The following is a 132,142-nucleotide window of genomic DNA, read 5'->3' on the forward strand; positions in this document are numbered from 1 at the left end:
CTGGGATGTTGGTACAAAGTGCTTTGGGGTGTAGGGCAGCAGAAATTGGGGGGTTCAGAAGCCTTTGGGGTGCAGAGCTGTGGCACAGAACCTTTTGGGGTTCAGAACCCTTTGGGGTTTCGGGGTGCAGGACTCACCCCGGGGTGTTGGGGTGCAGAATATTTTTGGGATGCAGAGCCCCAGAGTATTGGGGTGCAGAGCCCCATGGTATAGGGGTGCAGAGCCTTTTGGGGTATTGGGGTACAGAACCCTTTGGGGTGCAGAGCCTATTGGGTTACAGGGGTCAGAGCCTGGGGTATTGGGGCACAGAGCCCCCGGGTTTTGGGGTGCAGAACCCCAGGGTGACAGGGAGAAGAGTTCTGGGATGTTGGGGTGCAGAGCCCAGCATGCTGAGAAGCAGTCTTGGGGTGTCAGGGAGCAATTTTGGGGTGCAGAGCCCCATGGTGTTGGGGAACAGAGACCTTTGGGATGTTGGGGAGCAGAACCTTTTGGGGTGCAGAGCCCCAGGACGCTGGGAAGGAGATCCCAGGATGTTGGGGTGCACAGCCCCAGATATTGGGGTGCAGATCCCAAAATGCTGGGGAGCAGAGCACCGGGATATTGGGGAGCAGAGCCCAGGATTTTGGGGAGCAGAGCCCAGGATGGTTTTGGGTGCAGAGCCCCAAATATTGGGGTGCAGATCCCAGAGGTGTTGGGGAGCAGAACCCAGGATATTGGGGAGCAGAGCCCAGGATTTTGGGGTGCACAGCCCCAGGATTTTGGGGTGCACAGCCCTATGGGGTGCAGACCCATCTCCTCAACCCCCACAATATCGGGGGCTGCCCCCCTGCAGGAAGAACCCCAAGACTCTCCCAGGGCTCTCAGGGGGTCCCGTGGCCACCTGGGGGGACAGGAGGGGACAGTGGGGCCCGGAGACCTGGGGGGGGGGGACCCCGGGACTGCTCCTGCACCCCTGGACCGTCCTGAGAGGGGATGGGATGGGATGGGATGGGATGGGATGGGATGGGATGGGATGGGATGGGATGGGATGGGATGGGATGGGATGGGATGGGATGGAATTTGGGATGGGATACAGGGATACAGGGATACAGGGATACCGGGATACAGGGATTATGGGATGGGGACGCTCCTTTGGGATGGGATGGTCACAGTGGGATGGGGACACTATGATGGGATGGAACCAATCCAGTCCCACAACCTCCCCGCTGGGACCCCAAAAGCAGCGCCCCGGGGCCGAGCAGCAGGAACAAGGACAGTGCCCGTCCCGCCTCGGGGACACTCCGGGGACAGGCTGGGACCGAGGGACAGGAGCGGCGCCGAGCGCAGGCACAGGGCAGGACCCACCCAGTGACCCCAGTGCCACCATCCCGAGCCGGGATGGGCCGGAGGGGACCCAGGAGGGGCGGGCAGGGTTGGGGACGGGAGGGGAGGGGACACCGGCGGTGGCAGCGCCGCCCGGGCCGGGCTCCCCGGGGAGCCGCGGGCCGATGGAATTTCCTCATCGCTGCCAGCGCCGCTCCCGATCCCTGCCCGGGAAGGGACCCAACAGCGGCCGGGACCCCGATCCCTGCCCGGGAAGGGACCCAACAGCGGCCGGGACCCCGATCCCTGCACGGCCGGGACCCCGATCCCTGCACGGCCGGAGCGGGTCTGAGCCTGTGGTCACCCCGAATTGGGCACCCGGGGGTGCCACGGCCCGAGCGGGGGGTGGGAGCCGCCCCAAGGCCCGGCTGCGTGTGCGGCTGGAATTCCCACATCGAGTATTTCCACATCCAGAATTCCCACACCGAGAATTCCCACACCGAGAATTCCCATATCCAGAATTCCCACACCGAGAATTCCCACACCGAGAATTCCCACATCCAGAATTCCCACACCGAGAATTCCCACACCGAGAATTCCCACATCCAGAATTCCCACATCCAGCATTCCCACACCGAGAATTCCCACACCGAGAATTCCCATATCCAGCATTCCTACACCGTGAATTCCCACACCGAGAATTCCCATATCCAGCATTCCCACACCGTGAATTCCCACACCGAGGATTCCCATATCCAGAATTCCCACACCGAGAATTCCCACACCGAGAATTCCCACACCGAGAATTCCCATATCCAGCATTCCCACACCGTGAATTCCCACACCGAGAATTCCCATATCCAGAATTCCCACACCGAGAATTCCCACACCGAGAATTCCCATATCCAGCATTCCCACACCGTGAATTCCCACCTCGAGCAATCCCAGCCCTGCCCCACGGCTCGGCCTCTCCCACCCCCCCGGACACCCCAAAGCCGGGCTGGGCACCCCCTCCCTCCCTCCCTCCCTCGCCGCGGTTCTCAGGGAAGCACAGCCGGGTTTGGGGTCTCTGTCACCGCTCCCGGGTGGATCTCGGGGTGCTCAGGGAGACCCGAGCGCGGCCAGGGATCCCCTGGGGTCGGCTCTGTTTTTTTTGGGATGGCTCCGGGCAAAGCTGCCGCTCCCCGGACTGGGCCCGCGGCCCAGCGAGGCTGTGGCGTCCCCTCCCTGCGCCACCGGGGGCAGGGACAGCCTGGGGACAGGGACGGGGACAGGGACGGGGACAGGGACGGGGACATCCTGGGGACAGGGACATCCTGGGGACGGGGACAGGCCGGGGACGGAGGGACAGGGACGTTCTGGGGACGAGGATGCTCAGGGAAGGGGACAGGCCGGGGGTGGGGATGCTCGGGAAAAGGGACGGGATGCTCAGAGAAGGCGACATCCTGGGGACAGGGACAGGCGGGGGAAGGGGACAGGGGTGCTCGGGGAAGGGGACAGACTGGGGACAGACTGGGGACAGACTGGGGACAGGGACAGGCCGGGGACGGGGATGCTCAGAGGAGGCGACATCCTGGGGACGGGGATGCTGAGGGAGGGGACAGTCCGAGGAAGGGGATGCTCGGGGAAGGGGACAGACTGGCCGAGGGGACATCCCGGCCAAGGGGACATCCCGGCCGAGGGGACACCCAGAGAAGGGGAGCCCTGCCCAGCACAGGCCACAGCCACGCAAGGACACGTCCCACATCCCCGCTGTCCCCCTGCTCCTCTCTCCGCATCCCCGGAGCCCCCCGGTGCCCCTCACCCTCCTGCCGTTCCCGTTCCCGTTCCCGTTCCCATTCCCATTTCCAGGAGTCTCGGCCCCGCACTGCGCCAGCCCGGCCCGCACCCCGCACCCCGACCCCGCACCCCGACCCCGCATCCCCCGCACCCGGCCAAGGTCAGGGACCCGCGGGGGCTCTGCGGGAAGGTGACCGACCCCGGGAACCCCCCGGGAACCCCCCGGGAACCCCTCGGGGGGGGCTGAGCCGCCGCCCCCCGCTCCGGGCCCGGCCCCGCTGTCGCCATCCCCGTCCCCGTCCCCATCCCGGGGCCGCTGCGGCGCCTCGGGAGAGACAAAGAGGCGGCGGCGGCTCCTCCCGCAGCGGCCGCGGGATGGGCGGGGGGGCTGCGAGCCCCGGTGCGGGGAGAGGCGGCGGAGCAGCCCCCCGAGCCCCCCGCCCCGTGCTCCGGGGGCAATCCCGGGAAAGGCCCCGCAAAGGCGGGGGAGGTGCGGGAGGAGCCCCCCACCCTCCTCCCGGTCCCGCATCCCAAGGTGAACGGGCGGGGGGGGGAGGCCGGGGGGGAACGGGCGGTGCTGCGGGAGGGGAAGGGCAGCGAGACCCCGCATCCCCCCCGCATCCCCCCCGCATCCCCCCCGCATCCCCCCCGCATCCCTCCCCGCTCACCGGCAGCCGGGCGGGGAGAGCGAGTGGAAGGTGGAGAGCGAGAACATCTCGGCGCGATCCGCCATTTTCTCCGGCCGGGGCTGCGCCGGACTGCGGAGCTGCGGGAGCGCGGGGGGAGAGCGGGAGGAGCTGCGGGAGAGCGGGGGGAGAGGGAGGGGAGAGGGCGGGAGGAGCCGCGGGGACGGGGGGAGAGGGGCGGGAGGAGCTGCGGGAGCGGGGAGGGAGCGGGGGGAGAGGGAGGAGGAGCTGCGGGAGAACGGGGGGAGAGGGAGGAGCCGGGAGGGGCGGGGGCGGAGGGAGGGAGGGAGAGGGGGGAGAGGGAGGGGGGAAAAGGGAGAGGAGGGGGAGGGGTCTGGGGGCGGGGGGTTATGGGGATGGGATAATGGGATAATGGGATGGGATAATGGGATGGGATAATGGATGGGATGGGATGGGATAATGGGATGGGATGGGATGGGATGGGATGGGATGGGATGGGATGGGATGGGATGGGATGGGATGGGATGGGATGGGATGGGATGGGATGGGATTGAAATGGATCCATGGGATGGGATAGGATTGGGTGGGATCCATGGGATCCGTGGGATGGGATGAAACGGGGCGGGAATGGATGGGGTGGGATGGGATCCATGGGATGGAATCCGTGGGGTGGGAAGGGGGGTGGTCCTGGGGGTGTCTAGGGAAGGAGGGGTCTGGGGGTGTGGGATGGGACTGGGGGAGTTACGGGAATGGGGAGTGGTCCTGGAGGGGAGGGGGCTCGGGAAATCTCCAGAGGGGAGAGAGGGAAGGGAAGGGAAGGGAAGGGAAGGGAAGGGAAGGGAAGGGAAGGGAAGGGAAGGGAAGGGAAGGGAAGGGAAGGGAAGGGAAGGGAAGGGAAGGGAAGGGAAGGGAAGGGAAGGGAAGGGAAGGGAAGGGAAGGGAAGGGAAGGGAAGGGAAGGGAAGGGAAGGGAAGGGAAGGGAAGGGAAGGGAAGGGAAGGGAAGGGAAGGGAAGGGAAGGGAAGGGAAGGGAAGGGAAGGGAAGGGAAGGGAAGGGAAGGGAAGGGAAGGGAAGGGAAGGGAAGGGAGCTGTCCGCGGTGCTGAAGGCGGGAGAAGGGGACGGGGATGTATGGGGGGGGACAGGGGGGTGTATGGGGGGACGGGGGGTCCATAGGGGGCCCAGGGGGTCTGTAGGACATGCCGGAGCTCTATAGGGGTGCTGAGGGATCCATAAGGGGCTCAGGGGGTCTATGGGGTCAGTAAGAGGGGACAGGAGCCGTGTGGGGACAGAGCACAGGGGAGCAGGGGATCCATAGGGGATCTATAGGGGATCTGTAGGGGATCTGTAGGGGATCCGTAGGGGATCCGTAGGGGATCTGTAGGGGGTCTGTAGGGGGTCTATAGGGGATCTGAGGCTCTGTAAGGGATCGGGGGGGGTCTGCAGGGGTCTATGGGGGATCTGGGCCCTATGGGAGGCTCTGTAGGGGATCAGGGGCTCTATAGGGAATCTGCGACTCTATAGGGGATCGGGGAGCTCTATAGGGGATCAGGGGCTCTATAGGGAGATCAGGGCCCTCTGGGGGACTCTATAGGGGATCGAGGGGGTATAGAGGAGGTCGGGGGTTCTATAGGGGATCTGCGGCTCTATAGGGGATCGGAAGACTCTACAGGGGACCAGAGAACACTATAGAGGATCGGGGCCTCTATAGAGGTCATGACTCTATAGGGGCTCGGGGGGCTCTATAGGGGCTCTGGTCTCTCTAGCGGATCATGGCACTTATGGGGGGCACTATAGGGGCTCAGGGTCTCTATAGGGTCTCTATAGGGGTTCAGGGTCTCTATGGGGGCTCTACAGGGGATCAGGGCTCTATAGGGGCTCAGGGCTCTATAGGGTCTCGAAGCTCTATAGGGGCTCAAGGCTCTATAGGGGCTCAGGGTCTCTATAGGGGCCCTATAGGTCTCCATAGGTCTCCATAGGTCTCCACAGGTCACTATAGGGGCTCGGGGTCCCTATAGGGGTCCCTATAGGGGTCTCTATAGGGTCTCCATAGGTCCCTATAGGGTCTCCATAGGTCTCTATATGGTCTCCATAGGTCTCCATAGGTTTCTATAGGGTCTCCATAGGTCCCTATAGGGTCTCCATAGGTCCCCATAGGGTCTCCATAGGTCCCTATAGGGTCTCCATAGGCCTCCATAGGTCTCCATAGGTCTCTATAGGTCCCTATAGGGTCTCTATAGGTCTCTATAGGTCCCTATAGGGTCTCCATAGGGTCTCCATAGGTCCCTATAGGATCTCCATAGGGTCTCCATAGGTCTCTATAGGTCTCTATAGGGTCTCCATAGGTCTCTATAGGTCTCCATAGGGTCTCCATATGTCCCCACAGGTCCCCGCGGCCCCGAGCCGCAGCCCGGTGACCGGAGCTGTCCCTGGTGCTGACCGGGGACGGGACAGCGACAGCCGCTGGTGGCCGCGGGGACGGGGAGGCGACACCAGAGACAGCCCCAGCCTGGGGGGCGGGCGTGGGACCCCCACGTGCCACCCGCGGGGTGTGGGGTCCCTCAGTGTCCCCCCCGTGTGTCCCCAAACCCCTCAGTGTCCCCAAATCCCTCAGTGTCCCCAAATATCCCTCAGTGTCCCCCCCGTGTGTCCCCAAACCCCTCATTGTCCCCCTGTGTGTCCCCAAACCCCTCAGTGCCACCCCCGTGTCCCCAAACCCCTCATTGTCCCCTGTGTGTCCCCAAATCCCTCAGTGTCCCCCCCGTGTCCCCAAATCCCTCAGTGCCACCCCCGTGGCCTGTTCCTGTCTGTGCTCCTTCCCGAAATTCCCAGTTTCCATCCCAACATTCCCAATCTTATCTTCACCCCAACATTCCCAGTCCCATCCCAAACCAAACATTCCCATTCCCATTCATCCATCCCAACATTCCCAGTTTCCATCCCAACATTCCCATTCCCCTCTTCATTCCTTTGGAGTTTTGGGGTTTCAGGAGCTCCCCCCGGGCTGTCTGACCCCCCATGGAAAAATGATCCCAAAAATCCTGTCCCAGAGCCATTCCCAAATCCCTCCAGGGTTTTCCAGCCATTCCCAAATTCCAGAGTTTTCCAGCCCAATTCCTAAATCCCTTTGGAGTTTTCCAGCCCTTTCCCAATTCCCCCAGGAGTTTTCCAGTCCCTTCCCCAATCCCAGAATTTTCCAGCCATTCCCAAATCCCTCTGGATTTTTCCAGCCATTCCCCAATCCCAGAGTTTTCCAGTTCCTTCCCAAATCCCAGAGTTTTCCAGCCATTCCCAAATCCCAGAGTTTTCCAGTTACTTCCCAAATCTCAGAGTTTTCCAACCATTCCCCAATCCCAGAGTTTTCCAGCCCAATTCCTAAATCCCTTTGGAGTTTTCCAGCCCTTCCCAAATCCCACCAGAGTTTTCCAGCCCCATTCCCAAATCTCTCCAGAATTTTTCCAACCTTTCCCAAACATCTCTGGAGTTTCCCAGCTCTTCCCAAACCCCAGTTCCAGCCATTCCCCAATCCCAGAGTTTTCCAGCCATTCCCCAATCCCAGAGTTTTCCAGCCATTCCCAAATCCCTCTGGATTTTTCCAGTCCATTCCCCAATCCCAGTTTTCCAGCCATTCCCCAATCCCAGAGTTTTCCAGCCTTTCCCAAACCCCAGAGTTTTCCAGCCCCATTCCCAAATCCCAGAATTTTCCAGCCATTCCCATATCCCAGGGTTTCCCAGTTTTTCCCAAATCCCAGATTTTTCCAGTCCCTTCCCCAATCCCAGAGTTTTCCAGCCATTCGCAAATCCCTCTGGATTTTTCCAGTCCATTCCCAAATCCCAGATTTTTCCAGTTCCTTCCCAAATCCCAGAGTTTTCCAGTCCCTTCCCCAATCCCAGAGTTTTCCAGTTCCTTCCCAAATCCCAGAGTTTTCCAGCCATTCCCAAACCCCAGAGTTTTCCAGCCATTACCCAATCCCAGTTTTCCAGCCATTCCCAAATCCCTCTGAATTTTTCCAGTCCATTCCCAAATCCCAGATTTTTCCAGTCCCTTCCCCAATCCCAGAGTTTTCCAGTCCATTCCCCAATCCCAGATTTTTCCAGCCATTCCCCAATCCCCGCAGAATTCCCCATCCCTTTCCCAGCTCCATTCCCATCCCTGGCCCCATTCCAGCCCCTTCCAGGACTCTCCAAAATTCCAGGTGGAAAATTCGGGAAATCCCCTGGAAAGGTTTGGGATTCCCAGGGCAGATGTGACACTTGGGGACACACGGGTGGATCCCGGGGGATTTTCCAGCCTGGATTCCCCATCCCGGGCAGGCTGGGGGTGGCACAGCAGCTGGCACAGATGCCACCACCCCCGTGTCACCCCCCTGTCACCCCCCTGTCACCCATCTGTCACCTCTGGCACATCCCAGGCTCCGGATGGTGCCCGACATAATCCGGGCTCAGGGCTGGGCATCGCTGCCACCCCCCCGGGGATGTCCCCATTGTCACCAGGGGCACGGGGGGTGACACGGGGGGTGACACGGGGGGTGACACGGGGAGGGTGACACGGGGGGTGGCCCTGGTGGCCCGAGGCCATCGGAAGGGACAGAGCTGGACACGGGCACGGGGGGGTGACACGAAGAGGGGGTGACACGGGGTGGGTGACACGGGGGGGGTGACACGGGGGGTGGCCCTGGGTGGCCCAAGGCCATCGGAACGGACAGAGCTGGACACGGGCACGGGGGGGTGACACGGGGGGGTGACACGGGGGGTGACACGGGGGGTGACACGGGGGGGTGACACGAGGAGGGGGTGACACGGGGGGGTGACACGGGGGGTGACACGGGGGGTGACACGGGGAGGGTGACACGGGGGGTGACACGGGGGGGGTGACACGGGGGATGGCCCTGGTGGCCCGAGGCCATCGGAACGGACAGAGCTGGACACGGGCACGGGGGGCTCAGAGTTTATTGGTGACCAAAGGGGGCCCTGGGGGCAGTTATGGGGTTTCTGGGGTGTCTGTGGGGTGGGCACAGAGGGTTTATGGGGTGGGACAAGGCACACGATGTCCACAGGGGCACAGAGTGTTTATAGGGTGGGCACAGGGTGTTTGTGGGGTGGGTACAGGGTGTTTATGGGGTGGTACATGATTCAGGGTGTTTATAGGGTGGGCACAGGGTGTTTATGGGGCAGAACACTACACAAAGTGTTTATGGGGTGGGCACAGGGTGTTTATGGGGTGGAACAAGATTCAGGGTGTTTATGGGGTGGGCACAGGGTGTCCATGGGGCAGAATAAGACACAAGGCATTTATAGGGTGGGCACAGTGTGTTTATGGGGTGGGCACAAAGTGTTTATGGGGTGGGCACAGGGCACAAAGTGTCCCTGGAGGGGTTTAAGGTGTCAGTAGGGGGTACAGTGTGTTTATGGGGGCACAGGGTGTTTATGGGGCGGGCACAGGGTGTTTATGGGGTGGTACAAGATTCAGGGTGTTTATGGGGTGGGCACAGGGTGTTTATAGGGTGGGCACAGGGTGTCCATGGGGCAGAATAAGACACAAGGCATTTATAGGGTGGGCACAGAGTGTTTATGGGGTGGGACATGATTCAGGGTGTTTATGGGGTGGACACATCCCATCCCTGACACAACCCCCCTCAGCCCCGCTGTCCCCGCCCATCTCAGGGGTGGCACGGGGCGCTGTCCCCGCTGTCCCTGTGCCCATCTCAGGGGTGGCACCGGGCGCTGTCCCCGCTGTCCCCGCTGTCCCCGCCCATCTCAGGGGTGGCACGGGGCGCTGTCCCCGCTGTCCCCGCGCTGTCCCCGCGCCAGCAGCAGATCCAGGTAGGCCCCGCAGATCAGATCTCCCTCCGGGATCCCCAGTTCCCGCAGCAGCCGCCGCGCCACGCGCTGCCCGTCCTGCTCGCTCTGCTCCGGCCGCAGCACCACCTGCGGTCACCCGGGGGTCACCCGGGGGTGCCACCCCCCCCCCGGGACTGTCCCCAGCCCTGTCCCCTCACCTCCAGCTCCAGGAAGTCCCCAAGGCCCTGCACCCGGTCCAGGTGCAGCCGCGTCTGGCCCAGCAGCAGCAGGAGCCGCTCCTTGCGCACCGTGCCCAGGACACCGAGGGACCGGGACAGCACCGCCTGGGGACAGGGGACACACAGGGGACAGGGGTGACACAGGGACCGGGACAGCACCGCCTGGGGACAGGGGACACACAGGGGACAGGGGTGACACAGGGACCGGGACAGCACCGCCTGGGGACAGGGGACAATGGGGACAGGAGTGACACAGGGACCGGGACAGCACGGCCTGGGGACAGGGGACAATGGGGACACAGGGACCGGGACAGCACCGCCTGGGGACAGGGGACAATGGGGACACAGGGACCGGGACAGCACCGCCTGGGGACAGGGGACACACAGGGGACAGGGGTGACACAGGGACCGGGACAGCACGGCCTGGGGACAGGGGGGACAATGGGGACAGGGGTGACACAGGGACCGGGACAGCACTGCCTGGGGACAGGGGTGACAGGGTGGCACAGGGATGTGACAGGGCGGCACAGGGATGTGACAGGGGTGACAGGGTGGCACAGGGATGTGACAGGAGGTGACAGGGACACCCCCAGCCCCCTCACCTGCAGCCCCTCGGGGTCGGCCGTGGGGGTGATGCTGAAACTCGAGAGTTTGGGGCCGGTGCTGTCGGGGCGCTCGTAGAAAATCAGCTCCCCCCGACCGTCCTGGGCCAGGTGGGGACAGGTGAGCACAGGTGAGGGCAGGGACAGGTGTATAGAGGTGAGAACAGGGACACAGGGACAGGTGAGCACAGGTGAGCACAGGGACAGGTGAGGGCAGGGACAGGGACAGGTAGGGACAGGTGAGCACAGGTGAGGGCAGGGACACAGGGACAGGTGAGGGCAGGCACAGGTGAGGGCAGGGACAGGTGAGGACAGGTGAGGGCAGGCACAGGTGAGGGCAGGCACAGGTAGGGACAGGGATAGGTGAGGACAGGTGAGGGCAGGGACACAGGGACAGGTGAGGACAGGGACAGGTAGGGACTGGGACAGGTGAGGGCAGGCACAGGTGAGGGCAGGGACAGGTAGGGACAGGGACAGGTGAGGACAGGTGAGGGCAGGGACACAGGGACAGGTGAGGACAGGGACAGGTAGGGACTGGGACAGGTGAGGGCAGGCACAGGTGAGGGCAGGCACAGGTAGGGACAGGGACAGGTGAGGACAGGTGAGGGCAGGGACACAGGTACAGGTGAGGACAGGGACAGGTGAGCACTGGGACAGGTGTACAGAGGTGAGAACAGGGACACAGGGACAGGTGAGCACATGGACAGGTGAGGACAAGGACACAAGGACAGGCAGGGACAAGTACGCACAGGGCCAGGTCCAAGCCCAGCCCCTGCAGCCACCCCTCACCTGCGTCCTGCGCAGCTTGAGCCGCCCCCGCGGCACCCGGAAGAACGTGTCGGTCTGGAGCAGCACCTGGCCCGCCCCGGGGCACACCTGGGGCAGCTCCTGTCCCTCACCGGGGCCCTGCCCCGCCCCGGGGCACACCTGCCCCGCCCCGGGGCACACCTGTCCCTCACCGGGGCACACCTGTCCCTCACCGGGGCACACCTGTCCCAGCAGCCTGAGGGCCGCCCCGAGCGCTTCCTCCCGCGCCCTCAGCCGCGCCTTCACCTCCACGTTCCGCCGCATCCCGCCGAGTGCGCTCATTGGCTGCGGCGCACGCGCCGCCTCCCCGATCCGCCTCGCTATTGGTTGGTTAAGCCGTCAATCAGCGAGCCGAGCTGTTATTGGTTAGAAGCCGCGCGGGTGCCGCCCCGGCCGAGCGGGACGGGGCGGGGGCGACCATGGCGGCGGCGGCGGGGGGCCGGGGCGGCGGCGGTGAGGACGGCGATGTCCCCGCCGCCACCCGCCTGCAGGCCTACGCCTGGTGCCGGGAGTTCCTGGCCGGCTCCTGGAAGATCATCAGCCCGGAGGAGTTCGGCATCTGGCCGGTCAGGTAGGAAGCGGAACCGGCGAGAGGCGCGCCCCCCCCCCCGCGCTCTCCGCGGTGGTTTCGTCCCGGGGCTCGGCCCCGTCCGTGTCACCCACCCAGTGGCCCCGCTTGCCCCCGAGCGGTGGCCCCGTCCCCAGTGTCCCCAGTTGCCCCCGAACCAGGGTCCCGGTCCCTCTCTCAGTGTCCCTCCCAGTGTCCCTCCCAGTTGCCCCCGGAACAGTGTCCCTGTCCCCTCCCAGTGTCCCCAGTGGCCCCCCGGAGTGGTGTCCCTGTCCCCTCCCTGTCCCCCTCCCAGTGTCCCCAGTTGCCCCCCTGACCAGTGTCCCTGTCCCCTTCCCAGTAGCCCCGGTTGCCCCTTGGACCAGTGGCCCCGTCCCCAGTGTCACCAGTTGCCCCCGAACCAGTGTTCCTGTCCCCCTCCAGTGTCCCCAGTTGCCCCCTAGACCAGTGTCCCTGTCCCCCTCCAGTGTCCCTGTCCCTTTCCCAGCTGCCTTCCCTGACCCTTGTCCCTCTCCCAGTGTCTCCAGTTGCCCCACCCAGACCAGTGTCCCTGTCCCCGTGTCCCTGTCCCCGTGTCCCTGTCCCCGTGTCCCCAGCTGCTCCCAGTGTCCCCTCCCAGTTGCCCCTTGGACCAGCGTCCCTGTCCCTCAATTTCCACCTGTTGTCCCCTCTGGACCAGTGTCCCTGTCCCCCTCCCAGTGTCCCCAGTCGCCCCTCGGACCAGTAGCCCAATGCCCCTCCCAGTGTCCCCAGTGTCCCCAGTGTCCCCAGTGTCCCCAGTGTCCCCTGCCAGGCGCCCCAGCACATCCCGAGCGGGGGTGTCGCTGTCCCCTCGTGTCCCCCGGTGCCCCCTGACCCCCAAAATCCCTCAGTGGGGGGCTCGGGAACCTCCCAAGCGCGTGGCTCCGTGTCCCCTCTTGTCCCCTTTGTGTCCCCCCGATGTCCCCTGAACCCCAAATCCCGCAGCGGGGGGCTCAGTAACCTGCTGTACAAGTGCGTGACTCGTGTCCCCCCGTGTCCCACGCGTGTCCGCAGCGGGGGGCTCAGTAACCTGCTGTACAAGTGCGTGATTCGTGTCCCCCCGTGTCCCCTCCTGTCCCACGCGTGTCCCCAGCGGGGGGCTCAGTAACCTGCTGTACAAGTGCGTGACTCCTGTCCCCCCGTGTCCCCTCCTGTCCCACGCGTGTCCCCAGCGGGGGGCTCAGTAACCTGCTGTACAAGTGCGCGCTGCCCGAGCACATCCCGAGCGAGGGGGACGAGCCCCGGCAGGTTCTGCTGCGCGTCTACGGGGCCATCCTGCAGGTGAGGGACAGCGACACCCCACGGGAACCCCAAACCCCACGGGAACCCCACGGGAGCCCCACGGGAACCCCACGGGAACCCCAAACACCGCGGGAGCCCCACGGGAACCCCAAACACCACGGGAACCCCACGGGAACCCCACGGGAACCCCAAACACCGCGGGAGCCCCACGGGAACCCCCGAGATCCTAAACCCCACGGGAGCCCCAAATCCCAAGGGAACCCCCCAAGACCTTGAACCCCAAACACTATGGGAACCCCACAGGAACCCCAAACCCCATGGGAGCTCCATGGGAACCCCACGGGAACCCCCGAGATCCCAAACCCCACGGGAGCTCCATGGAAACCCCAAACACCACGGGAACCCCACAGGAACCCTAAGGGAACCCCACAGGAACCCCAAACACCACGGGAACCCCACAGGAACCCTAAGGGAACCCCACAGGAACCCCAAACACCACAGGGACCCCACAGGAACCCCAAACCCCATGGGAGCTCCATGGAAACCCCAAACACCACGGGAACCCCACAGGAGCCCCAATCCCATGGGAACCCCCTGAGACCTCAGACTCCATGGGAGCCCCAAATCCCAAGGGAACCCCCCAAGACCTTGAACCCCAAACACCACGGGAACCCCACAGGAACCCCAAACCCCATGGGAGCTCCATGGGAACCCCATGGGGACCCCAAGGGAACCCCATGGGAACCCCAAACACCACGGGAACCCTACAGGAACCCCATGGGAATCCCAAGGGAATCCCAAGGGAACCCCAAATACCACGGGAACCCCACAGAAACCCCAACCCCACGGGAACCCCTGAGATCCCAAATCCCAAGGGAACCCCCCGAGACCCCGAACCCCAAACACCGTTTTGGCACCCCCGTTTTTTTTGGCACCCCCATTTTTTTTTTGGCACCCCGTTTTTTTTGGCACCCCGTTTTTTTTGGCACCCCTGTTTTTTTTCACCCCCATTTTTTTGGCGCCCCCATTTTTTTATGGCGTCCCAATTTTTCGTGCCTCCATTTTTTGGCTTCCCCGTTTTTTGGCACCCCCAATTTTTTTGGCGCCCCCATTTTTTTTCACCCCCATTTTCTTGCACCCCCATCTTTTGGCACCCCCATCTTTTGGCACCCCCATTTTTTCACACCCTCATTTTTTGGCACCCCCATTTTTTTTCACCCCCATTTTTTCTCACCCCCATTTTTTTTACACCCCCATTTTTCCGCACCCCCATCTTTTGGCACCCCCATTTTCCCGCACCCCCATTTTTTCTCACCCCCATTTTTTCTCACCCCCATTTTTTAGCATCCCCCATTTTTTTTACACCCCCATTTTCCCGCACCCCCATTTTCCCGCACCCCCATTTTTTCTCACCCCCACTTTTCCGCACCCCATTTTTCGGCACCCCCATTTTTTCGCACCCCCATTTTTTATTGCCCCCGGTTTTTTTAATCCCTGTTTTTTTTCACCCCCGTTTCTTTTCACCCCCATTTTTTCTCACCCCCATTTTTTTTACACCCCCATTTTTTCTCACCCCCATTTTTCCGCACCCCCATTTTTTCTCACCCCCATTTTTTATTGCCCCCGTTTCTTTTCACACCCGTTTCTTTTAACCCCGTTTTTTCGCACCCCCATTTTTTCTCACCCCCATTTTCCCGCACCCCCATTTTCCCGCACCCCCATTTTTCGGGGCTCCCCCTGACCCCCCCCAAATCCCCGCAGGGCGTGGACTCGCTGGTGCTGGAGAGCGTCATGTTCGCCATCCTGGCCGAGCGGGCGCTGGGGCCGCGGCTCTTCGGCGTGTTCCCGCAGGGCCGCCTGGAGCAGTACATCCCGGTAGGATCGGGGGGTCCCCCGGCCCCCTCCCCGCCCCCCCCGACACCCCAAAACTCACGGCGCCCCCCAGAGCCGGCGGCTGCGCACCGAGGAGCTGCGGGAGCCGCGCGTCTCGGCCGAGATCGCCGCCAAGATGTCGCGGTTCCACGGGATGGTGATGCCCTTCAACAAGGAGCCCAAGTGGCTCTTCGGGACCATGGAGGGGTGAGGGGGACCCCGAATCCTAATGGGGGCAGGGAGGGGGACTCCGAATCCTAATGGGAGTAAGGGAGCGGGTGCCCCAAATCCTAATGGGAGCGAGGAATGGGGTGGGAGAACTCAAATCCTAATGGGAGTGGGGAATGGGTGCCCCAAATCCTAATGGGACCATGGAGGGGTGAGGGGGACCCCGAATCCTAATGGGAGTAAGGGATGGGGTGGGAGAACTCAAATCCTAATGGGAGTAAGGGAATGGGTGCCCCAAATCCTAATGGGAACAGGGAATGGGGTGGGAGAGCCCCAGATCCCAGTGGGGACGGGTAATGGGGTGGGAGAGCTCCAGATCCTAATGGGAGCAAGGGATGGGGACCCCAAATCCTAATGGGAATGGGGAATGGGTGCCCCAAATCCTAATGGGACCATGGAGGGGTGAGGGGGACCCCGAATCCTAATGGGGGCGGGGAGGGGGACCCCAAATCCTAATGGGAGTAAGGGATGGGGTGGGAGAACTCAAATCCTAATGGGAGTGGGGAATGGGTGCCCCAAATCCTAATGGGACCATGGAGGGGTGAGGGCACCCCAAATCCTAATGGGAGTAAGGGATGGGGATCCCAAATCCTAATGGGAGCGAGGAATGGGGTGAGAGAGCCCCAAATCCTAATGGGAATGGGGAATGGGTGTCCCGAATCCTAATGGGACCATGGAGGGGTGAGGGGGACCCCAAATCCTAATGGGAGTAAGGGATGGGGTGGGAGAACTCAAATCCTAATGGGAGTAGGGAATGGGTGCCCCAAATCCTAATGGGACCATGGAGGGGTGAGGGCACCCCAAATCCTAATGGGAATGGGTGCCCCGAATCCTAATGGGACCATGGAGGGGTGAGGGGTACCCCGAATCCTAATGGGAGTAAGGGATGGGGACCCCAAATCCTTATGGGGGCAGAGAATGGGGTGGGAGAGCTCAAATCCTAATGGGACCATGGAGGGGTGAGGGCACCCCGAATTCTAATGGGGGCGGGGAGGGGGACCCCAAATCCTAATGGGAGCGAGGAATGGGGTGAGAGAGCCCCAAATCCTAACGGGAATGGGGAATGGGTGTCCCGAATCCTAATGGGACCATGGAGGGGTGAGGGGGACCCCGAATCCTAATGGGAGTAAGGGATGGGGTGGGAGAACTCAAATCCTAATGGGAGTGGGGAATGGGTGCCCCAAATCCTAATGGGACCATGGAGGGGTGAGGGGGACCCCGAATCCTAATGGGAGTAAGGGATGGGGTGGGAGAACTCAAATCCTAATGGGAGTAAGGGAATGGGTGCCCCAAATCCTAATGGGAACAGGGAATGGGGTGGGAGAGCCCCAGATCCCAGTGGGGACGGGTAATGGGGTGGGAGAGCTCCAGATCCTAATGGGAGCAAGGGATGGGGACCCCAAATCCTAATGGGAATGGGGAATGGGTGCCCCAAATCCTAATGGGACCATGGAGGGGTGAGGGGGACCCCGAATCCTAATGGGGGCGGGGAGGGGGACCCCAAATCCTAATGGGAGTAAGGGATGGGGTGGGAGAACTCAAATCCTAATGGGAGTGGGGAATGGGTGCCCCAAATCCTAATGGGACCATGGAGGGGTGAGGGCACCCCAAATCCTAATGGGAGTAAGGGATGGGGATCCCAAATCCTAATGGGAGCGAGGAATGGGGTGAGAGAGCCCCAAATCCTAATGGGAATGGGGAATGGGTGTCCCGAATCCTAATGGGACCATGGAGGGGTGAGGGGGACCCCAAATCCTAATGGGAGTAAGGGATGGGGTGGGAGAACTCAAATCCTAATGGGAGTAGGGAATGGGTGCCCCAAATCCTAATGGGACCATGGAGGGGTGAGGGGGACCCCGAATCCTAATGGGAGTAAGGGATGGGGTGGGAGAACTCAAATCCTAATGGGAGTAGGGAATGGGTGCCCCAAATCCTAATGGGACCATGGAGGGGTGAGGGCACCCCAAATCCTAATGGGAATGGGTGCCCCGAATCCTAATGGGACCATGGAGGGGTGAGGGGTACCCCGAATCCTAATGGGAGTAAGGGATGGGGACCCCAAATCCTTATGGGGGCAGAGAATGGGGTGGGAGAGCTCAAATCCTAATGGGACCATGGAGGGGTGAGGGCACCCCGAATTCTAATGGGGGCGGGGAGGGGGACCCCAAATCCTAATGGGAGCGAGGAATGGGGTGAGAGAGCCCCAAATCCTAACGGGAATGGGGAATGGGTGTCCCGAATCCTAATGGGACCATGGAGGGGTGAGGGGGACCCCGAATCCTAATGGGAGTAAGGGATGGGGTGGGAGAACTCAAATCCTAATGGGAGTAGGGAATGGGTGCCCCAAATCCTAATGGGACCATGGAGGGGTGAGGGGGACCCCGAATCCTAATGGGGGCGGGGAGGGGGACCCCGAATCCTAATGGGAGTAAGGGAGCGGGTGCCCCAAATCCTAATGGGAACAGGGAATGGGGTGGGAGAGCCCCAGATCCCAGTGGGGACGGGTAATGGGGTGGGAGAGCTCCAGATCCTAATGGGAGCAAGGGATGGGGACCCCAAATCCTAATGGGAATGGGGAATGGGTGCCTCAAATCCTAATGGGGGCGGAGAGGGGGCACCCCAAATTCTAATGGAAATGGGGAATGGATGCCCAAATCCTAATGGGACCATGGAGGGGTGAGGGGTACCCCGAATTCTAATGGGGGCGGGGAGGGGGACCCCAAATCCTAATGGGACCATGGAGGGGTGAGGGGGACCCCGAATCCTAATGGGAGTAAGGGAGCGGGTGCCCCGAATCCTAATGGGAATGGGGAATGGGTGTCTCAAATCCTAATGGGGACAGGGAATGGGGTGGGAGAGCTCCAAATCTTAATGGGACCATGGAGGGGTGAGGGGCACCCCAAATCCTAATGGGAGTAAGGGATGGGGACCCCAAATCCTAGTGGGGGCGAGGAATGGGATGGGAAAGCTCCAAATCCTAATGGGACCATGGAATGGTGAGCAGCACTCTGAATCCTAATGGGAATGGGGAATGGGTGTCTCAAATCCTAATGGGGGCAGGGAATGGGGTGGGAGAGCTCCAAATCCTAATGGGGTCAAGGGATGGGGACCCCAAATCCTAATGGGAGTGGGGAATGGGGAGGGAAGACCCCAAATTCCATTGGGACCATGGAGTGGTGAGGGGCACCCCGAATCCTAATGGGAGTAAGGGATGGGGACCCCAAATCCTTATGGGGGCAGGGAATGGGGTGGGAGAGCTCCAATCCTAATGGGACCATGGAGGGGTGAGGGGCGCCCCAAATCCTAATGGGAGTAAGGGAGTTGGACCCCAAATCCTAATGGGACCATGGAGGGGTGAGGGCACCCCGAATCCTGATGGGGGTGAGGAAGGGCGCCCCGAATCCTAATGGGAGTAAGGGATGGGGATCCCAAATCCTAATGGGAGTGGGGAATGGGGAGTGGGAGCCCCAAATCCCTGTGGGACCATGGAGGGGTGAGGGTGCCCCGAATCCTAATGGGAATGGGGAATGGGGTGGGAGAGCTCCAATCCTAATGGGAGTGGGGAATGGGAAGTGGGGACCCCAAATCCCAGTGAGAATGGGGAATGGGTGCCTCAAATCCTAATGGGGGCAGGGAGTGGGGAGTGGAGACCCCAAATCCTAATGGGGGCAGAGAGTGGGGTGGGAGAACTCAAATCCCACTGGGAACAGGGAATAGGGTGGGAGACCCCAAATCCCACTGGGATCAGGGAATGGGGACCCCAAATCCCACTGGAATCAGGGAATGGGGACCCCAAATCCCACTGGGATCAGGGAACGGAGACCCCAAATCCCACTGGAATCAGGGGATGGGGACCCCAAATCCCATTGGGATCAGGGAATGGAGACCCCAAATCCCACTGGGATCAGGGAACGGAGACCCCAAATCCCACTGGGATCAGGGAATGGGGACCCCAAATCCCACTAGGATCAGGGAATGGGGACCCCAAATCCCATTGGGATCAGGGGATGGAGACCCCAAATCCCACTGGGATCAGGGAACGGAGACCCCAAATCCCACTGGGATCAGGGGATGGGGACCCCAAATCCCATTGGGATCAGGGGATGGGGACCCCAAATCCCACCAGGCCCAGAACCCCGGGACTCTCCTGGCCGCCCCCAGCGGGTCCCGCGGCACTGAGGGGTCACAGGCTGACCTTGGGGTGACCCTGGGGGCTTTGGGGGCTGTCCCCAAACTGTCCCCACGCTGTCCCCATGTCCCCATGTACCTGGAGCAGATCCCCGAGCTGTCCCCAGATGTCCCCATGTCCCCTCTCTGTCCCCATGTCCCCTCTCTGTCCCCATGTCCCCATGCTGTCCCCTCTCTGTCCCTGCTGTCCCAGGTACCTGCAGCAGATCTCCTCACTGTCCCCATGTCCCCACATGTCCCCAGATGTCCCCAGATGTCCCCACATGTCCCCACATGTCCCCATGTCCCCTCTCTGTCCCCTCCCTGTCCCCTGTCCCAGGTACCTGCAGCAGATCTCTGAGCTGTCCCTGTGTCCCCATGTCCCCATGTCCCCAGATGTCCCCTCTCTGTCCCATGTCCCCAGGTACCTGCAGCAGATCTCCTCACTGTCCCCATGTCCCCAGATGTCCCCATGTCCCCTCTCTGTCCCCTCTCTGTCCCATGTACCTGGAGCAGATCCCCGAGCTGTCCCCATGTCCCCATGTCCCCACATGTCCCCATGTCCCCACATGTCCCCATGTCCCCATGTCCCCTCTCTGTCCCATGTCCCCAGGTACCTGCAGCAGATCTCCGAGCTGTCCCCATGTCCCCATGTCCCCTCTCTGTCCCCTCTCTGTCCCAGGTACCTGCAGCAGATCTCCGAGCTGTCCCCATGTCCCCATGTCCCCTCTCTGTCCCCTCTCTGTCCCAGGTACCTGCAGCAGATCTCCGAGCTGTCCCCGTGTCCCCATGTCCCCTCTCTGTCCCCACATGTCCCCAGATGTCCCCATGTCCCCTCTCTGTCCCAGGTACCTGCAGCAGATCCCCGAGCTGTCCCCATGTCCCCACAGTGTCCCCATGTCCCCAGATGTCCCCACATGTCCCCTCCCTGTCCCCATGTCCCCAGGTACCTGCAGCAGATCTCCGAGCTGACGTTCCCGGATCAGGCACAGCTGGAGCAGCTGGAGCAGCTCCGGGGTTACAACCTGGAGCAGGAGATGAGGAGCCTCAGGTGGTGCCACCTGTCCTGTCCCTGTCCCTGTCACCTGTCTGTCACCTGTCCCCTGTCACTGTCACCTGTCCCATGTCCCCTGTCACTGTCACCTGTCACTGTCCCTGTCACCTGTCCCTGTCACCTGTCACTGTCCCTGTCACCTGTCTGTCACCTGTCTGTCACCTGTCCCTTCTGTGTCCCCCTGTCCCCTCCGTGTCCCCCTGTCCCCTCCGTGTCCCTCTGTCCCCTCTGTGTCCCTCTGTCCCTCTGTCCCTGTCCCTTCTGTGTCCCCCTGTCCCCTCCGTGTCCCTCTGTCCCCTCCCCTGTCCCTCTGTCCCCTCTGTGTCCCCCTGACCCCTCCGTGTCCCCCTGTCCCCTCTGTGTCCCCCTGTCCCTTCCATGTCCCTCTGTCCCCTCTGTGTCCCTCTGTCCCCTCCGTGTCCCCTCCGTGTCCCCTCTGTCCCCTCTGTGTCCCTCTGTCCCCTCCGTGTCCCTCTGTCCCCTCCGTGTCCCCCTGTCCCTTCCATGTCCCTCTGTCCCCTCCGTGTCCCTCTGTCCCCTCCGTGTCCCTCTGTCCCTTCCATGTCCCCCTGTCCCCTCTGTGTCCCTCTGTCCCCTCCGTGTCCCCTCCGTGTCCCCCTGACCCCTCCGTGTCCCCAGGGAGCTGCTCGAGGCCACCCCATCCCCGGTGGTTTTCTGTCACAACGACGTGCAGGAGGGTGAGTGTCACCCGGGGGGGGTGGCCCTGTCCCCTGAGCGCCCCCACACCCCCCAAAATCCCCAAAAACCCCCCAAATCCCCCCAAAACCCACCAAACCCCTCAAAATCCCTCCAAAATCCCCCAAAATTCTCCAAAATCCCCCCAAATCCCCCCAAATTCCCCAAAATTCTCCCCAAACCCACAACCAGCCCCCCCAAAATCCCCCCAAATCCCCCAAAATTCCTCCCAAACCCACAAACCGCCCCCGAAACCCCACAAATCCCCCAAAATCCCCAAAATCCCCCCAAAATCCCCCAAATCCCCCAAAATCCACCCAAAATCCATCCCAAAATCCCCCAAAATCCCCCAAAATTCCCCAAAATCCCATCCCAAAATCCCCCAAAATCCCCCCAAATTCCCCAAAATTCCCCCCAAACTCACAACCAGCCCCCGAAACCCCACAAATCCCCCCAAAATCCCCCAAATCCCCCAAAATCCACCCAAAATCCACCGAAAATCCCCCAAAATCCCCCAAAATTCCCCAAAATCCCCCCAAAATCCCCCCAAATTCCCCAAAATTCCCCCCAAACTCACAACCAGCCCCCCCAAAATCCCCCAAAATTCCTCCCAAACCCACAAACCGCCCCCGAAACCCCACAAATCCCCCCAAAATCCCCCAAATCCCCCAAAATCCACCCAAATCCCCCAAATTTCCCCAAATCCCCCCTAAAATCCCCCCAAAATCCCCCAAAAATCCCCCCAAAATCCGCCCAAAACCCCCCCAGATCCCCCCTAAACCCCCCAGGACCCCCCAGGACCCCCCAAAATCCCCCCAAATCCTCCCAAAACCCCAAAAAACCCCCCAAACCCCCCAGGGAACATCCTGCTGCTGGCGGGGCGCGAGGGCTGCTCGGACCAGCTCATGCTCATCGACTTCGAGTACAGCAGCTACAACTACAGGTGGGGTTTGGGGGGTCCTGGGGGGTCTCTGAGGGATTTGGGGTGGTCCTGGGAGGGTTTGGGGGGGTCCTGGGAGGGTTGGGGGGGGTCCTGGGGGGTCTCTGAGGGGGGTTTGGGGGATTTGGGGGGGTCCTGGGGTGGTCCTGGGGAGGTTTGGAGGGTCCCTGGGGGTGTTTGAGGAGGTTTTGGGGGGGTTTGGGGGGTCCTGGGGGGTCTCTGAGGGGCGTTTGAGGGGTCCCAGGGGGAGTTTGGGGGATTTGGGGGGGTCCTGGGGAGGTTTGGAGGGTCCCTGGGGGAGTTTGGGGGGTCCTGGGGGCCTCTGAGGGATTTTGGGGGGTCCTGGGGGGTCTCTGAGGGGGATTTGGGGGGGTCTGGGGTGGTCCTGGGGAGGTTTGGAGGGTCCCTGAGGGAGTTTGAGGAGGTTTTGGGGGGTCCCTGAGGGGTTTTGGGGGGTCCCTGAGGGGTTTTGGGGGGTCTCTGGGGGGGTTTGGGGGGGTCCCTGGGGTGTCCCAGGGGATTTTGGGGGGTCTCTGGGCGGTTTTGGGGGTCCCTGCTGCCCCTCACACTCCACGATCCCGCTGGGTCTTTGGGGCTCCCCCCACAAGTCCCTGATCCTGGGGGGTCCGGGGGGTCCCTGAGGGGTTTTGGGGGGTCCTGGGGGGTCTCTGAGGGGGGTTTGGGGGGTCCCAGGGGGAGTTTGGGGAATTTGGGGGGGTCCTGGGGAGGTTTGGAGGGTCCTTGGGGGAGTTTGAGGAGGTTTTGGGGGGTCCCAGGGGGGTGTTTGGGTCGGTCCTGGAGAGGTTTGGGGGGTCCCTGAGAGGTTTTGGGGGGGTCCCTGGGGGTTTTGGAGGGTCTGGGGGGGTCCTGGAGGGGTTTGAGGGGGTCCTGGGGGGATTTGGGGGGTCCCAGGGGGAGTTTGGGGGGTTTGGGAGGGTCTGAGGGGGTCCTGGAGGGGTTTGAGGGGGTCCTGGGGGGGGTTGGGGGGCCCAGGGGGAGTTTGGGGCATCCCTAGGGGGGTTTTGGGGGGCTCCTGGGGGGTCTCTGGGGGTTTGGGGGTCCTGGGGGGACCCTGAGGGATTTTTGGGGTCCCTGGGGGAGTTTGGGGGTCCCTGGGGGAGTTTGGGGGGTCCCTGCTGCCCCTCACACTCCACAATCCCGCTGGGATTTGGGGTCCCCCTGTCTCCTCTCCCGGAGAGATTTGGGGTTCTCCCTGTCCTCTCTCCAGTGTTTGGGGTCCCTCTCCCTGTGGGATTTGGGGTCCCTGCTGTTTTGGGGTCCCTGCTGACGCCCCCTCCCCATTTCCGGGGCTTTGACCTGGGGCAGTCACTCCTGCGAGTGGGTTTGGGGTCTGTCCCTGCAGTTTTGGGGTTTCTCTCTCCGCTGGTTTTGGGGTCCCTCCCGCTGGTTTTAGGGTCTGTCCCCGCTGGTTTTGGGGTCTGATCTCGCTGTTTTTGGGGTCTTTGCTGACGCCCCCTCCCCATTTTAGGGGCTTTGACCTGGGCAATCACTTTTGCGAGTGGGTTTGGGGTCTGTCCCCGCTGGTTTTGGGGTTTCTCTCTCCCGCAGTTTTTGGGGTCTCTCCCTGTGGGATTTGGGGTCCCTCCCGCTGTTTTTAGGGTCTGTCCCCGCTGGTTTTGGGGTCCCTGCTGACGCCCCCTCCCCATTTCAGAGGTTTTGACCTGGGCAATCACTTCTGCGAGTGGGTTTGGGGTCTCTGCTGGTTTTGGGTTTTCTCTGCCGCAGTTTTTGGGGTCCCTCCCGCTGGTTTCTGGGGTCTGTCCCCGGTGTTTTTGGGATCTGATCTCGCAGTTTTGGGGTCCCTGCTAACACCGCCTCCTGTTTTAGGGGCTTTGACCTGGGCAATCACTTTTGCGAGTGGGTTTGGGCTCTGTCCCCGCTGGTTTTGGGGTTTCTCTCTCCCGCAGTTTTTGGGGTCTCTCCCTGTGGGATTTGGGGTCCCTCCCGCTGTTTTTAGGGTCTGTCCCCGCTGGTTTTGGGGTCCCTGCTGACGCCCCCTCCCCATTTCAGAGGTTTTGACCTGGGCAATCACTTCTGCGAGTGGGTTTACAGCTACAGCCACGACTCGTGGCCGTTCTTCCGGGCGCGGCCCGAGCACTACCCGAGCCGCCAGCAGCAGGTGCGGCCGGGGGGCGCGGGGGGGTCCCGGGGGGGGTCCGGGGGGGGTCCCGGGGGGCGCGGGGGGTGGTCCCGGGGGGGGTCCGGGGGGGGTCCCGGGGGGCGCGGGGGGTGGTCCCGGGGGGCGCGGGGGGGTCCCGGGGGTCCCGGGGGGTCCCGGGGGGGGTCCCGAGGGGGTTCGGGGGTGTCCCAGGGGGGATCCCGGATGGCGCGGGGGGTCCCGAGGGGTCCCAGAGGGGTCCCGGGTGTCCCGGGGGTGTCCCGGGGGGCTCCCAGGGGGTCCTGGGGAGGTCCCGGGGGGTCCCGGGGGGCGCGGGGGGTCCCGGGGGGTCCCGGGGGTGTCCTGGGGGGGTCCCGGGTGGCGCGGGGGGTCCCGGGGGATCCCGAGGGGGTTCGAGGGGGTCCCGGGGGGTCCCGGCCCCCTCCCACCCCCGCCCTCCCCGCAGCTCCATTTCATCCGGCACTACCTGGCGCAGCAGCGCGGGCGGCGGCGGGAGGAGGAGGAGGAGGAGGAGGAGGAGGAGGAGGAGGAGATGCTGCGGGAGATCGACCGGTCTGAGGGGCTGGGGGGGTTTGGGGGGCACCCTGGGGGGTTTGGGGGGCTGGGGGTGTGAGGGGGGTTGGGGGCTTTGGGGGATTTGAGGTGTTTGGGGGATCTGGGGGGTTTGGGTGGGTTGGGGGGTTTGAGGGCATTTGGGGGGTTTGGGGGATCTGGGGGGTTTGGGTGGGTTGGGGGGCTTCGGGGGTTTGGGGGGTTTGGGGGGGTTTTGGGGGGTCTGAGGGGTTTGAAGGGTTTGGGGAGTCTGGGGGGTCTGGGGGTTTTGGGTGGGTTTGGGGGTTTGGGGGATTTGAGGTGTTTGGGGGATCTGGGGGGTTTGGGGTGTCGGAGGGGGTCTGAGGGGTTTGGGGGGTCTGGGGGGATTGGGGGTTTGGGGGGGAGATTTGGGGGGTTTGGGGGGTTTGGGGGATCTGGGGGGTTTCGGGGTTTGGGGGGGCTAGGGGGAGTCTGGGGGGGGGGTGGGGTTTAGGGGGTTTGGGGGGTCTGGGGGGCACCCTGGGGGGTCTCTGTGCTGTTTATGGGAGGGGTGGGGTCCCCTTTGGGGTCCTCTGGGACAATCCTGGGGTCTTTTTGGGGTCTCTGTTCCTCTGTTTGGGGTCCCTGTGCCATTTTTTGGGGTCTCTGTGTCACTTTTGGGGTTTCTGTCTCTTTTAGGGTCTCTGTGCCATTTTGGGGTCTTTCTGCCACTTTTGGGGCTCCCTGTGCCCACCAGACCCCCCCTGCCCCCCCCCCCCTCTCCCGTGGCTATTTTTGGGGTGCTCAGGGGGGGATTTTTGGGGTCTCACCCCCCTTTTTCCCCCCCAGCTTTGCTCTGGCCTCACACTTTTTTTGGGGTCTCTGGTCCATGGTGCAGGCCAAGATCTCCACCATCCACTTCGGTTACCTGGTGAGTCCTGGGGTCCCCTTTTTGGGGGTCTGGGGGCTCCACACCCCCTGACCCCCTTTTTAACCCCTTTTTAACCCCTTTTTAACCCCTTTTTCACCTGTTTTCCCCTTTATTTCCCCTGCTTTTCTCCCATTTTTCCCCCCTTTTTTCCCCTTTTTCCCCCATTTCTATCCCAATTTTCTCCCTTTTTCTTCCCCCATTTATTTTTCCCCCCATTTATTTCCCCCCATTTATTTTTCTCCCCCCATTTTCCCCCATTTATTTTTCCCCCATTTATTTTTTCCCCTATTTTTCCCCCATTTATTTCCCCCCATTTTCCCATTTATTTCCCCCATTTATTTTCCCCCATTTTTCCCCCCATTTATTTTCCCCATTTATTTTCCCCCATTTCCCCCATTTATTTTTTCCCCATTTATTTTTCCCCCCATTTATTTTTCCCCCCATTTATTTTTCTCCCCATTTATTCCCCCCATTTATTTTTCTCCCCCCATTTCCCCCCATTTTCCCCCCATTTATTTTCCCCCATTTATTTTCCCCCATTTATTTTTCACCCATTTATTTCCCCCCATTTTTCCCATTTTTTCCCCCATTTCCCCCCATTTTTCACCCCATTTTCCCCCATTTCCCCCCATTTATTTTTTCCCCATTTCCTCCCCTTTTTCCCATTTTTCCCATTTTTCCCCCATTTATTTTCCCCATTTATTTCCCTCCATTTATTTTTCCCCATTTATTTTTCCCCCTTTTCCCCCCATTTTCTCCCATTTTTCCCCCATTTCCCCCCCACCTTTTCCCCCCATTTTCCCCCCATTTATTCCCATTTTTCCCCCATTTTTCCCCCATTTTTTCCCCATTTCCCCCTTTTTTTCCCCATTTTTCCCCATTTTTCCTCCATTTCCCCCCATTTTTCCCCATTTTTCCCCCATTTTCCCCCCATTTTTCCCCATTTTTTCCCATTTATTCCCATTTTTCCCCATTTTTCCCCATTTTTCGCCATTTTCCCCATCCCCAGGACTACGCCCAGAGCCGTTTCCAGGCTTACTTCCAGCACAAGGCTCGCTGCTCCTGAGGGGTCCCCCAAAATTCCCGACCCCCCCCCCGGCACTTTGGGGGGGCTGTTGGGACGGTTGGGGGGGTTGATAACGGTTTTGGGGGGGGCACCACAACGGTTTTGGGGGGGCCGCGCCCCCCCCGCACCCCAGGACTCGGCAGCAGAGGTGGGACCCCCCCGGGAAGGGATGGGTGGGATTTTGGGGTGGGGGGTCCCCAAATCCGCACCCCTGGCCAGTAACGGGGTTTTTTGGGGGGTTTTTTGGGGGTTTTTGGGGTGTCGCAGAGGGGGTGGGGGGTGCTGTTTGTACCTCATTGCCCCTCCCCCCCCCCCGCAGCTCTGGGGCCGGGGGGGCTCGCGGGGCCCCCCCAAATTTCGACGGCAGAATGTAAAACTCAGACCAATAAAGCCGCGCTGGGGCCGGCGCTTCAGTTCTGCTTCCCCGCCCGAAATCCCGCCCCAAATCCAGCCCCAAAATCCCCGCCCCAAAATCCCAGCCCCAAAATCCCGCCCCAAAATCCCATCCCCAAATCCCGCCCCAAAATCCCAGCCCCAAAATCCCAGCCCCTAAATCCCCAGCCCCAAATCCCAGCCCCAAATCCAGCCCCAAATCCCAGCCCCAAATCCCAGCCCCAAAATTCCTGCCCCAAAATTCCCGCCCCAAAATCCTGCCCCCAAATCCCTGCCCCAAATCCCACCCCAAATCCTGCACCAAAATCCCGCCCCTTCAAATTCCCCCCCTTCAAATTCCCCCTCCCCAAAATCTTGCCCTAAAATCCCGCCCTAAATCCCACCCCAAAATTCCGCCCCTTCAAATTCCTCCCTCCCCAAAATCCCACCCCAAAATCCCAGCCCTAAATCCCGCCCCTTCGAATTCCCATCTCCCCAAAATCCCACCCCAAAATCCCCGCCCCAAAATCCTGCACCAAAATTCCCCCCCTTCAAATTCCCCCACCCCAAAATCCTGCCCCTAAATCCCAGCCCTTCAAATTTTCCCCTCCCCAAAATCCCAGCCCCAAAATCCTGCCCCAAATCCTTCCCTAAAATCCCAGTCCTAAATCCCGCCCCTTCAAATTCCCTCTTCTCAAATCCCACCCCAAAATCCGTCCCAAAATCCCGCCCTAAAATCCGGCCCTAAATCCCACCCCAAAATCCCGCCCCTTCAAATTCCCATCTCCCCAAATCCACCCCCAAATCCCACCCCCTCAAATTTCCCCTCCCTAAATCCCACCCCAAAATCCCGCCCCCGAATTCCCCCTTCCCAAATCCCATCCCCAAATTCATCCCTTCGAACTCCCCCCGCCCCAAATCCCGCCCCAAATCCCATCCCCTCAAATTCCCCCTTCCCAAATCCCGCCCTCCAAACCGCCCCTCCCAAAACCCCACCCCACAAATCCCACCCCCCAAATCGCCCCCTCAAATCCCACTCCCCAAATCCCACCCTAAATCCATCCCCAAATCTCACCCCTCTCAAATCCCACCCCAAAATCGCCGCCTCCCCAAATCCCACCCCCCAAATCTCACCCCCCTCAAATCCCACCTCCAAATCCCTCTCCCCAAATCCCACCCGACAAATCCCACCCCAAAATCGCCCCTCCCCAAATCCCCCCTCAAATCGCCCCTCCCCAAATCCCACCCCCCAATCTCGCCCCACAAATCCCGTCCCCAAATCCTCCCGCCCCCAAATCCCCCCCGACCCCGCAGTCGCCGTCGGGCAGAGGGAGGGAGGGGCTGGGGGGGGACACGGGGGGTGACCTTGGGGTGCGGGGGGGAATCTTTGGGTGTTGGGGACCCCTCCAGGGTGGGGACAGGGGACAGCCAGGGCAGGGGGACAGGGGACAAGGGGACAGCCAGGACACGGGGCTTGGGGACAGGGGACAAGGGGACAGCCAGGACACGGGGCTTGGGGACAGGGGACAAGGGACAGCCAGGGCATGGGGACAAAGGGACAGGGGACAGCCAGGACACCGGGCAGGGAATGGGCAGAGCACAGGCAGGTGACACTCAGGGAACAGACAGGTGACACTCATGGTGACAGGCAGGTGACAACCGGGACAGGGGCCAGAGGTCGGGCAGGTGACAAACAGGTGACAAACAGGTGACAAACAGGTGCCAGGCCGGGCACGGGGACAGGGACAGCAGCCACTGTGCTGGGCACGGACAGACAGAGCCCGTGGCAGAGCCACTGTCCCTGTCACTGTGCGTGTCCCTGTCCCTGTGAGTGTCCCTGTCCCTGTTCTGGGTGTGTGTCCCTTGTCCCTGTCCCTGTGCGTGTCCCTGTCCCTGGTGTGTGTCCCTGTTCCGGGTGTGTGTCCCTGTCCCTGTGCGTGTCCCTGTCCCTGGTGTGTGTCCCTGTTCCGGGTGTGTGTCCCTGTCCCTGTGCGTGTGCGTGTCCCTGTCACTGTGAGTGTCCCTGTCCCTGGTGTGTGTCCCTGTCCCTGTGCGTGTCCCTGTCCCTGTGCATGTCCCTGTCCCGGATCCCTGTCCCGGGATGTGAATCCCCCCGCGGATATCGGGATCCCCTCGGGACTGCCACTCTCCCCCTCGGTGTCCCTTCTGTCCCTCGGTGTCCCCGCTGTCCCCCCCAGTGACGCTCCTCGGTCCGGGCTGTTGATGACGCCCCATCCTCGGGGATGTCCGTCCCTATCCCGGGATGTCCGTCCCTATCCCGGGATGTCCGTCCCTGTCCCGGAATGTCCGTCCCTATCCCGGGATGTCCGTCCCTGTCCCGGGATGTCCGTCCCTGTCCCGGGATGTCCGTCCCTATCCCGGGATGTCCGTCCCTGTCCCGGGATGTCCGTCCCTATCCCGGGATGTCCGTCCCTATCCCGCGATGTCCGTCCCTATCCCGGGATGTCCGTCCCTGTCCCGGAATGTCCGTCCCTGTCCCGGAATGTCCGTCCCTGTCCCGGAATATCCATCCTTGTCCCGGGACAGGAACCCCCGGGCCATGTCGCGCTCCGTGTCCGGGGCTGGCCGCTCCTTGTCCCGACATGTCGCTGTCCCCAGGCCCGGCCATTCCTGTCCTGCCGCGCATGTCGCTTGTCCCGGGGGCACCGCTCCGGGGTCCGGGTGTCCCCCGGGTGTCACTGTCCCCGTCCCGGTGTGTCGGGGTCACCTCGGGTGTCACTGTCCCCGTCCCGGTGTGTCGCGGTCCCTGTCCCGGTGTCACTGTCCCCATCCCGATGTGTTGCGGTCTCTGTCCCGGTGTCGCGGTCCTTGTCCCGGTGTCACTGTCCCCGTCCCGGAGTGTCGGGGTCCCTGTCCCGGGTGTCACTGTCCCCATCCCGAGGTGTCGGGGTCACCTCGGGTGTCACTGTCCCCGTCCCGGTGTGTCGCGGTCCCTGTCCCGGTGTCACTGTCCCCATCCCGAGGTGTCGCGGTCCCTGTCCCGATGTGTCGGGATCCCCCCGGGTGTCGCGGTCCCTGTCCTGGTGTCACTGTCCCTGTCCCGGAGTGTCACGATCCCTGTCCCGGTGTCTCGGTCCCCGTCCCGGAGTGTCGGGGTCCCCCCGGGTGTCACTGTGCCCATCCCGGAGTGTTGCAGTCCCTTGTCCCGCTGTCACTGTCCTCATCCCGGTGTCTCGGGGTCACCTCGGGTGTCACTGTCCCCGTCCCGGTGTGTCTCGGTCCCTGTCCCGGTGTCACTGTCCCTGTCCCGAAGTGTCGCGGTCCCCCCGGCTGTCACTGTCCCCGTCCCGGTGACGCGGTCCCTGTCCCGGTGTCACTGTCGCCATCCCGGAGGGTCGGGGTTCCTGTCCCGACGTGTCGCGGTCCCTGTCGCGGTGTCACTGTCCCCGTCCCGGAGTGTCGCGTTCCCCCCGCGTCTCGCGGTCCCTGTCCCGGTGTCGCGGTCCGTGTCGCGGTGTCACTGTCCCCATCCCGGGGTGTCGGGGTCCCCCCGCGTGTGGCGGTCCCCCCGAGGGCGGGGCGCTGTCTCAGCCTCCGCCCGGTCCCTCCCGGTGCCGCCGGTGTCCGGTTACCGGCTGGGGCTGCCCCGGCCGCAGGAGCCGCCGTCCCGCGGAGCCCCCGCGCCCCCCACGCAGGTACCGGGCCCGGGGAGGGGGCGCGCTCGGGGACCCCCGGAACCGGCACCCCCCGTTCCTCCCCGCGGTGTCCCTCCCTGTGCCGGGACCCCCACGCGTGTCCGTGGGGAGCGACCCCCCGCGCCCCCCGCCCCGCCGCGTGGCCGGGGGTCCCCTCGGGGTGTCCCCTCGAGGTGTCCCCTCGGGGTGTCCCCGCGGGGGTCCCGGCCCCGCCGCCCCCCACCCGGAGCAGGGCCCGGCCACGCGCGGTGACCTTGGGCGGGGCGGGACACGGGGGGGACACCGGGGCGGTGACCGCGGGGGGACACGCGGGGCAGGGACAGGGACAGGGACAGGGACAGGGTGGGCAGTGCCACGCCGCGCGTGCCATGCGGGGTGACACGGGGCGGTGGCGCTCGCCCTGCGGGGCTGGGGGACGGGGACCCCGCGCGGTGGCACCGGGTGATGCCACGGGGGCACGGCCACCCCGGTGTCACCGGGTCCTGCCCGGCCGTGACCGTCACCCTCAGCCCAAGGCCACCCGTGGGAAAGGCGCCCCGGCGTGCCCGGTGCTGGGGACAGCAGTGTCACCTCCCCCCGGCCCCGCGGCTCCCGGGGCTTGGCACTGGCTGTGCCCACGTCCCCCAGAGCTGGGGGGTTCCGGGGCACCCTCGGACCGGGGAGGGTCTCCAGGGACATGGTGTGACATGGTGACAGCGACTTTGTGGCAGCCCAGGGTCCCCCTTGCTGTGCCACCCCCATGGTGACAGTGCCGCCCCCCCCCCGGCTGTGCCACCCCCTGGTGACACGGTGACTTTGTAGGACCCCAGGGCCCCCAGCTGTGCCACCCCCATGGTGACAGTGACCCCTCGATTGTGCCACCCCCGCGGTGACACGGTGACTTTGTGACACCCCAGGGTCCCCGGCTGTGCCACCCCCGCGGTGACACGGTGACTTTGTGACACCCCAGGGTCCCCGGCTGTGCCACCCCCGCGGTGACAGTGACTTTGTGGCACCCCAAGTCTCCCGAAATGTGTCCGTGCCGCCTCTCCCGCAGGGGACACGGGGCAGGGGACAGCGCGTGCCATTCGCGGGGGCGGTGCTGGGGTCCGGCCCCGGGCAGGGGCTGCGATGTCCCCCCCGATGTCCCCCCCGATGTCCCCCCCGATGTCCCCCCCGATGTCCCCCCGATGTCGCCCCCGGGGCCGGCGCTGGCGGCGGTGACAGCGCTGACCCTTCCCTCAGTGGGCAGCGGGCCAGCGCCACGTGACGCTGCGGTGCCACCGCGGGGACACGGGCGGGGGGGGTCCCGAGGGACACCGGGTGACACCGGCCAGGAGGACACCCACCGGCCCACTCGTGTCGGGGGTCCGGGGGCGGCCGCGCCCATCGGCCCGGTGTCCCCCGCAGGTGCCAGCAGCGCGTCGCCAGGATGGCGGAGGCTCACCAGGCGGTGGCCTTCCAGTTCACGGTCACCCCCGAGGGCTTGGACTTCCACCTGAGCCGCGAGGCCGTGCGCCAGCTCTACCTGGCCGCCGTCCACTCCTGGAAAAAGCGCTTGGTCCGCGCCAAGGTGGGCTGGGCCCGCGGTGTCCCCTCCCTGGGCGGTGTCCCCTGCCCCGGGCGGTGTCCCCTCCCCGAAGGTGTCCCCTCTCCTGGGCCCTGTCCCATCCCCGCGGTGTCCCCTCCCCTGGCAGTGTCTCCTCCCCGGCAGTGTCCCCTCCCCTGGCGGTGTCCCCTCCTGGGCCCTGTCCCCTCCCCTGGCAGTGTCTCCTCCCCGGCAGTGTCCCCTCCCCTGGCGGTGTCCCCTCCTGGGCCCTGTCCCCTCCCCTGGCAGTGTCCCCTCCCCTGGCAGTGTCCCCTCCCCGCAGTGTCCCCTCCCTGGCAGTGCCCCCCGCTGACCCCTGTCCCACAGAACAGCTTCCTGACGGGCGTGTACCCCGCGTCGCCGTCCAGCTGGCTCGTGGTGGTCGTGGCCACCGCCGGCTCCTGCTACTGCCAGGTGGACCCGTCCCTGGGGCTGATCGGCCGCATCCAGCACTGGCTGCCCCGCGGGTGGGCGCGGGGACAGCGGCGGGGACAGCGGGGTGGGGGCACTGGTGTGGGGACACGGGGATGGGGGCACGGGGATGGGGACACAAAGATGTGCACACCGGGATGGGACCACCGGGATGGGCAACAGGAAGGGGGACAGTGGGATGGGGACACTGGGATGGGGACACTGGGGTGGGGGACACAGGGGTGGGGACACTGGGATGGGGACACAGGGATGGGGGAGCGATGGGGACAGCGATGGGGACAGGGGTGGGGACAGCGGGGATGGGGGCACACGGATGGGGACGCTGGGATATGGGCACTGGGATGGGCAACAGGAATGGGGACACGGGGATGGGGTCACTGGGGTGGGGACAGGGATGGGGACACGGGGATGGGGACGCTGGGGTGGGGACAGGGATGGGGACACAGGAATAGGACACGGGGATGGGGTCACAGGAATGGGGACACAGGGATGAACACTGGGTTGGGGACAGTGGGATGGACACTGGGATGGGGACACTGGGGTGGGCACAGTGGGGTGGGCACTGGGAATGAGGGGTGTCCCACACGCCCAGCCCCACTCGGGGACATTCCCTGGGGATGTCCCACAGTCCCAGCCCCACTCGGGGACATTCCCTGGGGGTGTCCCACGGGCACAGCCCCACTCGGGGACATTCCCTGGGGGTGTCCCACAGCCCCAGCCCCACTCGGGGACATTCCCCGGGGGTGTCCCACGGGCACAGCCCCACTCGGGGACATCCCCAGGGACCCCCGCGCGGGCACAGTCTGGGGACCCGCCCCGTGACCCCACGCGTGTCCGCAGCGAGGCGCTGACCCCGCGGGCGCGGAGCGCGGTCAGCACGGTGCTGTTCTCCACCGGGGCGTGGCTCGCGGCCGTGCTGCTGTTCCGCGCCGCGCTGCGCCTGCTGCTCTCCTACCACGGCTGGATGTTCGAGCCGCACGGACACATGAGCCGCAGCACCCGCCTCTGGATCGTGAGCGGCGGGGGGATGGGGAGATGGAGGAGATGGGGGAGATGGGGAGATGGGGAGATGGAGAGATGGAGATGTGAGAGATAGGGGAGATGGAAATGTGAGAGATGGGGGAGATGGAGAGATGGAGATGGGGGAGATGGAGAGATGGAGGAGATGGGGAGATGGAGAGATGGAGATATGGAGATGGGAGAGATGGGGAGATGGAAATGTGAGAGATGGAGATGGGGGAGATGGAGAGATGGGGAGATGTAGGAAATGTGGGAGATGGGGGAGATGGAGATGGGGAGATGGAGACATAGGATAGAGATGGAGAGATAGAGATGGAGGAGATGGGGACATGGAGAGGTGGAGATGGGGGAGATGGAAGAGATGTGAGAGATGGTGGAGATGGAGGGGATGGGGGAGATGTGGAAATGTGGGAGATGTGGGAGATGGGGAAGATGTGGGAAATGTAGGAGTTGTAAAGATGTGGAAATGTGGGAGATGTGGGAGGTGGGGAAGATGAAGGAGATGTGAGAGTTGTGGGAAGCATGGGAGATGAGCAGATGTGGGAGATGTGGAGATGTGAGAACTTTGGATGCCGTGGGTGCTGCGGGAGCCCTGGGATTCTTGGGAGCTGTGGGTGCCTGGAGTCCTTTGGGAGCCCTGAGTGCCCTGGGAGTTCTTTGGGTACCTGGAGTTTTTTGGGACCTTTGGGTACCTGGAGTTTTTTGGGACCCATGGGTGCCTCGAGAGCTGTGGGTGCTCTGGGAGTGGTTTGGGATCCACGGGTGCTTCGGGATCCGCGGGTACCTGGAGTTCTGTGGGATCTGTGTGAGCCGCAGCTCCTCCTCCTCTTCCTTTCCCTCCTTTCCCTCCTTTCCCTCCTTTCCCTCCTTTCCCTCCTTTTCCTCCTTTCCCTCCTTTTCCTCCTTTCCCTCCTTTCCCTCCTTTCCCTCCTTTCCCTCCTTTCCCTCCTTTCCCTCCTTTCCCTCCTTTTCCTTTCCCTCCTTTTCCTTTCCCTCCTTTTCCTTTCCCTCCTTTCCCTCCCCTCCTCCTCCTCGCAGATGCTGATGAAGGTCGTGTCCATCCGCAAGCCGCTCCTCTACAGCTTCCAGAGCTCCCTGCCCAAGCTGCCCGTGCCCCCCGTGAAAGCCACCATCGCCCGGGTACGGCACTGGGGGCACTGGGGTGGCAGTGGGGTGACAGTGGCAGTGGCACTGGGTGACACTGGGGTGGCAGTGAGGTGGCAATGGGGTGGCAGTGGGTGGCAGTGGCGGTGGCACTGGGGTGGCAGTGACAGTGGGGTGGCAGAAGTGATGGCAGTGGCACTGGGGTGGCAGTGAGGTGACAGTGGCGGTGACACAGGGGTGACACAGGGGTGGCAGTGGCGGTGGCACTGGGGTGGCAGTGACAGTGGGGTGGCAGAAGTAATGGCAGTGGCACTGGAGTGGCAGTGAGGGGACAGTGGTGGTGACAGTGGCGGTGGGATGACAGTGAGGTGACAGTGGTAGCGGCCTTGGGGTGGCAGTGGGTGACAGTGGCGGTGGCACTGGGTGACACTGGGGTGACACAGGGGTGGCAGTGGCGGTGGCACTGGCATGGCAGTGACACTGGGGTGGCAGAAGCGATGGCAGTGGCACTGGGGTGGCAGTGAGGTGACAGTGGCAGTGGCACTGGGTGACACTGGGGTGGCAGTGAGGTGGCAGTGAGGTGGCAATGGGTGGCAGTGGCGGTGGCACTGGGGTGGCAGTGACACTGGGGTGGCAGAAGTGATGGCAGTGGCACTGGGGTGGCAGTGAGGTGACAGTGGTGGTGACAGTGGTGGTGGCAGTGGGGTAGTAATGGTGGTGGCAGTGATGTGACAATGGAACTGGGGTGGCACTGGGGGCAGTGAGGTGACAGTGGCCGTGGTGGTGACGGTGGCACTGGAGTGGGAATGGTGGTGACAGTGAGGTGGCAGTGGGGTGGCATTTGTAGTGACAGTGAGTGACACAGGGATGGCCCTGGGGTGGCAGTAGGTGACCTTGAGGTGACAGTGGCACTGAGGTGACAACGAGGTGGCAGTGAGTGACACAGGGGTGACACAGGGGTGACAGTGAGATGGCAGTGGCAGTGACAGTGGCAGTGGCAATGGGGTGGCAGTGAGGTGACAGTGGTGGTGACAGTGAGGTGACAGTGGCAGTGAGAGTGAGGTGACAGTGGCAATGAGATGGCAGTGAGTGACACAGGGGTGACAGTGAGATGGCAGTGGCAGTGACAGTGAGATGACAGTGACAATGAGGTGGCAATGAGGTGGCAGCGGCAGGGTGACCCCCTGTCCCCATGTCCCGTGTCCCCATGTTCCCATGTCCCCGTGCCCCGTGTCCCCATGTCCCCCTGTCCCCATGTCCCGTGTCCCCGTGTCCCCATGTCCCCATGCCCCGTGTCCCCATATCCCCGTGCCCCATGTTCCCGTGTCCCCGTGTCCCCCTGTCCCCATGTCCCCCTGTCCCGTGTCCCCCTGTCCCATGTCCCCCTGTCCCCTGTCCCATGTCCCCGTGTCCCGTGTCCCCGTGCCCCATGTCCCTCTGTCCCCCGTGTCCCCGTGTCCCCTGTCCCCCTGTCCCCTGTCCCCATATCCCCCTGTCCCCATGTCCCCATGTCCCCGTGTCCCCATATCCCCATGTCCCCATATCCCCCTGTCCCCATGTCCCCAATGTCCCCATATCCCCGTGTCCCCATGTCCCCGTGTCCCCGTGCCCCATGTTCCCGTGTCCCCATGTTCCCGTGTCCCCCTGTCCCCTGTCCCCATGTCCCCATATCCCCATATCCCCATGTCCCCATAATCCCATGTCCCCATGTCCCCATATCCCCGTGTCCCCGTGTCCCCGTGTCCCCCTGTCCCCGTGTCCCCCTGTCCCCATGTCCCCATGTCCCCATGTCCCCGTGTCCCCATATCCCCGTGTCCCCGTGCCCCATGTCCCCCTGTCCCCATATCCCCATGTCCCCGTGTCCCCCTGTCCCCATGTCCCCATGTCCCCCTGTCCCCATATCCCCCTGTCCCCGTGTCCCGTGTCCCGTGTCCCCGCAGTACCTGGAGTCGGTGCGGCCGCTCCTGGACGATGACAAGTTCGCCGAGATGGCGGCGCTGGCCCGCGAGTTCCAGGAGAAAACGGCGCCGCGTCTGCAGCGCTACCTGCGCCTCAAGTCCTGGTGGACAACCAACTACGTGAGTGGGGACAGCCGGGGACAGCCGGGGACAGCCGGGGGACACCGTGGGGACAGCCTGGGGACAGCCTGGGGACAGCCGGGGACAGCCGGGGGACAGCCTGGGGACACCGTGGGGACAGCCGGGGGACAGCCGGGGGACAGCCGGGGGACACCCAGGGGACACCCTGGGGACACCCTGGGGACAGCCTGGGGACAGCCTGGGGACAGCCGGGGACAGCCTGGGGACAGCCTGGGGACAGCCTGGGGACAGCCGGGGACAGCCTGGGGACACCGTGGGGACAGCCGGGGACAGCCTGGGGACAGCCTGGGACAGCCGGGGGACACCCTGGGGACAGCCGGGGACAGCCGGGGGACAGCCGGGGACAGCCCTGGGGACAGCTGGGGGACAGCCTGGGGACAGTCTGGGGACAGCCTGGGGACACCGTAGGGACCCCCTGGGGACCTTGGAGCTGGCGTGTCCCCCCGGCAGCATGAGGAGGGATTTGGGATCTCCCGGGGCGGGAGGGGCAGAGGGTTCTGTGCCCGTCACTGTCCCGTTTCTGTCCCTCTTTCCTGTCCCATCTCTGTCCCTTTCACTTGTCCCCATCCCTGTCCCTTCGCCCTGTTTCCTGTCCTTGTCCCTGTCCCCCATTCCTGTTCTCTATTCCTATCCCTGTCACCATTCCCGTTCCTGTCCCCATCCCTATTCTGTCCCTGTCCCCTGTTCTTGTCCTGTCCCCTCACCCTTATCCCTGTCCCTTTTCTCTGTCCCGTTTCCCTGTCTCCTGTCCTCTGTCCCATGTCCCCCTCCCTGTCACTTTTCCCTGTTCCCTCTCTCTATCCCCATCCCTGGGCTCTCTTCCTCCTGCTGTCCCCTGTCCCTGTCCCCTGTCCCTATCTCCTAACCCTTGTCCCTGTCCCCCACTCCCTGTCCCCTCATCCTTATACCTTATCACCTGTCCCCTGTCCCTGTCCCCTGTCCCTGTCCCCTCTCCCTTATCCCTGTCCCCATCCTCTGTCCCGTTTCCCCTGTCCCCATCCCCTGTCCCCGTTTTCCCTGTCCCTGTCCCCATCCCCTGTCCCCGTTCCCTTTTCCCCTGTCCCGTTTCCCCATCCCCTGTCCCTGTCCCCATCCCCTGTCCCTTTCCCCTGTCCCTGTCCCCATCCCCTGTCCCCATTTTCCCTGTCCTCTGTCCCCATCCCCTGTCCCGTTTCCCCATCCCCTGTCCCCATCCCCTGTCCCCGTTTCCCCTGTCCCTGTCCCCATCCCCTGTCCCTGTCCCCATCCCCTGTCCCCGTTTCCCCTGTCCCTGTCCCCATCCCCTGTCCCTGTCCCCATCCCCTGTCCCCGTTCCCTTTTCCCCTGTCCCTGTCCCCATCCCCCATCCCCCATCCCCTGTCCCCATCCCCATCCCCTGTCCCCGTCCCCTGTCCCTGTCCCTGTCCCCGTCCCCTGTCCCTGTCCCCATCCCTGTCCCTGTCCTGTTTCCCCATCCCCTGTCCCTGTCCCCATCCCTATCCCTGTCCCCTGTCCCCATCCCCTGTCCCCATCCCCCGTCTCCTGTCCCCTGTCCCCATCCCCTGTCCCCTGTCCCTGTCCTGTTTCCCCATCCCCTGTCCCTGTCCCTTGTCCCTGTCCCCATCCCTGTCCCTGTCCCTGTCCCCCGTCCCCTGTCCCGTTTCCCCATCCCCTGTCCCCGTCCCTGTCCCCATCCCCCATCCCCTGTCCCTGTCCCCGTCCCTGTCCCTGTCCCTGTCCCTGTCCCTGTCCCTGTCCCCGTCCCGCCGCGCAGGTCAGTGACTGGTGGGAGGAGTACATTTACCTGCGCGGCCGCAGCCCCCTCATGGTCAACAGCAACTACTACGCCATGGTAAGGGGGCGCTGGGGGACCCCCAAACCCGTCCCCGGGGACCCCCGGCCCCCCCCGCGAGCCGCGCCGTGTCGCTTGTCGCCAGGATTTCCTGTACGTGACCCCCAGCCCCATCCAGGCCGCGCGGGCGGCCAACGTGGTGCACGCCGTGATCCTGTACCGGCGGCGGCTGGACCGCGGCGAGATCCCCCCGGTCGGCGGTTTGGGGGGACCGGGGGGCTGGGGGGACCGGGGAGGGGGTCCCATGGGGATGGGGAGCTCTGTCCTTGGAGGGGGTCCCATGGGGATGGGGGGCTGAGAGTCCAGGGAACCGAGGGATTTAGGGGGGTCCCAGGGGACTGGGGCGTTTTGGGGGTTGTATGAGGGACTTGGGGGTCCCATGGGACTGAGGGGTTTGGGGGGTCCAGTGGGGGACTTGGGGATCCCATGGGACTGAGGGGTTTAGGGGATCCCAGGGGGATGGGGGTCTGGGGGATACCAGGGGATTGGGAGGTCTTGGGGGTCCCATGGGTCTGAAGGGTTTGGGGGATCCCATAGGACTGAGGGATTTGGGGGATCCCAGGGGGTTGGGAGACCTGGGGAGTCCCATGGGGCTGGGGGTTTGGGGTATCCCCAGGGGGCTGGGGATTTGGGGTATCCCTTGGGGGCTGGGGATTTGGGGTATCCCATGGGGCTGGGGGTTTGGGGGATCCCATTGGGGCTGGGGATTTGGGGTATCTCATTGGGGCTGAGGGGATTTGGGGGATCCTATGGGGCTGGGGGTTTGGGGGATCCCATTGGGGCTGGGGATTTGGGGTATCCCTTGGGGGCTGGGGGTTTGGGGTATCCCATGGGGCTGGGGGGTTTGGGGGATCTCATTGGGGCTGGGGGGGTTTGGGGGATCTCATGGGACTCGGGGGGGATCCCACGGGGCTGGAGGGGTTTTGAGGGATCCCATGAGGTTGAGGGAGCTGTGGGGGTCCCCTGAATTTTGGGGATCCTGGGGCAGCAGGGTTAGAACTCTGCGGGACAGAAGCAGGGCGGTGTCCCCGTGGGGCAGGGGGGTGACAGCGATGGGGACACCGCCCCCCGTGACCCCCCCGACCCCCCCGACCCCCCCAGATGATGGCGCTGGGCGTGGTCCCCATGTGCTCGTACCAGTCGGAGCGGATGTTCAACACCACCCGCATCCCGGGCAAGGAGACGGGTACGGGACAGCGATAGAGGGGTGACAGCGATAGAGGGGTGACAGCGATAGAGGGGTGACAGAGATAAAGGGGGGTGACAGCGATAGAGAGGGGGTGACAGCGATAGAGGGGTGACAGCGATAGAGGGGTGACAGCGATAGAGGGGTGACAGAGATAAAGGGGGGTGACAGCGATAGAGAGGTGACAGCGATAGAGAGGGGGGGTGACAGCGATCGGGGGGTGACAGCGATAGAGAGGGTGACAGCGATAGAGGGGGTGACAGCGATAGAGGGGGTGACAGCGATAGAGGGGAGAAAGCAAGCTATAAGACAGCGATAGAGGGGTGACAGCGATAGAGGGGTGACAGCGATAGAGGGGGTGACAGCGATAGACGGGGTGACAGCGATAGAGGGGTGACAGCGGTCCTGGGGGGTGACAGCGATAGAGGGGTGACAGCGATAGAGGGGTGACAGCGATAGAGAGGGGGTGACAGCGATAGAGGGGGTGACAGCGATAGAGGAGGGTGACAGCGATAGAGAGGGGGTGACAGCGATAGAGGGGTGACAGCGATAGGGGGGTGACAGCGATAGAGGGGTACGGGACAGCGATAGAGGGGTGACAGCGATAGGGAGGGGGTGACAGCGATAGAGGGGGTGACAGCGATAGAGAGGTGACAGCGATAGAGAGGTGACAGCGATAGAGAGGGGGTGACAGCGATAGAGGGGGTGACAGCGATAGAGAGGGGGTGACAGCGATAGAGGGGGTGACAGCGATAGAGGGGTTGACAGCGATCATGGGGGGTGACAGCGATAGAGAGGGGGTGACAGCGATAGAGGGGGTGACAGCGATAGAGAGGGGGTGACAGCGATAGAGGGGGTGACAGCGGTCCTGGGGGGTGACAGCAATCGGGGGGGGTGACAGCGATAGAGGGGTGACAGCGATAGAGGGGGTGACAGCGATAGGAGGGGGTGACAGCGATAGAGGGGTGACAGCGATCGGGGAGTGACACCACTCCAGAGTGGGAGATGACACTGCTCGGGGGGTGACACCGCTCTAGGGGGATGTGACACCGCTCTAGGGGGGTGACACTGCTCCAGAGGGGAGTGACACCGCTCGGGGAGGGGTGACACTGCTCCAGAGTGGGGGGTGACACCGCTCCGGGGGGAGGTGACACCGCTCCGGGGGGAGGTGACACCGCTCCCGGGGGATGTGACACCGCTCCGCGGGGAGGTGACACCGCTCTAGGGGTGACACCGCTCCGCGGGGAGGTGACACCGCTCGGAGGTGACACCGCTCTAGGGGTGACACCTCTCTAGGGGTGACACCGCTCCCGGGGGATGTGACACCGCTCCGGGAGGAGGTGACACCGCTCCAGAGGGTGGGGGGGAGGTGACACCTCTCTAGGGGTGACACCGCTCCGGGGGCAGGTGACACCGCTCGGAGGTGACACCGCCGCCCTGTCCCCGCCCCGTCCCACCCAGACACGCTGCTGCACCTGGCGGACAGCAAGCACCTGGCCGTGTACCACAAGGGCCGCTACTACAAGGTGTGGCTCTACTACGGGGGGCAGCTGCTCCCCCCCGCAGACCTGGAGATGCAGTTCCAGAGGATCCTGGACGACCCCTCCCCCCCCCAGCCCGGAGAGGAGCGGCTGGCGGCGCTCACGGCCGGGGAGAGGTGGGGGAGGGCCGGGGGAGCGGGGATACTGGGGATACTGGGATAATGGGGATAATGGGGATACTGGGGATACTGGGGATAGTGGGGATAATGGGGATAGTGGGGATAATGGGGATAATGGGGATAATGGGGATAGTGGGGTAATGGGGATACTGGGGATACTGGGGATACTGGGGATACTGGGGATACTGGGGATAGTGGGGTAATGGGGATAGTGGGGATAATGGGGATAGTGGGGATAATGGGGATAATGGGGTAATGGGGATAATGGGGATACTGGGGATAGTGGGGATATGGGGATAATGGGGATACTGGGGTAATGGGAATAGTGGGGATACTGGGGATACTGGGGATACTGGGGATAGTGGGGTAATGGGGTAATGGGAATAGTGGGGTAATGGGGATAGTGGGATAATGGGGATAGTGGGGTAATGGGGATAGCGGGAATACTGGGGATAGTGGGATAATGGCCATACTGGGAATTCTTGGGATGCTGGGCACGATGTGCTCCTGGGAACTCCGGGAGCACTGGGGAGCCGGGGTCACCAGGGTGTCTGTCCCCATCCCCATCCCTGTCCCCATCCCTGTCCCCATCCCTGTCCCCGTCCCCGTCCCCATCCCCGTCCCCATCCCTGTCCCCGTCCCCATCCCTGTCCCCGTCCCCGTCCCCGTCCCCATCCCCGTCCCCATCCCCGTCCCCATCCTGCCCCAGTCTCGCACTGCAGGCCCAGGGACACACCCCCCATTGTGGGGTCGGGGGTCTCTGGGTACCCCGAATGTGGGGTCAGAGTTTCGGGGTACCCCATTGTGGGATCTCGGGGTGCCCCCAGTGTGGGATCAGGGATTTCTGGGTACCCCACTGTGGTGTCGGGGGGCTCTGGGTGCCCCCATTGTGGGATTGGGGGTATTTGGGTGCCCCAATTGTGGGGTCGGGGGGGATCTCGGGGTGCCCCCATTGTGGGGTCGGGGATCTCTGGGTGCCCCGAATGTGGGGTCAGAGTCTCGGGGTACCCCATTGTGGGATCTCGGGGTGCCCCCAATGTGGGATCTCGGGGTGCCCCGCTGCGGCTCGGGGTCTCGGGGTACCCCGCTGTGGGATCTCGGGGTGCCCCGCTGCGGCTCGGGGTCTCGGGGTGCCCCGCTGTGGGATCTCGGGGTCCGCAGGGTGCCGTGGGCCGAGGCCCGGGCGCGGTTCTTCAGCCGCGGCCCCAACAAGGCGTCGCTGGACGCCATCGAGCGCGCCGCGTTCTTCCTGACGCTGGACGAGGAGGAGCAGGGCCAGGAGCCCGCCCGGCCCGGCTGCATGGACGCCTACGCCAAATCGCTGCTGCACGGCCGCTGCTACGACCGGTGGGCACCCCAAAACTGCCCCGTACCCCAAAACATCCCCCGGCACCCCAAAACCCAACCCGGTACACACAGACACCCCAAACCCCCACCCAGCCAAATCGCTGCTGCACGGCCGCTGCTACGACCGGTGGGCACCCCAAAACTGCCCGGCACCCCAAAACATCCCCCGGCACCCCAAAACCCAACCCGGTACACACAGACACCCCAAAACCCCATCCAGTACCTACAGATACCCCAAATCCCCACCCAGCCAAATCGCTGCTGCACGGCCGCTGCTACGACCGGTGGGCACCCCAAAACTGCCCCGTACCCCAAAACATCCCCTCAGTACCTACAGATACCCCAAAACATCCCCCGGTACCCCAAAACCCCATCCAGTACCTACAGACACCCCAAACCCCCACCCAGCCAAATCGCTGCTGCACGGCCGCTGCTACGACCGGTGGGCACCCCAAAACTGCCCGGCACCCCAAAACATCCCCTCAGTACCTACGGATACCCCAAATCCTCACCCGGTACACACAGACACCCCAAAACCCCATCCAGTACCTACAGATACCCCAAATCCCCACCCAGCCAAATCGCTGCTGCACGGCCGCTGCTACGACCGGTGGGCACCCCAAAACTGCCCCGTACCCCAAAACCCCATCCAGTACACACAGACACCCCAAAACCCCATCCAGTACACACAGACACCCCAAAACCCTACAGATACCCCAAAACCTCCCCTCAGTACCCACAGACACCCCAAACTCCCACAGACACCCCAAACCCCCACCCAGCCCAATCCCTGCTGCATGGACAATGCTATGACCGGTGGGCACCCCAAAATCAGCCCCGTACCCCAAAACCCCATCCAGTACCCACAGACACCCCAAATCCCCACAGACACCCCAAATCCCGCCCCGCCCTGTCCCTGCTGCACCGGCGCTGCTGTGACCAGACCCCCCAAGCGCCCCCTCCCCTCCCCCTCCTGTGCCATCCCCCCAAAATCCCACCAGTGCCCCTCCAATCCCCCCAATCCCAACAAAATCCCCCCGAAATCACCCAAACCCCCCCAGCCCCCCCAAATCCCCTCAAATCCCCCTAAACTTCCTCCAATTCCCCTCGAGTCCCCCCTAATTACCCTCAACCCCCCCCAACCCCCCAAATCCTGCTGCCCCCCAGCTGCTTCGACAATTCCCCCCTAATTCCCCCCAAACCCCCCCAAATTCCCCCCAAATTCCCCCCAAACCCCCCAAATCCCCCCAAACCCCTCAAATTTCCCCCTAATTTTCCCCTTATTTCCCCCAAACCCCCCAAATTTCCCCCCAAATCCCCCCCTAATTTCCCCCAAACCCCCCAAATTCCCCCCAAATCCCCCCCTAATTTCCCCCAAACCCCCCAAATTTCCCCCAAACCCCCCAAATTTCCCCCAATCCCCCCAGCTGGTTCGACAAGTCCTTCACGCTCGTGGTCTACAAGAACGGCAAGGTCGGCGCCAACGCCGAGCACTCGTGGGCGGACGCGCCCATCGTGGGGCACCTCTGGGAGGTACCGACGGGGACACCCCCAGAGTGGGGGGACCCCCAGAGTGGGGACACCCCCAGAGTGGGAACACCCCCATCGTGGGGCACCTCTGGGAGGTACCGACGGGGGCACCCCCAGAGTGGGGGGACCCCCAGAGTGGGGACACCCCCAGAACGGGGACACCCCCATGGGGGGACCCCCAGAATGGGGACACCCCCAGAACGGGGACACCCCCAGAGTGGGGGGACCCCCAGTGGGACACCCCCAGAATGGGGATACCCTCACTGGGGCTCCCCCAGAACGGGGACACCCCCATTGGGGACACCCCTGGAGTGGGGACACCCCCAGAACAGGGACACCCCCAGTGTGGCACTCCTGGAGTGGGGACACCCCCAGAATAGGGGCACCCCACAATGGGGACACCCTCACTGGGACATGCCCACTGGGGACACCCCCAGAATCTGGGTACCCTACAATGGGGACACCCCCCACAGGGCACCCCTGGAGTGGGGACACCCCCAGCTGGGGACCCCAAGGGCTTGGGACCCCTGTCAGGCACCCCCATTTGGGGACCCCCATTTGGGGTGGGGTGGAGGGGAAGATATTGGGGAGGGTCTGGCTGGGGCTGTGGGGTGAGGGTTGGGATTTTGGGGGGCTCTGAGGGCTTGGAATTGGGGGGGTGGGGAGTTCAGGGGGTTTGGGGGACAGGGGGGCTCGAGGAGTTTGGGGGGGGCTGGAGGTGACTTGGGGGTCACAGAATTTGGGGTGTGGGTAGCCCAAGGATTGGGGGCTCGGGGGGCTCAGGGATGGGGGATTTGGGTGTTGGAGGGTCATGGAATTGGGGGGCCAGGGACCTTGGGAATTGGGGGGTCGGGGGGCCAAGGGATTTGGGGTTGGGACAGTCATGGAACTGGGGGGTCGGGGGGCCAAGGGATTTGGGGTCTGGGGGTGCAGAATTGGGCAATCTGGGATCTTGGGATTTGGGGTTAGGGTGATCATGGAATTGGGGGGCCCTGGGGTTTGGGTGCAGGGTGGAATTGGGGCTCTGGGGGTTATGGGGTTGCAGGGGGGTTTGGGGGGCCCTGGGGTTTGGGGTTTGGGTGCAGGGTGGAATTGGGGCTCTGGGGGTTATGGGATTGCAGGGGGGTTTTGGGGGGCCCTGGGGTTTGGGGTTTGGGTGCAGGGTGGAATTGGGGCTCTGGGGGTTATGGGATTGCAGGGGGGTTTTGGGGGGCTCTGGGGTTTGGGGTTTGGGTGCAGGGTGGAATTTGGGTTCTGGGGGTTATGGGATTGCAGGGGGGGTTTTGGGGGGCTCTGGGGTTTGGGTTTGGGTGGAATTGGGGCTCTGGGGGTTATGGGGTTGCAGGGGGGTTTTGGGGGCCCGGGTCGTTGCCCCCCAATGCCCCCTGTCCCCCCAGTTCATGCTGGCCACGGACACGTTCCAGCTGGGCTACACCGAGGGGGGGCACTGCAAGGGGGACCCCAGGACGCAGCTGAGCCCCCCCCCCAGCGCCTGCAGTGGGACATCCCGGCCGAGGTGGGCGAGGGCGGGGCGGGGGGGACAGGGACAGGTGTGGGCACAGGTACAGGTGTGGTACAGGTACAGGTGTGGCACAGGTGTGGTACAGGTACAGGTGTGGCACAGGCACAGGTGTGGTACAGGTACAGGTGTAGCACAGGTACAGGTGTGGTACAGGTACAGGTGTGGCACAGGTGTAGCACAGGTACAGGTGTGGTACAGGTACAGGTGTGCACAGGTGTGCACAGGTGAGGCTGCCATGCCGTGCGGTGTCCCCAGGGCGTGGCCGCCATCGAGGCGTCCCTGTGCGTGGCACAGGTGTGGTACAGGCACAGGTGTGGTACAGGTACAGGTGTGGCACAGGTGTAGCACAGGCACAGGTGTGCACAGGTACAGGTGTGCACAGGTACAGGTGTGGTACAGGTACAGGTGTGGCACAGGTGTGCACAGGTGAGGCTGCCATGCCGTGTCCCCAGGGCGTGGCCGCCATCGAGGCGTCCCTGCCCGTGGCACAGGTGTGGTACAGGCACAGGTGTAGCACAGGTACAGGTGTAGCACAGGTACAGCTGTGGCGCAGGTACAGGTGTGCACAGGTGAGTGTACCGTGCCGTGTCCCCAGGGCGTGGCCGCCATCGAGGCGTCCCTGCGCGTGGCACAGGTGTGCACAGGCACAGGTGTGGCACAGGTACAGGTGTAGCACAGGTACAGGTGTAGCACAGGTGTAGCACAGGTACAGGTGTGCACAGGTGAGTGTACCGTGCCGTGTCCCCAGGGCGTGGCCGCCATCGAGGCGTCCCTGCGCGTGGCACAGGTGTGGCACAGGCACAGGTGTAGCACAGGTACAGGTGTAGCACAGGTACAGGTGTAGCACAGGTGTAGCACAGGCACAGGTGTGCACAGGTGAGGCTGCCATGCCGTGCCGTGTCCCAGGGCGTGGCCGCCATCGAGGCGTCCCTGCGCGTGGCCCGGGCTCTGGCCGAGGACGTGGATTTCTGCTGCTTCCTCTTCTCCACCTTCGGCAAAGGGCTCATCAAGCGCTGCCGCACCAGCCCCGACGCCTTCATCCAGATCGCCCTGCAGCTGGCACACTTCCGGGTGGGACAGGGGAACTGGGCATGCTGGGGATACTGGGATGGGGTGGGATGATGGGGTAATGGGATGGGATGGGATAATGGGATGGGATGATGGGATGGGATGGGATGATGAGATAAAGGGATGGGATAAAGGGATGATGGGATAAAGGGATAATGGGATCCATGGGATCTGTGGGATGGGATCTGTGGGATGGGACGGGATGAAATGAGATCCATGGGATCCATAGGATGGGATCAATGAGATGGGATGGGATCCATGGGATCGATGGGATGGGATGGGATGGGATGGGATCCATGGCATGGGATGGGATCCATGGGATGGAATAGGATGGGATAGGATCCGTGAGATCCGTGGGATGGGATCTGTGGGATGGGATGGGACGGGACGGGATGGAATGAGATCCATGGGATCTGTGGGATGGGATCCATGGGATGGGATGGGATCCATGGGGTGGGGTGGGATCCATGGGGTGGGATCCATGGGATGGGATGGGATCCATGGCATGGGGTGGGATCCGCGGGATCCATGGGATGGGATCCATGGGATCCATGGGGTGGGATCGATGGGGTGGGATCCATGGGGTGGAGTGGGATCCATGGGATGGGATCCATGGGATGGGATCCATGGCATGGGGTGGGATCCATGGGATCAATGGGATGGGATCGATGGGATCCATGGGGTGGGACCCATGGGATCCATGGGGTGGGATCCATGGGATCCATGGGATCCATGGGGTGGGATCGATGGGGTGGGATCCATGGGATCCATGGGATCCATGGGGTGGGATCCATGTCACGGCTCGGGGCAGGGCCAGGGAAGGACGGGATGCGTGTGGGGCCATCCCACAACCGGCGGCGCTCCCGCAGGACAAGGGCTCCTTCTGCCTGACGTACGAGGCGTCCATGACGCGGCTGTTCCGCGAGGGCCGCACCGAGACCGTGCGCTCCTGCACCTCCGAGTCCACGGCGTTCGTGCGCTGCATGGCCGACCCGCGCGGCAGCGTGAGAGCGGCACGGGGGCAGGGGACAGGGGACAGGGAGAGCGGGGACACGGGGAGAGCGGGGACAGGGGACAGGGGGACAGGGGACAGGGGACAGGGAGAGCGGGGACAGGGGACAGGGGGACAGGGGACAGAGGGGACAGGGGACAGCGTGAGAGCGGGGACAGGGAGACAGGGGACAGGGGGACAGGGAGACAGGGGGACAGGGGACGAGGGAGAGCGGGGACAGGGGACAGGGGACAGGGAGAGCGGGGACACAGGGACAGCGGGGACAGGGGGACACAGGGAGAGCGGGGATAGGGGACAGCGGGAGAGCGGGGAGAGCAGGGACAGCGGGGACAGGGGGAGAGCGGGGACACTGGGACAGGGGGACACGGGGACAGCGGCGACGCTGGGGACAGCGGAGACAGCGGGGACAGGGGGAAACACGGAAACAGCCCTGACCCCCACACAGGAACCAGAGCCCGGGGGCTCCTCACCCTCCTGAGGGTCCCCGTCCCTCGCGGGTTCCTGTCCCTCACGGGGTGCTGGATGCAGGTTTGGGGGTGTGTTGGGCTGTGTTGGGGTGCAGTTTGGGGTGCATTGGGGCTCAGTTTAGGGTTCAGTTTGGGGTGCAGGTTTGGGGGTGTGTTGGGGTGCAGTTTGGGGTGCATTTGGGCTCAGTTCGGGGCTCCCGCAGCGCTCGGAGCGGCAGCGCCTGTTCAAGGTGCAGGTTTGGGTTCAGTTTGGGGTTCAGTTTGGGGTGCAGGTTTGGGGTGCAGGTTTGGGGTGCAGGTTTGGGGGTGTGTTGGGCTGTGTTGGGGTTCAGTTTGGGGTTCAGTTTGGGGTGCAGGTTTGGGGGTGTGTTGGGCTGTGTTGGGGTGCAGTTTGGGGTGCAGGTTTGGGGGTGTGTTGGGCTGTGTTGGGGTTCAGTTTGGGGTTCAGTTTGGGGTGCAGGTTTGGGGGTGTGTTGGGCTGTGTTGGGGTGCAGTTTGGGGCTCAGTTCGGGGCTCCCGCAGCGCTCGGAGCGGCAGCGCCTGTTCAAGGTGCAGGTTTGGGGGTGTGTTGGGCTGTGTTGGGGTGCAGTTTGGGGCTGAGTTTGGGGTGCAGTTTGGGGCTCATTTGGGGCTCGCCCGCAGCGCTCGGAGCGGCAGCGCCTGTTCAAGGCGGCCGCCGAGAAGCACCAGCAGCTTTACCGGCTCGCCATGACGGGCGCGGGCATCGACCGCCACCTCTTCTGCCTCTACCTGATGTCGCGATACCTCGGCACGCAGAGCCCCTTCCTGGCCAAGGTCAGCGCCGGACGGGACAGGGACACGGGGACACGGGAAAGGGACACGGGACAGGGACAGGGACACGGGAAAGGGACACGGGACAGGGACGGGGACACGGGAAAGGGACACGGGACAGGGACATGGGACAGGGACAGGGACACGGGAAAGGGACAGGGACAGGGACAGGGACAGGGACACGGGAAAGGGACACGGGACAGGGACAGGGACACGGGACAGGGACACGGGAAAGGGACAGGGACAGGGACAGGGACACGGGACAGGGACACAGCGGGGACACGGGACAGAGACACGGGACAGGGACACGGGATACGGGGACACGGGACAGGGACACGGGACAGGGACACGGGATAGGGACACGGGACAGGGACAGGGACACGGACACGGGACAGGGACACAGCAGGGACACGGGATAGGGACGGGGACACAGGGACACAGGGACACGGGACGAACACAGGACAGGGACACGGACACAGGACAAGGACGGGGGGGACACGGGACAGGGACACAGGAGAGGGACACGAGGGACACGCGAGTGACACGGGACATGGGAGGAGCAGCACACGAGGGACATGGGACAGGGACAAGAGAGGACAGGGACACGGGGAGGACACGAGGGGAGCAGCACACGGGACGCTGAGGGACACGAAGGGGACACTGGAGAGGGACACGGGGGGACATGGGAGGAGCAGCACACGAGGGTGGCACCGAGGGACACGGGGGGACACACGGAGCCACTGCGGGACACGGGGGGGCACGGGGGGGGACCCAGAGTGGCACCAAAGGGACACGGGGGGCACGGGGGGGGGACCCAGAGTGGCACCAAAGGGACACGGGGGGCACGGGGGGCACAGCGGGGTCCAGGGGGGAGCTGGAGTCCTGCTCCGGGGCTGGGGCACAGAATGGGGTGCCCTGGGGTGCCCTGGGGGGCCGTGGGGTGCTATGGGGTACAGCGGGGTACAATGGGGTGCCCCGGAATGCAGTGAGGTGCCCTGGGGAGCCCCGGGGTGCAGTGGGGTGCTATAGGGGAGCAATGGGGTACAGCTATGGGGTGTCCTGGGGTGCCCCGGGGAGCCCCGGGGTGCCGTGGGGCGCTGTGGGGTACAGCGGGGTTCCGTGGGGTTTCATGGGGTGCTATGGGGCGCTATGGGGCGCTATGGGGTGCCCCGGGGAGCCCCTGGGAGCCGTGGGGAGCCCCGGGGTGCAGCGAGTGCCCCCGCAGGTGCTGGCGGAGCCCTGGCGCCTCTCCACCAGCCAGACCCCGCAGCAGCAGCTCAAGATGTTCGACCTCAACAAATTCCCCGACCACGTCTCCAGCGGCGGCGGCTTCGGGCCCGTGAGCTCGGGGGGCACCGGGGGGGGGCAGGGGGTGCGGGGGTGGCTCTGGGGGTCTGCACTGCATCCCCCCCCCGTGGATTGGGCAGGGGGTGACCCCAACCCCACAGACCGGGTGGGTCCCAGGTGGGTCCCAGGTGGGTCCCAGGTGACCCCAGGTGGTCCCAGGTGACCCCAGGTGTCCCATGCCCCCCGCAGGTGGCAGACGATGGTTATGGGGTGTCCTACATCATCGCCGGGGAGAACCTCATCACCTTCCACGTGTCCAGCAAGTTCTCCAGCCCCGAGACGGTGCGGGGGGCGGGGGAGGGCGGGGGGGGGCAGGGGGGCTCCCCGGGCAGGGGGTGGGGGGCGGGAGGGGCACGGGGGGGCTCCCCGGGCGGGGGGGGGGCTCGGGGGGCTCTTCCAGAGCTGCAGTGCTGTCCGTGGGGTCACCTGTGGGGTCGCTGAATCCTCCCCCCCCTCCCGTGGGACCCCCACCCCACTGCAGGCTGTGCCGGGGGGGTCCCACAACTCGGGGGGTGCCCCAGGGGGGTGGGCATGGGGGGTTCGGGTCCCACTCCGGGGGTTCGGGTCCCGCTTGGGGGGGTTCGGGTCCCACTCTGGGGGTCTCAGTCCCACTTGAGGGTTCGGGTCCCACTCTGGGGGTCTCGGTCCCACTTGAGGGTTCGGGTCCCACTCTGGGGGTTCGGGTCCCGCTCTGGGGGTTCGGGTCCCATTCCGGGGGTTCGGGTCCCACTTGGGGGTTCGGGTCCCGCTCCGGGGGTCTCGGTCCCACTTGAGGGTTCGGGTCCCACTTGGGGGTTCGGGTCCCACTTGGGGGTTCGGGTCCCGCTCTGGGGTTCGGGTCCCGCTCCGGGGGTCCCGGCGCCCCCCGGCTCTGACGGCGCCGCCCGCAGGACTCGCAGCGCTTCGGCCGCAACATCCGCCAGGCCATGCTGGACATCGCGGGGCTCTTCGACAAAGCGCCCCCCGCGGCCGGGAAGTGACGGGGGGGCCGCGGGGTTCGGGGTTCGGGGGGTTCGGGGGGGGGCCCCGCCCCGAACCTGCCCCCAATAAACGCTCTTGGTGTGACCCCGCTGTGCCACGGGCTGGGGGGACCCTGGGGGCGCCCGGGGGTGCTGCAGCCGTGGGGTGCCGGGGGGATCTTTGGGGTGCTGGGGGGATCCTTGGGGTGCTGGGGGTGGATCCTTGGGGTGCCGGGGGGATCCTTGAGGTGCCGGGGGTGGATCCTTGGGGTGCTGGGTGGATCCTTGGGGTGCCCGGGGGGATCTTTGGGGTGCTGGGGGAATCCATGGGGTGCTGGGGGGATCCTTGGGGTGCCGGGGGGATCTTTGGGGTGCCGGGGGTGGATCCTTGGGGTGCCCGGGGGGATACTTGGGGTGCCGGGTGGATTCTTGGGGTGCCGGGAGGATCCTTGGGGTGTCCTGGGGGGTGCGGTGGGCACTGCAAGGGCATCAAAAGCGCCACCGCTGGGTCTGATCCCGGCGATCTGCGCCCATTCCCATCCCGGTGATCCCTGCCCAGCCCCGGCCCCGGCCCCGTGCCCGTCCCGGTGATCCGAGCCCGTCCCTAGATCCGTGCCCAATCCCATCCCCAGATCCGTGCCCATCCCCGGCCCCGTGCCAATCCCGCTGATCTGTGCCCGAGCCTAACCCGGGTCTGTATCCGAGCCCGTCCCTAGATCCGTGCCCAATCCCATCCCGCTGATCCGCACCCACCCCTGTGCCCGTGCCCATCCCGGATCTGTGCCCGTTCCCACCCAGCTGATCCGCGCCCATCCCCTAAACTGCACCCCAAACTGAACCCCAAACTGCACCCCAAACTGAACCCCAAACTGCACCCCAAACTGCACCCCAAACTGAACCCCAAACTGCACCCCAAACTGAACCCCAAACTGAACCCCAAACTGCATCCCGGTGATCCGGACCCGCGCCCATCCCGGATCTGTGCCCGCTCCCCCTGATCCGTGCCCGTCCCGGAGATCTGTGCCCATCCCGGTGATCCAGACCCGCGCCCATCCCGGATCTGTGCCCGTTCCCGCTGATCCGTGCCCATCCCTGGATCTCTGACCATTCCCACCCCGCTGTTCCGTGCCCGTTCCTGGAATCCTGACCATTCCCATCCCTGAGATTTGTGCCCATCCCGGATCTGTGCCCATCCCGGATCCCTAACCATTCCCATCCCGCTGATCCGTGCCCGGTCCCGTGTCTGTGCCCATCCCGGTGCTCCGGACCCGCGCCCATCCCGGATCTGTGCCCGTTCCCGGATCTCTAACCATTCCCATCCCTGAGATCTGTGCCCATCCCGGATCTGTGCCCATTCCCGCTGGTCCGTGCCCATCCCGGATCTGTGCCCGTTCCCGATCCCGCTGACCCGTGCCCGGTCCTGTGCCTGTGCCCATCCCGGTGCTCCGGACCTGTGCCCATCCCCGGACCCGTGCCCATCCCGGATCAGTGCCCATTCCCACCCCGCTGATCCGTGCCCGTCCCGGAGATCCGAGCCCCCCCCGGTTCTCGGGACCCGCGCCCACCCCGGTGCCCGTGCCCCCCACGGTGCTCCGGACCCGCGCCCATCCCCGGATCTCTGACCATTCCCACCCCGCTGTTCCGTGCCCGTCCCCGGAATCCTGACCATTCCCATCCCTGAGATCTGTGCCCATCCCGGATTTGTGCCCGTCCCCGGATCTCTAACCATTCCCATCCCGCTGATCCGTGCCCGTCCCGGAGATCTGTGCCCATCCCGGTGCTCCGGACCCGCGCCCATCCCGGATCTGTGCCCGTGCCCATCCCGGTGATCCAGACCCCTGCCCATCCCCGGATCTGTGCCCGTTCCCGTTCCCGCTGCTCCGTGCCCGTCCCGGAGATCCGAGCCCGCCCCGGTGCCCGTGCCCACCCCCGGCCGGTGACGGGGGTGCTCAGCGGGGCACGGCGGCACGGGCGGGCCCTGCGCACAGTCCCTGAGCCGTGCCCGGCCCTGGGGGTCGCCGCGCCCCGGGTGGCACCGCGCTGGCACCGTCCCCTCCCCTCCCCTCAGCCACCCCGGCGCCGCCAGCGCGGAGCCACCGGCGGGCGAGGGGCCAGGGACCGGGAACGGGGACAGGGACCGGGAACGGGGACCGGGAACGGGAACGGGGACCAGGAACCAGGGACAGGGAACAGGTAAACGCGACGGGGACCGGGAACGGGGACAGGGACCGGGACGGGAACGGGAACGGGGACAGGGACCAGGGAACGGGGACAGGGACCGGGACGGGGGACCGGGGACAGGGACCGGGAACGGGAACGGGGACAGGGAACAGGGAACAGGGACCGGGAACAGGGACCGGGGACAGGGAACGGGAACGGGGACAGGGACCGGGGACTGGTACAGGGGAAACGGGGACAGGGACAGGGACACCCCCGGGAGAGGGGACAGGGATCGGGGTCACCCTCGGGAGAGGGACCAGAGGCCACCCGTCAGAGGGGACAGAGCGGGCACAGGGACAGGGGACATCTCCCGGAGAAGGGCCAGGCGGGTACAGGGACACAGATCCCCCCGGGAGAGGGGACAGGCCGGGAACAAGGACAGAGACCCCTCTGGGACCGGGCCCAGGCTGGGCACAGGGACAGAGGGACAGAGGGACAGAGGGACAGAGGGACAGAGGGACAGACACCCCGTCCCCGCGGGCATCCCCCCGCCTCGGGAGCGTCCCATGGGGTCACTGTCACCCCCCGGTACCGGGGCTGTGTCCTGCACCCCGACCCCACATCGAGGTGCCATCCATCACCCCGACCCCATATCCGTGTCCCTCGGTCCGTGTCCGTCTGTCTGTCCCTTGTTTTGTCCCTCGGTCCGTGTCCCTCGGTCCGTGTCGGCCGCTCCCCCTCCCTTATCAGACCCCAGATCAGGCCGCACCCCAACCCGGCACCCCCCGGCACCTTCACCCCCCTGTCCGCACTCAGGATGGTCCCTGTCCCCTCCCGTGTCCCCTCCCGTGTCCCCTCCCCCCCGTGTCCCCAACCTATGTCCCCTCCCGTGTCCCCCCGTGTCCCCTCCCGTGTCCTCCCGTGTCCCCCCGTGTCCCCTCCCGTGTCCCCTCCCGTGTCCCCCCGTATCCCCCCGTGTCCCCCCCGTGTCCCTTCCCGTGTCCCCCCGTGTCCTCCCCTGTGTCCCCCTCGTGTCCCCCCCGTGTCCCCCCGTGTCCCCCCGGTGTCCCCCCGTGTCCCCCCCGTGTCCCCTCCCGTGTCCCCCCCGTGTCCCCCCCGTGTCCCCCCGTGTCCCTTCCCGTGTCCCCCCGTGTCCCCTCCCATGTCCCCCCGTGTCCCCCCGTGTCCCCCCCGGTGTCCCCTCCCGTGTCCCCTCCCGTGTCCCCCCGTGTCCCCCCGTGTCCCCCCGTGTCCCGGGGGCTCTCACGGAGCTGTGTGCGGTGGGTGCCCCCCACCCCCGCATTTCGGGGACCCCCCGCTGCAGTCCCGGTGTCCCGGGGGTCCCTCCCGCCGGGGGTGGCGCGGGCGGTGCCGGCGTCGCTGTCGCTTTGATGCGCTGCCAGCTCCACGCGGCTCCACGAGTGGGTGCCCCCGGCCCGCCCCCCTCGGGGGCTATAAAGGGTTTGGGGTGCCCCAAAAACCGCTCAGCCGGGGCCGCTCGGGAGCTGCGAGGTGCCGGGGCTGGGGGGTCCTGGGGGGTCCTGGGGGCTGCCGGGGGGGCTGTGGTGAGGATTCTGGGGGGGTCCTGGGGGTGTTTGAGGATTCTGGGGGGGTCCTGAGGGTGTTGGAGGATTCTGGGGGTGTCCTGGGGGTGTTTGAGGATTCTGGGGGGGTCCTGGGGGGGGTCCTGGGGTTGCTGGAGAGGTCCTGGGGGCTCTGGGGAGGTTCTGGGGGTGCTGGGAGGTTCTGGGGGTGCTGTGGTGAGGATTCTGGGGGGGTTCTGGGGGTGCTGGGGGTCCTGGGGGATGCTGGGAGCTTCTGGGGGTGGGAGTTCTGGGGGTCCTGGGGGGTGCTGGGGGTCCTGGAGGTGCAGGGATGAGGGTACTGGGGGTTCTGGGGGAATCCTGGGGTATCCTGGGGGGATCCTGGGGATCCTGGGGGTTCTGCTGGGGAGGGGTCCTGGGGGTGTTGGGGGGTCCTGGGGGACCCTGGGGGTCCTTCGGGTGTCCTGCGGGGATCCTGGGGGTTCTGGGGGGGTCTGGGGTGAGGGAGCTGGGGCAGGGGTCGGTGCTGGGGCAGGGGAGAGTCCCCGGGGCCCCCCCCGCCCCCTGCAGCCCCCCCGTTGCAGGAAGGGTCAGGATGGGTCCCGCCGCCTTCCTGGGGCTCTGCCTGCTGGGGAGCCTGGTGCTGCCCCCCTCCCTGCCGGGTGAGCCCCCCGACTGCGCCCCGAGCCCCAAACTGCGCCCCGAGACCCCAAACTGCGCCTTGATCCCCCAAACTGCGCCCTGAGCCCCCAAACTGCGCCCCGAGCCCCCAGCTGCGCCCCGAGCACCCCAAACTGCGCCCCGAGATCTCAAACTGAGCCTTGATCCCCCAAACTGCGCCCAAAACCCCCAAACTGCGCCCCGAGACCCCAAACTGCGCCCCGAGATCCCAAACTGCACCTGAGACCCCCAAAGTCCGCCCAGAGACCCCCAAATTTCACACGGATCCCCCGCCCACACCCTGAGACCCCCAAAGCGCCCCCTGCGCCCGCCCCCATCCCTTTCCCCAACCTCAGCCCCCAAACAGGGGTGCCCCGACCCCCCAAAGCCGAGCGGGGCGCGGGGGTGCGGCGGTGACGGCGCCGTCCCCGCAGGGGCTGAGGCCACCCGGTGTCCCCGGGGCTGGCTGTCCTTCGAGGGACACTGCTACGGCTACTTCGGGCAGCAGCTGAGCTGGAGGAGGGCTGAGGTGGGTGCCGGGGGGCGCCGGGGGTCCCCCGAGCCCCCCGGGCCCCCCCCCGGACGTGTCGCTGTCCCCAGGCGTGGTGCCAGGCCACCCGCGGGGGACACCTGGCGTCGCTGCGCAGCCCCGAGGAGCACCGGGCGCTCGCCGCCTTCCTGGCCCGGCGGCCGCGGCGGGGAGAGGACGACGAGGAGGGCGACAAGGACAGGGACAGGGACAGGGACAGGGACAGGGACAGGGACAGGGACAGGGACAGGGAGAAGGACGAGAGCGTCTGGATCGGCCTGCACCGGCGGGTGCGTGTCTGCGCCTGTCTGCCACACCTTCTGTCCCTTCCCGGTGTCCCCTGGCTGTCCCTTCCTGCCGTGCGACCTGTCCCTGTCACCTGTCCTACCTGTCCTACCTGTCCCACCTGTCCCACCTGTCCTACCTGTCCCCTGTCCCACCTGTCCCATCCACCCCTGTGTCCCCCTGTCCTGTGTGTCCCACTTGTCCCCCTGTCCAACGTGTCCCACTCTCCTCCCTGTCCCTCTGTCCCCCTGTCCCATCCACCTCACCTGTCCCGTGTGTCCCCCCTGTCCCCCCTGTCCCAAGTGTCCCCCATGTGTCCCCCTTGTCCCCCCTTGTCCCCCCCGTGTCCCTGTCCCCCCTTGTCCCCCCCGTGTCCCTGTCCCCCCTTGTCCCCCCCCGTGTCCCCGTCCCCTCTCACGCGTGTCCCGCCCGTGTCACAGCGCCAGGGCTGGCTCTGGGCTGACGGTTCCCCGCGGCACTACTGGGCGTGGGAGGGGGACGATGGCCCCAAGGGACATCCCTGCATCGCCCTGGAGGACTCGGCAGGTGAGGGGGGCGGGGGACAGCGGCCTGGGGACAGCGGCCTGGGGACAATGGCCTGGGGACAGCACCGTGCCACGCCGGAGGGATCGGCTGGCGAGGGGACACAAGGGTTGGGGGGCCGGGGGGGCCGGGGGGCCTCGGGGCTGTCACCTCCCCGCGTGTCCCCTGCCCAGCGCTGGCTCCTGTCCCCGCAGGGTTCATGGCCTGGGAGGGCGAGGCCTGTGGGGATCGCAAACCCTTCATCTGCAAATACCCGGCCTAGGGGGGCCCAGGGCTGCCCCCCGCCCCTGGGGCGTGACCCCACCCCGCAGCGACCCCAAACCCCATCCCAGACCCCAAACCCCATCCCCGCCCCCAAACCCCATCCCAGACCCCAAACCCCATCCCTGACCCCAAACCCCATCCCTGCCCCCAAACCCCATCCCAGACCCCAAACCCCATCCCTGCCCCCAACCCAGACCCCAAACCCCATCCCAGACCCCAAACCCCATCCCCGCCCCCAAACCCTACCCCAGACCCCAAACCCCATCCCAGACCCCAATCCCTGCTGTGCTGCCCCCCAAATCCCACCTGCTGCCACCCCAATTCCACCTCCTTCCCCCCAAACCCCCATCCCCGATCCCAAACCCTTCTCCCAGTCCTGCCCCCACTGTGTCGCCCCCCAAATCCCACATCCCTGCCCCCCATCCCAAACCCTGCCCCCCAAACCTCCTCCCCCAAACCCAGGGCCCCAAAACCCTGTCCTGCACCCCAACTCCCATCCCCCAACCCCTGAACCACCCGCAGCCCCCCTCCTACACCAGGACCCCCCAATAAAGTGATGGAAGCACCGGGACCCCCCCGTGTCCCTTTGCTGTGTCTGCGCCCCACGGGTGACACCCACAGGGGATGGGGACCCCCGGGCCCCCCACGGGGGGATGGAGGGGGGACACAGAGGTGTCCCCAGAGGGTGGGGTGACCCCAAGGGATGGGGTGATCCCAGGACAGAGGTGACCCCAAGAGAAGGGGTGACCCCAGGACAGAGGTGACCCCAAGGGATGGGGTGACCCCAAGGGATGGGGTGTCCCCAGGACAGAGGTGACCCCAAGGGATGGGGTGATCCCAGGACAGAGGTGACCCCAAGGGATGGGGTGACCCCAGGACAGAGGTGACCCCAAGAGAAGGGGTGACCCCAAGGGATGGGGTGTCCCAGGACAGAGGTGACCCCAAGAGAAGGGGTGACCCCAAGGGATGGGGTGATCCCAGGACAGAGGTGACCCCAAGGGATGGGGTGTCCCAGGACAGAGGTGACCCCAAGAGAAGGGGTGACCCCAAGGGATGGGGTGTCCCTGGGACAGAGGTGACCCCAAGAGAAGGGGTGACCCCAAGGGATGGGGTGTCCCCAGGACAGAGGTGACCCCAAGAGAAGGGGTGACCCCAGGACAGAGGTGACCCCAAGGGATGGGGTGACCCCAAGGGATGGGGTGTCCCCAGGACAGAGGTGACCCCAAGGGATGGGGTGATCCCAGGACAGAGGTGACCCCAAGAGAAGGGGTGACCCCAACAGGTGTCCCCACGGCAGCCCCTGGGGTCTCAGCCAGTTTCTGTGTCCCCGTGTCCCCCTGTCCTCCCACGACCCCTCTGTGACCCCCACGTCCCATATCACCCTGTCCCTGTGTGCCTGCTGTCCCCATGTCCCCCCAGATGTCCCCATGTCCCCCCAAATGTCCCCATGTCCCCATATGTCGTTCATATCCCCCAACTGTCCCCCACTGTCCCTGTGTCCCCGTGTCCCCTCGTGTCCCTCTGTCCCTGTGCTCCTGTGTCTCCGTGTCCCCCGTTTCCTCTCCACGGGGTTCTGGGGGGTCAGATATGGGGTGCCAGGGCTGTGTCCGTGGAGGGCTGGGGGTGCACCCATGGGGTGTCTTTTTGGGATGTATTTTTGGGGTGTATTTATGGGATGTATCCATGGGGTGTATCCATGGGATGCATCCATGGGGTGTATTTTGGGGTGTATTTATGGGATATATCCATGGGATGTATTTTTGGGGTATATTTATGGGATGTATCTATGGGGTGTATTTTTGGGGTGTCTCCATGGGGTGTATTTTCGGAGTGTATTTTGGGGTGCATTTCTGGGGTGTATTTATGGGATATATCCATGGGGTGTATTTTGGGGTTTATTTTTGGGGTCTATCCATGGGGTGTATTTTCGGAGTGTATTTTGGGGTGTATTTATGGGATCTATCCATGGGGTGTATTTTTGGGTTATATTTTTCGGGTGTATCTATGGGGTGTGTTTTTGTGCTGTATCCATGGGGTGTATTTTGGGGTGTATTTTCGGAGTGTATTTTGGGGTGTATTTATGGGATGTATCCATGGGGTGTATTTTGGGGTGCATTTCTGGGGTGTATCCACGCGGTTCCCGGCCTTGCTTCCCCGGCGCTGCCGCTGTTGTCACCCCGGGGCGGCGGTGACAAAACGCTGGAACCCCGCGGCCATTGTGACACCGCGGCCCCCGCGCCGCCGCCGCCGCCACCCGCGGCCCCGCGGCGGTGTCACTTGTCACCGCGGCGCCGCTGCCGCCACCAGCGCCACCACCGCCCGCCGGCGCCGCCGCTGCCACCCCGTCCGTCCCGGGCAGCCGAGCCCATCTCCCCGTCCCGAGGGCACCGGGGAGGGGCGAGCCGGAGGCGGCACCAGCAGAACCCCCCGATGTCAAAGGAAGGCTGGGTGGGCGCCTGGAGACCGCACCGGCCCCGGGTGCCCGTGGCGGGCCGGTTCCGCAGCCCCGGGCCCCAGTACGGGCTGCCCAGCGGCATCGGTGAGTCCGGCAGCGCGGGGCCCGCGGGGGACCGGAGCCGGCAGGACCAGGTCCCAGCGAGCCCCTGCCCGCCCCCAGGCTGCGAGCACCGCGACCCCTCCGCCCTCCGCGCTCCCGGCTACACCTTCGGGCTGCGGCTCAGGGGCCCCGAGCAGCCGCGCTCGCCCGGCCCGCAGTACCTGGTGCCCACCGGGGTCACCGCGCGGGGCCGGGACCGCGCCCCCGCCTTCACCATGAGCGGCCGGGCCCGCCAGCCCCGGGCCATGGACACACCTGGGCCAGGTGAGCGAGCGAGTGACTGAGTGAGTGAGTGAGTGTGAGCGAGGGGCGGCTGGCCCGGGCCCGAGCCCCCCGCCCAGCCCGAGCTCCGCTGACCCCGCCCGCCCCTCGCAGCCTATTACTCCCCCGAGCTGGCCGACAGGATGACCCTGCCCTCGGCCCCCGCCTGCACGGTGGCGTCCCGCGCCCGCCAGAACAAACCCCAGCAGACACCAGGTGAGGGGGGCGTGGTGGGACCCCCGCCAAGCCCGGGGTGGGACCTGTCATCTCCCTGGGGCTGGGCTGGGACCCCATTATCCCACTGGGCTGAGACCCCCTAAACTCTTCTGGGGCTGGGACCCCCTAAACTCTTCTGGGGCTGGGACCCACCTGGGCTGGGACCCCGATTATCCTACTTGGGCTGGGACCCCCTGAACTCTTCTGGGGCTGGGACCCCCATTATCCCACCTTGGTTGGCATCCCCATTATCCCACCTGGGCTGGGACCCCCATTATCCCACCTGGGCTGAGACCCCCTAAACTCTTCTGGGGCTGAGACCCCCTAAACTCTTCTGGGGCTGGGACCCCATTATCCCACCTGGGCTGGGACCCCCTAAACTCTTCTGGGGCTGGGACCCCCAACATCACACCTGGGCTGGGACCCCCCAAACTCTTCTGGGGCTGGGCTGGAATCCCCATCTCACCCCTCAGCCAGGACCCCCCATCACCCCTGGGCTGGGCTGGGCCCCCCCATCTCCTCCTCGGGCTGGGCTCCCCCATCCCCCTGGGCCAGACTGGGCCCCCCAACATCCCCCGGATGGGCTGACCCCCCCCCCCAGCACCCCGGGGCTGAGCCCTCCTCTCCACCCGCCCGAGGGTGAAGCCCCGGTGCCCCCTGAGCCGTGTGCCCCCCCAGGCCCTGGCAGCTACCAGCTGCCGCCCGTCATGGGCCCCAACCAGGTGATCAAGAAATCGGCCCCCCAGTGCACCATGACAGGGAGAGCGCCCAGCATGTTCGACGACAAGAGAATGGTGGGGACCGGGCCGGACGGGGACCGGGGGCAGGGGGTATCGGGGTCCCGGGGGGCTGGGGTACCGAGGGTGTGGGGTGTGAGGGGTTGGGGTGCCAAGGGTGTGGGGTGCAGGGGGGCCGGGGTTTGGGGTGCAGGGTGTGGGGGATTGGGGTGTCAAGGGTGTGCAGTGCCTGGAGTCCGGGGTTTGGGGTGCAGGGTGTGGGGGGTTGGGGTGCAGGGTGTGGGGTGCAGGGGGCCGGGGTTTGGGGTGCAGGGGCCGGTACCGAGGGCACGGGGTACCGGTGCCCAGGGAGCCGCGTCACCCGCCGCTGTCCCCGCAGACCCCAGGACCCAGCAGATACGGCACCGTGGACACCAACGTGTACATGGCGCGGGCCCCCCGCTGCACCATCGCGGGGCGGAGCCGCCCCCGCCCGATCCTGCACACCCCCGGCCCCTGCGACTACAGCCCCAAGCAGGCGAGCGAGGACGGGGACGGGGACAGGGCTCAGGACAGGGACCCACGGCCCCCCTCCTTCACACCGCCCCTGTCCCCCCGCAGGGCCAGAATAATGGACAGACGTTCGGCGTCCGGCACTCGGAAAACGTGATCCCCGTGATGGACTTGCGCCCGTAGGGGAAGCGGGGACGCGGGTGGCAAACACGAACTGAAGCAGCAGCACTCGCTCGCTCGCTCTCCTTCTGTCCCGCTGCGCCGCACGGGGGGCGCAGGGATCCCCTAAAACCGCCCCTCGCCCATCCCGGGGGAGATCCTGGCGAGGATACGGAGGGGGGACCCCACGGTGGGGTGGGACGTGAGGGATGTGCTACCGACCCTCTCCCTTGTCCAGCCCCATCCCATTATCCCATCCCATTATCCCATCCCATTATCCCATCCCATTATCCCATCATTATCCCATTATCCCATCCCACCCAGGACCTCGGGGACCTTTGGGGACACCGAACAGGGAGGGGACACGCGCCAGCACCGCGCCTTGGGGACTCCCCGCGCTCTGCGGGATCTGTGGGATGGGGACGGTCCCCGGCAGGGCAGAGCCCCCGGGCATCACCTGCGAGTGTCCACGGCGAATGAGGGACCCGGGGCGCCACCCCTCGTGTCACCCTCACCCCGTGCCACCCCTCGTGTCACCCTCACCCCGTGCCACCCCCGCCGCGGCCTCTCCCGTGCCCCGCTCGTTGCCCCGGGCTCAAAGTCCGCGGCCGGAGCCGCCTCGCCGCCCGCGGGCAGCGGGCACCGGGCACGGGGCCAGGCCGGGCACGGGCACGGGCAGGTCCCGGCAGCTCCGGGGGAGGCGCGGCCGTGCGGGAACCGGGCGCGGCCGGGCGGGCTCGGGCGCCGCCGGTGCCACTTCGGGGTGTCCCCGCTGCCACACCGCCGTGCCAGCTGTCCCCAAAGCGGGGTGCCAGATGTCCGGGACCGCGATGGACGCCCCGACCCCTCTCCCGAGCCTGATCCGCAAGAAGCGGGACGGGGAGCGCCTGGAGGACGCCGAGATCCGGAGCTTCGTGCGCGGAGTCACCGAGGGCACCGCGCAGCAGGGACAGATCGGTGCGGGAGGGAGGGGCGCGGGGACAGCCGGGGGCGGGGGGCAGGGAGGGGGACACGGCCGGGGGGACATGGGGACATAGGGCAGGGGGCGTCCCAGCAGTGCGAGGGAAACCCCGGGATGTGCCGGGGGCTCCTGGGCAGGGGACACGGCCGGGGGGACCCCAGGACGCGGCAGAGCGTCACGGCCAGCGGATGTGGCCGCGTGGGGGTCCTGGGGAGGGCACTGCAGCGTCCCCGCGTGTCCCCAGGAGCCACGCTGATGGGTCAGCTTGGGGACACGGGAGGGGGCCGGGAGGTGACACGCAGGTGTCACCGCAGGTGCCATGCTGATGGCCATCCGCCTGCGGGGCATGGACGCGGGGGAGACGCTGGCGCTGACCCAGGCCATGGCCAGCTCCGGCCGCACGCTGGCCTGGCCGCCCGCCTGGCACGGGCTGCTGGTGGACAAGCACTCGACCGGCGGCGTTGGGGACAAGGTCAGCCTGGCCCTGGCCCCCGCGCTGGCCGCCTGCGGCTGCAAGGTGAGCGGGACCCCGGGGTGCGGGCGGGGACTGGGGGGTCCCCGAGTGCCTGCGGCCACCTGTGCCCTCCCCCAGGTGCCCATGATCAGCGGGCGCGGGCTGGGCCACACCGGGGGCACCCTGGACAAGCTGGAGGCCATTCCCGGATTCCGCGTGTCCCAGAGCCCCGAGGAGGTGACCCCGGGGGGGTGCGGGACGGGGACACCCCGGGCACCCCACACCCTGCAGAACCGGGCTGGGTGGCGGTGACAACGGGGTGGTGAGGGTCTCACTGGGGTGTCCATGGGGTGTCCATGCGGCCCCAGGAGGGGGTGGGTGCCCCTGGGGTGCTGGTGGGGTACAGTGCCAATGGGTTGTGGCACTGTGGGGTGCCAAAAGGGCGCAGGAGAAGATGGGGGCGCCCGTGGGGTGCCCGTGGCTGTGTGGGTGTCCGTGGGGTGCCAGTGGCAGGGCGGCAACGGGATGTGGGGTGCCCGTGGGGTGCTGGTGGTGTCTGGAGGGGAGGGGTGGGTGCTGAGAGGGTGCCCGTGAGTTCTGGGTGTCACGGGGGTGCCACTGGGCTGTCACTGGGGTGTCACGGGGCTGTCACTGGGGTGTCACTGTGGTGTCTCGGCGGTGTCACTGGGGTTTCTCGGGGGTGTCACTGGGGTGTCACTGGGGTGCCCCCGGCGCCCGCAGATGCGGCACATCCTGGAGCGGGTGGGCTGCTGCATCGTGGGGCAGAGCGCGGAGCTGGCGCCCGCCGACCGCGTGCTCTACGGGCTGCGCGATGTCACGGCCACCGTGGACAGCCTGCCCCTCATCACCGGTACGGCCGCAGGGCACAGGGGGCGCGGGACAGGCGGGGAGAGGGGCGGGGGCGCAGGCGGTGACCCCCAGCCCCCGGCCCAGCCTCCATCCTCAGCAAGAAGGCGGCGGAGCAGCTCTCGGCGCTGGTGCTCGATGTGAAGTTCGGGGGCGCAGCTCTGTACCCCACGCAGGACAGCGCGCGGGAGCTGGCGCGGAGCCTGGTGACACCTCGGGACCCCCGGGCCGTTCCCGCTGTCCCTGTTCCTGTCCCTGTCCTCTCTCCCTGCCCGCTGTCCCGGGCCGTTCCCGCTGTCCCTGTCCTCGCTCCTGTCCCTGACCCTGCCCCCGCCTGTTCGTGTCCCCACCTGTCCCCACATGCCCTGTCCCTGCCTGCTCTCCCCCCTGCTGTCCCTGTCGCCACCCGCTGTCCCTCGTCTCTGTCTGTTCTCCTTCCCACTGTCCCTGCCTGTCCCTGCCTGTCCCCTACCCCTGTCCCCACATGTCCCCATCCCTGCCCTCTGCCCCCGCCCACTGTCCCTGTCTGTTCTCCTTCCCACTGTCCCTACCTGTCCCTGCTCCTATCCCTGTCCCCTCTTGTCCCCAATCCTTGTCCCCATGTGTCCCCATCCCTGCCCCCAAGTGGCACCATCCCTGCCCTGTCCCTGTCCCCAAGTGTCCCTATCCCTGCCCTGTCCCTGTCCATCCCTATCCCTGCCCCTCTCCCTGTCCCCAAGTGTCCCTATCCCTGTCCCTATCCCTGCTCCTCTCCCTGTCCTCAAGTGCCACCATCCCTGCCCTGTCTCTGTCCCCAAGTGTCCCCATCCCTGCCCTGTCCGTGTCCCTGCCCCTATCCCTGCCCTGTCCTTGTCCCCAAGTGTCCCCATCCCTGCCCCTATCCCTGTCCCTCTCCCTGTCCCCAAGTGTCACCATCCCTGCCCTGCCCTGTCCCTGCCCCATCCCTGCCCTGTCCGTGTCCCTGCCCCTATCCCTGTCCCTTCTCCCTGTCCCCAAGTGTCCCCATCCCTGCCCTGTCGCTGTCCCTGTCCCTGTCCCCAGGTGTCCCCATCCCTGCCCTGCGCTGTCCCTTCTCCCGCTCGCTGTCGCCCAGCCCGCTGCTGTCCCCGCGCAGGTGGAGGTGGGCACACAGCTGGGCATCCGCACCGCGGCCCTGCTGACCCGCATGGAGCAGCCGCTGGGCCGCGCCGTGGGCAACGCGCTGGAGGTGCTGGAGGCGCTCGAGTGCCTGGGGGGGCGCGGCCCCCGCGACCTGCGACAGCTGGTCACTGTCCTGGGTCAGTGCGGGGACACGGGGGGACACGGGGGGACACGGGGGGACACGGGGGACACGGGGGACACGGACAGGGGGTGGCACCCCGACCTGCGACAGCTGGTCACTGTCCTGGGTCAGTGCGGGGACACGGGGGGACACGGGGGACACGGGGGACACGGAGAGGGGGCAGCACCCCGACCTGCGACAGCTGGTCAGTGCGGGGACACGGTTTTGGGGTGCAGTGTGGTATGGAGCAGGGGGCTGTGGGCGGTGTTTGGGGGTTCCTATGGGGGTCCCAGCCCATGTCCCGGTTTTGGGGTGCAGGTGGGATGGAGCAGGGGGCTGTGGGCGGTGTTGGGGGTCCCATCCCGTGTCCCGGTTTTGGGGTGCAGGCGGAATGGAGCAGGGGGGCTGTGGGCGGTGTTTGGGGGTCACTGTGGGGGTCCCAGCCCGTGTCCCGGTTTTGGGGTGCAGGCGGAATGGAGCAGGGGGGCTGTGGGCGGTGTTTGGGGGTGAGGGGGGTCCCATCCCGTGTCCCGGTTTTGGGGCGCAGGCGGAATGGAGCAGGGGGGCTGTGGGCGGTGTTTGGGGGTCACTGTGGGGGTCCCAGCCCTGTCCCGGTTTTGGGGCGCAGGCGGGGTGCTGCTGTGGCAGTGCGGGATGGAGCAGGGGCCCGAGCAGGGCCGTGAGCGCCTGGCCCGGGCTCTGGACGATGGCTCAGCCCTGCGCAAGTTCGAGGCCATGCTGGGGGCTCAGGGGGTGCCCCCCGAAACCGCCCGGGACCTGTGCGCCGGGACCCCCGCCCAGCGCCGCCGGCTCCTGGGCGAGGCCAAGGTCTGCGAGGAGCTGCCCGCGCCGCAGGAAGGTCAGGGGGGACCCCACCCCAAACCCCCCACCCTCCCTTCACCCCGTATCCCTCCGGGGGGGCTGAGGTCCCCCCACTCTCTCTGTCCCCATCCATCACCCCCTCCTGCCCTTCCCACCCCTCACCCCTCCCGGGATGCTCAAGACCCCCCTGGATTATTCCCCTCGCCCTGGGAGTCCTCACCTGCACCCACTGCCCCTCATCCCCTGAGTCTGGGGGTCACCCTGCCCCACACCCCGCACCTCGGGGGTCCCTGATTCCCAACCCTGTGTTCTGGGGGTCCCCAAACCCCCTGCCCCACACTCTGCACCCCCTGCCCCACATCCCCGGGCTGTCCCCCTGTGTCCCTGACCCCTGGGGGAATCCCATATCCTGACTGCCCCCAGGCCGGGGGCTCTCCCCCGTGTCCCCATGTCCCTGACGCCCCCATATCGGGGATCCCCGCCATGTCCGTGCCCTGCCAAGATTTGGGGCTCCCCCCCAATGTCCCTGCCCCTCCCCACTTCCCCGTGTCCCCTTACTCCCCACATGACCCCCAGGCTGGGGTTACCCCCATGTCCTCGATCCCTTCCACGTCCCTGTACCCTCCATGTCCCTGTGCCCCCCATGTCCCTGTACCCACCATGTCCCTGTGCCCCCCATGTCCCTGTGCCCCCATGCCCCTGTGACCCCCTCCCATGTCCATGTCCCCCCACCACGTCCCTGTGCCCCGCCGTGTCCCTGTGCCCCCATGTCCCTCTCCTCCAATGTCCCTGTCCCCCCTCTATGTCCCTGTCCCCCCTCTATGTCCCTGTGTCCCTCCATGTCCCTGTCCCCTTCCATGTCCCTGTCCCCCCTCCCATGTCCCTGTCCCCCTCCATGTCCCTGTCCCCACCATGTCCCTCTCCCCACCCGTGCCCCTGTCCCCCCCCCGTGTCCCTCTCCCACTCCATGTCCCTGTCCCCCGTCCCTGTCCCCCCCCACCATGTCCCTGTCCCCGTGTCCCTGTTCCCCCCGCCATGTCCCTCTCCCCCACATGTCCCTGTCCCCGTCCCTGTCCCGCCCCGTGTCCCTCTCCCCCACATGTCCCCGTCCCTGTCCCCAGGCTGGGTGCAGCAGGTGCGGGCGCTGCCCCTGGCGCGGCTCCTGCACCGCCTGGGCGCGGGCCGGGCTCGGGCCGGGGACCCCGTGAACCTGCGTGTGGGGGCCGAGCTGCTGGTGAGCAGCGGGGAGCACCTGCGGGCAGGTGAGGGGACCCCCGGGACCCCCGGCTAACCCCGTGTGCCCCCCGGTCACCCAAACGAGCCCTGTTTGGGGGTGCACCCCGGTTGGGTGGGGGGATATGGGGGGATCAGAGCGCCCCAATGACCTCTGTGTCCCCCCCTCTCAGGTTACCCCCATTTAGGGGTGCACCTTGGTTAGGGGATTGGATATGGGGGGATCAGAGCCCCCCGATGTCCCCGTGTCCCCTCCTCAGGCCAGCCCTGTTTGGGGGTGCACCCCGGTTGGGTGGGGGATATTTGAGGGATCAGAGCCCCCCCGATCACCCCCCGTGTCCCCTCCTCAGGCCAGCCCTGTTTGGGGGTGCACCCCGGTTGGGTGGGGGATATGTGGGGATCAGAGCCCCCCGATCACACCCCGTGTCCCCCCTCAGGTTACCCCTATCTAGGGGTGCACCCCGTTTGGGGTGGGGGATATTTGAGGGATCAGAGCCCCCCGATCACCCCCCGTGTCCCCCCTCAGGCCAGCCCTGGCTGCGGCTGCACCATGAGGGGACCCTCAGCGCCGAGGGCCGGCGGGAGCTGCAGGACGCTCTGTGCCTCGGCCCGGAGCCCCCCCGGGACATCCCATCGCTCGTGGCCGAAACCATCCTGCCCTCGGGACCCCTCCGGGACTCACAATAAACCGCGAGGGTCGCGATATCGCGGCCGTGTCGCGATTCAGATCCTCCCCCGAGCCTGAGGGGCGCGGGGCGGGGCGGGGGCGCCACCTAGCGGCGGAAGCGGGGAGCGCGCGGGGAGGCCACGCCCCTCTGGTTGACCACGCCCATCCCGCTATGACCACGCCCCACTTTGACCCCCCATATTGCCCGCGCTGTTTAAAGACCACGCCCCCCAAACCGTGATCCCGCCCCTTCCGGCGTGGCCCCGCCCCTTCCCGGTATTTCCTGTTCCGGTGGCGGCGGCGCGGGCGCTCCGAGCGGGACCGGCGGCGGACGGGGCGTGGGGTCACAGGGCAAAGGTCAGAGGTCAGCGGGGACTGGAGACCGCGGGGGGAGGGGGAGATGGGGGGCGGATTTAGGGGGCAGAGCGGGGGTCCTGGAGCAGCGGGGACAGGGTGGGGGTCGGGGATGGGGGTCCCAAGGGGACAGGGTGGGGGACGGGCAGCATTTGGGGGACAGGGTTGAGGGTCCCAGAGCAGCAGGACACAGGGTGGGGGACGGGGCAGTTGAGGGTCAGAGTGGGGGGTCCAAGAGCAGGGACAGGGGGCATTTTGGGGAAAGTGCCCCCCTTTGTCCAGGAGCAGCAGGAGGGGTGGGATGAGGGGTCGGGGGCATTTGGGGGACAGAGTGGGGGGTCCAAGAGCAGCAGGAGGGGGATGCATCAAGGGATGAGGGGTTTGGGGACAGACTGGGGGGTCCAAGAGCAGCAGGACACAGAGTGGGATGAGGGAGCAGTTGGGGGTCAGGATGAGGGACAGGGGGCATTTTGGGGAAAGTGCCCCCCTTTGTCCAAGGCCATCGGGAGGGGTGGGATGAGGGGTCGGGGGCATTTGGGGGACAGAATGAGGGGTCAGGGGATATTTGGGGGACAGAGTGGAGAGTCCAAGAGCAGCAGGAGAGGTGGGTGAGGGACAGGATGCATTTGGGGGACAGAGTGGGGGGTCCAAGGCCATCGGGAGGGTTGGGACGAGGGGTCAGGGGATATTTGGGGGACAGAATGGGGGGTCCCAGAGCAGCAGGACACAGGGTGATGGACAGGGGCCATTTTGGGGAAAGTGCCCCCCTTTGTCCAGCATCATCGGGAGGGGCGGAATGAGGGGTCAGGCGACATTTGGGTGACAATCCCGAGGCCAAACCCCCCCTGCCGGGTGGGGAGCATCCCACCCCTGACCCCCCCGTCCCCTCCCCAGCCATGCTGCGCTCCCTGCGCCCCCTCCCCCGGCTGTGCCCCGCCCTGCGCCACCCCAAGCGCCGCCTGTGCGCGCCCCCCGGCCCTGCCGGGCTCCCCCTGCGGGCGCGGCTGGCGGTGGCGGGCGCGGTGGCGGCGGCGGCGGGCGCGGGCTGGCTGTACCTGCGGCGGCAGAAGGAGCAGCAGCAGCGCGCCCGCCGCCTGCGCCACCTCCGCGAGCTGTCGCTGGCCCAGGGCGACTTCGAGCTGCGCGACACCGCGGGGAGGACGCGGCGCAAAGCCGATTTCCTGGGCGAGTGGGTGCTGCTGTATTTCGGCTTCACGCACTGCCCGGACGTGTGTCCCGAGCAGCTGGAGAGGCTGAGCCGGGCGCTGGAGCTGCTGGAGCGCGACCCGGCGCTGCCGGCGGTGCGGCCGCTCTTTGTCACCGTGGACCCCGAGCGCGACGACGAGGCGGCGCTGTCGCGATACCTGCGCGACTTCCACCCGCGCCTGCTCGGCCTCACCGGCACGGCGCAGCAGGTGAAGGAGGCGGCGGCCAAATTCCGCGTGTACGTGAGCGCGGGGCCGCGGGACGCCGACGGGGACTACGCGGTGGATCACTCGGTGCTGACGTTCCTGCTGGACCCCGACGGCGCGTTCCGGGACTGCTACGGCAGCTCGCGCACGGCCGAGGAGCTGGCGCGGAGCGTCAGGGCGCACATGGACACGTACGGGGCGGGGCGGGAATAAACGGGGGGCACGCAGCCCGGAGTGCGGTTTGTGGGGGTTTGGGGTGCTGCGGTGGTGGGGAGGGACAGCCGGCAGCAGGCGGTGTGCCCCGGGTGTGTCCTGTTGTCCCCCGGGTGTGTCCATGGGGAGGGACAGAGCCCACACCCCCTGAGGAGTGTGACATGGCAGGGAGGGACAGCCGGCAGCAGGCGGTGTCACCTGGGTGTGTCCTGTGGGGAGGGACAGAGCCCACACTCCCTGAAGGGTGTGACATGGCAGGGAGGGACACCTGGCAGCCCCCAGTGCCCCCCCAGGTGTGTCCCATGAGGAAAGGGACAGAGCCCACACCCCCCGAGGGGTGTCACATGGGAGGGAGGGACAGCCGGCAGCAGGCGGTGTCACCTGGGTGTGTCCTGTTGTCCCCCGGGTGTGTCCATGGGGAGTGACGGAGCCCACACCCCCTGAGGGGTGTGACATGGCAGGGAGGGACACCTGGCAGCCCCCAGGTGTGTCCCCTGGGGAGGGGCAGAGCCCACACCTGACAGCCCCAAGGAATGGTCTGGGGTGAGCGAGGTTTTGGCTGGGCAGGTGGAGGGACCCTCAGGTGTGTGCTGTGAAGGGGAGAAGATGGGTGGGTGGAAGGACACCCCCGCCTGTCCCCCAGCAGTGTCACATGGCAAGGAGGGACCCCTGCAGCCCCCCAGGAATTTCCCAAGGGGCAGGGAAGTAGGTTACTGTGCAGGTTACTGAAGTGACCCCAGACCCCTCCCCAAAAGAAGGGGGACAAAGGGGAGATGAGCAGAGAGATCCCCCTGTATCCCCTAGACCCCTCCCCATGGCTGGGGGTGACTCCAGACCCCTCCCCAAAAGAAGGGGGGACAAAGGCTAGATGGGCAGAGATCCCCCTGTATCCCCTAGACCCCTCCCCATGGCTGGGGGTCCCTGTTTAGGTGACTGAAGGGACCCCCAGACCTCTTGTAGCCCCCCAGGTCCTTCCCCATGGCTGGGGGTGACCCCAGACCCCTCCCCAAAAGAAGGGGAACAAAGGGTAGGTGGCCAGAGGGACTCCCCCCAACCTTTCCCACCCCCTGCATCCCCTTCCCCATGGCTGGGGGTCCCTGTGCAGGTGACTGAAGTGACCCCAGACCTCTTGTAGCCCCCCAGACCCCTCCCCATGGCTGGGGGTCCCTGTGCTGCTGACTGAAGCGACCCCCCCCGCCATCCCCTGCGGCAGAGGCCTTTCCCTTTCCTTATCCAGGAGGGGTTTATTTGGGGCCGGGCTGGCTCTGGGAGGGCAGCTGGAAGCTCTGGAACCTCTCGTGCGCCGGGCGCGCCGCCAGGCGCCGCAGCCGCGCCGTGTCCAGCGCCGCCTCCAGCCCCGCGTCCTGCGCCAGCTCCACCTCCGCGTCGTTGGCCTGGGCGGGGGGCACGGGGGGGCTCAGGGGTGCTGGCGCGCCCACAGACCCCCCCGGGAGCCCCCCAAAGCCTTACCAGCTGCAGCGAGGCCAGCAGGTAGCGGCACACCTCGAACGGGGGCTGGCCGGCCACCAGGCTGGCCAGGGAGTGCCACCGGCCCGGCTCGGCACAGCGCGCGGTCAGCGCCGCGCCGTAGGCTCGGACGTCGAAGGGGGCACGGCTCTCCTGGGGACAGGGACAGGGAGGGTCAGGGAGTGACACTGGGCAGTGCCACCAGCTGGGACATCGAAGGGGGCACGGCTCTCCTGGGGACAGGGACAGGGAGGGTCACTGGGCAGTGCCAGCCAGGCTTGGGCATCGAAGGGGGCACGGCTCTCCTGGGGACAGGGACAGGGAGGGTCAGGGAGTGACACTGGGCAGTGCCACCAGCTGGGACATCGAAGGGGGCACGGCTCTCCTGGGGACAGGGACAGGGAGAGTCACTGGGCAGTGCCACCAGGCTGGGACATTGCTGGGGGCACGGCTCTCCTGGGGACAGGGACAGGGAGGGTCAGGGAGTGACACTGGTCAGTGCCAGCCTGTTCCCATGGACACAGAATGGGGCACAGGACTCCTGGGGACACAGGGACAGGGAGGGTCACTGGTCAGTGCCAGCCTGTTCCCATGGACCCAGAATGGGGCACAGGTCTCCTGGGGACACAGGGACAGGGAGGGTCACTGGTCAGTGCCAGCCTGTTCCCATGGACCCAGAATGGGGCACAGGTCTCCTGGGGACACAGGGACAGGGAGTGACACTGGTCAGTGCCAGCCTGTTGCCATGGACACAGAATGGGGCACAGGATTCCTGCAGGTATGGATGGGGGCACAGGGTGGGCAGGGGGGCTCATTTGGGCAGGACACTCTGGGGTGGGTACAGGGTGCTCAGGTGTGAGCAGAGTGGGCTCAGCAGTGCCCAGCCCAGGTAATCCCTGCCCATCCTGGAAGTCCCAGCCCACTCCAGGGGTCCCTGCCAATTCCGGGGGTCCCAGCCCATCCCAGGGGTCTTGGTCCATTCCAGGTAATCCCAGCCCAGCCCAGGGGTCCCAGCCCAGCCCAGTTAATCCCAGCCCAGCCCAGGTCCTGCCTGCTCCTGCAGCAGAGGCCCCACGTGCTCCTCCCAGAGCCGGATGCGCCGGGACAGCTCCGTCTCCTGCACGAACTTCTGAGAGCTGGCCATGAACAGCTCCTGGGGACAAGGGACGGGAATGGGGACAGCCCTGGCACTCCTGGGGACACCCCAGCACTCCTGGGGACACAGGGAAGGGAATGGGGACTGAGTGATGGGTTTGGTGACACAGGGAGGGGAATGGGGACAGCCCTGGCACTCCTGGGGACACCCCAGCACTCCTGGGGACACAGGGACGGGAATGGGGACAGCCCTGGCACTCCTGGGGACACCCCCAGGACTTCAGGGGACACAGGGACGGGAATGGGGACAGCCCTGGCACTCCTGGGGACACAGGGATGGGAATGGGGACACCCCCCACACTCCTGGGGACACAGGGATGGGAATGGGGACACCCAGCATTCCTGAGGACACAGGGACGGGAATGGGGACACCCAGCATTCCTGGGGACAAGGGATGGGAATGGGGACACCCCCAGGACTTCAGGGGACACAGGGACAGGAATGGGGACACCCAGCATTCCTGGGGACACAGGGACGGGAATGGGGACAGCCCTGGCACTCCAGGGGACACAGGGACGGGAATGGGGACACCCCCACCCCCTGGGGACACCCTCAGCATTCCTGCGGACACGCCCCACACTCCTGGGGACACAGGGACGGGAATGGGGACACCCCCACCCCCTGGGGACACCCCCACACCCCCACCTACCACATTCCTGCGCACCAGCTCCTCGTACCCAAATTCAGGGGGGCCTGAGGGAAAAGGGGATCACCAGAGGTGGGGGACAGCACCCAGGGGACCCTCAGGGACCCTCAGGACCCTCAGGTGAGGAATTGGGGAGTCTGGGAGGGAAGGTCAGCAGCTCACCCAGGGACCCTTCCCCCAGCTCCTCTGCCACCTCGGGCTCCACGTCCTCGTGCTCCACAAAGTCATCACCTGCGGGGATGGGGACAGCACTCAGCGTCCCCCGGCACCCACAGTGTCCCCTGGGACCCCCAAACAGTCTGGGACACCCCCAGGAGGGGGGCACAGGCTCCCCAGGCAGGATTTGGGGTTTTGTGTTCAGCACCTGCCCCTTCCTCGCTGTCGGCCCTGAGCTCCTGCTCCAGCTCCAGCTCCTGCTCCAGCTCCGGCTCCTGCTCCTGCTCCCACCGCAGCTCCTGGGGCAAAACCAGCCCTGAGCCCCCCCAGAGCAGGAAAAGGGGGTGCTGAGCCCCCCTGAGCCCCCCCAGAGCAGGAAAAGGGGGTGCTGAGCCCCCCTGAGCCCCCCCAGAGCAGGAAAAGGGGGTGCTGAGCCCCCCAGGCCAGCCCCCTCCCCGCTCACCCGGGCGCTCCGCAGCTTCCTGTGCGCCGCCTGCCGCTCCTTGAAGTGGCGCCAGTAGAGCAGCTCCAGGTCTGCGGGGATGGAACGGGATTGGGGATGGGATTGGGAATGGGGATTGGGAATGGGGGGTTGGGATTGGGAATGGATTGGGGATGGGGATTGGGAATGGGGATTGGGATTGGGGGATTGGGATTGGGATTGGGATTGGGAATGGGGGATTGGGATTGGGGATGGGGATTGGGATTGGGAATGGATTGGGGATGGGGATTGGGAATGGGGATTGGGGATGGGGATTGGGAAATGGGGGATTGGGCATTGGGAACATTGGGGATTGGGAATTGGGGAATGGGGATTGGGAGTATTGGGAACATTGGGGATTGGGAATGGGGCATTTGGGAATGGGGATTGGGGGATTGGGAACGGGGATTGGGGGATTGGGAACGCTGGGAATGTTGGGAACATTGGGAATGGGGATGGGGATTGGGATTGGGAATGGGGGATTGGAACATTGGGAACATTGGGAATGGGGATTGGGAACTTTGGGAACATTGGGAGTGGGGATTGGAACATTGGAACACTGGGAACAGGGATCTGGGAACGGGGATCTGGGAACAGGGATCTGGGATGGCCCCTCTGTGCCCCCCCAAAGCAGAGACACACCCCCCAAACATCCCAGCCCCTTCCCAGGCTCCCCTTGCCTGGCTTTGGGGTGCCCTTCCCCCAGTTTTGGGGTGTCCTGCCCCCTGCAGGACCCAGTGTCCCCCCCGGTTTTGGGGTGCCCCCCTCCCTCCTGCCCCCCTGCAGGACCCAGTGTCCCCAGGACTGGGCTGTCCCGGTGTCCCTGCCTGTCCCACCCCTCACCTGCAAAGCTGGGGCCCTTCCTCCTGCTTTTCTCCTCCGTGACGTTGTTGTCTGGGGGGAGCAGACCAGGAATTACCATTGGGTGGAAATTCCACGGATTTATCAAAGCTGGAAAAGCCCCCTGAGCCCCCCAGCTCTGCCAAGGCCACCCCTGCCCGTGTCCCCAGGGCTGCTCAGGCCCTGTGACAGGTTTGAAATCCTTTGGGATGAAAGGCAGGGATCACTCACAGGCTGCAGAGAACCATCTCATGAAATCCTGCAGCTTCCTGGGGCCCCTCCTCTTCCTCTTGCCCCCAACGATGCCATCCAGGCCCTGTGGCACCAGGAAGGGCCTGCCTGCAGGTGACACGGGTGACATCAGGGGAGTGGCCACTGTGAGGGGCAACTGTGGGTGTTGTGGGGCTGGGAATGACCCAGTGAGGGGCTGGGGACACTGAGGGACATCCAGTGGGGCTGGGAATGACCCAGTGAGGGGACAGGGACACTGAGGGACATCCAGCGGGGCTGGGAATGACCCAGTGAGGGGACAGGGACACTGAGGGACATCCAGTGGGGCTGGGAATGACCCAGTGAGGGGACAGGGACACTGAGGGACATCCAGTGGGGCTGGGAATGACCCAGTGAGGGGACAGGGACACTGAGGGACATCCAGTGGGGCTGGGAATGACCCAGTGAGGGGACAGGGACACTGAGGGACATCCAGTGGGGCTGGGAATGACCCAGTGAGGGGCTGGGGACACTGAGGGACATCCAGTGGGGCTGGGAATGACCCAGTGAGGGGACAGGGACACTGAGGGACATCCAGCAGGGCTGGGAATGATCCAGTGAGGGGACAGGGACACATCCAGTGGGGCTGGGAATGACCCAGTGAGGGGACAGGGACACTGAGGGACTTCCAGTGGGGCTGGGAATGACCCAGTGAGGGGACAGGGAATGACCCAGTGAGGGGACAGGGACACATCCAGTGGGGCTGGGAATGACCCAGTGAGGGGACAGGGACACTGAGGGACATCCAGTGGGGCTGGGAATGACCCAGTGTGGGGCTGGGGACACAGGGACATCCAGTGGGGCTGGGAATGACCCAGTGTGGGGCTGGGGACACTGAGGGACATCCAGTGGGGCTGGGAATGACCCAGTGAGGGGACAGGGAATGACCCAGTGAGGGGACAGGGACACTGAGGGACTTCCAGTGGGGCTGGGAATGACCCAGTGTGGGGACAGGGAATGACCCAGTGAGGGGACAGGGACACTGAGGGACACATGGCCAGAAGTGACCAGCTGTGGGGCTGGGGACACTGAGGACCAGGAATGACCCTCTGTGGGGCCAGGAGTGACCCTCCCATGGGGCTGGGGACACTGAGGGACACGTGGCCAGGAGTGAATGTCCCCCCACGGGCTGTGCTGTCCCTGCTGCCCCCAGAGCTCCCCAACTCCCCCAAAATCACCTCTCTTGAAGGGCTTCTCCTCGCAGTCTCCAAAGGGGTCGAGGCTCTCCCACGGATTTGGCTCCTCCTGGCACAGGGTGAGGATGGGCAGGGGCTCTGGGGGACCCCAGGGGTCCCAGCCTGGGGATTTGGGATCTCCCTGGCCCAGATTTGGGATCTCCCTGGCCCAGATTTGGGATCTCCCTGGCCCCAGCCCCCCTTACCTTGCTGAGGGGCTGGGGGTCCTGCCTGGGGGCTCTCTCTCGCAGGATGTACCCCCGGGCCTGGGGCGTGATCTGGGGGGGCACAGAGAGGGACAGGGAGGGGCTGGGGGGCAGGGAAGGGCTGGGGGGATGCCAGGGGTCTGGGGAAGGGGTGGGGGTCTCCAGGGAAGGGGTGGGGGGCTCCAGGGATGCAGGGAAGGAGTGAGGGCTCCAGGGAAGGAGTGGGGGGCTCTGGAGAAGAAGTGGGGGTCTCCAGGGAAGGAGTGGGTGGCTCCAGGGAAGGAGTGGGGGGCTCGGGGGGTCCAGGGAAGGAGTGGGGGGCTCCAGGGACCCAGGGAAGGACTGAGGTGCTCCAGGGAAGCAGGGAAGGAGTGAGGGGCTCTGGAGAAGGAGTGGAGGGCTCCAGGAAACCAGGGAAGGAGTGGGGGCTCTGGAGAAGGAGTGGGGGGCTCTGGAGCTCCAGGGAAGGAGTGGGGGGCTCTGGAGAAGGAGTGGGGGGCTCTGGGGCTCCAGGGAAGGAGTGGGGGGCTCCAGGGAAGCAGCACAGGCAGCCCCCCACCCCAGGCCCTGCCCCACAGACCCTCTGAGCCTCGACGTGTTCCTCAGGGACCAGAGTCACGTCCATGTCATCCCCCAGAGCCCCAGGAACGTCATCATCCTCATCATCACCAGGCCCTGCAGCACCTGCAGGGGGCAGAGGCTGGAGAAGCTCCCAGAGCCCCCCAGTCCCACCCTGTCTGCCAAGGAACCCAGAGCAGGGAATGGGGCAGATGGCTGGGCTGGAAAATCCCTCAGAGCCCCAGTCCCAGCACTGCCAGGGCCACCACTGCCCGTGTCCCCAAGTGCCACCTCCACGGGGAGGTTAAACCCTCCAGGGACAGGAGGGAGCTCCCCAGAATCCCCCATTCCTGGGAGCAGAGCCCCTCCTGCCAGGGATGGATTCATTCACCCCTCACCCTCCTGCAGCACCTGGATGGACACAGGGACAGCAGGACAGCCCAGGGACAGCAGGACAGCCCAGGGACAGCCCAGGGACAGCGGGACAGCCCAGGGACAGCAGGACAGCCCAGGGACAGCCCAGGGACAGCCCAGGGACAGCAGGACAGCCCAGAGACAGCCCAGGGACAGCCCAGAGACAGCCCAGGGACAGCCCAGGGACAGCCCAGGGACAGCAGGACAGCCCTGGGACAGCAGGACAGCCCAGAGACAGCCCAGGGACAGCAGGACAGCCCAGGGACAGCAGGACAGCCCAGGGACAGCCCAGGGACAGCCCAGGGACAGCCCAGTGACAACAGGACAGCCCAGGGACAGCCCAGGGACAGCCCAGGGACAGCCCAGGGACAGCAGGACAGCCCAGGGTCAGCCCAGAGACAGCCCAGGGACAGCCCAGGGGCAGCAGGACAGCCCAGGGACAGCAGGACAGCCCAGGGACAGCCCAGAGACAGCCCAGAGACAGCCCAGGGACAGCCCAGGGACAGCAGGACAGCCCAGGGACAGCCCAGGGACAGCCCAGGGACAGCCCAGGGACAACAGGACAGCCCAGGGACAGCCCAGAGACAGCCCAGGGACTGCCCAGGGACAGCCCTGGGACAGCAGGACAGGTGCCACCCCTCACCTGCCTCCTCAGTGAAGCTCAGTGCCCTCACCACGGCCACCATGGAGCCAGCGCTGGGCTCGGGTCCTGGAGCTGCTGCAGGGGACAGGGACAGGGACAGGGACAGTGACAGTGACGCTGACAGTGACAGTGACACTGAGCTGCAGCAGTGACAGTGACAGAGACAGTGACAGGGACAGTGACACTGACAGTGACAGTGACACTGAGATGCACAAGTGACAGTGACAGTGACAGTGACAGTGACAGTGAGAGTGACAGTGACAGTGACACTGAGCTGCAGCAGTGACAGTGACAGAGACAGTGACAGGGACAGTGACACTGACAGTGACAGTGACACTGAGCTGCAGCAGTGACAGTGACAGTGACAGTGACACTGAGCTGCAGCAGTGACAGTGACCAGGACACTGACAGTAACAGGGACAATGACAGTGAGAGCGACAGTGACACTGACAATGACAGTGACGCTGACAGTGACAGTGACACTGAGCTGCTGCAGTGACCCAGACACAGACAGTGACAGTGATACAGACACAGACAGTGACACAGACAATGACAGTGACAGTGACACAGACAGTGACAGTGACACAGACAGTGACACAGACAGTGACAGTGACACAGTGACAGTGACACAGACAGTGACAGTAACAGTGACTCTGAGCTGCTGCAGTGACCCAGACACTGACAGTAACAGTGACGCAGACAGTGACAGTGACAGTGACACAGACAGTGACAGTGACACAGACAGTGACAGTAACAGTGACACAGACAGTGACAGTGACACAGTGACAGTGACACAGACAGTAACAGTGACACAGACACAGACAGTGACACAGACAGTGACAGTGACACAGACAGTGACAGTAACAGTGACACAGACAGTGACAGTGACACAGTGACAGTGACACAGACAGTAACAGTGACACAGACACAGACAGTGACACAGACAGTGACAGTGACACAGACAGCGACAGTGACAGTAACAGTGACAGTGACACAGACAGTGACAGTGACACAAGACAGCGACAGTGACAGTGACACGACAGTGACAATGCCAGCGCCCCCCAGAGCCCCCGCACCTGCGGCCGCGCCCGGGGGCGGCTCCTGGTGGCGGGCGGGGCACAGCGCGGGCCCGGGCGGCTCCTGCAGGAAGGTGCCCGAGGCGTGCTGGGCCGAGACGTTCATGCGGAAATCGCGGCGGCCGGCCAGCACCTCCCCCTGCCGGCTGCGGGCACAGCGCTGGCCACGGCCCCATGGCCCCAGTGTCCCCATGTCCCCGTGTCCCTGTGTCCCCGTGTCCCCAGTGTCCCCATGTCCATCCCAGTGTCCCCATGTCCATTCCAGTGTCCCCATGGCCCCAGTGTCCCCAGTGTCCCCAGTGTCCCCATGTCCCCAGTGTCCCCAGTGTCCCCAGTGTCCCCATGGCCCCAGTGTCCCCATGGCCCCAGTGTCCCCAGTGTCCCCAGTGTCCCCACTGTCCCCAGTGTCCCCATGTCCCCATGTCCCCATGTCCCATGGCCCCGTGTCCCCTGGCCCCAGTGTCCCCATGTCCCCACTGTCCCCATGTCCCCATGTCCCCATGTCCCCATGTCCCCATGTCACCTCTGTTCCCAGTGTCCCCAGTGTCCCCAGTGTCCCCATGTCCCCAGTCCCCGTGTCCCCAGTGTCCCCATGGCCCCAGTGTCCCCATGTCCCCGTGTCCCCAGTGTCCCCGTGTCCCCAGTGTCCCCAGTGTCCCCAGACGTTCATGCGGAAATCGCGGCGGCCGGCCAGCACCTCCCCCTGCCGGCTGCGGGCACAGCGCTGGACAGCGGCCCCATGGCCCCAGTGTCCCCAGTGTCACCAGTGTCCCCGTGTCCCCGTGTCCCCCGTGTCCCCAGTGTCCCCATGTCCCCAGTGTCCCCATGTCCCCAGTGTCCCCATGTCCCAGTGTCCCCGTGTCCCCAGTGTCCCCAGTGTCCCCAGACGTTCATGCGGAAATCGCGGCGGCCGGCCAGCACCTCCCCCTGCCGGCTGCAGGCACAGCGCTGGCCACGGCCCCATGGCCCCAGTCCCCGTGTCCCCAGTGTCCCCAATGCCCCCAGTGTCCCCATGGCCCCAGTGTCCCCATGTCCCCAGTGTCCCCATGGCCCCAGTGTCCCCATGTCCCCAGTGTCCCCATGTCCCCATGTCCCCATGTCCCCAGTGTCCCCAGACGTTCATGCGGAAATCGCGGCGGCCGGCCAGCACCTCCCCCTGCCGGCTGCGGGCACAGCGCTGGACAGCGGCCCCATGGCCCCAGTCCCCGTGTCCCCATGTCCCCATGTCCCCAGTGTCTCCCCAGTGTCACCCCAGTGTCCCCAGTGTCCCCCCAGTGTCCCCAGAGTCCCCACTGTCCTCAGTGCCCCCAGTGTCCCCATGTCCTCAGAGTCCCCAGTGTCCCTATGTCCCCACAGTCCCCACTGTCCTCAGAGTCCCCAGAGTCCCCACTGTCCCCCCCGTCCCCATGTCCCCAGAGTCCCCAGCGTCCCCAGAGTCCCCATGTCCCCATGTCCCCAGAGCCCCCAGTGCCCCCATGTCCCCAGAGTCCCCCCAGAGTCCCCCCAGTGTCCCTGGTGTCCCCATTGTCCCCAGTGTCCCCATGTCCCCAGAGTCCCCAGTGTCCCCAGCAGGAGCTGGAGAAGGGAGGGGACAGGGAAGGGGACACAGGACAATCCCACCTGGGACAATCCCAGCAGGGACAGGAGCAGGGAGGGGACAGGGACAATCCCAGCAGGGACAGGAGCAGGGAGAGGACAGGGGACAATCCCAGCAGGGACTGGGGAGGGGACAGGGACAATCCCAGCAGGGATAGGAGCAGGAAGAGAGGACAATCCCAGCAGGGAGGGGACAAGGGACAATGCCAGCAGGGAGAGGAGCAGGGAGAGGACAGGGGACAATGCCAGCAGGGAGGGGACAGGGGCAGGGGACAATCCCAGCAGGGACTGGAGCAGGACAGGAACAATGCCAGCAGGGACAGGGGACAATCCCAGCAGGGAGGGGACAGGGGACAGTCCCAGCAGGGACTGGGGAGGGGACTGAGACAATCCCAGCAGGGACTGGGGAGGGGACAGGGCCAGCAGGGAGGGGACACGGCCAGCAGGGAGGGGACAATGCCAGCAGGGAGGGGACAGGGGACACGGGACAGGGGACAATGCCAGCAGGGACAGGAGCAGGGAGGGGACAGGGACAATCCCAGCAGGGACTGGAGCTGGGGACAGGGGACAATCCCAGCAGGGACAGGGGACAATCCCAACAGGGACAGGAGCAGGGAGGGGACTGGGGACAATCCCAGCAGGGACTGGGGAGGGGACAGGGACAATCCCAGCAGGGACTGGAGCTGGGGACAGGGGACAATCCAGCAGGGAGGGGACTGGGGACAATCCCAGCAGGGACTGGGGAGGGGCAGGGGACAGTCCCAGCAGGGACACAGGACAGTCCCAGCTGTGTCACCTCATCAGGGGACCCTCCTCCTTCTCCCCCTCGTCCGGGGCCTCCAGGGACATCGGGGTCAGGGGAACGATGGTCACGGCCTGGCAAGGGACAGGGGTGGCACCAGGTGGGAAAGGTGTCCTTGTCCCCAGGGCCACCACCCCGGCTGGGATCACCTGGGAAATGTGCCATGGGGGGAGAAAGGGAGGGAGGAAAGGAGGGAGAAAAAATAGGAGAAAAGGAGAAAGGAGGGAGAAAAAAAGGGAAAAAAGGAGAGAGAAAAGGAGGGAAAAAGAGAGGAGGAAAAAGAGGGAGAAAAGGAGGGATAAAAAGGAGGAATAAAAGGAGAAATAAAAGGAGGAGAAAAGAAAGGATAGAAAAGAGATAAAAAAGGAGAAATAAAAAGAGAGACAAAATGGAGAAAAGGAGAAAAGGAGAAAGAAGGAGAAGAAATAGAGGAATAAAAAGAGAAAGAAGAAAAAAGACAGAGGAAAGAATAAATAGGGAAAAGGAGAGAAAGGAAGAAGAAAAGCAAGAAAAAGGAGAGAGAAAAGGAGAGGAAAAGAAAGGAATAAAAAGAGGGAGAAAAGAAGGGATAAAAAGGAAAAATAAAAGGAGATATAAAAGGAGAATAAAAGGAGAAATAAAATAAGGGAAAAGGAAAGGGATAAGAAAAGGAAGAAAACAAAGGATAAAAAAGAGGGAAAAAAACAGAAACAAAAAAAGAGACAAAATGGAGAAAAGGAAAGAGAAGAAGGAGAAATAGAAGCATAAAAAGAGGAAGAAAAGAAGAGATAAAAAGAGAGAGGAAAGAAAAAAATAGGTAAAAGGAGAGAAAGGAGGAAAAGAAACAAGAAAAATGAGAGAAAAAAGGAGAGGAAAGAGACAAGGAAGAATAAAAAAGAGGGAGAAAAGGAGAGGTAAGAAGAGGAAAGAAATGAAGAAAAGGAGAAAAACGGGAGAGAAAAGGAGGGGAAAGAAGAATAAAAGGAGGAAGAAAAGGAGGGAGAAAAAGGAAAAAGAGAAAGAAAGGATAAAAAGAAAAAAATGGACGGACTAAAAGGAGGGGGAAAAGGAGGGACAAAAAGGGAGAAAAAGGGGGAAATGGAGGAATAAAAAGGAGATAAGGAAGAAAAGGGGGGAGAACTGGAGAAAGGAGGAATGAACAAAGGAAGAAAAGGAGCAAAATGAGTGATAAACAGGAAAAGAAAAATAAAAGTGGTTCCTCTTACAGCAGAATGATGATTGCTCCTGGTGTCCACCTGGGCCTGGCTGGTCTCTGGGATGTCATCCAGGGACAGGAGCTGGCAGGGGGAGCCCAGCAGTGTCACCCCAAAGCTGGATTTGGGATTTGGGGCAGGGGGAGCCCAGCAGTGTCACCCCAAAGCTGGATTTGGGATTTGGGGCAGGAGGAGCCCAGCAGTGTCACCCCAAAACTGGATTTGGGATTTGGGGCAGGGGGAGCCCAGCAGTGTCACTCCAAAACTGGATTTGGGATTTGGGATTTGGGATTTGGGGCAGGAGGAGCCCAGCAGTGTCACCCCAAAGCTGGATTTGGGATTTGGATTTGGGATTTGGGGGGGCACAGGGCCCTGCTCACCTCCCTGTTGGGGCAGGAGGAGCCCAGCAGGGTCACCCCAAACCTGAATTTGGGATTTGGGATTTGGGGCACAGGGCCCTGCTCACCTCCCTGTCAGGTGCTGGCAGTGTCACCCCAAACCTGGATTTGGGATTTGGGATCTGGGATTTGGGGGGCAGGGCCCTGCTCACCTCCACCTCCCTATTGAGGCAGGAAGAGCCCAGCAGTGTCACCCTAAAGCTGGATTTGGATTTGGGATTTGGGATTTGGGGGGGCACAGGGACCTGCTCACCTCCCTATTGGGGCAGGAGGAGCCCAGCAGTGTCACCCCAAACCTGGATTTGGATTTGGGATTTGGGGGGCACAGGGCCCTGCTCACCTCCCTGTCAGGTGCTGGCAGTGTCACCCCAGGCCTGGATTTGGATTTGGGATCTGGATTTGGGATTTGGGGCACAGGGCCCCGCTCACCTCCAGCTCCGTGTCGGGGAAGGAGGCGTCGGCGTCGCGGCCGTCGGGGCCCAGGGAGCAGGGCAGCCTCTGCCTCCTGGGGAGAAACAGCCTCAGCACCCACGGGGAGGGTGGGAAAGGGTCTGCCCTGCCCTCTCCAGCTGGGAAAATCCCAAAAAAAACACCCAGTGGGGGCTTTGTTTGTGTGAGGGAGGAAGCACAAAGCACGTTGCTCTGTTTTTGGGAGAGGCGCCCTCGGGTTTGTTTGGGTTTTTGGGATTTAAAATCTCTGTTGGGCAGAAGGAAAAGCATCCCTGGGATCCTGGGATGTGTCCCTGGTTTGGGATGTATCCCTGGTTTGGGATGTGATCCCTGGTTTGGGATGTGATCCCTGGTTTGGGATGTGATCCCTGGTTTGGGATGTGATCCCTGGTTTGGGATGTGATCCCTGGGATGTGATCCCTGGTTTGGGATGTGGTCCTGGGATGTGTCCCTGGTTTGGGATGTATCCCTGGTTTGGGATGTGATCCCTGGTTTGGGATGTGTCCCTGGTTTGGGATGTTTTCCTGGGATGTGATCCCTGGTTTGGGATGTGATCCCTGGTTTGGGATGTGATCCCTGGTTTGGGATGTGATCCCTGGGTTGGGATGTTTTCCTGGGATGTGTCCCTGGTTTGGGATGTGATCCCTGGTTTGGGATGTGATCCTGGGATGTATCCCTGGTTTGGGATGTGATCCCTGGTTTGGGATGTGTCCCTGGTTTGGGATGTTTTCCTGGGATGTATCCCTGGTTTGGGATGTGATCCCTGGGATGTGTCCCTGGTTTGGGATGTGATCCTGGGATGTGTCCCTGGTTTGGGATGTGATCCTGGGATGTGATCCCTGGTTTGGGATGTATCCCTGGTTTGGGATGTGATCCCTGGGATGTGTCCCTGGGATGTGATCCCTGGTTTGGGATGTGATCCTGGGATGTGATCCCTGGTTTGGGATGTGGTCCCTGGGATGTATCCCTGGTTTGGGATGTGATCCTGGGATGTGATCCCTGGTTTGGGATGTGATCCTGGGATGTGTCCCTGGTTTGGGATGTGATCCCTGGTTTGGGATGTGATCCCTGGTTTGGGATGTGTCCCTGGTTTGGGATGTTTTCCTGGGATGTATCCCTGGTTTGGGATGTTTTCCTGGGATGTCATTGCTAAGTCTGGGATGCACCTCTCAGGGGAGGATGGGAGTGGGGAGGGCCCAGGATCAGGGCAGACCCAGAGCAGGGATTCTGCAGGGCAAATTCCTCTCTGGGAAGGGAAAATTCCCTCTGAGAATGAGGAAAAACCCCTCTGGGAAGGGGAAATTCATCTCTAGGAAGGGAAAAATTCCTCTCTGGGAAAGGGAAAAATTCCTCTCTGGGAAAGGGAAAATCCCCTCTGTGAAAGAGAGAAAATTCCTCTCTGGGATGGGGAAATTCATCTCTAGGAAGGGAAAAATCCCCTCTGGGAAAGGGAAAAATTCCTCTCTGGGAAGGGGAAAATCCCCTGTGGGAGGGGAAATCCCCTCTGGGAAAGGAAAAATTCCCTCTGGGAAGGGAAATTTCTCTCTGGGAAGGGGGAAAATCCCCTCTGAGAATGAGGAAAATCCCCTCTGGGAAGGGGAAAATCCCCTCTGAGAAGAGAGAAAATTCCTCTCTGGGATGGGGAAATTCATCTCTAGGAAGGGGAAAATCCCCTCTGGGAAGGGAAAAATTCCTCTCTGGGGTGGGGAAACTCCTCTCTAGAAAGGGAAAAATCCACCCTGGGAAGGGAAAAATTCCTCTCTGGGAAGGGGAAATTCATCTCTAAGAAGGAAAAAATCCCCTCTGGGAAGGGGGAAAATTCTTCTTTGGGAAAGGAGAAAATCCCCTCTGGGAAGAGAAAACTCCTTTCTGGGATGGGGGAAAATCCCCTCTGGGAAGGGGAAAATCCCCTGTGGGAAGGGGCAATCCCACTCACTTTTTGTTGGAGATGCAGTCCAGTGCCTGGCAGACCAGTATGTACAGGTGTTCCACCTGGAAAACAGCACCTGGAGCTGGGAGAGGGGGAGCAGCTCCTGGGAAAGCTCCTCCCCCCAGGGATCCCCCCTTCCATTATCCCAGGGCATCCATGGGCTTTTGTTGCTCTTTTCCATTTTTTTTCAGCCATTCCAAGGCCAGACTTGGGGATTTCTTTGGGTTTTTGATGCTCCTTTTCCATTTTTTCAGCCATTCCAAGGCTAGACTTGGGGATTTTTTGGGGTTTTGTTGCTCTTTTCCCATTTTTTCAGCCATCCCAAGGCCAGACTTGGGGAAATCCTGGAATTTGGAGCAGCCTGGGACAGTGGGAGGTGTCCCTGCCCATGGTGGCTCTGGATGAGACCCAAACCATTCCAGGGTTTTGTGGTCAAAAAAATCCAATATCCCATGATTTGTGACAAAATCAGATTTTGGGGGAAAATCCTGGAGAACAGCAAAATTGCTGCTCCTCCCCAGGACTGCCAACACCCACAGAGGATCAAGTTTAGGAAGGATGAACTGAAATCCCTTCATTCCATTGAGGATTTGAAGCCAAGGGGGAATTCTGGGGTGACCCATGGACTTGGGGCAGCTCAGGGGTCACAGAATGGGATTGGGATGGGACTGGGATGGGACTGGGATCACAGAATGGGATTGGGATGGGGCAGGGATGGGATTGGGATCACAGAATGGGATTGGGATGGGGCAGGGATCAGAGAATGAGATTGGGATGGGGCAGGGATGGGATTGGGATGGGACTGGGATCACAGAATGGGATTAGGATGGAATTGGGATGGGGCAGGTGTCACAGAATGGGACTGGGATGGGGCAGGGGTCACAGAGCAGCATTGGGATGGGATTGGGATGGGGCAGGGATCATAGAATGGGATTGATATAGGATTGGGCAGGGATCACAGAATGGGATTGGGATGGAGCAGGGATCACAGAGCAGCATTGGGATGGGGTAGGGATCACAGAATGGGATTAGAACAGGACTGGGATGGGACAGGGGTCACAGAGCAGCACTGGGATGGGGCAGGGGTCACAGAACAGCACTGGAACAGGACTGGGATGGGGCAGGGGTCACAGAACAAGACTGGAACAGGATTGGGATGGGGCAGGGGTCACAGAGCAGCACTGGAACAGGATTGGGATGGGGCAGGGGTCACAGAACAGGACTGGGATGGGACTGGGATGGGGCAGGGGTCACAGAGCAGAACTGGGATGGGGCAGGGATCACAAAATGGGATTAGAACAGGACTGGGATGGGGCAGGGGTCACAGAACAGGACTGGAACAGGACTGGGATGGGGCAGGGGTCACAGAGCAGCACTGGGATGGGGCAGGGATCACAGAATGGGATTAGAACAGCACTGGGATGGGGCGGGGGTCACAGAGCAGCACTGGAACAGGATTGGGATGGGGCAGGGGTCACAGAACAGGACTGGAACAGGACTGGGATGGGGCAGGGGTCACAGAATGGGATTAGAACAGGACTGGGATGGGGCAGGGGTCACAGAGCAGCACTGGAACAGGATTGGGATGGGGCAGGGGTCACAGAACAGGACTGGGATGGGGCAGGGGTCACAGAGCAGCACTGGAACAGCACTGGGATGGGGCAGGCCCAGCTGTGCCCTCACCTTCCTGCTGTAGATGCAGGCAGAGCCCTGGATCAGCAGCGCAGCCTCCATGAAGTTCATGGTGGTTTTCCCGTTGTCAAAGGAGATGCAGATCTGATCCAGCTGGGAGGGAGGGAGGAGAGGGAGTGGGGGGGAGTGGGGCTGGGAGCTGGGCTGGGAGCTGGGGTGGGATTTGGGGTGGGAGTTGGGCTGGGATTTGGGATGGGATTTGGGATGGGAGTTGAGATGGGATTTGGGGTGGGAGTTGGGATGGGATTTGGGCTGGGATTTGGGGTGGGAGTTGGGATGGGAGTTGGGCTGGGAGTTGGGATGGGAGTTGGGATGGGAGTTGGGATGGGAGTTGGGCTGGGAGTTGGGATGGGAGTTGGGATGGGAGTTGGGCTGGGAGTTGGGCTGGGAGTTGGGCTGGGATTTGGGCTGGGAGTTGGGCTGGGATTTGGGATGGGAGTTGGGCTGGGAGTTGGGATGGGAGTTGGGATGGGAGTTGGGATGGGAGTTGGGATGGGATTTGGGATGGGAGTTGGGATGGGAGTTGGGCTGGGAGTTGGGATGGGATTTGGGATGGGAGTTGGGATGAGATTTGGGATAGGATTTGGGCTGGGATTTGGGATGGGATTTGGGATGGGAGTTGGGCTGGGATTTGGGATGGCCCAGGGACAGGACTCAGGGCATGACCCCCTTACCTCCTCCAGGTACTCCCCCAGCTGGGAGGCCACGTCCACCTCCCAGTTCTTGGTGAGGTCCCGGATGGGCTGGTGCAGGTGCAGGAATCGGGGATCCAGCGCTTCCATGGCTGCAGGGAGCCCCAAAAGCTGCCTGGAAGCTGCCAGGCCAGGAGGGGGGATTTCCTGGGGTGCAGGGCAGGGGCAGCCCGGGAGGGAGCTCTGCAGGAACCACGGCTCAGCTGCATGGGAACGGGAATTGTCGGGGCTGGAAAATCCCAATCCAGGCCCTGACCCCATGACACACAGACCCCAACCCCACTCCCAAACCTGGTGCTGATTCTGACACTGCTTGTGATCCCAATCCCAGTCCCAACCCTGATTCTGACTCTATGATCCCAGTCTTTACCCTGATCCTGATCCCAACTTCAGTCCTAACCTCAAACCCGACCCCAATCTGGAGCCCCATCCCAACCCTGGTCCCAGTCCCAACACTGATCCCAGTCCCAACACTGATCCCAGTCCCAACCCTGGTCCCAGTCCCAACATTGATCCCAGTCCCAACCTTGATTCTGACTCTATGGTCCCAGTCCTTACCCTAATCTCAGCTTCACTCCTGACCTCAAACCCGATCCCAGTCTGGAGCCCCACCCCAACCCCAATCCCAGTCCCAACCCCGATCCCAGTCCCAACCCCAATCCCAGTCCCAACCCCGATCCCAGTCCCAACCCCGATCCCAGTCCCAACGCTGATCCCAGTCCCAACCCTGATCCCAGTCCCAACCCTGATTCCCACCCCGATCCCATCCCCAGCCCCTCACCTGACCCCGACCCCAATTTCCAGCCCTAACTCTACCCGGCTCCTGATCCCAACCTCAACCCCGATCCCAACCCCAGCTTCAATCCCAACCCTGATCCCGATCCCATCCAGACCCTGACCCAATTCCCATCCCAATCGTTAATCCCAGTTGTGCTCTCAATCTCAATCCCAGTCCTGATCCCAGTCCCGGTCCAAACCTCAATCCCCACCGTGATCCCAAACCCCGGTCCCGATCCAAACCCCAGTCCCAGTCCCGATCCAAACCTCAGTCCCGATCCCAGTACCGATCCCGATCCCGATCCAAACCTCAGTCCCGGTGCCGATCCCAATCCAAACCCCAGTCCCGGTCCCGATCCCGATCCAAAACCCAGTCCCGGTCCCGATCCCGATCCAAACCCCAGTCCCGGTCCCGGTCCCGATCCAAACCCCAGTCCCGGTCCCGATCCCGATCTAAACCCCAGTCCCGGTCCCGATCCAAACCCCAGTCCCGATCCCGATCCAAGCCCCAGTCCCGATCCCGATCCAAGCCCCAGTCCCGATCCCGATCCAAACCTCAGTCCCGGTGCCGATCCCAATCCAAACCCCAGTCCCGGTCCCGATCCCGATCCAAACCCCAGTCCCGGTCCCGATCCCGATCCAAACCCCAGTTCCGGTCCCGGTCCCGATCCCGATCCAAACCCCAGTCCCGGTCCCGATCCCGATCCAAGCCCCAGCCCCGGTCCCGGTGCCGATCCCGATCCAAACCTCAGTCCCGGTCCCGATCCCGATCCAAGCCCCAGTCCCGATCCCGATCCAAACCCCAGTCCCGGTCCCGATCCCGATCCAAACCCCAGTCCCGGTGCCGATCCCGATCCAAACCCCAGTCCCGGTCCCGGTGCCGATCCCGATCCAAGCCCCAGTCCCGGTCCCGGTCCCGATCCAAGCCCCAGCCCCGGTCCCGGTGCCGATCCCGATCCAAGCCCCAGCCCCGGTCCCGGTGCCGATCCCGACCCAAGCCCCAGTCCCGCTCCCCGCCCCTCACCGGCCCCTCCTCATTCCGCCGCCATTTTCGTCCTTCCCGCGCTCCTCGACGCGCCCCGCGCGCTGATGGCGTCACGGCGCCGCTGACGTCAGCGCCGCGCGCCGCCGGGCCGGGGCCGCCATGGTCGCCATGGGGGAGGCGGCGCGGCCGCGGGCGCTGTTCCTGGCCGGGCTGGCCGCCGTCTACATCGCCGCCTTCGGCTCCCTCTACGTGCAGATCCCCGGTACCGCGGCGGGGCCGGCGGGGCGGGGCCGGGGAGCGGGATGGAGCCGGGAGCGGGGATGGGGGAACCGGGACAGAGGCGGGAGTGGAGATGGGGAACGGGGATAGAACCGGGATAGAGGCGGGAATGGGGATGGGGGAACCGGGATAGAACCGGGATAGAGGCGGGAGTGGAGATGAGGGAACGGGGATAGAAGCGGGATAGAGGCGGGAATGGGGATGGGGCACCCGGATAGAACCGGGATAGAGGCGGGAATGGGAACGGGGATAGAAGCGGGATAGAGGCGGGAATGGGGATGGGGGAACCGGGATAGAGGCGGGAGTGGGGATGGGGAACCGGGACAGAGGCGGGAATGAGGATGGGGAACGGGGATAGAACCGGGACAGAGGCGGGAATGGGGATGGGGAACCGGGACAGAGGCGGGAGTGGGGATGGGGAACGGGGATAGAACCGGGATAGAGGCGGGAATGAGGATGGGGGAACCGGGATAGAGGCGGGAGTGGGGATGGGGAACCGGGACAGAGGCGGGAGTGGGGCTGGGAGAACCGGGATAGAACCGGGAATGGAGGTGGGGGAACCGAGATGGAACCGGGACAGAGCTGGGAGTGGGGCTGGGAGAACCGGGATAGAACCGGGAATGGGGATGGGGGAACCGGGATAGAGGCGGGAATGGGGATGGGGGAACCGGGACAGGGCCGGGAATGGGGATGGGGAACCGGGATAGAGGCGGGAGTGGGGCTGGGGAACCGGGATAGAGGCGGGAATGGAGATGGGGGAACCGGGATAGAACCGGGATAGAACCGGGAATGGGGATGGGGGAACCGGGATAGAACCGGGAGTGGGGCTGGGAGAACCGGGATAGAAACGGGACAGAGGCGGGAGTGTCCGGTGGAGCCGGGGGTGGGAGCGGTGAAACCGGGACGGGCTGGGGGTCGGGAAGGGGCGCGGCGGAGCCGGGACAGGGCCGGGACCGGGCCGGGGCTGTCGCCACCCCCCTCCCGCTGCCGGGCTCGTCCCTCCGCATCCCCGGGATCACTTTCCCTCCTCCCCGTTCCCTTCCCGGAGCACCGGGCTCTGCCCACCGGGACAGCCGGTTTGCGGGGCAGTGCCGGTGCCTCGGGGGCTGGATTTCCCCGGGAATTCCGGGTTTTTTTCCCCGGGGATATTGGTTTGTTTTTTTTTTCCCGGAGATACTGGTTTGTTTTTTTTCCCCGGGAATACCGGGGTTTTTTTTTCCCCGAGAATACCGCAGGTTTTTTTCCGGGGAACGCCGAGGTTTTTTTTCCCGGGAGCGCCGGGGTTTTTTTTCCGTGAATACCGGAGTTCTTTCCCGGGAATACCGGGCTGGTTTTGCCAGGGAATTCCGGTTTTTTTTCCGTGAATACCGGAGTTTTTTCCCGGGAATACCGGGGTGTTTTTCCCCGGGAATGCCGGAGTTTTTCCAGAAATATTGGGTTTTTTTCCTCGGGAATAACAGGTTCTTCCCGGGAATGCTGCTGTGGTTTTTTTTTTCCTGGGAATACTGGGGCTTTTTTCCCGGGAATGCTATGTTTTTTCCCGGGATTGCTGTGGTTTTTTTCCCCAGGAGCGCCTTGGTTTTTTTTTCCCCGGGAACACCGAGATTTGTTTTCTCGGGAATACTGGGATTTTCCCAGGAATACCTGTGTTTTCCCGAGAACGCCGAGGTTTATCCCGGGAATACACAGAATTCCTTTTTTTTTTTTTTTTTTTTTTTTTCCCGGGAATACCGGGCTTTTTCCTGGCAAAACCTTGCAGGGAATGCCAGGTGTTTTCTCGGGAATGCCGGGTTTCCTCCGGCAATACCGGTGTTTCCTCCGGCAATACCGATTTTCTCATGGCACAGCCGGGTTTTTCCGGGCAATACCGGGGTGTTTTCCCGGGAATGTCGGGTGTTTCTCCCGGGAATACTGCGTTTCTCCCGGCAACACTGGGGTGTTTTCCCGGCAATACCGGCTTTTTTCCCCGACAATACCGGTTTTTTTCCCGCCAATACCAATTTTCTCCCGGGAATGCCGGGTGTTCTCCCGACAATACTGAGTTTCTCCCGGCAATACCCGGGAACGCCGGGGTGTTTTTTCCCGGCAATACCGGTGTTTTTCCCGCCAATACCGGGTATTTTCTCCCGGCAATACCGATTTTTCTCCCGCCAGTACCGGGTGTTTTCCCGGCAATACCAGTGTTTCTCTCGGGAATACCGGGTGTTTTCCCGCCAATACCAGTGTTTCTCCCGGGAATACCGGAGTGTTTCTCCCGGCGATCCCGATTTTTTCCCGGCAATACCAGTGTTTCTCTCGGGAATACCGGGGTGTTCTCCCGGCGATCCCGATTTTCTCCCGCCAATACCGGGTGTTTTCCCGCCAATACCGGGTGTTTTCCCGGCAATACCGGATTTCTCCCGGGAATCCCGGTGTTTCTCGCGGCGATCCCGATTTCCCCCGGCGGTGCCGTGTCCCCGCAGGGCTGTACGGCCGCGAGGGGATCCTGCCGGCGCGCCGCGTGCTGCGGCTGAGCGGGAAGGGGCTGTGGGAGCAGCTGCGGGACTCGCCCACGCTGCTGTGGCTGGGGCCGCGCCTGGGGCTGGACACGGAGCAGGGCATGGAGCTGCTGTGCCTGCTGGGCGTGCTGGGCGCCCTCGGGGCGCTGCTCTGCGACGCCATGCGGGACTGCCTGGTGTTCGCCCTGCTCAGGGCGTTCTACCTGTCCCTCTACCAGGTACGGGCGGGGCTGGGCTTGGGGTCTTAGATCCCGTTCTAGTCCTCATGGGATATCTCACACTGTCCCAGGGTGGAGAGGAGAAGGATCCAGGGAGAGCCCAGAGCCCTGCCAGGGCCTGGAGGGGCTCCAGGAGAGCTGCAGAGGGACTGGGGACAAGGGATGGAGGGACAGGAGCCAGGGAATGGCTCCCAGTGCCACAGGGCAGGGCTGGCTGGGATCTTGGGCTGGAACTGGCAGAGAATCCCTGGATCCCTGGCAGTGTCCCAGCAAAGGCTGGAGCAGCCTGGGATGGTGGGATTGGGATGGGATGGGATTGAAGGTTCATGGATCCCATCCCAAACCATTCTGGGATCAAGGACACTCAGAATCCATCCCAAGGCGTTTTTATGGAATTTGAGGATGGAAAAGGGAAGGGAGACCTTTCCTGGAGTCCTGAGATTTCCAGTGCAGCCCCCAGATCCCAAAATTCCTTCCTAGAGAGGAGTTGGGGTGGGGATGGATCCAATCCAAGGCTGGGAGAGCTGGGAATGGAGGGAATTCCCTGGATGGGGGAGTTGGGGTGGGAATTTGGGCAGGAATTGCTGCTGGGCTGGAATTGGCAGAGCAGCTGTGGCTGCCCCTGGATCCCTGGAATGTCCAAGGTTGGACACTGGGGCTGGGAGCAGCTGGGACAGTGGGAGGTGTCCCTGTGGCACTGCAGGGGTGGCACTGGGGGGCTCTGGGGTCCAGAATTCCCTGAATCCTCCCTGATGCTGGCAGTGAGTCAGAGCTGGCTGTGGAGGGAGGAGGAGGAGAAGGTTTCTTTTCCCTCTGAAATCGATGAATTGAAGAATAATTAAATTACTTGTGTGAGGCCATCCCTCCCAGGGGTGGCTGTCACCTCCCAGGGGTGGCTGTCACCTCCCCCTGCTCCTGGCCTTTGGCCCACACCCCCGTGCCAGGGGGTTCAGGGGGTCTGTGCCCTCCCCTGTCCCTGTGGGGAGGGGTCTGGGGGTGTCAGACCCCCTCTGAGCCCCCACCCTGCTCCCTCTCTGCAGGTGGGACAGGTGTTCCTGTACTTCCAGTGGTGAGTCTGAGCCCCTCACTGGGGCTTTTTTGGGGGGCTCAGGGCTGGGGGAGCCATCCTGGGGGGTCAGGGGGCCACAGGGGGTTCTGGGGGGTGGGACAGGGGACTTGGGGGGTCTGGGACAGAGGGCACAGCAGGACAGGGGGTCCCCAGGAGCTGGGTGGGGGGCAGGAGGGGCTCTGGGGACCAGGACAGGGGTGTGGGGGCTCTGGGGTCTGGAATGGGGGGCACAGGGAGCTCTGGGAACGGGGCAGGGGACACGGGGGGCTCTGGGGACAAGGATGGGGTTGGGGGGCTTTAGGGACTTGGGCACATCGGGGTGGGGACCTCTGGGGACCAGAGCATATCAGGATGGGGGGGGCTCAGCAGGGTGGGGGTCCCCAGCCCCTGTGGGGTGCAGGGTGGGGGTCTCACCGTGGGGGTCTCACCGTGGGGGTCTCACCCGTGGGTGCAGGGTGGGGGGTCTCACCGTGGGGGTCTCACCGTGGGGGTCTCACCCTGTGGGTGCAGGGCAGGGTCTCACCCGTGGGGGTCTCGCCGTGGGGGTCTCACCGTGGGTCTCACCCCGTGGGTGCAGGGCAGGGTCTCACCCCATGGGTCTCACCGTGGGTCTCACCCCGTGGGTGCAGGGCAGGGTCTCACCCCGTGGGGGTCTCACCGTGGGTCTCACCCCAGGGGTCTCACCCCAGGGGTCTCACCATGGGTCTCACCCCGTGGGTCTCACTGTGGGTCTCACCCCGTGGGTCTCACTGTGGGTCTCACCCCGTGGGTCTCACTGTGGGTCTCACCCCGTGGGTCTCACCGGGGGTCTCACCCCGTGGGTCTCACCGGGGGTCTCACCCCGGGGGTCTCACCGGGGGTCTCACCGGGGGTCTCTCCCTGCCCCAGGGACAGCCTGCTGCTGGAGGCCGGGTTCCTGGCCGTGCTGGTGGCCCCCCTGCGGCTGCTCAGGGGGGGCTCCCCGGCCTGGAGACCCCACGACTCGGTCACGCTCTGGGCCGTGCGCTGGCTGCTCTTCCGCCTCATGTTCGCCTCGGGCGTGGTGAAGCTCAGCAGCCGCTGCCCCGCCTGGTGGGGGCTCACAGGTGAGGGGGGAGGGCTCACAGGTGAGGGGTGGGGGCTCACAGGTGAGGGGTGGGGGCTCACAGGTGAGGGGGCTTTGGGGGGCTCACATGTGAGGGGAGTTGGGGGCTCACAGGTGAGGGGAGTTGGGGGCTCACAGGTGAGGGGGTTGGGGCTCACAGGTGAGGGGGGCTTTGGGGGGCTCACAGGTGAGGGGGCTTTGGGGGGCTCACAGGTGAGGGATGGGGGCTCACAGGTGAGGGATGCAGGTTTGGGGGTTCAGGTGTTGGGGGAATTCACAGGTGAGGGGGGCTTTGGGGGGCTCACAGGTGAGGGGGTTGGGGCTCACAGGTGAGGGGCCTTTGGGGGGCTCAGGTATTGGGGGTAGTACCCCAGTTTTAGGGGTGGTGAAGCTCAGCAGCCGCTGCCCCGCCTGGTGGGGGCTCACAGGTGAGGGGTTGGGGGGCTCACAGGTGAGGGGTTGGGGGGCTCACAGGTGAGGGGGGCTTTGGGGGGCTCACAGGTGAGGGGGGCTTTGGGGGGCTCACAGGTGAGGGTTGGGGGCTCACAGGTGAGGGGGTGGGGGGCTCACAGGTGAGGGGGGCTTTGGGGGGCTCACAGGTGAGGGGGTGGGGTCTCACAGGTGAGGGGGGCTTTGGGGGGCTCACAGGTGAGGGGTGGGGGCTCACAGGTGAGGGGGGCTTTGGGGGGCTCACAGGTGACGGGGACCTTGAGAGGCTCAGGTGTTGGGGGGTCCCCCAATTTTAGGGGTGGTTAAGCTCGTAAGGTGCTGCCCCACCTGGTGGGGGCTCACAGGTGAGGGGGAGGGGTCTCACAGGTGAGGGATGCAGGTTTGGGGGTTCAGGTGTTGGGGGAATTCACAGGTGAGGGGGGCTTTGGGGGGCTCACAGGTGAGGGGTTGTGGGGCTCACAGGTGAGGGGTGGGGGCTCACAGGTGAGGGGGGCTTTGGGGGGCTCAGGTATTGGGGGTAGGACCCCAATTTTAGGGGTGGTGAAGCTCAGCAGCCGCTGCCCCGCCTGGTGGGGGCTCACAGGTGAGGGGGGAGGGCGCTCAGGTGTTGGGGAGGGCTCACAGGTGAGGGGGGTCTTGGGGGGGCTCAGGTGTTGGGGGGAGTCCCCCAATTTTAGGGACAGTGAAGGTCATAAGGTGCTGCCCACATGGGGGGCTCACAGGTGAGGGATGCTGGTTTGGGGGTACAGGTTGGGGAGGGGTTGCAGGTTTTGGGATTCAGGTGTTGGAAGGAGCTCACAGGTGAGGGGGACCCTTGGGGGGCTCAGGTCTTGGGGGTGTCCCCCAGTTTTAGGGGTGGTGAAACTCATAAGGTGCTGCCCCAACTTGTTGGGGGCTCACAGGTGAGGGGTGCAGGTTTTGGGGTTCAGGTGTTGGGGGGTGCAGGTGTTGGCAGGTTTTGGGGTGCAGGTATTGGGGGTTCAGGTGTTGGCAGGTTTGGGGGTTCAGGTGTTGGGGGGTGCAGGTGTTGGCAGGTTTTGGGGTGCAGGTGTTGGGGGGTGCAGCTTTGGGGGTTCAGGTGTTGAGTTCACAGGTGGGTGATGCAGGTTTGGGGGTTCAGGTATTGGCAGGTTTGGGGGTTCAGATGTTGGGGGGTGCAGCTTTGGGGGGCTCAGGCACTAGCCCAGAGTTCCTGTGAATTATTGGAAAATCGATCATGTCAAGCCCCCCCAGACCCCCCCAGTTCTGAGGCACGGTGTAATTCTGGTTTTTCTGCAAGGAAGCATTTCCTTATTTAGCACTGATTGTATTCCATGGTGAGGAAATTTTCCATTAGCCTGGAATTGCAAGGAATTTATTGCCAGAGAAGTAAATTCTGGAAAGCCCCCTGAACAAAGCTGTCCCCCAGCCCGGGGGTACCACTTCATTTGGGAATATTTCCCACTGGGAAACGTTTTCTTGTTTGGGATTGCCTGTACTCTGGGGTGGGGAAAATCAGTGTTAACTCAGAATTGGGGTGAATTTTGGGGGAGTAGATCATGGAAAACCCCCCTGGTGCCTCCCAGCCTCAAGGCGTCACTTCATTTAGAAATGTTTTTGCACCAGAAGCATTTCTTCTTTGGCATTGGCTTTACTCTGGTGTAGGAAAAATCAGTGTTAGCCCAGAATTAGGGTGAATTTTGGGGGAGTAGATTATGGAAAATCCCCCCTGTGCCCCCCAGCCTCAAGGCACCACTTCATTTAGAAATGTTTTTGCACCAGAAGCATTTCTCTGTTTGGCACTGTCTGTACCCTGGGGTGGGGAAAACCATCATTAACCCAGAATTAGAGTGAATTTTTGGGGAGTAGATCATGGAAAATCCCTCCTGTGTCCCCCATAACCCAAATGTTTTATTTGGAAATATTTTTGCACTGGGAAATATTTCCTTTCTGTACATTAGGGTGGGGAAAATCATCATTAAACCAGAATTAGGGTGAATTTTTGGGGTGTAGATCATGGAAACCTCCCAGCCCCAAGTGTCTGTACCCTGGGGTGGGAGAACCATCATTACCCCAGAATTGGGATGAATTTTGGGGAGTAGATCATGGAAACCTCCCAGCCCCAAGTGTCTGTACCCTGGGGTGGGGAAGCCATGGTTCCCCAGAGCCGGGGTGAGTTTGGGGGTCCTGCCCCCCGTTCCCTGCCCAGCCCTGACGTTCCACTTCGAGAGCCAGTGCCTGCCCAGCCCGGGGGCGTGGCTGGCCCACCAGCTGCCCGCCTGGCTGCTGCGGCTGGGCGTGGTGGCCACCCTGGCCATCGAGGTGGCCGTGCCGCCGCTCTTCTTCTGCCCCCTGCGCCGCCTGCGCCTCTTCGCCTTCTACTGCCAGGTGGGGGCGCTGGGGGGCACCTGGGGGTAACCTGGGGCTGGGGGGCACCTGGGGGGTAACCTGGGGCTGGGGGGCACCTGGGGGGCTGCTGGGGCTGGGGGGCACCCTGGAGGGTAACCTGGGGCTGGGGGGCACCCCCTGGGGCTGGGGGGCACCTTGGGGGGTAACCTGGGGGGCTGGAGGAGCATCCCCTGGGGCTGGGGGGCACCTGGGGCTGGGGGGCTGCTGGGGCTGGGGGACTGCTGGGGCTGGGGGTGGACCCCCATGGGGAATTCCTGAGGCTGGTGGGTATCTCTGGGGGGGCTACTGGGGCTGGGGGCACCTTGGGGGGCTGCTGGGGCTGGGGGGACATCCCCATGGGGAATTCCTGGGGCTGGGGGCCTGCTGGGGCTGGGGGGACACCTGGGGCTGAGGGAGATCCTCATGGGGGATTCCTGGGGTTGGGGGGGCTGCTGGTCACTCTGCACTTCAGTTCCTCCCCAGTTTTGTCCCCTGTGGCCATCACAGTCCTGTGACCCCCACATTTTGTGCCCCCTCTCGTGCCAGGGAGACCCCAGGGAGTTTCTCAGGAGTTGAGGGCGGGCTCCTCGCTCTGGGGGTGCTGGAGGTTTGGGGTGTCCCATGTGACCAGCCCTGTGACCCCGTGGGTCCCTTTGTGCCCCTTTGTGTCCCCATGGGGGTGTGGGGCTGGCTCCTCACCCTGTGGGACATCTGGTGGGGTGTCCCATGTGTCACCTGCCCCCCCCAGCCCCCTTCAGCACCCCCTTTGTGTTTGGGGGACATCCCCATGGGGTCTGGTGATTGCTCCTCACTCTGTGGGCACAGGAATATCTGCTGGGGTGCCCCCCAGCCCCCTGACGCCTTCAGGGCCCCCTGGGGGTGTCTGGGGCTGGCTCCTCACCCTGTGGGACATCAGGTGGGGTGACCCATGTGTCACCTGCACCCCCCAGCCCCCTGACCCCCTCAGGGCCCCCTTTGTGTCCCATGGGGTGTGGGGCTGGCTGCTCACCCCTCACTGGGAGCTGAGCTGCCCACACTGGTGGTGCTGGTCTGGGGTGTGCCCAGTGTGCTGTGACACCCCCAAACCTCTCCCTGTGCCCCCCCAGGTGCTGCTGCAGGTGCTGATCATGCTGACAGGTAACTACAACTTCTTCAACGTGCTGACCATCGTGCTGGGCCTGGCCCTGCTGGACGAGGAGCACGTGGGGCGCTGGCTGGGCCGGCCCCGCAGGAGGCACAGCCCCGGTGAGGCTGGGGGGGGGCTGGGGGTGGTGGGGGGGCTGGTACTGGGGGGTGCTGGGGGTACTGGGGGGTCTGGGGCTGGGGCTGCTGAAGGGTGCTGGGGGCTGGGGGTGCTGGGGCTGCTGAAGGGTGCTGGGGGCTGGGGGGGCTGGGGGTGCTGGGTGGTGCTGGGGGTGGGGGTACTGGGGGATGGTGGGGGTGCTGGGGCTGAGGGTACTGGGGGTGCTGGAGGGTGCTGGGGGTGCTGGGCTGGCTGGGAGGGTGCTGGGGCAGGCCATGGGCGTGGGGGGGTGGCAGTGGGGGTCCCAGGCAGGGGCTGTGGTGTGGGGCTCAGCTGTGGAACAGGGAGTGGTTGGGGTGGGATGGGGGATTGAACCCCACTGCAGCCTTTAACCCTATCCCAGCCTTAAACCCCATCCCATTCCATCCCATTGCAGCCTTAAACCCCATCTTGATCCAGCCTTAAACCCCATTGCAGCCTTAAATCCTGTCTCATTGCAGCCTTAAACCCCATCCCTTTGGGATTCCCTATCCCAGTGTTCCTCCTGCTCCTGCCCTTCCTCTCCTCATCCCCACCCTTTGGGATTCCCTATCCCAGTGTCCCTGCTGCTCCTGCCCTTCCTCTCCTCATCCCCACCTCTGGGATTCCCTTTCCTGCTCCTTCCCTGTCCCTGCAGCGCTGGCAGCACTGCCCCCCCAGGATCCCTCCTTTTGGGGGGATCTTTTCCGTGCTGCACAGGGTGCCCCCAGGGCTGTGCTGGGGGGTCCCAGGCAGGCTCTGAGCCCCCTCCTTGCCCCAGGCTGGCCCCCCAGCCTGGGCTCAGTGCTGGCCACGCTGCTGGAGCTGGGCACCTACGGGCTGCTGCTCTGGGGCACCGCGCGCTGCTTCGGGCTGCGGCTGGACTGGGACAGGAGGCTGCTGGACTCCAGAGTGGGTGCGTGTGCTGGGGGGCACAGCCCCGCGCCCCCCACCTCCCCGAGGGGCTGGGGGGGCTGTCCCTGAGCCCCCCCTGGGCTGTCCCTGAGCCCCCCCTGGGCTGTCCCTGAGTCCCAGGGCTGTCCCTGAGCCCCTGAGCCCCCCCTGGGCCGTCCCTGAGCCCCTGCGCCCCCCCTGGGCTGTCCCTGAGCCCCCCCTGGGCCGTCCCTGAGCCCCCCCTGGGCTGTCCCTGAGCCCCCCCTGGGCTGTCCCTGAGCCCCCCCTGGGCTGTCCCTGAGCCCCAGGGCTGTCCCTGAGCCCCTGGGCTGTCCCTGAGCCCCTGGGCTGTCCCTGAGCCCCCCCTGGGCCGTCCCTGAGCCCCCCCTGGGCCGTCCCTGAGCCCCCCCTGGGCAGTCCCTGAGCCCCTGGGCTGTCCCTGAGCCCCCCCTGGGCCGTCCCTGAGCCCCCCCTGGGCAGTCCCTGAGCCCCAGGGCTGTCCCTGAGCCCCCCCTGGGCAGTCCCTGAGCCGCCCCTGGGCTGTCCCTGCCTGCAGCTTTCACCTACCACGAGTTCAGCACGTGGCTGCGGGCGGTGACGCTGCCGCTGGTGGGGGTGGCGTTCCTGTCCCTGTCCTGGGAGATCCTGGTGGCCCTGTACCGGTGGGTCTGGGGGCACTGGGGGGGCACCAGGGGTCTGTGGGGTACAGGGAGCACTGGGGGCACCAGGGGTCTGGGGGCACCAGAGGTCTGGGGGGTACGGGGGGCACTGGGGGCACCAGGGGTCTGGGGGCACCAGGGGTCTGGGGGGCATGGGGGGCACCAGGGTCTGGGGGGCACCAGGGTCTGGGGGGCACTGGGGGCACCAGGGGTCTGGGGGGCACTTGGGGGGCACCAGAGGTGTGGGGGTCACGGGGAGCACTGGGGTATGGGGGGCACAGGGTTCTGGGGGGTATGGGTGGCACTGAGGGGGGCACCAGGGGTTTGGGGGGGCCACTGGGGAACCCTCATGGGTGTGGGGGGCACTGAGGGTGACACACTGGGTTGTGGGGAGCACTGTGGAGTTTCCAGGGATTTGGGGGGCTCTGGGATGTCCCAAGGGGTGTGGGGGGCACTGAGGAGCCCCCAGGTATTTGGGGGGCACTGAGGATGACACACTGGGTTGTGGGGGGCTTTGGGGTGTCCCAAGGGGTGTGGGGGGCCACTGAGGAGTCCCCAGAGGTTTGGTGGACTTTGGGGAGCCCCCAGGGGTTTGGGGGACACTGGGGAGCCCTTGTGGGTTTGGGAGGCACTGAGGAACCCCCAGAGGTTTGGGGAGCACTGGGGTGGGAGCCGGGAAGGGCTGACCCCAGTGTGGGATTTCACACACATCCTGGGGGGTGATTTTAACCCCTCACCCACCCCTGGACCCCCCCCCAAACCGGGGGGCTGAGCCCCTTTTCCCCCTTAACCCCCGTTTGTGCCCCCCAGCTGTGCCTGTGTCCGGGGCTGTTTCGGGAAGCTCTGGGCCACCCTGCAGCTGGCCATCATGGCCACGGCCACCCTGGGGCTGTTTGCCGTCAGCCTGGTGAGGCCTGGGGGCCGGGGGGGATCCCGGGGACCCCCGAACCCCCCGGGCTGACGGGGCCCCCCGCCCCAGGTGCCCTTCACGTACGTGGAGCAGGAGTCGCACGGGAAGCTGTGGCCCGGCGTGCGGCGCGTGTTCGGGGCCGTGGAGCGGCTGCAGCTGGTCGGCTCCTACGGGCTGTTCCGCAGGATGACCGGGCTGGGCGGCCGGCCCGAGGTGGTGCTGGAGGGCAGCTACGACGGGCACAGCTGGACCGTGAGTGTGGGCACGGGGGGGAACAGCTGGGCTGTGAGTGTGGGCAGGGATGGGCACAGCTGGGCCGTGAGTGTGGGAACAGCTGGGCACAGCTGGGCTGTGAGTGTGGGCACGGGGGGGAACAGCTGGGCTGTGAGTGTGGGCAGGGATGGGCACAGCTGGGCCGTGAGTGTGGGCACGGGGGGGAACAGCTGGGCTGTGAGTGTGGGCACAGCTGGACTGTGAGTGTGGGGGGGCACAGCTGGACTGTGAGTGTGGGCAGGGATGGGTACAGCTGGACTGTGAGTGTGGGCACGGGGGGGAACAGCTGGGCACAGCTGGGCTGTGAGTGGGCACGGGGGGCACAGCTGGACTGTGAGTGTGGGCACGGGGGGCACAGCTGGGCTGTGAGTGTGGGCATGGGGGGCACAGCTGGACTGTGAGTGTGGGCACAGCTGGGCACAGCTGGGCACAGCTGGGCTGTGAGTGTGGGCACAGCTGGGCACAGCTGGACCGTGAGTGTGGGAACAGCTGGGCAAGCTGGGCCGTGAGTGTGGGAACAGCTGGGCACAGCTGGGCTGTGAGTGTGGGCAGGGATGGGCACAGCTGGGCCGTGAGTGTGGGCACGGGGGGCACAGCTGGGCACAGCTGGGCTGTGAGTGTGGGCAGGGATGGGCACAGCTGGGCACAGCTGGGCTGTGAGTGTGGGAACAGCTGGGCACAGCTGGACCGTGAGTGTGGGCACAGCTGGGCTGTGAGTGTGGGCATGGATGGGCACAGCTGGGCCATGAGTGTGGGAACAGCTGGGCACAGCTGGGCCATGAGTGTGGGCACAGCTGGACCGTGAGTGTGGGAACAGCTGGGCACAGCTGAGCTGTGAGTGTGGGAACAGCTGGGCACAGCTGGACCGTGAATGTGGGCACAGCTGGGCTATGAGTGTGGGCATGGGGGGGCATAGCTGGGCACAGCTGGACTGTGAGTGTGGGCACGGGGGGCACAGCTGGACTGTGAGTGTGGGCACGGGGGGCACAGCTGGGCACAGCTGGACTGTGAGTGTGGGCACGGGGGGCACAGCTGGGCTGTGAGTGTGGGCACGGGGGGCACAGCTGGGCTGTGAGTGTGGGCACAGGGGGGCACAGCTGGGCTGTGGGTATGGGGTGGGTAGGGGTGGACGGTGAGTCTGGGGTGGGCACTGAGCGATAGGCACAGCTGGACACAGGAATCTGGAGGTGTCCCTGCCCCAGAATCTCAGGATTTAGTTGGGAGTGTTCTTTTCCTGGGACTATGATGACCCTGGGCAGGACCAGGCACCTGGTGGGATTGGGTTCTGGAGGTGTCTGCCCTAGAATCCCAGGATTTTGGGCAGGAAGGCACTTCCCACCCCTGCCGTGTCACACACAGCATTTCCCAGGGTTCAAGTCCCCCTTGCACCCCAGGGACAGCCCTGGGCTGTGTCAGGATCCCCATTCCCACCCCAGCCATTCCCATCCCACAGGAGATCCAGTTCATGTACAAACCTGGGGATGTGAGCACAGCCCTGCTCTGTGTCAGGCCCCCATTCCCACCCCAGCCATTCCCACCCCACAGGAGATCCAGTTCATGTACAATCACCCTGCTCTGTCTCAGGCCCCATTCCCACTCCCAATCCCACAGGAGATTGAGTTCATATACAAACCCGGGGATGTGAGCACAGCCCTGGGCTGTGTCAGGGTCCCCATTCCCACTCCCACTCCCACAGGAGATCGAGTTCATGTACAAACCCGGGGATGTGAGCACAGCCCTGGGCTGTGTCAGGGTCCCCATTCCCATCCCACAGGAGATCCAGTTCATGTACAATCACCCTGCTCTGTCTCAGGCCCCATTCCCAATCCCACAGGAGATCGAGTTCATGTACAAGCCCGGGAACGTGAGCAGGGCCCCGGCCGTGGTGGCCCCGCACCAGCCCCGCCTGGACTGGCAGCTGTGGTTCGCAGCCCTGGGCCCGCAGCAGAGCAGCCCCTGGTTCAGTGCCCTGCTGCTGCGGCTGCTGCAGGGGCAGCCCGACGGTCAGCGGGGCGGGGGGCTTGGGGGGGGCTCGGGGGGGCTGGGGGGGCTCGGGGCGCTCGGGGGGGGGCTTGGGGGGGCTCGGGGGCACAGGGCGGGGGGTGGGTCTGCACAGCATCGCTGCCTCCGTGGGGTTGTGGTGTCCCTTGGGTGGGTTTGGGGTATCCCTGGGTGGGTTTGGGGTGTCCCTGTTTGGGTTTGGGGTGTCCCTGGATAGGTGTGGGTTATCCCTGTTTGTATTTAGGATGTCCCTGGTTTGGGGTGTCCCTGATTGGGTTTGGGGTCCCTTAGGGCAGTGTTTGGGCTGTGTTTGGGGTCCCTTAGGGCAGTGTTTGGGGTCCCTTAGGGCAGTGTTTGGGGTCCCTTTTGGCTGTGTTTGGGGTCCCTTAGGGCAGTGTTTGGGGTCCCTTTGGGCTGTGTTTGGGGTCCCTTAGGGCAGTGTTTGGGGTCCCTTAGGGCAGTGTTTGGGGTCCCTTTGGGCAGTGTTTGGGGTCCCTTTGGGCTGTGTTTGGGCAGTGTTTGGGGTCCCTTTTGGCTGTGTTTGGGGTCCCTTTGGGCTGTGTTTTGCCCCTCGGTGCCCAGCTGACGCTGTCCCCGCAGTGATCCGCCTGCTGCAGACAGACCCCGCCCAGTACCCGTTCCAGGCCCGGCCCCCCACCTTCCTGCGGGCCCAGCTCTACAAGTACCGGTTCACAGCCCCCGGGGAGCCCAGGTGAGGGGGCTGAGAGCCACACGGGGGGTGGGGGTCCCTGAGAGCCACACGGGGGGATTTGGGGTCCCTGAGAGCCACACTGGGTTGGGGGTCCCTGAGAGCCCAGGTGAGGGGTCCCTGAGAGCCACACTGGGGGGATTTGGTGTCCCTGAGGACCACACAGGGATGGTTTGGGGTCACCTGAGCCCCCAGCCCAGGCACAGGAAAGGTTTGGGGTCCCTGAGCCCCCCAGCCCAGGGTTTTGGGGTCCCTGAGTCCCCCAGCACAGGGGATTTGGGGTCCCTGAGCCCCCCAGCCCAGGGTTTGGGGTCCCTGAGCCCCCCAGCCCAGGGTTTGGGGTCCCTGAGCCCCCAGCCCAGGGCTGGATTTGGGGTCCCTGAGCCCCCAGCCCAGGGATGGTTTGTGGTCCCTGAGCCCCCCAGCACAGGGGATTTGGGGTCCCTGATCCCCCCAGCACAGGGGATTTGGTGTCCCTGATCCCCCCAGCCCAGGGTTTGGGGTCCCTGAGCCCCCCAGCCCAGGCACAGGGATGGTTTGGGGTCCCTGAGCCCCCCAGCCCAGGCACAGGGATGGTTTGGGGTCCCTGAGCCCCCCAGCCCAGCCCTGGGGATGGTTTTGGGGTCCCTGAGCCCCCAGCCCAGCCCTGGGGGTGTTTTGGGGTCCCTGACCCCGCCGTGCCCCAGCCCCGGCCCCGCCCCCTGGTGGCGCCGCCAGCACGTGCAGGAATTCTTCCCGGCCGTGTCCCTGGGAGACCCCAGGCTGGAGTCCCTGCTCAGCCAGCACGGCCTCAAGGTGGGTCTGGGGGTCCCCCCCCCCTCCCCGACCCCACTGCCCTGCCCCTCACCCTCTCTGCCTTCACCTGATCCCCCCCGACCCCCAATGCCCCGACCCCATTTTCCCCCAGAACAAATTCTCCCCCAAACCCTGTCTTCCCCCAGTGTGAGCCCCCCCAACCCCATTTCCCCCCCAGTACAAACATCCAACCCCATTTCCCCCAGTACAAGCCCCCCCAACCCCATTTCCCCCCAAGGCCAACCTCCAAACCCCCATTCCCCAGTACAAACCCCATTTTCCCCCCAGTACAACTCCCATTCCCCCAGTACTAACCCCAAAATCCCCATTCCCCCCAGTGCTAACCCCACCCCAATTCCCCAGTACTAACCCCACACCCCAATTCCCCCCAGTACAAACCCCAATTTCCCCTCAGTACAATCCCCCATTCCCCCAGCACTAACCCCCCCCTGTTTCCCCAGGACAACCCCCATTCCCCCAGTACTAACCCCACCCCAATTCCTCAGTATAACCCCCATTCCCCCAGTGCTAACCCCACCCCAATTCCCCAGTACAATCCCCATTCCCCCAGCACTAACCCCCCCCTCTCCCCAGTACAATCCCCATTCCCCCAGCACTAACCCCCCCCCCGTTTCCCCAGTACAACCCCCATTCCCCCAGCACTAACCCCCCCCTCTCCCCAGTACAATCCCCATTCCCCCAGCACTAACCCCCCCCCCGTTTCCCCAGTACAACCCCCATTCCCCCAGCACTAACCCCCCCCTCTCCCCAGTACAACCCCCATTCCCCCAGCACTAACCCCCCCCTTTCCCCAGTACAATCCCCATTCCCCCAGCACTAACCCCACCCCAATTCCCCAGTTCATCCCCATTCCCCCAGCACTAACCCCCCCCCCCGTTTCCCCAGTACACCCCCCATTCCCCCAGCACTAACCCCCCCTCTCCCCAGGACAAGCCCCCCGCCCGGCGCCGCCCGGGCTCGCTCCTGCCGCGCGTCCTGCGCTCCGTGCGCCGCCTGTGCGGGCGCTGCTCGGGGCCCGTCCTGCTCTGGTCGCTGTACCTGGGGGCCGCCGCCGCGGGGCTGCTGCGAGCGCTGGCCCGGCACAGAGCGCGGGGGGCGCCCCCGGCCCGGCACAGAGCGCCGCGGGACCGGGACAGGAACGGGGAGAGGAACGGCGAGCGGAACGGGGAGAGGAACGGGGACCGGAACGGGGAGAGGGGCGAGCGGAACGGGCTGCGGGGCTCGGAGGGGACACGGCTCGAGGGGACACGGCCCGAGGGGACACGGCCCGAGGGTCGGCACGGCAACAAGAGGAAGAAGTAGCCCCCCCACCCACCCAAAAAAATCAGGGGAGGGGGCGAGTCCCCGGGTGGGAGGGGCGGCGCTGCTTGGAGCCCGTGTGCCTTCAGCGCGTGTGGTGGCCGGGAGGGGTGGGGACAGCTTGGGGACCCCTCCCCGGCGGCCGGGGAGTTCTGGGGACCCCTCCTCAGTGTTTGGGGACACCTTGGGGACCCCTCTTCAGTATTTGGGGGCTGTTTGGGGACACCTCCCACTCCTTGGGGACACCTCCCCAGCATTCCAGACTGGTTGGGGACCCCTCTTCAGTATTTGGGGACACCTTGGGGACCCTGCCCCACTGTCCAGGAACTCCTTGGGGACCCGACCCCAATGTCTGGGGACCCCTCCCCAGGGCCTGAGGTGTCCCCATTGCCTGGGGACCCCTTGGGGACCCTGTCCCACCCCTTGGGGACCCTGTCCCACCGCCCCAGGACCCCTGAGTGGGGAGGGGGCTCGCACAGGTCAGGGCTCTGTGCCCAGGCTGCAGCAGGGTGGGCAGTGCCAGCCCCTCTGGTCACCCTGCCCAGCCCCTCAGGTCACTTTGGGGTCCCCCCCGGCACTTTGGGGTGCTCCCCTCCCAGCCCAGCTCAGCCCCAGCCCAGAGTTTCCTATAATTTTCTAATTAAAGCCTTTGACATTCCAGCCCCGCAGCTCTGCTGGGATTTGGGGGGTCCAGGTGACCCCCGTTTTGGGGGGGTTGGCACGGGGGGTGCAGCACAAGCAGATTTATTGTGGAACCCCAGGCCGGGGTCTGGGGGTGCTGTGGGGGTCCTGCAGGGTTTGGGGGGGTCACCAGCAGGGTTTTGGGGTCACCAGCAGGGTTTGGGGGGCCCGGCAGGGTTTGGGGGGGGCTCGGCAGGATTTAGGGGGCCGGGCAGGGTTTGGGGGTCACCAGCAGGGTTTGGGGGGCCCGGCAGGGTTTTGGGGGTCACCAGCAGGGTTTGGGGGGTCACCAGCAGGGTTTGGGGTCACCAGCAGGGTTTGAGGGGTCACCAGCAGGGTTTGGGGGTCACCAGCAGGGTTTGGGGGGCCCGGCAGGGTTTTGGGGGTCACCAGCAGGGTTTGGGGGGTCACCAGCAGGGTTTGGGGGTCACCAGCAGGGTTTGGGGGGCCCGGCAGGGTTTTGGGGGTCACCAGCAGGGTTTGGGGGGGGTCACCAGCAGGGTTTGGGGGGGGGCTCGGCAGGGTTTGGGGTCACCAGCAGGGTTTGGGGTCACCAGCAGGGTTTGGGGGTCACCGGCAGGGTTTGGGGGGCCCGGCAGGGTTTGGGGTCACCAGCAGGGTTTGGGGTCACCAGCAGAGCTGCCCCGGGCAGTACTTGTCGATGAGCCCCTGGTAGTAAGTGCGGAGCTGCTGCACGTCGGGCAGCTCCTCCTGCTTGGTGTACAGGTCGAACTTGCTGTGGGCACACGAGGGGGGGGTCAGGGAGCCCCCAGACCCGCGGGGGCCCCCCCGGTCCCCCAGCGCCCCCCGGGCACGCACTTGAGCTCCCGCAGCCAGGGCAGCAGGCGCCGGTCCTCCTCGGAGCACAGGTGCCCGTAGTCGCCGTGGGCGTGCCAGGGGTAGAAGGAGTGGAAGCGAACCATGTAGAAGGCCTGGGGTGGGAGGGGGACACGGGTTTGGGGTGATCCCCCCGCACCCCAAACCTGGCGGGGGTCCCTGAGCCCCCCCGGGCTGAGCTCACCTCCTTGGGCAGCGCGAAGTTGTTGAACTTCATCACTTGGTACATGTACTCTGAAATGGGTGGGGGGCGTGGGGAGGGGCTGGACCCTCACCGGGGGGGGCCCCGAGAGGTGCAGACGCCCCCCGAAAATCACAGAGACCCCCAGAAGAGCAGCCCCTGCCCCACAAAGGGGGAGCTGGGGGGGGTCAGCGCGGTTCCCGGGGGGGCACCGGGGCCCCGTTTGGGGGTGGGGGGCGCTGCCCCGAGGAGGGACCCCTGCCCCCCCAGCCCCCCCAAACTCACCATCGTGGCCCCAGGACATGAGCACGTTGTCCAGGCCGCAGCCGGGCTGGTACATCCCGCACTCGGTGCTGGGGAGGGGCCGGGGGGTGAGGGGCTGGACCCCCAAAATCCCCCGGGGGTGCAGCCCCCGCCCCCAACCCCCCCCCGCTCACCTGTACCGGGGGTCTTTGGTGTCGGGGTTGTCGTGGAAGGTGGAGTCCCCGTAAACCACCGACTTCTGCACCTTGCAGCCCACCGGGAAGGTGTCCCCGACCACCGCCCACTGCGGGGGGCGGCGGGGTCACAACGCCCTGTTCCCCGGAGGAGCCCCCCGAGCCCCCTCCCCACTCACCTGGGGCTCCCCGAACAGCACCAGCACCTTGCCCAGGTCGTGCAGGAGCCCCACGAGGTGGAACCAGTCTGGGGGGCGAGCGGGGGGTGTCACCGCGGGGCCGCGGCCTCGGGGGGACGGGGGGGACGGGGGGCGCCCCAACCTTTCCCACCTTTGTCGGGGTGCGCCCGGCGGATCCCCTCGGCCGTCTGGAAGGCGTGGAAGGAGTTGGGGAAATCCACGTCGGGGTCCGACTCGTCCACCAGCTGGTCCAGCAGCTCCAGCGCCTCCATCACGCTCATCCTCCGCAGCGAGCACGAGCCGTACTGCGCGCTCTGGGGACCCGCGGGGACAGCGTGGGGACACCGCGGGGACACCGCGGGGACACGCCACCCCCACCCCGACACCCTCCCCGGGCTGGGGACGGGCGGTCCGTGCCCCCCCAAACGGGCTGGGATGGGGCAGCGGGGTGGATTTGGGGTGCGGGGTGGGAGGGCTGGGACACCCCCCCGCTGTGGTGGCCCTGGGGACACGGGGGGACACCGGGGGACACGGGGGGACACACGGGGGGACACGCGGCCGTCCCCACCTTCCTGCGGACGAACTCCACGGTCTGGTGCGTGTGCATGAGCCGGTAGGTGTTGTACACGCGGTCGAGCAGCTTCCCCTCCTGCGGGGAGCGCCGGGGCTGGGGGGGCTCCGGGGGGATCCCCCCGTGTCCCCCCCGCCCGGATTGGGGTGCCAGAACCCCCCCGGCAGCAGGGCGGGACCCCCGGGACCCCGTACAGACGAGGCCCCCAACACCCACCCGGTTTTGGGGCTCCCGGGACCCCCAGCGCCCCCCTCGTACAGCCGAGCCCCCCAGCACACACCCGGTTTTGGGGTGCCGGGACCCCCAGCGCCCCCCCCCCCGTACAGCCGAGCCCCCCAGCACACACCCGGTTTTGGGGTGCCGGGACCCCCAGCACCCAGCCTGTGCGGCCGAACCCCCGACACCCACCCGGTTTTGGGGCCCCCCGACCCCCCACTCACGGTGTAGTTGCGGAACTCGCTCTCGGCCTTGCCGGGTTTGGGCTCCTCGGAGGAGTCGGGGCCCTGCGGGGGGAGGGGCTCAGGGGGGCGCGGGTGGCACCAGGGGCAGGGGACAGGGACAGGGGACAGGGACAGGGACGGGAGTGGCTCAGGGGTCCCATCCTGCCCCCAGCCCGGGCACAGGGACAGGAAGTTGGGGACAGGGGGACATCGGCACCGAGGAGGGAGCTGGTGGCGTGGGATCGCACCATGGCAGGGGCGGCAGTGTCACACACCGCGGCGTGGGGTCGCACGGTGTCACAGACAATCACACAATGTCACACGGTGTCACAGACAATCACACAATGTCACACGGTGTCACACACAATCAGGCAGTGTCACACCTTGTCACACACTATCGCACACTATCAGTCACACGGTGTCCCACGGTGTCCTGTCCCCCCCACCCCGGGGGTGCTGTCCCCGATCCCCGGGGGGTCCCGCCCAGGTTGTCCCTGCTGAGGACAGTGTGGGGGTCCCTGCTCAGCCCCACGGGTGCCGTGGGACCCCCCGGGCCGGCCCTGACCCCCAACCCCGCCCCACGGCCTCGGGATCGGCTGGGACCCTCGGGGGGGGGGGGGTCCCCCGTGGGGTGGCACCCCCAGCAGGGAGGACACGGCCAGGGGGTCTCCCCTGCCCCCCCCCGGTTTGGGGTGGCCCAGGTGTGGCTGTCCCCCCCCAGGTGAGCGCCCCGCGCCCCCCCGGCCGCACTCACCGCCTGGAGGCCGCTCATGGTGGGTGTGGGGCTGCGGGGCAGCCGCGGGACCCCCGGTTTTATGGCGGGGGTGGCGCGGGGGGCCCGCCCGGCCCCGCGGCGACAATCGGTGACCAGTTAACCCGGCCCGGTTAATGTTTGACCCCCGCGCCCGCCTGGGGGGCTGCGGCTGCCGGAGGGGGCTGGGGGACCCCCGGGATGGGCACCCCCAGCTCCGGTGACCCCCCGGGTGCGGAGTGACCCCGCAGGGACACGGGGAGCGGAGCCGGACACGGGGACGTGGGGACGTGGGGACGTGGGGACGTGGGGCAGAGCGGGGGGCACCGGGGAGGACGGGGACAGCGATGGGCAGGGGTGTGACAGGGCACGGACACGGCTGGCACGGGCTGGCACGGCACGGGTGGGCACGGACACGTGTGGGACAGGGCACGGACTCGGCCGGACCTGGGCACGTGTGGGCACAGGCACGGCTGGACACGGGCACGGACACGGGCAGGTCCCCCTGGGGAAGTGGCAGCGGTGTCACACGCGCCTGGGTCTGTCCCCGCTGTCCCCGCGCCCGCAGCCCCCGCCTGTCACCTCCCGCCCCTGAGGGACCCGGTGCCTGTCCCTGGACACGGGGACCCCCCTGCACCCCCTGATTTCCCATCCCTGTGGGATCACGGTGACCATCCCTGCCCCATCCTTATGGGATTACCGTGGCCCATCCCGTATCCCATCCCTAAAGGAACAACATGCCCATCCCAATTTCCCAATGCGTCCCAATGGGATCACCGTGCCCATCCCTGATTTCCCATCCCGATAGGATCAACCCTGTCCCATCCCAATGGGATCACCGTTCTCCATCCCATGTCCCATCCCAATGGGATCACCGTGCCCCATCCCAATATCCCATCCCAATGGGAACACCATTCCCATCCCCGATTTCCCATCCCTATGGGATCACCGTTCCCATCCCTGTCCCATCCCAATGGGATCACCGTGCCCCATCCCCGATTTCCCATCCCAATGGGATCACCGTGCCCCATCCCATATCCCATCCCTATGGGATCACCGTTCCCATCCCGATTTCCCATCCCAATGGGATCACCGTGCCCCATCCCCTGACCCACCCCATCTCCCGGCCCCACCACGCTCCATCCCGGCTCCTCCTCTCACGCTTTGTTTATTCCACACAACCCGGGATTCCCGGGAAGCAGCTCCGCGACCTGGGGCAGGACGGGTCGGGGTCGTGGGGACACCAGGGGAGGGGACAAAGGCCCGGGACACCCATGGGGTGGACACAGCCCCGGTGGCGTTCATGGGATCCCATCCCAGAGCTATTCCTATAGGAATTGGGGTGTTCGGGGTATAGGGGTGCTCCTGGGAATGGGGGTGTTCTTACAGGAATGGGGGTGGCCTGAAGTGTTTGGGGTGTTCCTGAGTGAATGGGGGTGTTCCTGTGGGAATTGGGGTGTTCCTGGGAATTGGGGCGTTCCTATGGGAACCGGGGTGTTCCTATGGGAATTGGGGTGTTCCTGGGAATTGGGGCGTTCCTATGGGACCCGGGGTGTTCCTATGGGAACCGGGGTGTTCCTATGGGAACCGGGGTGTTCCTGGGAATGGGGTGCTCTGGAGGGAAGGGGGCTGCTGCTCCTGGGGGAGGTGGGACAGTGACCTGGGGTCACACATCCCTGTCCCACCATGGGGTGACAGCCCTGGCAGTGACAGCAGCACTCCGGGTGACAGGGATGTCACACGTGTCCCCCCGTGCCCATGGGCCGCCACCCCCTGTGGGGACACGACGTGGGGGTGTCCCCGAGGGTGCAGCGGGGACAGCCCCGGGCCGGGGCAGCAGTGGGGGGCAGGACCCCAACCCTTCCCCTGTCCCCCATTTGGGGACATCTCCCTATCGCCGCCTCCAGCGGGTGACACAGCACGAGCTGCCAGGGGAGGGGACAATGCTCGTGCTGACGAGGACAGGACGCCCGGGAAGGTGCCAACCCCAACCGGGACCCCCGAGTGGGACCCCCAAGGTGCTGCGGGGTCCCTGTGCCCGGTCCTTGCAGCCCCAGCGTCACCCTGGGGGTCCCTGGGCAAGGATCGGGGTGCTGGGGGTGCCCCGGGGAATGCTGAGTCAGCAGCAGCGTGGCCGGAGCGTCCCGCACAAGGTCCCGGCGCTGCTGCGGTCAGCGGGATCCCCGGCGGCCCTTGGACCCGTCCCGGACAGACTGGCCACTGCCGGCCCGGGTCACCAGGGGCCACCACCAGCCACCAGGGGCCACTCTGAGCCACCAAGAGTCACTATGGGCCGCCACCGGTCGCCGTGAGTCGCTGTGGGCCGCTGCCAGTCCTGTGGGCCACCACCGGTCCCCGTGGTGCCACCGCCAGCTCCTGCGGGCCATCGCCGGCCACCGGCCGGCAGCCCCCGCCGCCCTGCGCTCCGTCAGGGGGTCGTGGCCGCAGGAGCCCCCCGGGGTGGCGGTGGCCAGCGGGCAGCGCGGGGTAGCCCGAGCTTCAGAGGGTCCCGCGGGGCGGGGCCGCGCCCCCGCTCAGCCGTAGCTGTGGGGGCTGTTGGGGTTCATGGGGGACGAGTCGCGGCGCCCCGACTGTCCCCGCAGCTGCCACAGGCGGTGGCTCAGGTTCTGCACCTGGCAGGTGCCCAGCACGCAGCCCACCCGCACCAGGTGCGCCCCGGCGTGCCGGCGGCCCCGCGCCGCCCGGGGGTCGTGCCGGGGGTCGTGCCGGCGGCCCCGCGCCGCCCGGGGGTCGTGCCGGGGGTCGTGCCGCAGGATCAGGCGCCGGACGTGCCACGGAGGGGGCCGGGGGGCGAGCGGGCGGTGCCGGGTGGCGACCCAGGGGCCGTGCCGGGCCAGCAGGGCTCGGTGTCGCAGGGTCCCGAAGGGCTGCGGGGCTGGGGGGTCTCTGGGGAGAGCAGGGATCCGCTGCGGGGGGCTCCGCGCCGGGGGGACCCTGCGGGAGAGAAGGGACAGGGTCAGGGGCGGCACCGCCGCGCCCGCAGCCAGCGCGGTGCCCGCGGCTTCCGGAGGAGGAGGAGGAGGAGCAGCAGGAGGAGGAAGCAGCCGGAGCCGGGAGCAGCCGCTACCTGCCGGCAAACACGTACCCCGAGCGCACGGACACGTGTCCCGCGCTCAGACACCCCCCGACACCCGCGGGTCCCCCCTGCGCCCACCCCCGGCTCCCCCCGCCCCGTTCCCACGTGCCCCGGGCACCCGCGGGGGGGGGTCCGGCCTCAGGGCACCCCCAAAGTCCCCCTGTGCCCCCTATTCCGGGACACCCTTTCCTCCCGAGTTCCAAACAACTGGAGTTTTGGTTCAATTCTTAATCCCGCGCTTCTCCTTTCCTTTCTTTTTTAAGGTTTCCTCCCCATTTTAACCCTCGTCCCGTGCCCCAGAGGGCCCCAGCCCCAGCCATGGCAGGAGCTGAGGGGTCGGGGTGCCCCCGTGCCCCCCACCCACGGCCCCGCAGGACGGGGATCCCCGGGCACACACAAAATCTCTATCCCGGCGTGTGCCAGAGCTCGGCGGCTCGGGCACACCTGGAACACCTGGAACACCTGGAACACCCGGAACACCCGGAACACCCGGCACACTTTGCACACCCGGCACACTTTGCACACCTGGAACACCCGGCACACCTGGCACACCTGGCACACTTTGCACACCTGGCACACCTGGCACACTTTGCACACCTGGCACAATTTGCACACCTGGCAGCCCCGGGCTCGCCGTGACCCCACCGCGGGCACCGGGACCCCGCACCCCCCGCCCGCCCCCGCGTCCCCCGGGACCCCCCAGGTCCCCATTCCGGGCGGCTGCGGGGGCGTGGGGGGGACGGGGAGGGCGCAGAGTTGGGGTGCGGGAAAAGGGGGTGCGGGAGGGCGGGACGAGCGGGTTTGGACAGCGGCGAGGGCGGGGGGGTCGTGCCGGGCAGGGGGTCGGGCAGGGGGTTCGAGAGGGGTCCGGGCAGGGCCGTGGGCAGGGATCGGGGCAGGGGGTGAGAAGAGGGGGTGCGGGCGGGCAGGGGGCGCGGGCGGCGATCAGAGGAGGGGTCCAGGCAGGGGGTCTGGGCAGGGATCAGAGCAGGGATCAGAGCAGGGGTCCGGGCAGGGATCGGGGCAGGGATCAGAGGAGGGGTCCGGGCAGGGATCAGAGGAGGGGTCCGGGCAGGGGTGCGGGCAGGGATCAGAGCAGGGGTCCAGGCAGGGGTCCGGGCAGGGATCAGAGCAGGGATCAGAGGAGGGGTCCGGGCAGGGGGTCTGGGCAGGGATCAGAGCAGGGGTCCAGGCAGGGGTCCGGGCAGGGATCGGGGCAGGGATCAGAGCTGCGATCAGAGGAGGGGTCCGGGCAGGGATCAGAGCAGGGATCAGAGCAGGGATCAGAGCAGGGGTCCAGGCAGGGGGTCTGGGCAGGGATCAGAGGAGGGGTGCGGGCAGGGATCGGGGCAGGGATCAGAGCAGGGGTCCGGGCAGGGTCCCTCACCTGCGGGCAGGCAGGGCCCGGCCGTGGGGCAGCTCCAGAAGGCACAGCGCGAAGCTGACGCAACCCAGCGCCAGCGGGGCCGGGGCTCGCATGGCCGGGCGGGACGGGACGGGACGGGAGGCGGCGGCGGCTGCGGGAGACACGGAGCGGGTGATTCGGGGGGGCTCGGGGCGGGGGTCTCTCTGGGGTCCGGCTGCAGATCCCAGCCCCCTTCCGTGCTCCCCCCGCTCCGCTCCCGCTCCTCCCCGAGCCCCCGCCGGGGGGCGGCGCGGGGTCGCGGCCGTACCTGAGCGGGCTCGGGGCGCGCTGGGCTCGGGGCCGGCTCTGTCCCGCTCCCCGCCCCGGCCCAGGTTAAATATCGCCGGGGCCGGCGGGCGGGAGGAGCCCAGCGGGCCGGGAGGAGCCGCGGGCGGGGGCAGCCCCGCACCGCCCTCGGTTCCGCACCTTCCCCGGCACCGCAGCGGTCCCGCAACCCCCCGAGTCCCGCAGGACCCCGGCCCCGCACTGCCCTTTCCAGACCCTCACTGCCCCTGGCAGACCCCGCACTGCCCCCGGCCCCTCGGCCCCGCACCGGCTTCGCCCCTCCCCGGCCCCTCCCCGGCCCCGCACCTTCCCCGCACCTCCCCCGGTACCGCACATCCCCGGTACCGCACACCCCCCGGTACCGCACATCCCCCGGTACCGCACATCCCCCGGTACCGCACACCCCCCGGTACCGCACATCCCCGGTACCGCACAACCCCCGGTACCGCACAACCCCCGGTACCGCACATCCCCGGTACCGCACATCCCCGGTACCGCACATCCCCCGGTACCGCACAACCCCCGGTACCGCACATCCCCGGTACCGCACATCCCCCGGTACCGCACAACCCCCGGTACCGCACATCCCCGGTACCGCACATCCCCGGTACCGCACACCCCCCGGTACCGCACACCCCCCGGTACCGCACACCCCCCGGTACCGCACATCCCCGGTACCGCACATCCCCCGGTACCGCACAACCCCCGGTACCGCACATCCCCGGTACCGCACATCCCCCGGTACCGCACAACCCCCGGTACCGCACATCCCCCGGTACCGCACACCCCCCGGTACCGCACATCCCCCGGTACCGCACAACCCCCGGTACCGCACATCCCCGGTACCGCACATCCCCCGGTACCGCACAACCCCCGGTACCGCACATCCCCCGGTACCGCACACCCCCCGGTACCGCACATCCCCCGGTACCGCACCTCCCCCGGTACCGCACACCCCCCGGTACCGCACATCCCCGGTACCGCACACCCCCCGGTACCGCACATCCCCGGTACCGCACCTCCCCCGGTACCGCACATCCCCGGTACCGCACATCCCCCGGTACCGCACATCCCCCGCTCCGGCCCCGCTGCCCCCGGGACCTTCCCGGTGCGGGACCGGGGCTGGGCTGGGCTGGGGACCCGTCCGGGGGGCGCTGGGGCGGGGCTGGGCTGGGCTGGGGTTATGGGGGGTCCGGGCTCCCCCCGCAGCCCCGGTGGCGCCGGGGCCGGGCCGTGGTGCCCCGTGCCAGGTCGTGCCGGGTCCTGCCAAACCCGGCCGGGTCCCCCCGCCTGGCACCGCCGGGGGACCCCCGGGCACCCCCAAATCCCCCCCTGTCCTGGCAGGGAGCCCACCCAGTGCAGCCCAGTGCCCCCGGTATGGACAGCCCCGTCTGCCCCCCCGGGCCCCGCCTGGGGAACCCCCCCCGCTTCTCCCAGGGCCGATTCCACGTTTTCCAGCATCACATGGGGCCTTGTAAAACAATTAAGGAATGTAAATCCGCAGGGATCAGAGCGGTCCCGCTCCTGCCGGGCAGCAGCTCCCCCAAACCGCGGCTGGGGGGGTTCCCGGGGGGGGGCAGGGGGCTCCTGGGGGGCCCCTCCTGAGCTGGGCAGGGGAGGGGTCCCCACAGCTTCCCTGGCCGGGACCCCCAACCCCTGTTCTAGGACGGTGCTCCCGGTGGGGTTGGGGCCAGGACCCCCAGCACCCCCAGTTCCAAAGCGGCCCGGAGCCCTGGGGTGGGGGTACCCTCTCCCCCCGAGGCGGTTTCCCGGGCCCAGGGGCCGGGGGCCTCCGCGTGCCCGGAATCGCTGGGATTCTTCCGCATTATCGGGACACAAAGGCTGCACACACCCGCGCGCCGAGCGGGGGGATTTGGGGCAGCACCTGATCCCGGGGGGCTGGGGAGGGGCCGGGGGCGGCGGGACAGAGCCCTGAGCGCCCCGCGACCCCCGGATCCCGCACGGATCCCGCACGGATCCCGCACGGATCCCGCACGGCTCCGGGGAATTCCCGCGGCGTGCCGCGCTCTTCCGCCGCGCTGCTGCTGGATCGCCCCAGCCAGAGAGAAAATCGCGGCTGGGAACAGCGCCCGGAGCCGCGCGTGGGGTGCGCGGGACACCCCGGGACCCCCGAGCCCGCCCCGAGCCCGCGGTGTCCCCACGGCGGGGTCACCCTGTGCGGTGTGGGGCGCGGGTCTCACGGGGTGGCGTCTGTCACCCAGCACCCCGACAGCCACCCCAGGGCCATTCCGGCCCCTGCCAGGACCTTGCGCGGGTCCCGTGCGGGGCAGTGCCAGCCGCTGTCACCCCCAGGGACAAAACCGTGTCACCAGGGTCAATGTCCCCAGAATGAGCCTGGGCACGAGGAGGGGGCTCTGGGGACATGGCAGGGGTCCAGCCGAGCCCCAGGGACAGAGCGCGTTTCCCTGCGCTCCTCCTGCTCGGGGATCACCGTTCCTGGGCACGGGGAAGGATCCCGGACCAGCGGTGCCACCCCGGGGGTTCCTGTCACCCGTGGAGCCACGCCGGGACCGGCCGTCCCCAGGTCACCTCATCAGTCCCCGGGGCCCGGCAGCGCTTTTCCTCTTCCTCTCTGCTGGCTGCGGGCCCTGGGAACCCGGGAGAAGTTTTAATTAGCTGAATTGCCTGCTGGCTGAGGCCCCGGGGCAGGGCGGGCGCCGGGAGCAGCACCCGCAGCCCCGCTCGGGTCACCCGCTCCCCAAAAAGCGCCTCCAGGGCTGCCCACCCTGTCCCGGGGCAGCAGGGCCGGGGACCCCCACACCGAGGGGCTGCTGCCCCCTCCCTGAGCCCACCGGGACCCCCAAAGTGGCCGCGTCCCGCAGCGGGGCGGCGACAGATGCTCCGTGTCCGGAGAACTCCGGGAATTCTCCCGGGAATTCTGGCGGGACAGGGAAGGAACCGCGTCCTCCAGGCTGCGGACACCTGAGTGTCCCCAGGGTCCTCAGTGCCACCAGCATCCTGAGGGTCCCCAGCGTCTCCAGAGTCCCCAGCACCTTCAGGAACGCCAGGGTCCCCAGCGTCCCCAGTGCCACCAGTGTCCCCAGGGTCCCCAGCATCCTCAGGGTCCCCAGTGTCTCCAACTTTTTCAGGAGCGCCAGGGTCCCCAGTGTCCCCAGTGTTCCCAGCATCTCCAGCATTTTCAGGATCCCCAATGTCCCCAATGTTCCCAGTATCCCCAGCATTTTCAGGATCCCCAGTGTTCCCAGTGTTCCCAGCATCTCCAGCATTTTCAGGATCCCCAATGTCCCCAATGTTCCCAGTATCCCCAGCATTTTCAGGATCCCCAGTGTCCCCAGTGTCCCCAGTGTTCCTAGTGTTCCCAGTATCCCCAACATTTTCAGGGTCTCCAGTGTCCCCAGTGTCCCCAGTGTTCCCAGTATCCCCAGCAGCAGCTCCTGCCGGAAAGGATCCCGGGCACCCCCGGGCTCTGCACGTGCCCCGTGTCCCCGTGTCCCCGTGCCCGCGGCCCCGTTCCTGTCGCCACCCCCGTGTCCCGTGCCGCGGGGCTCCCTGTGCCCGCTGCGGGTCCCGCACAGCCCCTGCTCCCGTGTCACCGCTGTCCCCACGGGTGGCATCCCTGCAGTGCCATCCCTGCCGGTTCCGATTCCCATCCCAGCGGTGTCCCCGTGCCCGCCCCCCTGGCACGGGACAGGTCACGCCCCGCGCAGCCCCGGGCGCTTCCCGGGTGGATCAGCCCGGTTTTCCTGTTCCCACCCCCGGCACCGCTCCGGTCCCACGTCCCCGCTGTCACCCTTTGCCGGCTGTCCCCGGGCTGTCACCCTGCCGGCGGCCCGATGGCCACCCCGGCTCATCCCTGGCCTCGCGTCACTGTCCCATGGGGTGACACCCGGTGTCCCCTGCTCTGTGAGCCCGCACAGCCCCAACCCGGGGTCCAGGTGTGGCTGCAGCCCCTGCGCACACAGCGGGGCGGGCACGGGGGATGTGGGGACACGGGGACACGGGGACACGGGGACACGGGGACACGGGGACGGTCACCCCGGTGCCAGCCACCCCCCAGCTGATGGCCGAGCCATGCTGGAACGGGCACAGGGACACCAGCGGCTCCTCGCCCCCCGTCAGCACCAGCGGGTGTCCCCAAGAACCGCCCGTGCTGTGGGACCCCCCCCATCCCAGGCGGGCTCAGCCCGGAGCGGGGGTCACCCCGCAGCCGTGCCCGGAGTGTGGCGGCGGCCCCGGGGACCGTGCCCGTGCCCGGCACGCCGCCAGCCGTGTCCCGACGCCGCACATGTCCCGACACGCGGCGGCCGGAGGGGCCGGGCGGGAGGCGCAAGGGCCGGGCAGGGTTGCATCACCCCGGCCGGGGAGCGGGGTGCGGGGAGCCCCACTCTGGGGGGCTGCACAGCCTGGGGACCCCCGTCCCAGCCGGGGAGGGGGTGAACCCCAAGGCCGGGGGATGGGGATGCCCTGGGCTGTCCGTGCCCTCCCAGCGCGGGGACACCGGGGGGTGACCCCGAAGCTGTGGTTCTGGGGTGCTCCCGGTGCCCCGGATTTGGCACGGCTCTGCCCGGACCCCCAGCGCCCCCCGGGCCGGGCCCGGCTGCCCCCCCATCCCGCACGCACCCCACGTCCCGCTCCCGCTCCCGCGTGGGAGGGGAAATGCGGATTTTCCAGGGAATTATTGCCGGCTGTGCCCGGGCTGTGCCCGGGACCGGGGGCACCAGGGCCGGGTCCCCGGGCGTGTCCCGGGCCTGGCACAGCGAGCTCCGGGACAGAACGGAACGGGATGGGATTTATTGGGATGGGATTTACCGGGATGGGGTTTAATGGGACGGGATTTAATGGGACGGAGTTTACCGGGATGGGATTTAACGGGACGGGGTTTAACGGGATGGGGTTTAACGTGATAGGATTTATTGGGATGCGATTTACCGGGATGGGATTTAACGGGATGGGGTTTAACGGGATGGGATTTATCGGGATGGGATTTATCGGGACGGAGTTTAACGGGATGGGATTTAACGGGACGGGATTTATCGGGACGGAGTTTAACGGGACGGGGTTTAACGGGACAGAATTTACCGGGATGGAATTTAACGGGACGGAATTTAACGGGATGGGGTTTAACGAGATGGGCTTTAACTGGATGGGATTTAACTGGATGGGATTTACCGGGACAGAATTTACCGGGATGAGGTTTAACGGGATGGGATTTAATGGGATGGGGTTTACCGGGATGGGATTTACCGGGATGAGGTTTAACGGGATGGGATTTACCGGGATGGGGTTTAACGGGATGGGATTTAACTGGATGGGATTTACCGGGATGGGGTTTAACGGGATGGGATTTACCGGGATGGGATTTACCGGGATGGGGTTTAACGGGATGAGGTTTAACGGGATGGGATTTAATGGGATGGGATTTACCGGGATGGGATTTACCGGGATGAGGCTTAACGGGATGGGATTTAATGGGATGGGATTTACCGGGATGGGGTTTAACGGGATGGGATTTACCGGGATGGGATTTACCGGGATGGGATTTAATGGGATGGGATTTACCGGGATGGGATTTAACGGGATGGGATTTAATGGGATGGGATTTACCGGGATGGGGTTTAACGGGATGGGATTTAACTGGATGGGATTTACCGGGATGAGGTTTAACGGGATGGGATTTAATGGGATGGGATTTACCGGGATGAGGTTTAACGGGATGGGATTTACCGGGATGGGATTTAACGGGATGGGATTTAACTGGATGGGATTTACTGGGATGGGGTTTAACGGGATGGGATTTAATGGGATGGGATTTACCGGGATGGGATTTACCGGGATGGGGTTTACCGGGATGGGATTTACCGGGATGGGGTTTAACGGGATGGGATTTAACTGGATGGGATTTACCGGGACAGAATTTACCGGGATGGGGTTTAACGGGATGGGATTTACCGGGATGGGATTTACCGGGATGGGATTTACCGGGATGGGGTTTAACGGGATGGGATTTACCGGGATGGGATTTACCGGGATGAGGTTTACCGGGATGGGATTTACCGGGATGGCCACCCCGGGCGCTGCTCCGTGCCAGGGCCACCACGGGCCGTGCCAGGGCACGCTGCCACCTCAGCCCTGTCCCCAGGTGTGCCGGGCAGGTGTGGCTGCGCCGGGAGCCGTGTCCGGGTGGCAGCGCTGGGAACGGGGATAGCGAGGGCAGGACGGAGCCCAGACCCCGGAGGAGCCGCACTCGAGGGTCCGGGAGGGTCGCGCGGTCCCGGGTGGGGGCGGCACGGAGCCCCCGAGTGCCGGCACCCCGCGGGGTGGTGGGGAACCTCAGGGTGGTGTCCTGGGGTCACACCTGCGTGGGGTCACACCTGTGTATGGGGTCACACCTGTGCGCGGGGATACATCTGTGTATAGGGTCACATCTGTTTATAGGGTCACATCTGTGCGCGGGGATACATCTGTATGTGGGGTCACACCTGTATGGGGTCACACCTGTGTGGGGTCACACCTGTGTGAGGGGATACATCTGTATATGGGGTCACCCTGTTTGGGGTCACACCTGTGTGGGGTCACACCTGTGTGCGGGGATACGTCTGTATATGGGGTCACACCTCTATGGGGTCACATCTGTGTGTGGGGTCACACCTGTGTAGGATCACACCTGTGTGCAGGATCACATCTGTGCGGGGTCACATCTGCGTGGGTCACACTTGACGTCTGTGCGTGGGGTCACACCTGTATGGGGTCACACCTGTATGGGGTCACACCTGTATGGGGTAACACCTGTGTGGGGTAACACCTGTGTGGGGTAACACCTGTGTGGGGTAACACCTGTGTGGGGACACACCTCTGTCGGTTCTTTTCCAGGGGGCCGATGTGGAATGGGGGGGTCATTGAGGGGCTTGAGGACCCTGGGGGCCGTGCACACCTGGGGGGGCTGTGCTCACATGGGGGGGTTCCCCTGCACCCCCACATCCAGAGGTTCCCCAAACACGTCTCTGTGCACACCTGAGGGGTCCCTGCACACCTGAGACACCTGAGGGATCCGTGCACACCTGGTGATGTCCCCTCACTCTGGGGGTGTCCCCAGACCCCGGGGGTGCCCCCGCACTCTGGGGGTGTCCCCGCACCCCGGGGATGTCCCCGCACCCTGGGGATGTCCCCGCAGCCCGGGGTGTCCCTGCACCCCTCGGTGTCCCCGCACCCCGGGGTGTCCCCATGTCCCCCCCCCATTCCGGACCCTCCCCCCACCCCGGGGAAGCCCCTCTCCCCAGCCCCGCCCCCTCCGCTCCCGGCCCCGCCCCTCCCTCCCTCAGCCAATGGGAACCGCGGCTCCTCCCGCCCTCAGCCAATAGGCGGCGAGGCCCCGCCCCCCGGCGCGGCCGGCGCTGGCGCAGGCGCGGTGCGCGCGGGGCCAAGATGGCGGCGGCGGGCGGTGGGCGCGGGCGGGCGGCGGCGCCCTGAGGAGCCGAGCGCGGCCTCGCGGGGCTCCCGGGGCCCGGCCCGGGCCGCCCCCGCCGCCATGGCCCGCCTGGCGGACTACTTCGTGCTGGTGGGATACGACCCCGGCAAGCGCGGTGAGCGGCGGGGGGGACGCGGGGGGGCCGGGCCCGGCTGTGTGGGGTGAGGCCGGGCCGGGCGCGGAGCGGGGCCGGGCCCGCGGGGCCGCAGCCGGTGGCGGCCCCGGGCGGTTCCAGCCCCCCGGAGCCGGCGGCAGCCGCAGCCGCCCCTGCGCGGCTCGGCGCGTCCGCGTTTGGGTGTTTTCAGTCTGTCCCCCTCCCCCGCCGCGCGCGAGCTGTCACCGCTCCGGAAGCACGGGCTGCGCTGCCGGGGGGGCACTGCTGGCCTGGCCACGGCCGGGCCGGGCCCTGCGCCGCCGCGGCTCCCGGGCTGGACACGGCGCGACCGGGGCTGCTCGCAGCCTGGGGATGGGGTGCTGTACCCGCAGCCTGGGGATGGGGTGTTGTACCCACAGCCTGGGCATGGGGTGTTGTACCCACAGCCTGGGGATGCGATGTTGTACCCGCAGCCTGGGGATGGGGTGTTGTACCCGCAGCTCCATTCCCTGTGCATTCACAGCCTGGGGATGGGGTGCTGTACCCGCAGCCTGGGGATGGGGTGCTGTACCCGCAGCTCCATTCCCTGTGCATTCACAGCCTGGGGATGGGGTGTTGTACCCACAGCATTGGGATGGGATGCTTTACCCGCAGCCTTGGCATGGGGTGCTTTACCCGCAGCCTGGGGATGGGGTGCTGTACCCACAGCCTGGGCATGGGGTGCTGTACCCGCAGCCTGGGGATGGGGTGCTGTACCCGCAGCTCCATTCCCTGTACATTCACAGCCTGGGGATGGGGTGCTGTACCCGCAGCCTGGGCATGGGGTGCTGTACCCACAGCCTGGGCATGGGGTGCTGTACCCGCAGCTCCATTCCCTGTGCATTCACAGCCTGGGGATGGGGTGTTGTACCCGCAGCCTGGGGATGGGGTGTTGTACCCGCAGCTCCATTCCCTGTGCATTCACAGCCTTGGGATGGGGTGTTGTACTCACAGCTCCATTCCCTGCGCATCTGCAGCCTTGGGATGACATGTTGTATCCCCAGTCCCTGAGATGGTGTGCTGTACCCCAAGCCCAATTCCATGCTCATCCACAGCCCCTGGGATGGGATGTTGTACCCACAGCTCCATTCCCTGCGCAGCCTTGGGATGGGCTGTTGTACCCACGGCCCCTGGGATGGGCTGTTGTACCCACAGCCCCTGGGATGGGATGCTGTACCCCCATCCCCATCCCTGCACATCCCCAGCCCCTGGGATGGGATGTTGTACCCCCAGCCCCTGGGATGGGATGTTGTACCCCCAGCCCCTAGGATGGGATGCTGTACCCCCAGCCCCATCCCTGCACACCCCCAGCCCCTGGGGTGGTGTGCTGTACCCCCAGCCCCATCCCTGCACACCCCCAGCCCCTGGGATGGTGTGCTGTACCCCCAGCCCCATCCCTGCACACCCACAGCCCCTGGGATGGTGTGCTATTCCCCCAGCCCCATCCCTGCACACCCACAGCCCCTGGGATGGTGTGCTGTTCCCCCAGCCCCATCCCTGCACACCCCCAGCCCCTGGGGTGGTGTGCTGTACCCCCAGCCCCATCCCTGCACACCCCCAGCCCCTGGGATGGTGTGCTGTACCCCCAGCCCCATCCCTGCACACCCCCAGCCCCTCAGGCCCCCTCATGCCCTCGCTGCTCCCTCAGACACTGCAGACCCCCAGATCTCGTCCCTCTGTGCTCTCCTCCATCCCTGCACCTGTCAGGTGATGGTGTTGGTTGTTTTGGTTGTGAGGTGTTTCCTGTTTGGTATTTATGGTCTCTTCCTGTCGTGTTTCCCTCTGCGTCCTGCCCCCAACAGCTTTTTGGGGAGAAGGAGCTTTGGCAGCATCACAAAGGAGGTGACCTAAAATCAGGGTTTGGTGCAGAACTGCCCCCGAGCATCTCTCATCTCTTCCCACCTGGCACATTCCCAGCTGTCAGCTGAGCTTATTCCCAGCCTGTGCCTGGGCTGGGGAAGGGAATCCTCGTTGTGACGTGGCTTTGGTTTTTGGGGATGCTGATGGGGCTGGGAGCTGGGTCAGATCCACCATCCCAGGCTGGATCCCAGCCCTGTCTGCTGCCTCTCCCAGCCTGGAGCAGCTGGGGTCCCTGGTGAGAGGCAGAGGAATGAGATGTGTGTCAGGAATGCTGGAGAGCAGAGCAGGCTGGCTCAGAGTTTGCTGTTTCCTGAGGCCTTTCTGCCCATGTGGTGTTTTATTATTGTTGTTATTGCTGTTGTTGCAGGTATTTTGCCCAGTGGGGCACTGGGATGGGCAGGAGCTGCTCTCCCGTGGGTCAGACCGTGCCTGGGGTGGGAGGGCTGCAGGAGATGCTGGGGGGATTCCAGGATTCCATCTAGCAGCAGGTTCCACATCCTCTCAGGAGTGATGCTGGGTGGTTATACCCCCTTTGTCCTGCTTCCTCCTGCATCTTCTTCCTCATCTCCTCCCTGAGGGTGCAGCAGCTCAGACCTGTATGTTCAAACTGGTGATTTGAACTGATTGGTGACTGGTGGGGATCAGGGACCTGGGGTTCCTTGGGCCTGGTTTTCAGCCTGGTTTTCTTAGGGCCTAGAGTTCTTTCAGACTGGTTTTCTTAGGGCCTGGAATTCTTTCAAACTGGTTTTCTTTGGGCCTGGATTCTTTCAGCCTGGTGTTCCTTGCTGTGACTCCCAGAGCCCATTTCCAAGGGAACAGAAATGTCCCACCTGTGCCTTTGGGGTCATTTGGGATTTGTTTGGGGAGAGGGGTGATGCTGTGGGGTGATGGGCTTGGCTGTATGGGACAGCCAGAAGGAATAACAGGTTTAGGTGGGATCTTGGGCAGGAATTGCTGCTGGGCTGGAATTGGCAGAGCAGCTGTGGCTGCCCCTGGATCCCTGGCAGTGGCCAAGGCCAGGCTGGACATTGGGGCTGGGACAGTGGGAGGTGTCCCCGCCATGGCTGGGCTGGATTGAGATGAACTTTGTGCTCCCTTCCAACCCAAATCACTCCATGACTCTTTGCCACTGGGACAGGAAGAGCTCTCACTTAACAAATCCTGTTCCTGTGATGTAAATATTCACTTTATTTTGGGTTTGAGTCCCCTCTGCAGGGAGGGGTTGGGTCCAGGCTGCTGTGGGGAGGTGGGGATGGATCCAGGATGCCCTGGGAAGGGACAGACACCACCCTGAGCCTGCTGGCTGCTGGGATGGCCCAGTCAGAAGTGACCTGGCCAGCATGGGGCACTGGGGATTGTGGCATCTCTGTGCCAGCCCAGCAAACCCTTCCCACCCCAGCCTGGAGGTGTCCCTGTGCCATGTCCCCAGGGATGGGGAGATGCCCTGACACCGGTTCTGTGGTTTTTGGGATCAGCCTGGCAGCATTCCCAGCTCTGTTTTCCCACCCCCCTCCCTGCTTAGATAACGCTGGAGGAAGGGCAGCAGCACTCATCTGCCAGTGACTAATTGCTGTACAGGTTGGGTGGCTCTGGCAGAGCCGTGGGCTGTGCCAGGCTGGGCTGTGCCAGGCTGGCACCTTCCCTGTGAGCCCCAGCTGTAAACAGAGCTGGGCTGGGTGGGCACTGCCAGAGCCCGTGCCTGGGGGATTTGTGGTGGGGCAGGGCTGGGTTTGCAGCTGGGCATGTGGAAGGGAAAGGTCTGGTGGGGTGCTGGGAGCTGAGGTGGATCTGCAGCATCTCCAGAGAGACAATCCTGGGATGCTTTGGGTGGGAAGGGACCCCAGAGCCCCCCAGTGCCACCCCTGCAGTTCATGGCAGGGACACCTCCCACTGTCCCAGCTGCTCCCAGCCCCAATGTCCAGCCTGGCCTTGGCACTGCCAGGGATCCAGGGGCAGCCACAGCTGCTCTGCCAATTCCAGCCCAGCAGCAATTCCTGCCCAAGATCCCAGCCAGCCCTGCCCTGTGGCACTGGGAGCCATTCCCTGGCTCCTGTCCCTCCATCCCTTGTCCCCAGTCCCTCTGCAGCTCTCCTGGAGCCCCTCCAGGCCCTGGCAGGGCTCTGGGCTCTGCCTGGATCCTCCCCTTCCCTCCATGAGATGTTGCTGTGCCTCAGAGCAGTTTGTGGGAACAAAACTGAAAGCAGATCCGTGCTGCTGCTGGGGTCACTGGGGTCACTGGGATCACTGGGGTCACTGGGATCACTGGGGCTTCCTGGAACAGCCCTGTCCCCTGTGCCCTGGGGCTGTGGGGCAGGGACCCTCCTGCAGAAAAGGGCTCTGGGCTCTCTCAAGGGCTGTGGCTTTGGCTCTGGGGCCAGGCCTGGAGCTGCTCTGGCTGCACAGGATCCAGGCAGGAATCCAGAGCTTTTCCTGGTTTGTGGAGCTGTGGGGATGTGTCCAGGGATGCAGAGAATGGACACAGCACCTGCCTGGCACGGTGTCCCCGTGTCCCCTGCTGTGCCAGGCACCCAGACTCTGTGGGGCTCCAGGGAATGCTCCTGGCAGTGGGAATCACATCCTTCCATGCCAGTGTGTGATTTATTGTGTGCTGATTGCTCACATTATTCCCTGTAAATGGATGGGGTTTATTCTCCTGGCTTTTCCCATCACTGCAGATGGATGACAGCTTCCCAAAACTGGGATTGTGCCTGGTTTTACCTGGGAATAGCAATTTAACAGAGCTGGGATTGTGCCTGGTTTTGCCTGGGATTAACAACTTCCTAGAGCTGGGATTGTGCCTGGTTTTACCTGTTCGTGGCAATTTCCCAGAGCCAGGATTGTGCCTGGCTTTACCTGGGAATAACAATGTAACAGAGCCAGGATTGTGCCTGGTTTTACTGGGAATAACAATTTACCAGAGCTGGGATTGTGCCTGGTTTTACCTGGGAATAACAGTTTACCAGAGCAGGGATTGTGCCTGGTTTTACCTGGGAATAACAGTTTACCAGAGCTGGGATTGTGCCTGGTTTTCCTTGGAAGAACAGCTCCCCAGAGCCAGGATTGTGCCTGGTTTTCCTTGGAAGAACAGCTCCCCAGAGCCAGGATTGTGCCTGGCTTTGCCTCAGCACTGAGCACTCCCCATGCCCTGAGAGTCCAGGACAGCTCAGTTCCAAACCGTGTGGCTGAAGGAACCTGGAGGTTTTGGGTAGGGAGCAGTGCACGGGCATGGCCTGGATGATGGGAGCCAAGACCCACTTTGGGATGGATTTGGGATTTCCCAGGGGGTTTAAACTGCCAGAGGGCAGGGCTGGGTGGGATCCTGGGCTGGGCTGGAGCTGCCAGAGCAGCTGTGGCTGCCCCTGGATCCCCAGGGCTGGACATTGGGGCTGGGAGCAGCTGGGACAGTGGGAGGTGTCCCTGCCATGAACTGCAGGGGTGGCTCTGGGGGGGCTCTGGGGGGCACTGGGGGGCTCTGGGTGGCACTGGGGGGCTCTGGGGGGCTCTGGCCCCCTCCCACCCAGCCCAGCCCTGGCTGCTCCTGTGGGTGCTGTGCTGGCTGGAGGAAGCCCAGGCTGCTCGGGGAAGTCTCGGTGGTTTCTCGGTGGCTCCGTGGGCGGCCTGGGCGATGGCAGGAGGAAGCTGCCTCTTTCCATGAGGTGTTTGGGGCAGGTTTTGGGGTGTTCTTTGTGAGGCTGCCCCTCCTGAGGTGCTCCTGGAGTTGGTTCTGGTAGGACTCTCAGGGCTCCTCCTGCTGCTGTCCCAGCCGTGCTTCGGGTTGGGTTTGGCTCTCCTGTCACTCTGTCCCTCTGTCGTGACTCAGGCTCTGACTCAGCCGGGCTCTGGGAGCATCCAGCACAGTCCCAGTGTGGAAAAGCCCCCGGGGCTGGCAGCAGCGTGGAGCTGTTTGCTGGGTCAATATTTGCAGAGGGAGAGAGAGGCCGGGAATGGCCCTGCCTCGTGCAGAGCTGCTCCCAGCCACGGGCCTGCAGCTGGGAAAGGTGGGCACGGGAGAGGGCACATCTGAGCTGCTCCAGGGCTGGGCCCCTCTGCTCTGGAGCCAGCCTGGGGAAACTGGGAATGCTCCTCTGGAGAAGGGAGGGATCCAGGGAAAGCTTCCAGCACATTCCAGAGCCTGAAGGGGCTCCAGGAGAGCTGGAGAGGCACTGGGGACAAGGGATGGAGGGACAGGAGCCAGGGAATGGCTTCAGATTGGGAAAGGGGAGATTTGGGCAGGAATTGCTGCTGGGCTGGAACTGCCAGAGCAGCTGTGGCTGCCCTTGGATCCCTGGAATGTCCAAGGTTGGGCACTGGGGCTGGGAGCAGCTGGGACAGTGGGAGGTGTCCCCACGGCACTGCAGGGGTGGCACTGGGTGATGTCCCCTCCCAGGCAGAGCAGTCTGGAATTCCCTGATTCCAAGTGCAGGAATGGCTGCCTCTGGCAGGGCTCACCCCTCCCTCTGGCCCCCACAGCTTCCAGCTGCATCCAGCCTGGGAACTGCAGCGTTTCTGATCCCAGCTGCTCCATTCCTCCTGTCTGCTTCCCTTGGAACTCCTGCCCGGGAGTTGGGGTGGGACAGTGACAGTGACAGGGTCAGAGCTGCCCTGGGGCAGTGCCAGGGCTGGGCCTGAGCTGGGCCTGAGCTCCTCCAGCTCCACCGAGGTGTTTGTGGATGGGCAGAGATTGATCTTGGAATCATGGAGTTGTTTAGGTTGGGAAACCTCTCAGAGCCCACCCAGTCCAACCATCCCCAGCACTGCCAGGGCCACCACTCACCCTGTCCCCAAGTGCCACATCCACATGGATTTTAAATCCCCCAGGGATGGGGATCCAGCCCTCCTGGGCAGCTCCCACCCCTGCCCACCCTTTCCATGGGGAAATTGCTGCTGCTGCCCCCCTGCCCTGCCCTGCCCAGCCTGAGCTGTTCCCTCTCCTCCTGTCCCTGTTCCTGCAGCACAGCCCGACCTGGGGCTGTCCCCTCCTGGCAGGGACTGTGCAGAGCCACAAGGGCCCTGAGCCTCCTTTTCTCCAGCTGAGCCCCTTCCAGCTCCCCCAGCCCCATTGCAGCTCCCCCAGCCCCATTGCAGCTCCCCCAGCCCCATTGCAGCTCCCCCAGCCCCATTGCAGCTCCCCCAGCCCCATTGCAGCTCCCCCAGCCCCATTGCAGCTCCCCCAGCCCCATTGCAGCTCCCCCAGCCCCATTGCAGCTCCCCCAGCCCCATTGCAGCTCCCCCAGCCCCATTGCAGCTCCCCCAGCCCCATTGCAGCTCCCCCAGCCCATTCCCAGCTCCCCCAGCCCCATTCCCAGCTCCCCCAGCCCCATTCCAGCTCCCCCAGCCCATTCCCAGCTCCCCCAGCCCCATTCCAGCTCCCCCAGCCCCATTCCAGCTCCCCCAGCCCCATTCCCAGCTCCCCCAGCCCCATTCCAGCTCCCCCAGCCCCATTCCCAGTCCCTCCAGCCCATTCCCAGTCCCTCCAGCCCATTCCCTGCCCTGGACAGGAGCACTGGCAGGTTTGGGAGGGACAGTGTGCAGCAGGTCACTGTCACTGCTCCCCTGGGTGCAGGCCAAGCCTCTCAGAAGATCCAGAGCCAGGATCTGATCAGAGCAGCACAGCCCCGCCCTGGGGAGGGTGTGACAGTGACAGTGGCACTGACAAGACACCAGTGTCCTTATCTGGGCCATCAGCAGAGCAGGAAGGTGCTGCAGAGCTCAGGAGAAGCTGCTTTGCTGCACTTCCTGCAGCTGCCCACAGGAACACCTCAGCTGCACACACACACACCACGGGGCTCTTCCTCCCCAAAAACCCCTCCTGCTGCCACAGCTCCATCCCGCGGCTCAGACACGCCAAAATAACCTGAGAGCCACCAGCTGCTGCCTGCCAGGGGACACGTGGCACCGGGAGCCACCCCAGGAACAAAAACCTCTGGAACTGGTGCAGAGGGAGGCAGAGGGAGGGTCCTCACTGCTGCTCTCCATGTGCCCCGGCCCCATCCACTGCCTGCCCCTGAAACAGCTCCCAGCCCCTTCCAGAGACTCCCACCAGTCCCTAAATCCCTTCTCAGGATCCCACCCGTCCCCAAACCCTCCCACAGGATCCCAACACTCCCCAAACTCCCCAGAGGGTCCCAGCAGCCTCTAAATCACCCCAGAGGGTCCCAGCAGTCCCTAAATGCCCCCACAGGGTCCCAACACTCCCCAAAGCCTCTCAGAGGGTCCCAGCAGCCTCTAAATCACCCCAGAGGGTCCCAGCCATCCCCAAGGACCCTCTCAGAGGGTCCCAGCAGCCCCCAAACCCTCCGGGCAGCCCCAGGAGGGATCCAGGCACTGTGGATGTGGGAAGGATCCTTCCCAGGAGCAGGAATTCCCCGCCCTGAGGCCCATCCCAGGCTCTCCAGCTCTCCTTGGCCACAAGAGCAGCATTTAGTGGTCAGGAGCTGGGGAGCCACAGAGCAGAGCAGCCCTGGAGGCCTCAGGGCCTCAGTCCCAGAGAGAAGTGGGAGAAAAGCTCCTCCAGATCCTGCAGTCCCAGCCAGGACCATCCCTGCTGTGGCACCCCCAGGTGTCACAGAACAAAGCAGAGGGGTTCTCAGGTTAACTCCTCCCCCTGCAGTCCAAGTGGGGTTTGTTTGTGTTTTCAGCACCCATAAAACCACAGCTGCTGCTCCAGAGTGGGAAATGGGAGAGGCTGCAAGGAAAGGCTTCAGATCTGGGGAAAAACACGAGCTGGGGTGAGAGAGAGCAGAGACAAAAGTGCTAAAACCTCACTGGCAGCAAACAAAAAATGGGGTGAGGATCTGGGTACAGCATAGGGCTGTGTGCCCACCTCACCTTCAGCCACAAAACAAACAGGGACAAAACTGTCCCTGCCCAAAACAGGGACAGCCACACTCCCAGGAGCACCAGGCACCCTCCCTGGTCACTGCAGCAGGGAATTCTGACAAGGAAACCCAGCTGGACACAGGAAAGTGTCCAAAGGGGGAGAAATGAACAGTCCAGAGCTACAGCTCTGATTTCCCCGCTCAGGTGCTGCTCCAGGTCCAGCCTGAGCCACCCCACACCGACTATAACAACATCCATTCCAACATGGAAACAAGGAAAGGGAGAGAATGGGGCTGGGAATGGGCTGGGGGAGCTGGAATGGGGCTGGGGGAGCTGGAATGGTGCTGGGGGAGCTGGAATGGGGCTGGGGGAGCTGGAATGGTGCTGGGGGAGCTGGAATGGGGCTGGGGGAGCT

The 132,142-nt window shown here is 65.0% G+C and overlaps 13 protein-coding genes across 26 annotated transcripts in view; 8 read left to right on the top strand and 5 right to left on the bottom strand.

Moving 5' to 3' along the window:
- MAPK8IP2 (mitogen-activated protein kinase 8 interacting protein 2) overlaps positions 1-3,888 on the bottom strand; it is a 24,013-nt gene extending 20,125 nt beyond the window's left edge. For both annotated transcript variants that reach the window (XM_056514364.1, XM_056514373.1), the window contains exon 1: positions 3,750-3,888. In XM_056514364.1, coding sequence (XP_056370339.1) covers positions 3,750-3,814 — 65 coding nt within the window. In that variant the 5' untranslated portion in view covers positions 3,815-3,888. The remainder of the gene's footprint in view (positions 1-3,749) is intronic.
- A 4,770-nt stretch (positions 3,889-8,658) lies between these two features.
- On the bottom strand, positions 8,659-11,437 carry LOC130263765 (uncharacterized). Of its 5 annotated transcripts, none has more exons than XM_056511574.1 (6): positions 11,339-11,437; positions 11,138-11,275; positions 10,349-10,450; positions 9,726-9,851; positions 9,497-9,654; positions 9,270-9,420 (listed from the first exon to the last, which is right to left on the bottom strand). In XM_056511574.1, the coding sequence occupies exons 1-6, from the start codon at positions 11,435-11,437 to the stop codon at positions 9,387-9,389; spliced, it is 657 nt and encodes a 218-aa protein (XP_056367549.1). In that variant the 3' UTR covers positions 9,270-9,386. The 5 variants fall into 5 exon arrangements, with proteins under 5 accessions (XP_056367522.1, XP_056367549.1, XP_056367530.1 ...); XM_056511555.1 differs by having other exon boundaries at positions 11,138-11,296; XM_056511564.1 differs by having other exon boundaries at positions 11,318-11,437.
- A 17-nt stretch (positions 11,438-11,454) lies between these two features.
- CHKB (choline kinase beta) lies at positions 11,455-27,018 on the top strand. 2 transcript variants are annotated; one of them, XM_056511516.1, is made up of 11 exons: positions 11,455-11,726; positions 12,917-13,025; positions 14,748-14,861; positions 14,932-15,065; positions 20,200-20,304; positions 20,947-21,005; positions 21,862-21,946; positions 23,975-24,083; positions 24,529-24,635; positions 25,446-25,527; positions 26,537-27,018. In XM_056511516.1, exons 1-11 carry the CDS (start codon positions 11,575-11,577, stop codon positions 26,591-26,593), a joined length of 1,113 nt encoding a protein of 370 aa, XP_056367491.1. In that variant the 5' UTR covers positions 11,455-11,574; the 3' UTR covers positions 26,594-27,018. The 2 variants fall into 2 exon arrangements, with proteins under 2 accessions (XP_056367491.1, XP_056367500.1); XM_056511525.1 differs by lacking the exon at positions 24,529-24,635.
- Positions 27,019-30,526: 3,508 nt separating this feature from the next.
- CPT1B (carnitine palmitoyltransferase 1B) lies at positions 30,527-51,602 on the top strand. The gene is given in 20 exon segments (XM_056511503.1): positions 30,527-30,621; positions 32,011-32,173; positions 32,516-32,655; positions 33,461-33,632; positions 34,679-34,780; positions 36,685-36,822; positions 38,597-38,674; positions 38,760-38,867; positions 39,776-39,860; positions 41,322-41,517; positions 42,682-42,867; positions 44,295-44,400; positions 45,795-45,860; positions 45,863-45,913; positions 46,826-46,990; positions 47,857-47,991; positions 49,109-49,261; positions 50,484-50,597; positions 50,795-50,887; positions 51,496-51,602. Coding segments are annotated over 19 exon segments (2,319 nt in total). The 5' UTR covers positions 30,527-30,621; positions 32,011-32,032; the 3' UTR covers positions 51,586-51,602.
- A 4,180-nt stretch (positions 51,603-55,782) lies between these two features.
- Positions 55,783-58,161, top strand: LOC130266900 (dromaiocalcin-1-like). The gene is made up of 5 exons (XM_056516172.1): positions 55,783-55,930; positions 56,363-56,457; positions 56,529-56,747; positions 57,183-57,288; positions 57,480-58,161. Exons 1-5 carry the CDS (start codon positions 55,864-55,866, stop codon positions 57,545-57,547), a joined length of 555 nt encoding a protein of 184 aa, XP_056372147.1. The 5' UTR covers positions 55,783-55,863; the 3' UTR covers positions 57,548-58,161.
- Positions 58,162-59,073: 912 nt separating this feature from the next.
- Positions 59,074-62,227, top strand: CIMAP1B (ciliary microtubule associated protein 1B). Of its 3 annotated transcripts, none has more exons than XM_056515434.1 (5): positions 59,074-60,370; positions 60,482-60,583; positions 61,262-61,377; positions 61,700-61,837; positions 61,921-62,227. In XM_056515434.1, exons 1-5 carry the CDS (start codon positions 59,137-59,139, stop codon positions 61,993-61,995), a joined length of 1,665 nt encoding a protein of 554 aa, XP_056371409.1. In that variant the 5' UTR covers positions 59,074-59,136; the 3' UTR covers positions 61,996-62,227. The 3 variants fall into 3 exon arrangements, with proteins under 3 accessions (XP_056371409.1, XP_056371393.1, XP_056371401.1); XM_056515426.1 differs by having other exon boundaries at positions 59,075-60,088; positions 60,167-60,370; positions 61,700-62,225; XM_056515418.1 differs by having other exon boundaries at positions 61,700-62,226.
- Positions 62,228-62,580: 353 nt separating this feature from the next.
- TYMP (thymidine phosphorylase) lies at positions 62,581-68,272 on the top strand. 2 transcript variants are annotated; one of them, XM_056481884.1, is made up of 9 exons: positions 62,585-62,928; positions 63,247-63,449; positions 63,525-63,623; positions 64,128-64,257; positions 64,341-64,459; positions 65,368-65,530; positions 66,143-66,373; positions 67,458-67,598; positions 68,096-68,272. In XM_056481884.1, the coding sequence occupies exons 1-9, from the start codon at positions 62,787-62,789 to the stop codon at positions 68,254-68,256; spliced, it is 1,389 nt and encodes a 462-aa protein (XP_056337859.1). In that variant the 5' UTR covers positions 62,585-62,786; the 3' UTR covers positions 68,257-68,272. The 2 variants fall into 2 exon arrangements, with proteins under 2 accessions (XP_056337858.1, XP_056337859.1); XM_056481883.1 differs by having other exon boundaries at positions 62,581-62,928; positions 63,247-63,623.
- A 205-nt stretch (positions 68,273-68,477) lies between these two features.
- LOC130248368 (protein SCO2 homolog, mitochondrial) lies at positions 68,478-70,227 on the top strand (the record flags this gene model as incomplete). Its single annotated transcript, XM_056482073.1, is given in 3 exon segments — positions 68,478-68,555; positions 68,558-68,600; positions 69,485-70,227. Coding segments are annotated over 3 exon segments (852 nt in total), but the record flags the coding sequence as incomplete, so codon positions are not given.
- A 1,184-nt stretch (positions 70,228-71,411) lies between these two features.
- Positions 71,412-89,920, bottom strand: NCAPH2 (non-SMC condensin II complex subunit H2). Of its 2 annotated transcripts, none has more exons than XM_056481886.1 (21): positions 89,857-89,920; positions 88,038-88,258; positions 87,355-87,456; positions 85,678-85,733; positions 83,721-83,796; positions 82,906-82,977; positions 81,695-81,774; positions 79,303-79,448; positions 78,227-78,301; positions 77,192-77,295; positions 76,612-76,683; positions 76,409-76,475; positions 75,192-75,299; positions 74,964-75,014; positions 74,103-74,173; positions 73,848-73,938; positions 73,646-73,714; positions 73,487-73,530; positions 72,734-72,835; positions 71,686-71,835; positions 71,412-71,609 (listed from the first exon to the last, which is right to left on the bottom strand). In XM_056481886.1, exons 2-21 carry the CDS (start codon positions 88,143-88,145, stop codon positions 71,460-71,462), a joined length of 1,794 nt encoding a protein of 597 aa, XP_056337861.1. In that variant the 5' UTR covers positions 88,146-88,258; positions 89,857-89,920; the 3' UTR covers positions 71,412-71,459. The 2 variants fall into 2 exon arrangements, with proteins under 2 accessions (XP_056337861.1, XP_056337862.1); XM_056481887.1 differs by having other exon boundaries at positions 78,227-78,298; positions 89,857-89,910.
- Positions 89,921-89,957: 37 nt separating this feature from the next.
- LMF2 (lipase maturation factor 2) lies at positions 89,958-107,264 on the top strand. Its single transcript, XM_056515740.1, has 14 exons — positions 89,958-90,079; positions 92,559-92,812; positions 93,853-93,881; positions 94,770-94,966; positions 97,604-97,782; positions 98,889-99,027; positions 99,825-99,959; positions 100,494-100,599; positions 101,407-101,503; positions 101,576-101,758; positions 103,614-103,782; positions 104,381-104,492; positions 105,176-105,284; positions 106,233-107,264. Exons 1-14 carry the CDS (start codon positions 89,977-89,979, stop codon positions 106,605-106,607), a joined length of 2,187 nt encoding a protein of 728 aa, XP_056371715.1. The 5' UTR covers positions 89,958-89,976; the 3' UTR covers positions 106,608-107,264.
- On the bottom strand, positions 107,230-110,733 carry MIOX (myo-inositol oxygenase). 2 transcript variants are annotated; one of them, XM_056515753.1, is made up of 10 exons: positions 110,685-110,733; positions 109,931-109,993; positions 109,488-109,568; positions 109,071-109,233; positions 108,920-108,987; positions 108,741-108,850; positions 108,589-108,656; positions 108,307-108,356; positions 108,105-108,217; positions 107,230-108,021 (listed from the first exon to the last, which is right to left on the bottom strand). In XM_056515753.1, the coding sequence occupies exons 1-10, from the start codon at positions 110,700-110,702 to the stop codon at positions 107,913-107,915; spliced, it is 843 nt and encodes a 280-aa protein (XP_056371728.1). In that variant the 5' UTR covers positions 110,703-110,733; the 3' UTR covers positions 107,230-107,912. The 2 variants fall into 2 exon arrangements, with proteins under 2 accessions (XP_056371728.1, XP_056371735.1); XM_056515760.1 differs by having other exon boundaries at positions 107,360-108,021; positions 108,741-108,811.
- Positions 110,734-112,820: 2,087 nt separating this feature from the next.
- On the bottom strand, positions 112,821-115,745 carry ADM2 (adrenomedullin 2). The gene is made up of 3 exons (XM_056514323.1): positions 115,452-115,745; positions 115,166-115,295; positions 112,821-113,636 (listed from the first exon to the last, which is right to left on the bottom strand). Exons 2-3 carry the CDS (start codon positions 115,255-115,257, stop codon positions 113,216-113,218), a joined length of 513 nt encoding a protein of 170 aa, XP_056370298.1. The 5' UTR covers positions 115,258-115,295; positions 115,452-115,745; the 3' UTR covers positions 112,821-113,215.
- Positions 115,746-122,866: 7,121 nt separating this feature from the next.
- The window catches only part of SBF1 (SET binding factor 1), a 76,338-nt gene continuing 67,062 nt past the window's right edge, over positions 122,867-132,142 (top strand). For all 3 annotated transcript variants that reach the window (XM_056482658.1, XM_056482659.1, XM_056482661.1), the window contains exon 1: positions 122,867-123,030. In XM_056482658.1, the coding sequence (XP_056338633.1) occupies positions 122,976-123,030 (55 nt within the window). In that variant the 5' untranslated portion in view covers positions 122,867-122,975. The remainder of the gene's footprint in view (positions 123,031-132,142) is intronic.

Source organism: Oenanthe melanoleuca, chromosome 1A (assembly GCF_029582105.1).
Source record: "Oenanthe melanoleuca isolate GR-GAL-2019-014 chromosome 1A, OMel1.0, whole genome shotgun sequence".
In the NCBI taxonomy this organism is placed as follows: Eukaryota; Metazoa; Chordata; class Aves; order Passeriformes; family Muscicapidae; genus Oenanthe; species Oenanthe melanoleuca.

Bases quoted from the DNA above. Each gene is read 5' to 3' on its own strand.
- ADM2 (XM_056514323.1), bottom strand. From the start codon at position 115,257: ATGCGAGCCCCGGCCCCGCTGGCGCTGGGTTGCGTCAGCTTCGCGCTG. The intron at 113,637-115,165 runs GTGAGGGACCCT...TCTCTCCCGCAG, and splicing joins CGGGCCCTGCCTGCCCGCAG to GGTCCCCCCGGCGCGGAGCC.
- LMF2 (XM_056515740.1), top strand. From the start codon at position 89,977: ATGGTCGCCATGGGGGAGGCGGCGCGGCCGCGGGCGCTGTTCCTGGCC. The intron at 93,882-94,769 runs GTGAGTCTGAGC...TCCCTGCCCCAG, and splicing joins GTGTTCCTGTACTTCCAGTG to GGACAGCCTGCTGCTGGAGG. The intron at 97,783-98,888 runs GTGGGGGCGCTG...GTGCCCCCCCAG, and splicing joins TCTTCGCCTTCTACTGCCAG to GTGCTGCTGCAGGTGCTGAT.
- CHKB (XM_056511516.1), top strand. From the start codon at position 11,575: ATGGCGGCGGCGGCGGGGGGCCGGGGCGGCGGCGGTGAGGACGGCGAT. The intron at 11,727-12,916 runs GTAGGAAGCGGA...GCGTGTCCCCAG, and splicing joins TTCGGCATCTGGCCGGTCAG to CGGGGGGCTCAGTAACCTGC. The intron at 24,084-24,528 runs GTGCGGCCGGGG...CCCTCCCCGCAG, and splicing joins ACCCGAGCCGCCAGCAGCAG to CTCCATTTCATCCGGCACTA.
- LOC130263765 (XM_056511539.1), bottom strand. From the start codon at position 11,437: ATGAGCGCACTCGGCGGGATGCGGCGGAACGTGGAGGTGAAGGCGCGG. The intron at 9,852-10,348 runs GTGAGGGGGCTG...CCCTGTCCCCAG, and splicing joins CCGACCCCGAGGGGCTGCAG to GCGGTGCTGTCCCGGTCCCT. The intron at 9,655-9,725 runs GTGAGGGGACAG...GGGTGACCGCAG, and splicing joins GGGACTTCCTGGAGCTGGAG to GTGGTGCTGCGGCCGGAGCA.
- CIMAP1B (XM_056515418.1), top strand. From the start codon at position 59,137: ATGGGGTGCCAGGGCTGTGTCCGTGGAGGGCTGGGGGTGCACCCATGG. The intron at 60,371-60,481 runs GTGAGCGAGCGA...CGCCCCTCGCAG, and splicing joins CATGGACACACCTGGGCCAG to CCTATTACTCCCCCGAGCTG. The intron at 61,378-61,699 runs GTGGGGACCGGG...CTGTCCCCGCAG, and splicing joins TGTTCGACGACAAGAGAATG to ACCCCAGGACCCAGCAGATA.
- LOC130266900 (XM_056516172.1), top strand. From the start codon at position 55,864: ATGGGTCCCGCCGCCTTCCTGGGGCTCTGCCTGCTGGGGAGCCTGGTG. The intron at 55,931-56,362 runs GTGAGCCCCCCG...CCGTCCCCGCAG, and splicing joins GCTGCCCCCCTCCCTGCCGG to GGGCTGAGGCCACCCGGTGT. The intron at 56,748-57,182 runs GTGCGTGTCTGC...CCCGTGTCACAG, and splicing joins GGATCGGCCTGCACCGGCGG to CGCCAGGGCTGGCTCTGGGC.
- MIOX (XM_056515753.1), bottom strand. The intron at 108,657-108,740 runs GTGAGCGGGGGG...GCCCCTCCCCAG, and splicing joins ACCAAAGACCCCCGGTACAG to CACCGAGTGCGGGATGTACC. The intron at 108,357-108,588 runs GTGAGTTTGGGG...CACCCATTTCAG, and splicing joins CATGTCCTGGGGCCACGATG to AGTACATGTACCAAGTGATG.
- NCAPH2 (XM_056481886.1), bottom strand. From the start codon at position 88,145: ATGGAAGCGCTGGATCCCCGATTCCTGCACCTGCACCAGCCCATCCGG. The intron at 79,449-81,694 runs GTGACACAGCTG...CTGTGCCCGCAG, and splicing joins GAGGAGGGTCCCCTGATGAG to CCGGCAGGGGGAGGTGCTGG. The intron at 78,302-79,302 runs GTGCGGGGGCTC...TGTCCCCTGCAG, and splicing joins GCCCCCGGGCGCGGCCGCAG to CAGCTCCAGGACCCGAGCCC.
- TYMP (XM_056481883.1), top strand. From the start codon at position 62,787: ATGTCCGGGACCGCGATGGACGCCCCGACCCCTCTCCCGAGCCTGATC. The intron at 62,929-63,246 runs GTGCGGGAGGGA...GTGTCACCGCAG, and splicing joins CGCGCAGCAGGGACAGATCG to GTGCCATGCTGATGGCCATC. The intron at 64,460-65,367 runs GTGACACCTCGG...GTCCCCGCGCAG, and splicing joins GGGAGCTGGCGCGGAGCCTG to GTGGAGGTGGGCACACAGCT.